General features: G+C 36.2%; 3 protein-coding genes across 4 annotated transcripts; all 3 read right to left on the bottom strand.

Moving 5' to 3' along the window:
* Positions 1-3,747: 3,747 nt before the first annotated feature.
* LOC131062974 (disease resistance protein TAO1) lies at positions 3,748-4,590 on the bottom strand. Its single transcript, XM_059221441.1, has one exon. The coding sequence runs from the start codon at positions 4,588-4,590 to the stop codon at positions 3,748-3,750; it is 843 nt and encodes a 280-aa protein (XP_059077424.1).
* Positions 4,591-4,673: 83 nt separating this feature from the next.
* On the bottom strand, positions 4,674-21,355 carry LOC131062585 (disease resistance protein L6). Its single transcript, XM_057996277.2, has 2 exons — positions 20,687-21,355; positions 4,674-6,020 (listed from the first exon to the last, which is right to left on the bottom strand). The coding sequence occupies exons 1-2, from the start codon at positions 21,253-21,255 to the stop codon at positions 4,700-4,702; spliced, it is 1,890 nt and encodes a 629-aa protein (XP_057852260.2). The 5' UTR covers positions 21,256-21,355; the 3' UTR covers positions 4,674-4,699.
* Positions 21,356-37,526: 16,171 nt separating this feature from the next.
* Positions 37,527-101,517, bottom strand: LOC131062593 (phospholipase D gamma 1). 2 transcript variants are annotated; one of them, XM_057996284.2, is made up of 11 exons: positions 101,181-101,517; positions 98,802-100,724; positions 98,543-98,659; positions 88,085-88,279; positions 82,056-82,307; positions 81,854-81,922; positions 81,575-81,722; positions 54,586-54,734; positions 47,404-47,577; positions 38,523-38,720; positions 37,527-38,046 (listed from the first exon to the last, which is right to left on the bottom strand). In XM_057996284.2, exons 2-11 carry the CDS (start codon positions 100,575-100,577, stop codon positions 37,744-37,746), a joined length of 3,381 nt encoding a protein of 1,126 aa, XP_057852267.2. In that variant the 5' UTR covers positions 100,578-100,724; positions 101,181-101,517; the 3' UTR covers positions 37,527-37,743. The 2 variants fall into 2 exon arrangements, with proteins under 2 accessions (XP_057852267.2, XP_057852275.2); XM_057996292.2 differs by having other exon boundaries at positions 98,802-101,517.
* Positions 101,518-144,179: the final 42,662 nt, after the last annotated feature.

Raw genomic sequence — 144,179 nt, 5'->3', positions numbered from 1 at the left:
CCTACCTTCCCCAAGGAGTATGAGCATTTTACACATCAGAACAAATGTGATGAGGTGATGGGTCTAATTGCAAGCATGTTTCTAATTCATTGTTCTTCCACATTGATGAGTGCACTGCACCTAGAGAGGTATGGTACAAATATTAGAGTCTCTTGGTTGAGTTAGTGAAATTAGAGCTATGCAACTAGAAGTTGAATTGGCATCTCTTTCTGTTGATATATTTACTTCCATTGAGGACAATTTGGTGAAATTTCAGTCTTTGCGCTCTCAATTAGGAGGTTGTGGAAAAGAGAAATCTAATAAGGTTCATGCATTTTCTTGATTTTTTCTAAATTGAGTGGTGTCTTTCATATTTTTTCACTTCCTTTTACTCCACTATGGATGGGTTGGGTGCACACTTTGTAATGCCCTCATTTGAGACTTTTTAGGAGAGGTTGACTAGAGAACAATCAAAACTTCGTATAAATGATGTCACTAAGTCTCATGCATTACTTGCTACTTCACCTTAAGGTAAAGGGAAAGGGAAGAACAATACCAAGCCCAAGACAAAATCTAATGAGACTTCCACTCCCTCTTTTCAAGAGGCCAATCCTGAGAAGGAGAGACCCAAATGTTCATTTCACAAGAAAATTGGGCATAATGACCAAAATTTCTATAAGGACAAAACCCTACGTGGATTTTATAAGAAAGATGGACATGATGAACAAGATTTATACAAGAAGGGAATTCATGAGTTGAAATAGTTATTCAAGGCACATGATATTTCCATTCCTTATTCTAGATCACCTACTTATTTTCTTGTCAAACATGAGGATAGTTCAAAAGAAAATGGTCTTGCCTTGATTACCACTTATGCACCTAGGACCATTGGTTGGATCCTTGATTTAGGAGCATCTAAACACATTTCTAGTTCATCTACCTACATGGTTCTTGGTTCTCTTTGGCCCCATCATATGATGTACTCTTGACTACAAGAAATTAGCTTGTGAATGTTGTTTCAGTAGGTGATATTGATTTGGCTGCTGGAATAGTGAATAATTTTTTTATGTTATTGAGATTGTACATAATCTACTTTTCGGTTTATCAAATTACACACGAAGGCAACACAATTTAGTTCACTTTAGACATAGTTTACATTTGTCAAAGAATGGTGATCTCATTGTAGAGGGTAGGGTTGATTATCTACACATGGAGTATACCTTTGACTTCATTGATGATGATGATGATGATGAATCTTATGTTTCTTTATCTCCTCCATCTAGTGTGGGGAGTAATGGAATTCCTCTTAACGGGTTTGTGGATCTACTCATGATTCCTCCACTTCTTACTACACCTAAGTTGACAGTTGATATGGATTCCAGGACTTCGACACAACACAAGCTATTTGGTTTTTCATATTTGTGATTCTAGGATGGTTTCATTGTAGGTCTATATGACTTGGTTCTCATTTTTCTATTTCATATTTGGAGGACATGCTTGATGAGTATCACTTCTCTTTGTAGATTTCATATTGGAGTATGTTCTCTAGTCTCATTCATCCATTGTTTCTTCTTTGATGGGGGATCTTCCTAGTCTTGATCAGACACCTTTGGAGGCACTTGAATCTTCTTTAGAGCTTTCAATGTTTAGAATTCTTCCTTCTCATTTCATCATGGATATGGAGTTTATTCTACATGTGTAGCACTAAATTTCTTTCTTCCTAAGGGGAGATATGTTGTTTGTCATCTTTGGATTCTCTTTTATCCTCAAACACACTTCAACTGTTTTGATGATACTTAATTATAGTGGGAAATGTTTGTTGGAATACTCCGGACCACTGAGAGAGGGAGGGTGAATCAGTGGTCAATAAAAATAATTCATTTAGCAACTAAATGCTTTAACACAATGCAACTGAGGCATATAACAAACCATAGAACATAAAACAATAGCATCAAGGCATATATCCACCAACAAAATGCAAGAGTTACATATGCATATCACATAACATAGGTGTTTGAGTGGAAAACCCTAGAAAGGTAAAAAACCACTATGAAAAATGAACTTTATTAAGCCTCACTGGCCATAAATCTCATTGATTATAGTATATGCCTCACCGACAACACAAGCATGCCTCATTAACAATAAAAGCACCCACTCTAATCATTTACAGGAGTACCCACTCCAATTAGAAAGAGAAAAATCATGATAAAGAGGGTTACTCTGTTTTATATACAATTCTATGATCAATCTTATTTCATTTGCAACAGTAAAACATGACATCAATATTCTGCATTTATTCCCATTAAGTATTTGCAAAAAGAAATCAAAACTTTGTCTATCAATTCCTTATCACAATCAACTTGATTGATCAAAGCATTTCATCTGCAACATCAAGCAAAATATACATTCTACAACATTTCTTTACAACCTTACATATAAAGCATTAATACTCTATTTTAACCAAATATCTACAGAAAGAAAAAGAAAAAGAAAAAGAAAAAACCTTTCATATGATACTCGTCTCAACAACAACCTGTACACAACATTTTTTCTTTGGTTTAAATCTCCAAGTGCATCTTTATAAAAAAATAGTTAGTACAAACAATTACAGTGCTCCTCAAAATCTTGTCACAGGAAATAGTCATTAACATTTAAAAACCTTACCTCATGCTAGACATGTTGCCTTCCACAATGCTAGATATGATGTCTCTCATCTTGTTGAACATAATGCCTTTGAAACTTGCTACGGTGGATGAAGCAACTTGGGGCAATAGAGGATGGAGTAACCTTCACTTTGGAATACATGTCACAACTTCTACAACAACATCTATTTCAAATTTTGTAAAGTCACAACTTCTCTTCTTCTTTTTTCACAACTTCACTTTTCTTTCACTTTTCTTTTGGTTCTATAAGTCCCATTCAATATATCAACCAAGCAGAAAGAATTAGATAATGACTCTTACAATTTGACTAATTACTTTTATCTTGCTTCATACATAATAATTATTGAATACAAAGCCTAATAATTTTATAGAATAATACTATTGTAAGTAATAATATTTATCAATAAATAACTAACATAAAAAAAAATACACTTTAATTTAATCGAAACCATTTTGTACCAATACACCAATGCTTTTAGTATATGATGACTTCAATTTTAATGTATTTGTGGCCTGCATTAAACAAGCGATTGCCATTTCCCATAAGGGAAAGAATACTTTTATAATACCTGCATATTTGATGCAATTCTGTATACAAAGAGACAAATAAATAAAAATATATACAAAAGTGAGATCTGACATTTTTAATTCTTTGTCTAGATGAATCTGTGCTGCAAAAGTGATATCTATAATAAGAATTGAAAAAATGATACAATGTTTATCTGACGATGCAGAATGATGCAGATATTTTGTTGGGTTTTTATTATTGATCTATAGAAGCACTGGCTCTCTCTATATACTCTACCAGTCGTTCCGGAAATTGTTTTGAGAGAAACAAAATTTAAGTTACATACCCTTCCAAGTCAAATTCACACCCCATACAGCTAAAGAACTGAAATTGTGACAGGTTGAAAATGGTAACAGGGAGGTTTTTAAAGCTTCTACATAATGTCAAGTCCAAGAAATACAGTTGTGACAGGTTGCCAATGGTTTCAGGGAGGTTATTTAAGCTAACACAACATCCCAACTTCAAGTATTGCAGCTGTGACAGGTTGCCAATAGTCTCAGGAAGGTTCTTTAAGCTATGACAATTTCCCAATTCCAATTACTGCAGCTGTGACAGATTGCCAATACTATCAGGGAGGCTAGTTAAGCTAACACAACGTCCCAATCTCAAGTACTGCAGCTGTGACAGAGTGCCAATAGTATCAGGGAGGTTATTTAAGTTTACACATGCTTTCAAGTCCAAGTCCTGCAGCTGGAACAGGTTACCAATGGTATCAGGGAGGTTATTTAAGCTTTTACACCCTCCCAAGTCCAAGAACTGCAATTGTGGGAGGTTACCAATTGTATTAGGGAGGCTATTGAAGTTTTCACACCATGACAAGTTCAAGTTTGACAGCTGTGACAGGTTACCAATGGTATCAGGGAGGTTATTTAAGCTTTCACAGTCATACAAGTTTAAGAGCTGCAGCTCTGATAGGTTGCCAATGGTATCAGGGAGGTTATTCAAGCTTTTACACCCTCCCAACCTCAAACTATGCAGCTGAGACAAGTTGCCAATGGTGTCAGGGAGGCTATTTAAGCTTCCACAATTTGTCAATTCTAAGTGCTGCTGTGACAGGTTACCAATTGTATTAGGGAGGTTATTTAAGCTTCCACACCATATCAAGTGTTGCAGCTGTGACAAGTTGCCAATGGTATCAGGTAGGCTATTTAAACTCACAGAGTGTGTGAAATTCAAGTGATGCAGTTGCAATAGATTGCCAATAGTATCAGGGAGGTTATTTAAGTTTACACACTCTGTAATGGTCAAATGCTTCAGTTTTGATAGGTTGCCAATGGTATCAGGGAGTCTATTTAAGCTTCCACACTTTCTCAAGTCTAAGTGCTGCAGCTGTGACAGGTTACCAATGGCATCAGGGAGGTCATTTGAGCTTCCACACATCAATTCCAAGTAATTCCAAGTGCTGCAGTTGAATGTTAGGAAGTGAAAATAGGGACGACATAAAAAGGCTGTCTACACCATCACAGCCTTTTAGTTGCATAGTCTTTAATTACCCAATGGTACCCACAAATCTGGATTGATGTAGCTTCTCCTCTGCTCTATTAATCCCAGTAGCAAGCCAGCAATTTTCCATCCTCAACCATATCAAACTTGGAGGAAGCAGGGCTAGTGTATCTATTGTCATGCCTTCAATGGGCAGTTTCTGCAAATGAAGATAGTGAAGACCATGTCCGTAGAGCATTTCAAGCCTTTGTGGATTGCCCCCATTGACTCGAAGGCGAGATAGATTGATGTTGTTGGGTATGGTGCTCAAATCAGTAGCCTCCCATAGTCGGGTACCCTTTTTCTCATTTTCAGCAATTGTTCGCCCCATATCTCGCAAATGGTGATGCATATGAAATACACCTTTATCATTTATCTTTATCAGTAACTTCATGGAAAGATTAGATACAGCAGTGTGTACCATCTTGTACAAGGATTTCCAGAAAATGATAGGCCATGTTTTGACTTCTCCAATGAAAAAGCAAGCAATATCCAGGAATATTTCTTTTTCTTCATCACTAAGAGCATTATAACTAATGTAAAGTCTTTTGTGAATTTCTGGGTTGCTGATAATGCTGTCAAGAGCTTCTGTCCAACAATCTGTGTCATCCTGCTTATCATACAAGAAGGATCCAATCACTTCCAGTGAAAGAGGGTGCCCTTTACAAGCTTCCACTATTCTTTTGGACAGATCTCTGTGACTTGGACTTGGAGATGCTTTGAGAAAAGCATGCCAACTAAATAATTGGAGACCTGCAGTTATCTCCAATCCACTCATCTCATGGATGCAATGGGATGACACTCCAGCAACATTGAGAATGTGTTTATCTCTAGAAGTTATGATAACTCTGCTGCCAGGGGCCAGCCAATCCCCAACCAAAGCATTCAATTGTTCAACAGTATCTACATCATCCAAAATAAGCAGCACGCTCTTTCCTCCCAAACGATCTCTGAACAGAGATATGCCCTCATCAACACTGTCAACTTTTTCACCATATTTAGTTAAATTTTTGAGGATTTTTTTCTGCATATTTCTAAGGCCTTTGGCCTCTGCTGCAGTGACGCGGACATTGGATACAAAGGAAGTGGCTTCAAAATCAGCATAAACTTGATTGTACAGGGCCTTGGCAACTGTAGTCTTACCAATACCACCAATACCCCATATTCCAATTTTAACCACCACATCCACTGTACTGAGATTTAAACTTTGAATAAGAACATTCTTCAAGCTGTCCATTCCCACTGGGTGCTTGGCAACTTCCAATGGCACCCTGTCCAATGTCTTAATTAGGTCATTCACAACCATCTTTACTAGCCGAGCTTCAAAGCTGCAAAGGTCAGAGAGAGTAAATCAAAATTGCAGAAATTACTATTTAGTATCCTCCCTCTACTTCACTACCAGAGAATATAAGAAAAAAAAAATCAGAAAAATAAAACATTCTTTTTATACATAGGAAAGAGCAATAATTAACACTGAGCAATAAATCGTTTCAAATTTTAAAATTAAACAATTATATTTGAGAGTTTTTTAAATAAAAGTACAAAAATGTATAGAAATTAAATTAGATTATTATTTCATTATTATTTTATGGAAAATGTTATTTATTATATTTGAGTCACATAATTTTTGAAATATTATAAATTTTAAAATTATCATTAGATTAAAACATTGTTTTTAATAATAATAAATTAACTCTAGATATTATGAACACCACTCTTTCAACAATTTTAAAATTAATAATTTGACTACCTCACAATTAAATTTTATATAATTATTATTATAATATATCCAAACTATGAACTAAAAACGACGGATTGAATACGGGGGCGATGGCGAATTTTCGGGGTGAGCAAAGTTTGGAGATTGATGCGACTAGCAGGCAGAGGGCTCAGTGTTGGGGAGATGAGGCGGTGTCTGATCCACTTCCTCCAAAGGATTCGTTTGGCGCCCGAGCTGGACGTGTGCCGCAATGGGTTTTTTAGGAGGGCAATTGGGTGGATGTGTTGGCTTCGCCCACTCGCTCTTCGGAGGAGAAAACATTTCAGTTTGGCCCTTCTTCTAATTACTTCAGAGGGTTTTTCTGGTGACATCAGAAACGGGCTCGAAATCTGGGAACTTGGCAAAAGGGCAAACAAAATTGGAGGGTTTCTAAAAATAAGGCTCCGAGTCATATGGCGAATGCCTCTACGAATTTGGTTAAGGATTTGGGGGGTCATGCACAGAGTTCGGTTTTGCCCTCGCAGCCTGCTCCAATTCCAATTCCGTTGATTGATGCCTCGGATGCCGTTTTTGGGAAGAAAGCCCTGGATCTTCAAGTTCTTGTGGTTGTGATTCAGGTCTGGGGTGATCCTATTTCTTTGTCCAAGCTTCACCATAAAATTCATGCTCAATGGAATGGCACTTTGTTCTTTCATGTTCTTTCTGTAAGCTCGTTTATTGTTGTGTTCGATTTAGCATCTGCTAGGGATAAGGCTCTTAGTACTCCATTTTTTTGGCTTGGAAAAAACCTGATTTTTGTGGAAAGTTGGAAACCCTTTTTGGCAGCTTCTAGAGTTGGTCCAAAATAGGTCCCTATGTGGTTTAAACTTCCACTCCTACCATCTAAATTTATTGAATCTGACATATAAACAAAAATTGGGGATTCGTTGGGTAAATTCTTGGTGTCTTGTTCATTGCTTGAGGACGGGGTACTGGTTGTTAAAATTTGTGTGTTAACTTTCCCTAACACTCCTCTGCCAAAGTTTTGTAATATTAGGTCTCCCTTTGGTTTATGGCGGCAAAATTTGGTTAAGGATTCGAGGGTTTTTGGTCGCTCTGTTGTAGTTATGGATTCTCCACTGTTTTTTCACATGAAATCCATCTGTTTTGGTTCGGGGGAAACTAAATCTCCATTTGTTGAAAATGTGGAAGCTCATACCTAGGAAAAAATACAATTTTCTAGTCCTGCTATCAACCCTCCTTCCCTTGTGAACAAACTCGTCTCTACTATGGATTCTGTAGTGGCTTTCAATAATTATGTTCCTCCCTAGAGGATTGGTCGTTCAAATGTTCTTCCTCTAAAAAAACCTAATGTCTCTAATATGGGTCCATCTTTTGAGCCTGTGGTTGATCTTGGCGTCATAAAGATATAGGTGTTGTAACTGCCTCAATTGGGGGGACTTTATTAGATCATTCTTCGCAAGTACCTGAGAGTTTATTAGAAAATGTTAATTCTGTGGACATTGTTCCAGATGACCTTCTCATTGCTCAGGTTCAGGATTTAGCTAATACTAATAAGGCTCTTCTGGATTCCCCTTTAGCTAACAAGGTACTCTCCTCGATTTCAGTGGATTTAGGTGTTTTGGAGAATGACTTGGTTGCTTTTCCCATCAATAACCCTTTTGATCTCCTTGATAGGGATAAGGCGTTGGTGGCTTCAGGACTTGTGTCACCACTAGTTCCTGTGGTCTCAGACAAGGAGGAGAATGGGGTAGATAAGGCCATCGTGGTGGCTGCTTCAAGGCTTCCTTTGGTTCAAACTCCTCTTCTCCCTTCCTCACCCTTGTCAACTCCAGGGAAAAGGGGGCGTAAGCCTAAGCATGTCAAAACAAAATTAGAAATTGATGTAGGGATCCAATCTACTATTTTGTCTTCCTTAGAAACTTCGAAGAAGAAAAGATTGAAGAAACCCTTTAGTCCTCCCCTTACAAGAGCTCTAGCTACTAAATGTAGTCTTCATAAGGTTTTTTCGGTTGGGGTGGTTTCCCCAGTCTCGTTGAATGCTTCGAGGGGAGTTGAGGCCTCCCCTCAAGATCAATGAGGTTAATATCCTGGAATGTTAGGGGTTTAAACGCCCCTAACAAACGATGCTTGATTAAGTCACAATTAGACTTAATGAAGTGTGATTTGGTGCTGTTACAAGAAACTAAGCTTAATCTGCAATCGACAGATAGGTTATTCTCCTCTTGGAAAGTTTGGAATTTTTGTTCATCTCCCTCTTTAGGGGCGTCGGGTGGGTTGGCAGTTATTTGGAGAGATTCTATTGTTCACTTCTCATTAGTTGCGTCATCATCTAATTGGATGCTTGGAATAGTTTAGAGTAGATCATCAAACTTAAAGTTTTGGCTATTTAATGTTTATGGCCCTTCTGGGATTCTAGAGAAAAGAATGCTTTGGAATTTCTTGGTTTCTCTTGCTACTCCTCTGCAGAATTTTTTTCTGATTTTTGGGGGTGATTTCAACGCAATTACTAGTTTGAATGAAAAGATTGGAGGAATTATCCCTAATAAGCATGCCATTTCAGATTTTTGCAATTTCATTCAGTCCTTGAGTCTAGTTGATTGTATGCCTCTTAATGGTTCATTTACATGGACTAATATGCGAAGGGACTTTTGTCAAATTTCAAAAAGGTTGGATTGTTTCATGGTTTCAGATAATTGGTTTATTTCGGGACAAGATTTTGTATCCTCAATTCTTCCCTTTACCGGCTCTGATCATTTCCCTATTCAGTTCGATATTTTTGAGGATAGGGCTCCTAAAAAGTTACCATTCAAGTTTGAGCCAATGTGGTTTAGGGACCAATCTTTTTTGCCTTCCTTAAAATTTTGGTGGAATTCAACCCCTTTTTTTCCTGGGTCTAGGATGTTTCAGCTAGTTAAAAAGTTGGGCTTCTTGAAGACAAGAATAAAGGATTGGAACGTACAACATTTTAAGAATGTCTTTGGTGAAAAGGCTAGGATTCAGGAGGAAATTGAGCAACTTAATAAAAAAAAATTTGCTTCAGGAATGTCTACTGCAATGTACGACGAGCTTAAAACATTGAACATTCAGTTGAGTGAGATTCTAGCTAGGGAAGAATCTTATTGGAGGCAGGAGTCAAGGGATCTCTGGCTTTCTCAAGGTGATCGAAATACCAAATTCTTTCATTCCTCCTCTAAGCTCAAGAGACTTCATAGTCGAATCTCTTGTATTATTGATTCTAATGGGAATACTCTGCTAGATGAAGACGAAATAGCCTCCGAAGTTGTTAGGTTTTTTAAGTCTCTTCTCTCAGCAGAGCCAATGGTGGTTGATGAGGAGTTTGTAAATTCAATCCCTCCCTTAGTCTCTCAAGAAGATAATAAGATGTTGATGGCCCCATTTTCGTTGGCTAAATTGAAAGAGATAGTCTTTTCCATGCACCCGAAAAAGGTGCCGGGACCGGATGGATTTATGACATTATTCTTCCAAAAATGTTGGGACTTTATAGGGAAAGATGTGTTGTTAGCCTTGGAGGAGTCTAGAAGGAATAGGGTGATTCTAAGGGAAATAAATACAACTCTTATTGCTATCATCCCGAAGGTGGATAACCCTACATCTTTTTCGGACTTTCATCCAATTCCCTTGTGTACCACCCTATACAAAATCTTTACTAAGGCAATTTCGGTTAGATTATCTAAGCTCCTTCCTCGGATAATTTTGTTAGAGCAAGGTGGGTTTGTGCCTGGCCGGGAAAACCTTGAAGGTGCCATTGTAGCTCACGAAATCCTCCACTATATTTCTCAGCAAAAGGTGTTAGCAATGATCCTCAAATTAGACATGCTTAAAGCATATGATCGTGTCAATTGGCAGTCCTTGCTCGCTGTCTTGAGCCGGTTTGGGTTCTCAAGGTGTTGGGTTAAGTGGATCTATTTATGTATATCCTCCACCCGCTTCTCAGTACTGATTAATGGGTCTCCCTCGGGTTTTTTTGCCTCCTCTCAGGGTATTAGGCAAGGAGATCCCTTATACCCTTTTTTATTTATCATTCTGGTGGAAGCGTTAAGTAGGGCTATATCTAATGCTATGGCCTCGGGTCTTTGGTCAGGTATTAGAGTGGATGGCATCCCTTCCTCACAATCTCATTGTTTATTTGTTGATGATATGCTTTTGTTTGGGAAGGCCACTATGAGAGAAGCACAAGCTATTGAGAAAATTATCTCTGACTATACAGCCTTTTCTGGCCAAAAGGTTAACAAGCAAAAGTCCAAAATCTTTTTTGTCAATGTCCCCACTATAGTTAGGGACAATCTTATCCGCTTTTGGAATTTTCAAGTTGGGTCTTTCCCCTGTATGCATTTAGGCATTCCTTTCTTTTTGGGGGCCGATAAGAACTCTTTTTGGGATAAAATTGTCCATTCTATCTCCTCCAGAATTTCCTCCTGGAATCACAAGTGGTTAACAATGGCAGGCAAGATTCTTCTAATCAAATCAATCTTGAGTGCTATACCTACATATCTCATGTCTATCTTACAGGCTCCCTCTCAAGTTGTTAAGAGGTTAAAGGTATCCCTCAGGTCCTTCCTTTGGAATGATAATTTAGGAGGAAAGAATAAGATTCCTCTTCTATCTTGGGATAAAGTTTGTCGTCCCAAGGAGTTGGGGGGGAGAGTATTCGTGATTTGACTATTCAAAATAAGGCATTGGGGGCTAAATTGATTTGGAAATTATACACTACCCCTTGTTGTAAATGGGCCTCCGTTGTGCTTGCTAAATATTTAAGGGGAACACCCAGAGAAAGGATTTTTACTACAACTTCCCTTCCGAAGGGCTCTGCATTCTGGAATTTTCTGATTTCTTGTAGAGAGGTGATTTTGCCTCATTTATCCTAGGTTGTTCACAATGGGAGAAAGGCCCATTTTTGGGATGAATTTTTGAATGGGCATCCTTCTCTCTCAACTATCTGTGATTGGTCCCCTTTGCCGGATATCCTTTCGACTCTTTGGGGGCCTTTTGTTGCAGACTATTTCACCATTGACACCTTAGGGTCAAATGGAAGGATATCCCTCCCCTGGCTATTAACATTAATATCATTTTAGCTTTTATTGAAGAACTTCGTAAGAGACCTGTAGTTTTTCAATATAAAGAGGATTCTTTGGTTTGGATTAAAAATGTGTCAGGCTCCTATTCAGTAAAAGAGGGGTACAATTCTCTGATCCAGAACCCTATATCTGTCTGCTGGCCTACTAAGCTATTCTGGCACTCTGCTTGTCTTCCAAAAGCAGGGGCTTTTGCCTGGTTGGCAGTCCAAGATAGAATCCTCACTGGAATGCGTCTGGATAGGCTTGGGATTACGACAGTGTTTCCTTGTGTTTTTTGTGGTTATTGCATGGAATCGGTGGATCACCTCTTCCTGCTTTTTCCCTTTTCCTCTGAGTGTTGGTATTGGTTGTTTGGTATGTTAGGGTGGTCTTTTGCTCTCTGCTCAACTCTACTTTCACAATTTCAATCCTGGCCCTTGTTGTTTCCTGCTTCATTCTACTCATCTCTGTGGATAGTTGTTCCATCTCTGGTGATTTGGAATCTTTGGCTTGAAAGGAATTCAAGAATTTTTAATCATAAGTCTAAGTCTTTGACAGACATCATAGGTAAAATCCAAGCCTCCATTAGTGAAGTAGTGCTTTCTTTCATTCACAAAAATTTAGGGCATCTCACAACCTTTTCCCATTGGGATAACTGGGTTACTTGGAGGTGGCCCTCTCTGCATTTATTGCCTTCTCATGGGGCTATATTGAATGCTTTTTCTTTGCATCTGAAGCGAAAGATGGCTAAGTGGAGTTCTCCCCCTTTTCCTTCTTTCAAACTTCAGTTTGATGGGGCCTCTAAGGGTAATCCGGGGAAGTCTAGGATTGGGGTAATTATCTTTGACCACTCTTCAAAAATTGTCAAGGCAGTTGGTAAATATATTGGTTATGGCACTAACAACATGGTTGAATTTCAAGCTCTATCCTTTGGTCTTGATCTGGCTCATTCTCTAAATATCAAGGATATTGTTATCGAAGGTGATTCAATGCTTGTCTGATAGGCGGTTGCTGCCAAAAAATGTGTCTCTTGGCATTTGCAGTACCTTCTAGAGCACATTCTTCTCCAACTTAATGGCTTCTCCACTTTCTCGATTTCACAGTGGTTTAGAGAAATTAATGTGTTTGCAGATTTTCTTTCAAATAAGGTTTTTAGTGATGGTGCAGACCACATAGAACTTGCACCCTCGAACTTTCCTATCTCATGCATGAAAAGTCTATCTTAATATTCCTTCTTGATGTGGTTGTTCTTTCGTAAGTGCCTATAATGAGGGTGTTTGCCTTTGGGATAATACCGTTGTTATTGACATTTATTGGGAGAATCTCCCCATTATGAAGGGAGGTTTTTGGTGTTAGCTTTGGAAATTTTCCTTGCCTTATGGGGAGTTTACTTCTTTGAATGTCTATAAGGGGGGTGTTGCCTTGCCTTATGACAACACCTTAGTTATAGTCATTCCTGGTAGTTGAGCCGTTTTTAAGGGTGGAGGGTGGTAATTTATGGGGCCAACCGACATTGGTATGATAGTTTTTAGGTGCTGGGCTCTTTCTCATGAGTCGTTTATATTTCCAGGGATAGGGGTGGTTTCTCTGGTTAAGGGATATGTCACTCTTCTTCTGGTTTTGGTGATTGCCCTTTGGTTTTATCTCTTCTTTCAGTCTGTGTTATATAGATTGGCATTTTGGGTGGTTGGGATTGCTTGGGTTTGGTTTCTTTTTGTTCCCGATTGGAGAATGAGGCAATGCTCCATGTACGATTGGCAGATTTGGCAATTATTAGCTCCATCATGACAGTTGGTTGCCTTGTTTCTTTTCGGTTTTTTTGGGACTGGTTTGTATTGCTTTCTATGCTATTCATTAGTTGTTGTGGTTGTGCTTGAGTACTTAAGCTTGTTACGGTGCTCTGCCTTTTATGCCAATCATGTTTTCTTGCGGGCAGTGGTGGGTGATTGTGTCATGGGTTTTGGGTTTCACGTTCTGCGCATTGGCCCATTGAATGAATCATTATGCTTTGTGGGTATAATGTTGGTGAGTCATTTGCTTCACTGATTGGGTCTGCTATAAGTGAAGCATAATTTCCATTATTCGGAGGTGTTCTCTGGCTGGGTGTTTTTTCTTATGATGGCCTGATAATCATATAGTGATAATCCCCTCTCTGTTATATATCTTGGATGGGTGTTCAGATATGGCACATATTCGTCTATTTGTTTTTTTGGATTATGTAATGCTTAGCAGGATGTGGAATTTCTTGGGCAAAATTGGTGGGTGGTGGATTCTTCTAAGAAATTGGAAAATGTAGTGTTTTGGGTGGGGTAAATGGCTCCTTGTCATGTTGTTACTGGTTTGGCTATTCCTATGGATCATTATATGGATTGGTTTCACCCTGTTTCCTGAAGGTTGTCTCCATCTTCCTCTACTTCTTATATGGATAGGTCTATGTATGCTAACCATTTTCATGTTGTCAGGTTTACTTCTCCTTGGTTCCCTCTTCGTTGTGTTTTTTGTTCTCTGCAGGTCCCTGGACTCATGTGGTGCATAAGTGGATTGATGTTTGGGGCTATCACTGAGCTTGGCTACATTTTTGGGATGATATCCTCTCCACGGGATTATTAGTACAAGCTTTCTGTAAAGCTTCCTTTATATCTAATGTAATTGAGAATGTAATCAAGGTATATTGGGCTACATATGAGTTATTGTAATGGGTAGGTAGGCTTATGTTTCTGAGCAATACTGAGGGGTTTTCTTACTGGTTCTTTCCCCTCAATGCTCATTGAACCAGACACCATGTAAAAAATATATATAATTAATATAATTTTAGTGGTCTCATCCACTTATATATATATATTATCCAAACTATAATTGATATAAATTAATTCATACTTAAACTATTAATTTTTTAAAATAAACTCTATTATTTTTATAATAATTTCTTCTATACCATCTTAGATTAAAAAATGTATCTATAAAAAACCCTTTTACAAATGAAGAAGTTTAGATATACAAACAAATAAAAGGATTGATAATTTAAGACGTTTTTAAAAGAAAAATGGAAGGAATAAAGATTGGGAAGTATGGGGCTCAATAACATACTTTTCATAAATATTCATCTTTGAACAAAAAAAATGTGTAAAGTTAAATAAACATTGTAAGTTAGAGTTCACTTTAGACATCTAGATGGTGCTGAGTTCAAATCTTCTTCAATACAAATAAAATTGTTTTGAAGGCATTTTTTGATTTGATGTACATTTATGTCCAAATGCATATATATATATATATATATATATATATATATATATATATATATATATATATATATATATATATATATATATATATATATATATATATATATATATATATATCGACATAAATAAATTTAAGTCAAAGATAATTTTTTGAAAACAAGAGTTCCATTATGTCACAATCTTTTAAATGAGTTGTAAATTTAAATTGCATTTAAAGCTGAGATATGATATATGAAATGAAATATCAGTAAACATATAAATTTATATTGTCGGGTAAAATATTATTTCACTTAAAGAAAAAGAACGTATAAGGTAACATAAAACATTTAAGAACTAATAAGTAGATGACTTATAAATTTAGTATAGTAATGTAAATGAAAATAACCATTTCCTTAAGATTTATGTAGGCTAATCAACTAAAATACATTCGAATCAACATAAATCATCTTAGATTAAGTTAATATAATCCAATGTGTCATGAATCATGGTGTCTTTGTATTTAAGAAAATAGACAATTTGGATGTGTTCATTATTTGAGTTTCTATGTAGACCTATATAGCTCATTATGGGTTGATTATGTTCATGTAGACCAATTCTATGTCATGCTAACTTGTTTTTGTAGCCTAGATATTTGATTTTACTAATTTCACACTTCTCTCTAATTTGTTGGACTCTTTGTTATGTATAAATTGTTCAAAGACAAAGATATTAAAAAATGCCTTGGTAGTGCTACTAGATTGCTAGGGGTATATTATCTTAAAAATAATCCCGTAAAAATTCTAAGTGTATGATCGTGCTAAAGATTGGCAAACAAAAATCAAGAACACAAAGGTCCTAGATAATGATTCTAAAGTAAATGTTGTTCTTTGAGTTCTTAAATGAATATCTTTTAATACCAATACAAAAAATTGTCATACAAACATGAACAAGTTATCTCTCAATGACTAGTAGAAAAGGATGATAGTTGACAAATATTAAATCTTTAAAATTAAAATCTGGATCAAACTGTCACCATGTAGGATCACTATCATGCATTGTAGAAATGGCCTAAGTCACAAAATGGGTGAATTTGAAGTAGGGGATGAATCCTAGAAATAGTAGGTAATAATGAAACATGTGTGTGGAAGTAGGTGTAAATAGGGTAAGAATAAGTAAAAAGTTTGAAAATGTGTGAAGAGAGTAGATAAGAATCAAGGAGCCAAAATTATGAAAAAAGTGTACCACCCAACAATATGTAATTCTTTTAAAGAATTCCCTCAAAACGAACCCAAAATTAAATGGTTCAATTGGCATGCATATGTATATTGTATATTTCACCATTACAAGTAGAAATGTTACATCCTATTAGCAACATACAAAATAAATGCCTCTTTGTTGATGATAAATTATAAATGCAAATATGTTTCATATAGATTTTTTTTAAATAATAAAGTAAAATGTTTTAATCTATTCATTTTGATCATGTTTCCTTAATACTGGTCATGATTTGAATACAAGGTAGGTTGAATGGGATTTTTGGTAGTCGCACAAAGGCTACAAGGGGATTTATTGCATGTCATTGTAGTGAACAACTCCACTAATCCTCTTTTTTAAATCTAGGGAGGTTTTGTTTAGGCTCAAATGATGGTCATTCTTTAGATTTAGAGACTTTTTAACATACTTGTAGCTTCTTCTTTGATTGCACGAATTCATCTAATTTAAAAGTGCTTCTATTCTATCCCCTACATCATTTCATGATGTTCTCTATAATAATTTTCATAATCTTATTTTGTACAATGGTAATTGTAATCTTGACATGTCTCAAACCTTTAGCTTTGGAATGACGATGGAAAGAATATAAATCTTAGATATAGAAGGGACATTTTATTCCTAAATAAAAAAATAGAATACATTTTTAGTTGTTTTTTATTAAGATAAAAAAGTGTATTTTGGGGTAAAACATGAAGATTATTTTTTCCCCACCTTAGTAGTTTAGATAATTAGATATCAAATTTAATAAATTCTTTGTAATTAAAAAATTGATATATTTTAATGTGTTCAGGGGATTTTAATGTAGACTTTATAACTACTCTCAATCTTGAGTCTTCATAGCCTTCTTTTTTAAGGGTTCATTTTGTTATGTCATTGGTTGTATATGGTTTTCTTATTTGTCATTACAATATTACTAAATAAATAATCTACATATTTTAGGATCATTTATATAAGAAGTATAAAAGTGTGTGTATCTATATAATTTTTCTTATATCCTCAAAGCATCTATATTCAAATGGTAGATAATAAAATGTAATTTTGTGTGTTTGTAAAGAGAATATTATTGTATTAAACCTTCACAATTTACTAAATCAAAAAATAAGGCATGAGGATTTTATTATTGATTCTAATGTTCTTGAGAAAAAATATTTGATAGTAGATGACAACAACAAATGATGTAAGAATTAATTGTTGTCAGGATAGCACGGACAAAGGTAAAGGCAAGGAAGACGAGGACTTTAAAGGCCTGTTCAAGTTCCTCACTAAGGAATGGGCTAAGAAGCTGCTACCTAAGAAGAGCCGAGGGAAAAAGAATTAATTCTCTACATGTGGAGAAGTTTTTTGTCTATGCGGTGTAGTAGGCTGGATAGGTCTACTTTCGGCTTATGTTTATATTTTAATGCTTATAGCCCTGCGTGGCACCGGAAGTATACTCTGATTAATAGTATTTTATTGCTGATAAACTCTCGTAAGATGGTTTTTGTTTTTGATAGAAGTAAAAGGCTGCTTATGTGCTGATTGTTTGCGGACAATGGTCCTTCCATTGTTCTCTTAATTGTACCCATGGGTCAGCCCCCTCGTTTTTGGCTGCTTTTATTATCAAAAACAAATGATGTAATATCACAATATTGTGCTTTCATACTATTATATGATTTATATGGTTGACTAATGAAGAATCACTGTGATCTAGAATAGTGGAAATGGATGAACATCGTAAGAAAAAAGAGCAATGACCTCATAATCACCTTCAATGAATAATTTTATAGATGATCCTAAGAAAAAAGAGCAATGTCTTTCATTATGAGCATAATGATGATCCTATAGATTATGATAAATTTATAGAGTTTAGTTTAGAATAATAAACATTGTTGTCTACAATTATTACATGCACTCATGTCTTTCATCTATGAACATAATGATGGAAAAAATAATAAACATTGTTGTATACGATTATTACATATGCTCATGTCTTTCATGAATAATTTTTAGAATTTAAAACCCTTGTAATCATTATTACTCTGAACTCTAAGTAGCTTGAGTCCTCTTCCAATTTTTTTGGCACCTCTAATATCAAGAATTTTTTTTTTTAAATAGTCGTTTTCCAATGTATTCAATGTGGGTTCTTTCAAATTCATTCAAAACTTGTCTAATATGATTGAAAAAATCCACTCAAACCAAAATAGAATATAAACCAAGTTCAAACTAGACTTATATCCAAGGCTTGTAACACACAAACCAACTATTTAGACATATTGGTGTTCCTATAGTAGCAAGAAAATACCTATATATTTCCAAATAAACCACAAATAACTCTCATACCACTTAGACTCAAATTTTGTGGAAATATATTACAATATGGTAGATATTCTATGCAAAAATTAAATTATTTGAGTATCCAATGAGTTCAACGCTTCTATTATGAGTATGGGCATTTGGCTTCTAACTATCTAAAGAGAAGCATTAATCATCCTCAAGATTTCAAGAAGTCATCTTCTCACACTACATGGTGGAAAGGGGATTGCCTCATCATCTTACTAGTTTTCCGAGGTAAGAGATTGATTATTTTGAGATTGATTTATTTTATTGAGAAATGAAAATAATTAATTGTAAACTATTAAAAAGCTATAAAACATATTAGTTATATCTTTCGTTCATGATAAAATGATAAGTGAATGGGGAATGGTCTCAATTGTTTGATGATCGCTTATTTGTAAGGTCCATAAGATATATCTAGGCCCTTCAAAAGAAACCAAACATATCAATTTCACTCCCAAAAAAGCTAACAAACTATCCTAATTTTAGGAATAGTATAAACAAAGAGAATCTAGATCAATCTGAAGTGGGGTGAAATTTTGTTCCAGATTTGTGTCATCTTTCAGCCTCATTATAGAGCTAAGTTTCTTATTCATCACATGTACTTTCCTAGAATATCATTTAATATTTCTAAAATGTCCATGCCCATAGCTAGATATTGAATTAATCAAGGTTGTTTTATGTTGTTTTGTATGCATTTCAATTGAATGCCCTAGATTAATCATAAGAAAGGTTCTTTTGGTTTACAATTTGGTGAACATGTCCATCTTTACAACCATTAGGTTTTGTATTTTGGTGAACTTGTGTATTTTACACCCTTAGGGTTTGACCTTAAGACTATATCTTCACTAATTTAATTATATTTTGGATTTTATATCATTCTAATCTTATTGGTCATCTTCAAAATTTCCTAGTGTTTTGATTCCTTTATTATTATTATACCTTGATTAAGGTTTGGATGTATATATTAATATACATCCTTTATACTACCCTCTCACTCTCAGCTATTCAATCTTATGTCTCCTTTTAGGTCTTGCTCCTTGGTTGATATTCATACATATATTTTAGATTTCAACAGGTTCTCATCTTTTATTAGGCATCATTACTACATTATTTATATTATCATGACTTTAGTTTAGAATAATAAGCATATTATATCTTCTATAAAGATTTTGTTCTAACATGTATTATATTGTTGTATGAAATTGACTAATTGTCATCTACGATTAATATGTACGTTGATGTCATTCATCTATGAGCGTAATGATGATCCTATATATTAAGATAAATATAATTAATAAATTATTATCATATGATACACAAATAATAGTTTCAACACAAAAACTATATACAGAAAGTACTAAAAATAAATAAATTTCAAATTATTTCTCAACTTAAATTTTTTATTATATTACACACCAATGATACCTTATTTTATAGAAATAAATTCATATCATTTTGTTACCTCTATTTTCCTAATGTCACATATTACTCAATGACAACCATGAAATACTTTTATATTATAACCCTAATTGGACATTATAAAGAAGCTTCTACAAATTAAAACCCTATCTTCATATTTTCATTGACTCTTCTATTTAAGACAATGTCAAGAGAACTTGGGTACATCAACTTGAATTTCTCCACTTTGTTGATATTGTGTAGGTGAATCTAGTTGATACATTGTGAAACATCCACAATTTTAATTTGTTGTTCTAACTCTTGTTATAATAAGATTGACTAAGGTGTAGGTCTAGTTATGAGGACAACTGAACCAAAATATTATGGTAAGAGTTTTGAATCTTGAAAGTTAAAGTACAAACAATCTAACTAAAAGCAATTTTAAAAGTGAGAAAAAACTAAAATTAAAAAAGAGAGAAAAAAAAAATTAGATTCATAACCTTAACTTTTTTATATTGTAACATATATTTTTTTAAGATTGGTATGTTGCGGCAATTAAAGTTGAAGATGGTTGGATTATTGTTAAGGGAAAGCATTCAAAGACGTCCAAGCTCTTTTTGATATGACTCTTTGATCCCACAAGGTCAAATGAGGGCCTTTGTAGTTGGTTATTTAGGCTGGTTTTCCTGGCCTTATTGTCTTTTGGGGTAGTCCATGTCTTTGTTTTCGATTGTTCTATCTAGCTGGGCTTTCAAAGTTTTATCTTTCTTTTAATCTGATGTAAAGGGTTTTGGCCCCTTCAAAACCTGTTTTCACCTGATCAAAAACATATATTTAAAAAAAAAAAAAATATTAATTGATTGATGATTAAATTTTTTTGATCAATACTCCAAAATTCTAATAAGAATACTATATTTGAGCAGAAGCAGCCATGAAATAATTCACAAAAAATAAAGAAAAGTAATCAGAAAGTGAGATTCGTTACTTACCCTTGAGTCCTATCAATGGCCCAGCCAGAGCGAGAAGAGATCTGCAGAAGGGCACGCTTCCACTCATCAATCTCTCCTCTTGGGTATCGATCTGAATGGCTATAATGCTTGCTAAATGACTGCTTGTAGGGACTGGAATCCTTCTCAGGATATCTAACATGAGTTGGATCCACATGATAGAAGAGAGGAATGATCAAATCACAAGTCCTCAACATTGCAGAGGCCTCCTTCAGACACCATGCTGAGTCTGCATATCCCTTGGAAAATATGGGAATGCATATCGCACTTCTCTCAATTGCTCTTTCCAAGCTGGGCCAGATCTCTTCCCCCTTTTCCAAATTTTCATCATCTTTATAGACGTTCAGTCCTGCTGCGGAGAGAGCTTCAAAAAGATGATCGACCAGAGTCTTCCTCACATCTGGTCCCCTAAAACTCAGAAATACGTGATACCTCTTATCACTTTGGAAGGCAAGTTTCGTAGCGGGAGGTTCGTATCTGAGAAACGATTCATCACTATTAGATACTGTAGATGGGTTCGTGCTAGTGCTAACTCTACAAGCGGATGCCATGGTAATGGATTGAACTGATAGAGCAATGAATTCTTACTAGTCAGCGATAGTGAGAAAAAAGGAGATTCAACCCTAAATCTCAGCTCTTGAATTCAAGCATAGAAATTTTTCAACCCAGATCAATTACACATTGACGTGCTGGATCTACTTATATATTGCAAATGACAGACGTGCCCACTTTTCGTAAAGTAACTTTTATTCAGTCACGCTAACTTAACTTGGAAGGCAAAGGTGCCTGCTTTTATTGTTTTCTTTGTGCCCCACTGTTATTCTTTTCTTCATTCTTTTCTTGTGTCCACTGTAATACTTTTGTTCACACCCATTGTTATTATTTTCTTGTGTACACTGTAATTCTTTCCTTCCTGCCTATTCTCATGTCATTTTTCTCTTTTTTTTAATGTTGTTATGGTATAGATATGGTTTAAATCACACACAATAAGCTTTGACTTTTGGAGTTTAAAAGTGTTAAATATTCAGAATTGACTGACATTCTCTAAGCTTAATATGTTGCTTAGTGTGTGGTTTAAGACTGGTCGGCATGACAAAGTTATATAGTCATGATCATCTATTAATACAATCAGACACTGATTTTCTCCTCCTTTTGGTATAGATCTCTTTTGAATTTAATTAGAGTTATTTACTCAATCTATGAAATTTTATTTATATTATTTTTCTAAAATTCTATTGTTTTCTTCATGTCGTGCCCCACTGTTATTCTTTTCTTCGTTCTTTTCTTCATGCCCACTGTAATTCTTTTCTTTATTCCCATTCTTATGCCACTTTAACTTTTTCTTCTTGACATGGCAAAGTTATGTAGTCGTGATCATAAATGTATACAATCAAACACTAATTTTCTCCTCCTTTTCGTGTAGATCTATTTTGAATTTGTTGTATTCATAAGATTTCAGTTGGTAAAGTGCAAAATGCTTGTCTTTTTCTCATCTTCCCGTGTCCATTTTCCCATTAACTTTTTCTATGCCTCTATTTTCGTGGGTGAGATTAAAATATATCTATGATATATTAGGGTACAAATGTTATATTTATGGTGCAAAATAAGATTCACTAGTCTAGCTATCCAAATTAGGAATCCAATACTAATACTAATAATAATACTAGAGAGTGTAGATGTTTTAAGGTATAAGATATTTGTGCAGGTTGTGAGAGTAGTAGATTTGGGGTTTGATATTTGTAGGTTATGGTTATTTTATAGCTATGGAATTTAAGAAATATTTGATGGAAGGGGATTTTTTTGGGTATCATTTTGAGGGTTTTATGAAGAAAGTTTTACAAGTTGCCCTTGAAACATAATAGACCCTAACCATTAGATGCAAGAGACCTATGAGATGAAGATTAATGTAAAATTTGACCGATTATGGCCATCAAACCTTCAAGTAGAAAAAATACCCCGTATTTGTGGCTGTACAACCATCTAAAGAAGGTATTCATAAAAAAATTATTAAAACTTGCAAAAATATCATTAAATTTTTTATTTAAGTTGAGGGTTTGTGGATCCACGTACCCCATGGTAGCCACAAGAAAGCCATTATTAGCTAGCATTGACAAAGGCTATTATCCCCTACAAGACCATTGTCCTCAATCAAGTACGGCCAATGCCCATCCTCGTGAGAAACATTTAAAAATTAAACACTAATCTTAACTTTACAAGCATGCCAAGTCCACGCCCAATAAATTTGAAAACCAAAAAATTAAAATGAATTTAAAAATGTACATCATGTCCATCACCAAAACCTCACAAGCACACCACCCTCATATTAGTGATGTCACCCATAGGCAACCCAAAAAACACCATAACTCAATTTTGAGGCCTAGTAGATCAATTTTTAAGGAAATTACTTTTACAAATGGTATCATTTTTTAACTTCTTATAGCTATCAAAAATATATCTTTCAAAACTATGTATGTTAAAGGTTTAGTCATAATATTTTACTGATTGTGTCAAATTTTGGTGCTTGAAGTTGTTATTGTTCTAGAACAATTAGCAAGTCATACCTTTTGCATATAAATTTACATGTTTTATTTTTAATAGGTGATGAAGAAAATTTATAGTGTACTACATAGTGGATTATGTGTTTTTCCACTTAGATTAGCAAATAGAGGATTGCATTTGTTGAAGCACTTATAGGGTCTTGAGATTCAAGGTGTGATAGTGTGAACATATAAAAAATATTGTTGGTGAAAGGTTGTGGGAATGCCTTTTTTTTATGAGACAAATATGATGGTATAAGTGGTTATAAGATTTGGTGCTTCTTGATATAGATTTATAAATGTTTTTAAGTTTGGGCATAGAGGAGATAACTAAATAGGTTGTTTTTTGGTTTTAGGACATGGTTGATACACATGTGAGAATCCTTAGTCTAGTGAGGGGTCAGTGCAAGAAGATGAGTCCACTTTTTGGCCAAAAAGTGGAAGTGTTTTCCCTGATTTTCAGATTTTGTCTCATTTGAGCTTAAATTTTGAAACACTTAGAGATTGAATCTTGGAAAAAGTCAGTAATATAAAAGATAGCCCTCTGAGTTTAGTTTCCAAATATATAATTTATTTTAATACCCACATAATAAAAAATAACTTTTTAAATGGAGTTCTGAAAACTATGTTTTAAAAATGCCTGTTTCAGGACCACACCATGCATGTGTACGACCCACACTTTTTGACACAATTAAAATTATTTTCTCAAACCGTTTTGGGAAATGGTTTGTAACACACTGAAGATTGATGAGCATATTTTTTTGTATTTTTTTTTTTAATATTTTTTTTTTAATTAATTTTTTAATGGCCGTAATTATCTTTTTAAAAATTTGACGTGTACGACCCACATAATTTGATGTAAACTTAACATTTTTTGATTTTTTTTTTTTTTAAATACAAAAGAATTTTGTGTAGATTGATGACATATAATTTTTTTTCCAAAATTCTTTAAAATAAAAAAGTAATTAAATTAACAAAATTAGTTAATATTTCAAATTTATGGACCCGATTTAGTATAAATTAAATGAAAAATAGTTAAAATAATCAATTTTTAAATAAATTTACATATTTAGAATCTAGACAGTATAATCTGAAATGGGTTTTAATTTCGTATAAAAATTCTCTAATTAGAGGCGCGTAAACTATTTCTGAAGTTCATATTTGTGCTTTCATTCATGGAGATTTGAATTTGAAGGTCCATGTCTCAGGTGTGGCCATCCCAGGCCTATACCGGGCCTAATCCCAAGCCAAGTGGCCGGTTGTGGAATCAACTTCCACAAAACGGGCCCCCGTTTTCAAACAAGGGCGGATTGTGGAAAAAAAGGAAAAATGCCATTTAGAAATGGGGGCCCGCTTTTAAACAAAACGGGGGCCCGTTTTTTAGAAACGGGGGCCCGTTTTTAAAACGGGCCCCCGTTTCTAAAAACGGGCCCCCGTTTCTAAAAAACGGGCCCCCGTTTTGTTTAAAAGCGGGCCCCCGTTTTATAACAAAACGGGGGCCCGTTTTTAAACAAAACGGGCCCCCGTTACCTTTTGGCTCGGGAGCCCGAAGCACAAACGGGCCCCCGTTTATAAGAGCGCATTTTTCAATGCGCGGACTTCCGCGAATTTGTGACTCATTACCTTGCACTTGCCCTGAGAGTTTATTATAGATATAGAGATGGTTATCATTATGGTGTCACAGGTATTCATGTATGATTTAGCACGGGCATGACATGATTATGTATGTAACTAACAAGTCATGGTATTGATTGATTCATGGTTGTAGGTAGTGGTCTGGTTTAGTGATTGTGGGTTATTATTTTCTCCTAGATGTTTGGTTGGTCCTTGACTATGGTTTCTTAATTGTGAATTTATTTGTAAAATGAGATATCGAATTTGATCTAATGTTTAACTACTAATATCTTCTTTGTTATATCAATTTGCAATTTACTAATGTAATGGTGAGTTTACATGTTGCATTCGTTTGTATTTTTTGAGTTATTTTTTTTTTAAAGGGTTGCACACCTATTGACTGCAATAGGATGCCTTAGATGTGGACTATCTATATCCATAAGTCTTTTTAGTATTGATGTAGATTCAATTAGTTCACCTTGTTTGTGGTCATTTGTGCATTGGTGGTTTGCATTGGGGTGAGAGGATGCATGATTAGAGAGCTTGGATAATTAGATTTCTGGACTAATAGAATCTTGTTTATCATGTCATAGATAACTTAATCCTTTCAACTGGGAGGACAAATTTGTTTTGATGGTTAAACCTTGGTTCTCGGGTTTTAACCCATCTACTAATTCATTTAATGAGATTCCTATTTGGGTTAGGCTCCCTAACCTTCCCCTTCATCTATGGACGGGCTCTCTGCTAGAGGAAATGGGGGATGCTTTAGGCGAATTCCTAATGATTGATAAGGATTCTTTCCAAATTTATCATTCTACTTATGCTCGGATTTTGGTTAACATTGATGTTTCTAAAGGGCTTCCAGCCGAGTTAGAGATTGAATCTTCCTTGGGATCTTGGATCCAACCGCTCAACTTTGAGGGTATCCCCTTTAGATGTCGAAAGTGCTTCCAGACTGGACATGTTGCTGCACGGTGTGAAACAGATAAAAAGAAAAATAGATCTACTTCTTAGTGGAAGGGAGCCTCCTTTGAACACTATTTTGTTAAAAAGAAAAGCTTCTCCTAGGTGGTGGCACAGGTTCCTCAGGCCGATGGTATTGCGCCTCTGGTTGCCGCCTCTATTTCTGGTGTTGCCTTGCCTCAGGAGTGTGTGGATGCTTGTAATGGCATCTCGACTGATCGTTTGAAAAATGTTGGATCTTCTTCCTTGATGGATGACCCTCCCGCCTCCCAGATTGTTGCTGGATCTTTGTCTGATTCTCCTATTTATGTTGTCCCTGCCTCTCTCGATGTTGGCTTTGTTCCTCCTGATGATGGGAGGTCCTCTATTCTGGACCCATCCTCTTGGCAAAAGGTTGCTGCTAGGGTTGAGGAGGGATGGATTACTGTTAAAAGTAAAAAATCTAAATTGTCCCAGTCCTCTTTTGATATGACCCTTCGATCCCACAAGGGTAGGACAAATTCTTGATCCTTCCTGGTTGGGTTGGGGCTACTGGTTTTTTGCAGCCCGCTGGTTTTTGGTGGGGGTCTTTCTAATGTTGTTCCCCTTCTTTTGATTGGTTGTGCCGAGTCTCTTTTGTGTTATGTTTCTTTGAGTGGGCTTTCAAGTTTATCTTTCGGTTTGGGTTGCAGGTCCTTCTAAAACCTGTCTTGTATAGGGTTTCTGGTCCCTTAAAAACTTGTTTTTCCTTAATCAAAAACTTAATTACAAAATTTAGTGGGAAATTTTGATAGTGATATTTTGGTGGTGGTTTAGCTTCTTGGATTGGAGATCTTAGTTCTACTTTATTCGCTAGAATTTCTATTATTGTGATTGAATGCTTGTAGATCATGAGAGATCTTCGTTTAGAAGATAGTTATATTCATGCAATTGGAGATTTTGACATCTTGGTTACCCATGGAGGACTCTTGGAATCTTTGGTGAGGTGTTAGTTTATGACATCAATTTTCACAAGTGATCCTTGGTTGAGAGGATGGTTCAATGTTGTTCCGTGATAGAATCTTGTTTACAAAACAGAGTAGTGAAATGATAGTGGTGCTCTTGGGAGTAGGAAATGTTGAGCATATGACCACCTAAAAAATCATAGGAGGAGATGTTGGTCATTATGTGTTCTTAATTCTATAGTTGGAGCTTTGATAGTTATCTAGATAGTTTCTTAGTATTGAGTACAATGGTCAGTTTCTTCGGGTCTTGATGAGAGTGCGGTGTTGCATTTGGATATTAGCATGTTTTGATCAGTTGTAGGTGCTCATGCATACTTGGAGGCTTGGGTGGGGCTAGATATCTCCTGAGTTTAGAGACATTTTTTGAGACAATTACTCTTAATGAGGTTTCAATAGGAATTCCAATGATCCTTCACTTAGATTTAGACATGAGTTCATGATAGACCCATATAGGAGATTATTCTTAGCAAGATTCAATGTGACTTGGTGTATTCTAGAGGACCAATCTAATTTCCCTCTCTTGGTTTACTTTGTGGAAAATCATCTGACGGGTTTTCCCATCTCGTTTTTAGATGCAATATGTTTTATAGTTTTCCTTCTCATGGATATAGATCTTGATTTATACTTGTTACTTTTGGAGGATTCATTTAGAGGTTGTTTGGCATAATTATCTCCTCATGCAATTGAGTTTGTTTTATGATGGCATTATGAGGAATTTTAAGAGATGTTATTGGGTTGATTTCCTAGTTTGGGAATGGATTTGAGTTTGATATTCCTTGGTTAGAACTTGTCTTGCATCCATGTTTTTATTTAGAGGGGAAAAACATGTTTTGAAGGGCCTTCAAAACTCTTTACAATAAGCTATCCATTAAGATAAACATGAGAAATGACAACAAAAATATTTTACAATAATTTATCCAAAAAGATAAACATTATAAGTGATAGAAAACCAAAAGCCCACTATGGTCAACAAACAAATTTTGAAGGATGCCCAAAATCCTTTACAAAATGCTACAATATAGGATAAACAAAGTTGAACAACAATAGTCCAAAAGTCAATAACAAGCCACCAAAGAGGCTACAACAACCAATAACAAGACCAAAAAGGAATAGAGGTCCCAATAATACCAACCAGTTGAACACCATCTAAACAACAACACAAACAATCACACCAGTCAAGGGGGTTTAAAGTTGAGCCTGGCCAAGGAGATCTCAAATGTCAAACAATCAATCTTATCCATATTTGTATCCTTGGAGGGTTCTCCCCTCAAGACCTCAACAAAATATTCAAGAAGCCAACCCTTACCATGGGTCATATAGGAAACATGAATCATAGGGGACACAACATCTTGCTTGTCCCCGAGAGGGACCCCTTTGTAATTTTAGCAAGGCTTACACTAGAGAGGCCCACATAAATCCCCTTAAAACAAGTCTTCCCCAAAGCAAGGAGGGTTTTTTTGGAAACCTAGCAAGAGTGGGAAAATGGCCAATTGTATGGTAATGGAGACTATACCAAAGAAGAATACTCAAAGAGAATAATATGCTACCAAACAACCAACTTGCAAATAATCTTAAGAGTGTTTGGAAGATGCTTGTCAATCTCCACACAGACACAAAATCTAGTAGAAACCAAATATTTCATGCCCTTTGTGACTCTATCTATGGATATAAAAGAACTAATACCATTGACAATACCTCTAAAGATCTCTTCATGCAAATATTCCAAAGGAAGAGTATAAAGCCTTACCCAAATAAGCACACAATTGATTTTTACCTTGGATGCATCAAATACAATAGGTCATCTCTTCAAAACAAGAGAAATTTTCCAAAAAAAAAAAAAGTCCACCACGCATAACACCCTTTCTCCTCTCAAGGGATTGGAAGGAGAAAAGGAAGAACGCATTGCAATAACAACAACTAGAAAGTTGACTAGTAACAATCCATCTCTCTGAACCCCATCTATGAATAGAGTCAATGTTTGGATAAGGTTGAGAATCTCCCAATAAGAGAATTCTCCATAGAGGCAATAGCTTTTTTAGTCATGGTATCTAGAATATGAATTGAGAGGCAAGAGCCAACAAGGGCATCCTAGTATGAATAAGAAATAGCCACTCCAAGAACAATCTCCATATTAGGAATCTTAGGATCAACCACAAAATCCTTAAAACACTCAACAAACTAAGAGGCAACAACATCCTATTGCAATGACAAGGCAAAAGTAGAACTAGGGTAAATCACCCTCTAGAGCAACAACCCCCACTCAAAGGCAACCCAACACCAAGAGGTGAGGAGAAGTCAGAGCTCTCCAAAAACTCTTCTAGAGGAGGGGGAGAAGACAACATCCCACTATCAAGACAACCACCATCTAAGAGCCCTTATCCATTGCAAGCCAAGGCAAACAAGGGGGAAATAGTGGCCACTTCCTAGGGGAGGAACACCTTATGAATCCCAAAATTGGAGCAGCAAGCATGCTCCTTATCCTTTAGGGAGAGCTTAGAACCCATAGAGTAGGAGAGAACCAACAAACAATCCTCAAGTAATAGATCAAGAAGTAGCTCATCTTGATCAACGTGAACCCAAGAGAGAACCTCAACATCAATGTCTAAGACAACTATCAACAACAACAACTTTGAAAGCACTTCTCTTGCTCCATACTCTAAGAGCTTTAATATGAGACTTGCAAAACATTGAGGAGAAATTCATCCTCCCAACCATTCTTCCAAACAACCATAATGACCTCATCTGAGAAGCCTCCATCGTCATCCTCCTCATTTGAGCTACCATCGTTGACACCATCACGATAAGAAGCACCCTTACAAACACCGATATAAGGAGTTGTTATTGCTAGGGTTTTCACCTTAGATGTGTAAATTGCCTCCACCTTCACTATCACCTTCATCACAAATCAACATGCTTAAATCCATGTCAATTATATGAGATACATATGCTTTGTTTGATCTATGAGATTTAATGGTTGGTTGTCATTATGGTTTTTTAGTTGGGGTCGTGAAGTAGACCTAACTTGCAATAACTTAACACTTTGAGGTGTTGGTAGAAGGAAATGTTAAGTGATGATTATATATTTTTTATCTTTTATTCTATGATTTCTTCTTGGAGGTTCATGTTTTCATGGTTTGGTGTGGTGGACTTGGGAGAATTATTATGACTTATTATAAGGAAGCATGAAATTGTTTTTTGAAATGTGTTGATCATTATGATTTTTCTTTGTTATTGCATGATTTGATTATGAGCCTCACTTTGGTATAATTTTTTATTGGTAAACTCGCTAGCCTCATCTATTTATTTTGACTTATCCATGCAATGGGAGTTCTTAGATTTCTATGTTCTTCATTGAAAAGTTTTATACAAGAAGCTTATGATTGCATTTTATGGGTTGGATATGTTGTTAGCATGAATTCTATTGATGGTTTTGGATACCTTGGTAGCTATAAATGATTGGATGTATTCATCATTTATTGTGGTTTCTATTTTTTTTCATGTGGGTTTTTTTATTTGTTAGCATCTTGGAGCCTTTGTTATCATTTAGATTTGATGCTTGTGTTCTTTGGATTGGTGCATATTCACCTTGGCTTGTTCTTTTTATTTCATTAGTGGTACATGTTGGAGGATGAGGAGTTTTTTCCTAAGATGGTGGTTACATTGGATGTTATTATATGTATCTTAATAGAGCATGAGAGAATGTTGGAGATTTATGTGGTGTCATGAATGGCTTTGATGATGTATTTTATCATTTGACCCTTATGCAATGTATACAACAAGTGGGAGAATGTTAGGAAAAAGGTGGTGTACACCTTACACAAACCAAATAAGGGAACTTTGGCCTTGCATTTCTTTTATGAAATGTGAAATGGACCTCTACCAATACTAAATGTTTCCATCAAATCTCAAAAGGGGATCTTAGAGGGATGGAAGTGGAGATTCATCAAATTAAAAGACAAATAATCCAAATTAAGTTGAAGGAAGAGCCAACTTGGAGAAAACACAAGGGAGTTGGAAGGCGAATTAATTTTTTCAAAGAATATAATACATCTTATAAGTTCATTTAGTGCCAATTACAATGCAATGTGAATCTAAATGAACTAGTTTGGCATGCAAATGGAAAGTCATTGTTCAAGAATTCATTAATAAAGGATACCTTCATATTTATTATTTGATACAAAAATGTATGCTAAGAGGACAATATGAACTAGATTATTGCTATTAAGTTTCCCTTTCCAAATCTAGATTAAAGTTGGTTAGTTGAATGTCTCCTTCTACATTTGATTCAAGTTAGAAATCTAAAATGTCTTAAAACACAATTATAAGATAATTGTAATAATATTATTTTTAATAAAAAAATCTATGAGGTAGTATTGTGTGAACAAGTGATTGAAATTTTTCTACTATTTTAGTTGCTTCTTGTTTATGAGTTTTTTCAATCATAACTTCTAATTTATTGTTTCAATATATTTTTTCATAAATTTAATTGCCTTCAAATAAATTTAGTTATGCTATATAATAAGGAATGAAATCACAAGGTAAGATTATTTTCTTGAAAGTGTGAACTAAATTTACAATTATTTGTTATTAAAATAAATATATAAAATATTAAGCACAACATGTGTTTGTTTAATATCAGCTTATTAATGTTGTAGCATGGTGGACATGGTAGGCTCTCCTTTACAAGAATTATATTGACTATTTTCCTTCTTATAGGCTATTCAATAGAATCAATGATAACAAAAAAAATAACAAAAAAGTTTGATTTAAATGACTTATTATTTATTAGTTACAAAAAAGCTGAACAAAATACAAGTTCAATGGAACAAGCATGTATTAAATAGAGGGTATGCTATATTATTTTCATACATACCATTTTCATGAATATGTCAATGAAATTTTAAAGAAATCCTTAAAATCTTTCACTCACAATTGAATTTGGTTAACAATTAAAGACAAACAGTTACAACTATTGCTTTAATTTATGGATTTTATGTATTTAAATTTTATTTTTATTTGATATATCAATTATTATATCTTTTGTGAAAAATTTGAAGATCTTGAGGATACAATATTTAAAGGTTCTTTTGCATATGACTTCTTGTTATTACTTCAAATATTTATATATACAATCAAAATAAAGAAAAGAAAAAAAAAAAAAAAAACTAATTACTGTAAAATAACTTTCTTCAAATATAATTTCATCTTCAGCTTTTTTCTTTGCATTTCTAATATATTGATTATTGTTAGAAATATTTAATAAAAATACCAAAATACTAATTTTCATCTGAAAGTTGTCTTGAAAATGGTTAAATGACATAATATTATGGTGGTGTACTTTTATAACACAAAATAACAAAATATTGAAACTTTTGCTTTTGGAAGAAGATACTAAGCAAGCTTTATTACATATATAAAAAAATTATTATAAAATTATTACATGCACTAATGTGATAAAATTACAAAGAATTGTTTGTATCATTAGATGTATGCGATCATATCTAGAAACTTCTTGTGATCATTCATATATATTTTGGAGGTTCTCAATAAAATTGTCAAATAAAATTATAAGAAAGTCAACATAATTATTAACAAATTAAATTGTAATATGTATTTGTCTACATATAAATACATTTTTATTTATTTGTTAATTTTAAGAACGAGGGCATTGCATTGGAAAAGAGCCTATTTACTTTTCTAAGAACAAAGACATTACATTGGGAAAGAGATTATTTTTTTAAGCATCTATAAAATTATTTTAAGCATTCATGAAGAACTCATCCGCATAGACATTGGGTTGATGGTATGATTGTTCAATTATAATGAGATCTTCTAAATAGAATTGTCTTAGTCCTCCAATTATTAGATGTCCATGTTTTGGAAGGTAAAACATTTTTATTTGCAATAGCAATTGGTGTCCTTGAAATTCTTTCAATAAAATTGAGTGAAGATTAAAGAAGTGTTAAATTTTGTGAGCGTTTAGGCAAACAAAGGTTCAACGTTGGTGTTTTTAACTTTGATGGAATTTTTTTAAATTACTTTTAAAATTATAATAGATTTATGGTTTCCAATAGAACTCTCTTTAAAAAAAATATTTTGAAGTGTTTATAAAAAATTAATTAGAATTTTTTTTTAAAATAATAGAATTAGTTCAATGTGTCTGTTAATGGGTTCTCTTGGGTTGATCCAAGTGGTTGGGACAAATTCAAAGTGTGTTAATGGGTTCTCTTGGGTTGATCCAAGTGGTTGGGACAAATTCAAAGTGTGTTAATGGGTTCTCTTGGGTTGATCTAAGTGGTTGGGACAAATTCAAAGTGGAGCACCAAAAAATGGATCAGGGATAGACAAAGATGGTGTATCAAAAAGGAATCCAGGCCCATTAGGAGCTAGATATGTAGCTCGCAATTAGAAGGGCGATATACTTGCCCTTGGCATGAGATGGCTTCTAAAAGGGACTAATAATGAAGCTGAGATCCAAACAACATTGTGGAGTGTTCGGACTCTTAAAAGACTGAATGTTTCGAAGTTGCACCTTGAAGGGGACTCGTTGATTATTGTTAACACCCTCATCAAAAGAAAAGCGTCATCATGGAAATTGAATAAATTTATAAAAATATTAATAAAAGAATTATGAATTTGAGAACTTTCAAATATCTCACATTTTGCAAGAGTGCAATAAAGTGGCAGACATGCTGTCTGAAGTAGGCACATCATTAAATGTAATGCAAGGGAGGGAGATTTGGGAGGATTTCCAAGGAACTGAGTTCTTGCATGGGGAGGATAGTACGCCAACGTTTGTGTGGGAATTATGGTTGTGAGTGGCCAGGATGGGTGGTGTGTGATAAAGGGACGCTTTGGGTTATTTTCCCTTTCCAAAGCGAGCTGGGAAAGTGTGAAAATGAGGGTATTTAAAAGTTGGCAAACTATTGTAGGAGGGTGATCATGGAAGCTAATTTCACACTCTCATCGTCTAAATAATAGCGAGCCTTTTTGGGCAAGATATCTGAGAAGCATCTAAGTGAATTTTTTATGCATGAGGAGCCCATTTTCATCCAAATTTTGGATTTACTACTAGGAAAAGACTATGAAATCAGAATTTAGGTTTTGAACCAAAGTTGATGTTGTGTCTATGATGGCAGCCTGGGGTTTGCAATTGGGCACCAAGGTGGAGGTTGAATGGGGTGTTTCGGGCTTGTATTCCAAAGACTTATCTCTTCGGATTGAAATATTTGTTGGAAAAGGTTGTTCCAAGGAAGGGTCTGCAAAGGAATGCAAGTGAGGGCATCCCTACTAGAGAAGAGTGATGATTTCAAGCCCTTCATTCTTTGGAAGGATGGGATGAACAAAGAGTAACGGTGAGAGGAGACCTTAATCGGTTGGGAAGGTTTGAAAGAATTTGTTCGAAAGGAGATTAAGCGACAATGACATAGGGAGGAGAAAAGGAGACAAGGTGGTGAAGGCTCAAGCTTCAAATCGGAAGACTACTAGGACAATGGACCAGGGAAGTCGAAGCAGTAGGGAGCCAGGTGTACACTATTTCGTAGTGGAGTTTTTGGTGTGTGAATTTGCCCACAATTTTGTATCGTAGGTAAATTTTGATATTTCCATGTCTATATATGAATAGGGGCTTGGTAGTGTTAGCATATATAATGTTATAGTTTCGGGTGACCATTTTGGTTTATGATCTCTATTAATGGCGAATGTAATTTATAAAATTTTGTACTCTGAAAAATATAGGGTATAATGGGCTTGGGAAGGTGGTGGGTGTTTTGGGTTGTCACTATTTTAGAGTAGACAGATATTGGACAGCTAAATTTCATAGTTTTAAATGTAATCCTTATTTTCCAATTAACAAAAATCATATATTACTCATCAAAAAAAAAATGATTCAATGTGTTATAAATAATCATATCTTTTAAATGTTGAGTTATTTTTAATAATAATGTTTTTTGACCTAGCAATAAATTCAAATTATTTGAAATAATAACATTTGGCCTTGGACTCAACCATTGGACTTTGAGGGCCTCCCCTTTCCTTGTCGCAAATGCCTCTCTACAGGTCACCTTGCTTCAGACTGCTCTATTCCATGCCACAAAGGAGTTGCTACTTGGTGGAAGGATGCTATTGTTGATCACTTGACCATCCATGTTGCTGATTTTGATTCAGATGGCTCATCTCAAGATGATGAGGTGTCTCTTACCACTGTCGATGTTGCTATTGATTCCACGGTTATGGCTCCACCTACTCTGGTGGTTTCAACCTTTGTCGCTTCTAACCTGCAACTACCTACTGTATCTACCCCTGTGGTTTCTCCTTCGCAACAACTTGTTGTCCTGCTTCAGCTCCCTGTAATTCTGCAACAGTCGGTTGTTGTCTTGTAGCAACATACTGTTGGAACTACTGATGATGTCCGTGTGAAATCCTTATCGCCTAATCATTCCCTTGATGATCCTAGTGCCAATATCGCTTGGATGGTTGTTTGTCGCAAGTGGAAGGCGAAGTCTTCCTTGCCCCCCAAAACCCCTCTTTGCCAAGGCTTGGATGCTTCCCCTCCTTGAGTTGGGTCTTAGTTGTTTATGGTTAGACAAAAAAATTCGTCTGACCTTGTGTGGTTCGAGACTTACTCCCTTGTTTTTTGTACTTGGGGATTACCCTTGTTGGTTGTGGTTAATTGCTTTTTGGATAGTCTTTGGCTATGTAAAAGGTCAGCACCCTAGTTAACGCTGCTTTTTTAATCAAAAACATTAGTTCCTTTTATTTTAAATAGATCTAATTTATTTGAGACAAATAAAATTAATTTCACATAAAATTTATATATGCACCAATAATCTAAATCTTGTCTATTTAAAAAAAAAAAATATTGATCTAATCTATTTTGAACAAGTTCAATAATATTTCTATGAATTAATGTAATTACACATTATTTGTTTATCTATGCAACTATTTTAAATATAGTTTATTTGAGAAAAAATCGATGGTTCATTTTTTTTCAAATAAAAAGAAAACAGTTTGTTAATTTGTGCAAGTAATTTAAATATAATTTATTTGAGAAAATATGAATGGTTCATTTTTTTTAATTAATTTACATTTTTGTGAAATGAATTAATTTAACTTCATATATTTTATGCTACACATGTAATTTAAGCCCAACATAATTTGTATATGATTAAATTAATTTTACATAATTTTTATATCTCCACAAATTATGTCTAAATAATTTGAAATAAAAAATTGATCTAATTTAAGAATTTCGTTTCACATATTTTTTATATTTGCACAAGTAATTTAAATCCAATTTATTTTGACTAATAAGATTGACCCACTTTCTTCGTTTAGCTCATTTGAAATGAAAGTCAATTTATTTTCTATAAGTTTTAACCCCAATTGTCAAAATAAAAGAAGCTTGCTTCTATTATCCTTTTCTAATGCTAAAGCTAAATACTATAGTGCAAAGGAAGTAACTTGTCAACACATGGCTCAAAACACTTCTTTGACAACTTAGATTTTCCTCAAACGTTGGTTACCATTATTTATAGAGACAATCTTGATTTGCATTTCAATTCATAATCAATGAATGAAACACATTGAAATTCATATACACTATATCAAAAAAATTGTTTGAAGATGGTCAAATGGATCTTGAATGTGTTTTCTCCACTAGACAACTAGCAGATATCTTCACAAAGAATCTTCCTGAGGCTGTATTCCTTAAGCTTTATACCCACGTTAGACTTGAAGGGCTTCCATCATGGTAAGATGGTTCAAAGTAAGGTAACAACAATAGATTGATGGTCAACCTTAGAGAGTATCGGTGTACATAATGTTGACTTGGTCCTAAGAGATTCTTATTTGGATTCAAATGGCCCCACATAAATCGTACATTCTGGAATCTATTTAGAGTCTTTTCAGTCTCATATACACATGCTTAGATCGTTGTTTGATCTCATTCCATTTACTAGTAATTCCTTTTATAATGGCGCCAATACAACATCATGTCGCTTATTCTTGCGTGCCCTCGCTTGGAGTAATTTTTTTATTGTCAATTGATGTTGTATTCTCTCTCCTACAATAGTCTAACTCTACATAATTTCCACAGTAATTTTGAAACCCCTGATTTATAAATGCAGTCATGTTAATTGATCTAAGAATTCTGGCTATTTCTTGTTTGCTTTACACTAATTTTGCATAATACATGATTCAATGTGATATTAGTTGCATTATCAGTAGTGTTGATTTGATCTAGCATTATATTTAGTCTTTGTATACTGTTTTTCTATGGTTTTTTAATGTTGAATCTGGAAAGGTGCCTCAGTTGCTAAATGCAGTTAAGCATCTAGGACAATGAACGTTTCAATAAAAGACAGGACTATCAAGTAAGTGGTATCCATGTCTCACAATAACCTCAGAAGTAGGGTTCCAAATTATAAACTACCTATCAAATACAACATCTAAGAATGATTCATAAATATGATGTACAGACACAGGTAGATCAAGTTGGGCAGTACTTCACCTTGAGATATACCCAACAATAAAATGGTTCTTATTGTTCCAATGCAAATGGATTCCAAAACCTATCAATGAAAAGAGATGGGTAGGAGCTATAAATTTCAATAAACGTAGATTGATTTCAAAACCTTGCGTTGGTTAATCATAAGTAGGAAGTTGACACTGAATGGTTGTACACAGAAACGAGAAAGATGAGAGTTGGAAAAAAAGCTTAGCGTCTAATCTCAAAAGTGCCTTCTTTTTATACTCGATTCTTGAAATGCTGGCCAATTATTTATTCAGATATCCAGGTGCTGAAGTGTTATGTTCAGATAACCAGGATCTAAGGTACAATGGCAATGTAATGGACTAATTATCATTTTTGTAAGAAGGGGTCTGGTGTAAGAATTTTAATAACTCAAGTAAAACATCAAACTTGGGTTAAAAAGGAACAAAATTAAATAGTTAGGTTTTCTTGGACAAAGGCTGGTGTCCCCAGTGTCCCAAGGATGTTTCCTCCAATGTCAGGGAAGGTCTCACTTCCAGGCAATGGCTTCACTTTACCACTTGGTTCTACCATCACCGGGTATTTCATGAGATGACCCTTCATTTCAGTCACCTGCTCAGAACTGAATTGCTTCCAGTAGCTTTCAGAGATACCCCTGACTCTCCTCACGCATTCTAAGCTTTCTGGATAATTAAAGCAATCCTCCATCATTCCAAGGTGTTCTGCCCAAAGAGACATTCTATAGCCATATACCTACAATAGTAAAACGTGAATAGTGATGATGACATTTTTATTACACAATAACTGGAAAAAACTTCTGCTATAAAATGAGACCACATCTGTGTCAATCATGAGGAAGGTTGTTTAATGTGATTCACTGTGGCAGAGAGACAATGTTATAAATAGCATAGTACCAAAGGAAGGGCTCCCGAAAAGAAACCCAAAATGGTGTACCATCATGAAAACACATGGAGGGAAAAAACAGGAAGCAAAACTGCCTCCATGAAAGATAAGTAAAACTGATTTGAATTTTCTACGATTTAAAAGACCAAATGCCTAGGGAAAGGGATTTGTTCTCTACTTCCCAAAAACATCAAACTGTGTTGCAGTTTGAGTTTATGACATGGAACACTAAAGGCACTTTAGAGTATGTCGATATATATGTGATAATAAATGGGAATGTGGCAAATCAAATGGCGAAAATAATAAACTCTATTTAAATCGATTACCTGACCATGTGGATGATCTCGCTTTTTAGCCCATGTATATTGAGGTTGATATGCGCCCATAGCAATCTCTGTATCTCTTGACCCATCCAAGGAGCGTTGATTAATGTTTGCTGACCCCAGAATGATGTACTCATCATCTACAATCATGCCCTTTGAATGGACATAAATCATGAAACGGCGATTCTTTTGAGCTCGAGCCTGTCATATAATCCATGCCATTTGATTCATAAATGAAATTGCAATGTCTAAAAGGATGGCAAGAGATTAGTGTGAGTACTATTTAGAAAAGCAACTTTAAATTTGTGACAACTCAAAAAAAATACTTGAACTGAATTTGAATATAATTTATACAAAAAGAAAAAGAAATGTGTCATTCTGCTACCAGCAGAATCACTATATCACCAGTTAAGACTTTAGTTAAAAGGTACAGAAGAGTTACTTTAATGTTCCCTACTAGGAGGCTGCCTGTTTCCCAATGAATTAACACACATTACTATACATTATTATGCTTCAATTCATATTTCTTAAACTATTACACGAATTAGTATTGATAACACATTCAACATTCATTATATTAAGTCCTATCTTAGCTTCTTTCCTAATCCTAATGAGGGATGGGGATTTACTATCATAGGGCGCTGACACCAACCACAAAGAGGCTCCCTCAAGGCCCAGGACTACGTCCCTACCCATCTTGGGCTCACCATCACTTGTGATGGGTTTACTCGCCTTTTCCCTACAGACACCAACCTATCCCCTCATAGGACTTAGTAGATGAATTAAGACTAGGCCAATAATATAATAATCTTTCTTGTATTATGAATGCATATGAAACCCTTCCCTACAGACACCAACCTTTCCCTCATAGGACTTAGTAGATGAATTAAGACTAGGCCAATAATATAATAATCTTTCTTGTATTATGAATGCATATGAAATTAAGTATGACTGTCATACATATTGCAGTCTATATTAATATTACTATTGAATTCTACATAAGAACATTATCAGACTTATTATATTAAGCCTACATATTAAGCACATCCCCTTGCATACCACCAAGAACAAGGATGTTACTGCTTGTAACTTAATAACAGTTCTGATCTGATCTGATCGATGGTGATTCCTTGGATGCTTTCGATTCCTTTCCTTAATATCTCTCCATGTGAGGGAAAGGTCACACCTCTTCATCATGTATGCCCTTTGGCAAGAGACACCTTTTGTAATGATCTAACCCTCTTGGAGATCTAAAAGTCTAAAGTTTGATTGCTTAAAGTAGGGGGTTCTTAATTTTCTTTTAACCTAGCAAATATTAAATGGTCCGATGGGCAATAACAGATAGCCACAGGAAATTTAGAATCAAGTCTGAATTTATTTTCTTAAAAATACTTTGCAAGCAATTCAATTACTCTTGAATAGATATCGAAATCTGGTCTCTTTTATTTCAAATTTTGAGTGAATTATACATTCTTCACATACCTGATTAAAAAACAATCCCAATCAGGCATCTCGATTTCTGATCATGCCTTGAAAATCTGATCATGCCACGTATTCTGGAAAAGTTGACCAGAGAGATACCTCACAGCATGGAAGAATTTAATTTGTCTGATTTATAGTGATTCTTCCTTAACTTCTGCGCCTTCACTACCCAGCAGCATCGCCTCAAGACTATGAGAGGTCGCTGTAGATGAAACCTGGAGTGACGATTGAAGCCGAGATAGCTGAGGAAGGCTAAGTTCACCCTTATCGTCCTCAAACTGAAGATTTGCATGCAGCGCCAGATTAATTCCACTGTCAAGTTCGCCTCAGGTTTTCGTCCAAGGCTAGGAAGAACAGGGTTTTCGTACTGAGCTAGAGAACACAATCTGCAGAGAGAAAATTATAAAAAGTTTGTCATGAATGCCCTTCTTATTGCATCGATCCACCTTATTATAGGCTTCATCATCACAAAAAAACCATCGAACTCTTCTTAGACACTTCTTCAGCTTCGACTTAGGCCTGATTTTCATTGATAGCATTAATTATTATATGGCCCCCATGATGTCATTGCCTAGACATTAAATGTTAAGTCTTAAATGGCCCCCTTTTAATGACTTAATGAACAATTAAAATAATTATTCATTACTATAGCTTTTGGCCAATAATAAATTATTCCCTTCTTAATTTAATTAACTCTAACCCAGGGAATTAAGAGGCTAGAGTTTGACTGCCGTTTGCCTGTCAAAAGGATGGGGTACAGTCCTCCCTCCCCGGCTGGTCCTCCAGCAATTTCAAGCTAGGATGCTGCAATATCTCTTCTCCTTCCCAAGTTGCATCCTCAAGTGGCAAATTCTTCCATTTGATCAAATATTCTCACACCATTTTGTTTCTCAACTTCCTCTCTCCAATCTGCAATGCCTTCTGGAACCAAGACCAACTTCCCCTCTTCATCTAGAGGTAGCAATTCAGGAGAAGCAACTGTATGCTGACCCAAAACCTTTTTAAGACAGGAGACATGGAACACATTGTGTATTTTGCTGCCCTCAGGTAACTCCAACTCGTATGCAATTTCTCCTATTCTCTTCAGAATCTTGTAGGGCCCATGAAAACGTGGTTTCAGCTTTTCTGCCCCACTCATTTTCAATGTGGACTGTCTAAATGGCTGTAAACGAAGGAACACTAAGTCTCCCACTTCAAAAGACCACTCAACTCGATGCCTGTCAGCATATATCTTCTGTTGGTTTTGAGCATGTTGTATGTTTTCTCTAAGTGCTTTGAGAATGTCCTGGTAACTCTGCACAGTCTCCTTAGCCCGTGGAACCTTGTTGTCATCGAATGCTAAATCCATAAATGATAAAGCTTCATATCCATACAAAGCTCTGAAGGGTGACATGCCAATGGACGTGTGATAGGTGGTATTGTAGCAATACTCACCAAGATTGAGCCACCTCATCCAAGCACGTTGCTGCCCCGAAACATAGTTTCACAAATAGCCTTCAATCCACTTGTTAACTATTTTTGTCTGCCCATCCATTTGAGGATGGTAGCTGGTGATGGGAGTCAATTCAGTCCCTACCAATCTGAACAATTCTTGCCAAAACAAACTCATAAATCTTCTATCTCTATCACTCACAATTGTTTTGGGCAATCCGTGCAATCTGAAGATCTCCCTGAAAAATAATTCCACAATCTGCAATGCTGAGGAGTTGGTAGGTACAGCAAGGAAGTGTGCATATTTAGTAAGCCAGTCAACTACCACAAAGATACAATCTTTCCCCTGCACACGAGGTAGCCCTGTGATAAAATACATTGATATCCCTTCCCATTTCTGCTCAGGAATCGGCAAGGGCTGTAGAAAACCTGCAGGAAATGTGTGTTCTGACTTGTTTTGCTAGCAAGTCAGACATTCTCTAACATGTTGGAGCACATCAATTCAATCCTTTCCAAGTAAACCTCTCACAAATTTGGCAATAGGTTTTGAAGAAACCTGGATGACCTGCCGCAGGTGAATCATGTAGTGCCTCCAATATTTTCTTCTTCAATTTGGAACCAGGTACAAGATAGATTATGTTTTTAAAATAGATAATGTCACCCATCACTGCATATCTATCATCCTGCACCTTACCATCAATAAGATCACAAGCAAAAGAATCCTTTGAATACTTAACCAATAACTGCGTCTTCCAGTCAACTGCGATCTCTGTGAGGGAACAAAGGGTAGGTTTCCTAGAGAAAGCATCTGCAACAACATTTTTCTTTCCTTTTACATACTCCACATCAAAATCGTTAGCTTGAATCTTGCTTACCCATTTTTCTTGCCGCTCATTCAAATCTTTTTGCTCCAAGAAATACTTGAGATTGTTATGATCAGTACGCACTATGAAACGAATCCCAACCAGGAATTGCTTGAACTTAGCTAGCGCATGCATTATCGCTAGCATTTCCTTATCATATGTTGAATAAAGTCTCTCATTGTCCCTCAATTTTCTGCTCTCATAAGCGATCGCATGCTGGTTTTGCATTAGCACTGCACCAATTCCTTGTCCCAATGCATCACACTCCAAAACAAATGGTTGCGTGAAGTCCGGTAATGCCAACATTGGGCACGAACTTCATAGCATCCTTAAGCTTGTCAAAAGCTATCTGTGCACTTTCTAACCATGAGAACGCACCCTTCTTAGTCAAGTCTTTCAGTGGAGAGGCTAATTGTGAGAAACCACGCACAAACCTTTTGTAATATGAACACAACCCCAAGAAACCTCTCAACTCAGATATGTTTGTAGGTGGTGGCCAATCTAAGATTGCCTGAATCTTCTCTTGATGCACTTTCACACCATCAGCGCCAATGATATGTCCCAGATATAAGATCTTTGTCATTCTGAATTCACACTTAGAGGCTTTTGCATAAAGTGACTGTACCTCCATAATACCCAATACCACGTCCAAATGATGCAAATGGTCACTCCAAGTTTTGTTGTAAATCATAATGTCATCGAAGAAGACCAAAACAAATTTTCTCAATTGCTCCCGAAACACATGATTCATACAAGATTGAAATGTTGCCGATGCATTTGTGAGTCCAAAGGGCATAACCAGGAACTCAAAATGCCTGTAATGACAACAGAAGGCAGTTTTGGGAATATCCTCTTCTCTAACTCATATCTGACGATAACTAGAGCGCAGATCTATTTTAGAGAAGTACACGGCTCCGTGTAGTTCATCGATCAACTTATCGATCCTGGTTATGGGTATCTGTTTTTAATAGTTATCTTATTCAATGCCCTGTTATTTATGCACATACACATCGTCTCATCTTTCTTCTTGACCAATATTACCAAAGAGGCAAATGGGCTCGAACTGGGCCTGATGTGTCCCATACTGAGAAGCTCTTTGATTGTCTTCTCAATCTTCTCCTTAAAGTGTCGCGGGTGTCAATAAGGTGTGGTGATCACGGGATTTGATCCTTCTTCCAACTCAATCACATGTTCAAATCCTCTGTCAAGTGGTCGTCCAAAAGGTATATCTAACACTGCCTATATGTCCACATGGTACTCTGGTTTTCCGTTGGAGGCCAGTTTAGAAGAAACAAAGCACTATGCTGCCCAATCTACATCACCATGTATGATAAGGGCCTCCATCCTTCTAGCTGACACCACCCTAGGACCACCATCTGCCATTGCCTTAAGTATTGTCTTTTTCCCATTTACCATGAACTATAGCTACATCTGTTTGAAGTCTTGAACATAACATTCAAGTGACTCCAACCACTCCAAACCTAGCACGGCATCTATATTACTGAGATTAATAACATAGAAATCTCTTGTCAAAGTATAGTCACCAAGCTATATACTAAGCTGGGGAATTACCTTAGTGCATGTCAATGGAAAACCATCAGCCACTATGACGTCGAATCCCGGAAACTCCTCAACCTAAAGCCCTCACCTCATTACTAATCCTTCGTCAATGAAGTTATGTGTGGCTCCGCTGTCAACCAAACACGCCATCCTCTGTCCCTTAAGAACACCCTTCAGCCTGAAAGGTCTTCTACGAGGAACTCCAGATAGAGTAACAATGCGTGGAGTTTCCTTAGCTGCTGAGTCCTCCAATTCTATATGTGGTTGTTCTCCTTGATTAGAACCCTCATCCGTGCTATGATCTTGTCCTTCTAGTTCTTCATCCTCAAAAATCACCTCAATCAGATGCACCTTGCCTTTGCCAAGGCAACGATGGCCAGGCTCCCATGGTTCTTTGTAGTTAAAACATAACTTCTTCCTACGAAGTTCATTCTTTTGCTTTGACTGAGAACCACTAAAGAACTTTTGTGGTTGGAAGGGAGGTGTAGTCTCCAAGTCCAATGCTAGACCTATGGCATCGTGTAATGTGCTAGGCTTGTGAGCCTTCACCAAACCACGCAATCTGTCGCTCAGGCCCTCAACAAATAGCATTGTAACACGCCTTTCTGTCATATCAAAAACCATAACTACAATTTTCCGAAATTCATTGATGTATGCCTCAACATGACCAGTCTGCTTAAGTTGTACCAGTTCCGTATAATAGACTTCCACATCTTTTCTGTCAAACAAGGCAATCAATTTGTTAACGAATTCTTCATAAGAATGTATCAGTGCATGATCCTGAGAGACTAGCCCATGATGCCACCAGTCATACGCTACACCTTCCAAATGCATTGTGGCAAATTGAATGGCCTTATCTTCTTCCATCGGTTTGAGTGACAGGAAGGTGTCAAGTTTGTGTACCCAAGATCTAGCACTCATTTGCCCACTGCCATCAAAGGTAGGTAAAGGGATTTTATTCAGTGCATCCTTATATTCAGCTGGTTGAGCACCAAGTCTACCCTGTCCTCTATCCTGAGAGACTAGCCCATGATGCCACCAGTCATACGCTACACCTTCCAAATGCATTGTGGCAAATTGAATGGCCTTATCTTCTTCCATTGGTTTGAGTGACAGGAAGGTGTCAAGTTTGTGTACCCAAGATCTAGCACTCATTTGCCCACTGCCATCAAAGGTAGGTAAAGGGATTTTATTCAGTGCATCCTTATATTCAGCTGGTTGAGCACCAAGTCTACCCTGTCCTCTAGTCCTTCCATCTTGCCTGTTCATGCGATATCTAGCCTTTTCCTTTTGCTAATCCATGAATTGATTCAAGTTCATTAACACTCTAACCTGCTCCAGAAGTGTCATGTAATCAGCATATGCAGCCATCACATCATCTGTTATATGGGTTCTGGCCTCTGGTTGCTCTGGAATTGTCTCTTCTTCGTTTTGTCTAGGCAAGAAGGTAGTACGTAGGGGTCTATCTGATCGTGTAGTTGCTGTTCTAACAGCATTAGACCCTGCTCTGTCCTGGTTTTCATGTCTACTATTGGCCCGGATGTGTACACTACTCAATCTTCTGGACCTAGAACGATCCATCCTCAACTGACCCACAGCAGTGATCATTCGATCTTGGAATTGTTGCATCATCTGCTGCTGCTGCTGAGCAAAGGCTGTTAGAAACTGATCCATTTGATTGTTTAAATTTATAGATGGTGATCCATCTCTTCTCTCACCCATTTCACCTTCAACAGGTCTGATTTATGATTCCTCCTGATGCCCAGACCTGCTTCTGGTGTTATATCTGTGCATAGAATGTCTCAATTCTGACATGCAACCACCAAATTCACCAGGAAACTAACATGCAAAGATTTTCCCACACAGTCTGGCAGGAAAGGTGGCTTTGATACCACTGTAATTATCTAACCCTCTTGGAAATCTAAGAGTCTAAAGTTTGATTGTTTAAAGTAGGGGATTCTTAATTTTCTTTTAACCTAGCAAATATTAAATGGTCTGACAGGCAATAACAGATAGCCAAAGGAAATTTAGAATCAAGTCTGAATTTATTTTCTTAAAAATACTTTGCAAGCAATTCAATTACTCTTGAATAGATATCAAAATCTGGTCTCTTTTATTTCAAATTTTGAGTGAGTTATACACTCTTCACACACCCGATAAAAAACAATCCCAATCAGGTAGCTCGATTTTTTATCATGCCTTGAAAATCTGATCATGCCACATATTCTGGAAAAGTTGATCAGACAGATACCTCACAGCATGGAAGAATTTAATTTGTCTGATTTATTGCGATTCTTCCTTAACTTCTGCGCCTTCACTACCTAGCAGCATCGCCTCAAGACTATGGGAGGTCGCTGTAGATGAAACCTGGAGTGATGATTGAAGCCGAGCTAGCTGAGGAAGGCTAAGTTCACCCTTATCGCCCTCAAACTGAAGATTTGCATGCAGCGCCAGATTAATTCCACTGTCAAGTTCGCCTCAGGTTTTTGTCCAAGGCTAGGAAGCACAGGGTTTTTGTCCTTAGCTAGAGAACACAATCTGCAGAGAGAAAATTATAAAAAGTTTATGTCATGAATGCCCTCCTTATTGCATCGATCCACCTTATTATAGGCTTCATCATCACAAAAAGCCATCGAACTCTTCTTAGACACTTCTTCAGCTTCGACTTAGGCCTGATTTTCATTGATAGCATTAATTATTATATGGCCCCCATGATGTCATTGCCTGGACATTAAATGTTAAGTCTTAAATGGCTCCCTTTTAATGACTTAATGAACAATTATAATTATTATTCATTACTATAGCTTTTGGCCAATAATAAATTATTCCCTTCTTAATTTAATTAACTCTAACCCAGGGAATTAAGAGGCTAGAGTTTGACTGCCGTTTGCCTGTCAAAAGGATGGGGACATTACACCTTTTCACCATTAGCACCCTTTGAAAGAGTGCAACTCTTCATTATTTCTGCCCTTTGAAAGAGCAGAAATTATTCCCTTCTTAATTTAATTAACTCTAACCCAGGGAATTAAGAGGGTAGAGTTTGACTGCCGTTTGCCTGTCAAAAGGATGGGGACATTACACCTTTTCACCATTATCACCCTTTGAAAGAGTGCAACTCTTCATTATTTCTGCCCTTTGAAAGGGACACAATCTTTCACAATCAGATCTGCACATCTTATTTAAATCAGATCTGCACTTTGATTGCCCAAATTATCCCCCTTCAAATGAGTTCTCTTTTCCCTTTTATATCTCATATTTGGGGGTGTCACAACTTATCATTTCATGCCTTTTGACCATTCCTTAACTTTAATCAAATTTTAATTATATTCAATTATACTTCTATATTTTAATTTAATTTTTTTTTTATTCTTTTGTATTTTAACTTTATTATTATTATTTATTATGAAATTATATTTGGAAGTGGGGACATTACAGTTACTCACCACTTATGTATGGGCTTTAAATTAACAGTTGCACAACACAAGGTGACACACATCATTTAAGTATACAATGTATGGAAGGATTAACAAGAACATAAAGAAACTTACATGAGGTGTATTTTCTTGAGGTGTACTTTTAAATGATGCTTCATTCCGGTCCTTTCCTTCACGATTCCCAAGGCAAAAGAAGTTCAAATAATCTTGTGGATGATGTGTAGATTCAAGACCAGCTTCTTTCAAAGCCTTGGAAATAGTCTCATACATCATCTGCATTGTCTGTCCCTGAAATACCAAAAAAATGTAGTGAAGAGATAAATCCTTACAACCTTTATGGAAAAATAATAGGATCCCACTAAGGATAAGGAATCATTCTAAGAATCTTTTATAGCCTCAAATTATACTTTTTTTGATTTACATACTTTGGTCATTCAAACCATTCAATAATATGAGACAGATGCATGTACCAGAATAGTCTATACTAAGTTGTTAAGCAGGCAATCTTAGTGTTTGAAATCCATACCAAAAACAAAAAGAAACAATAGATTACTGAAAATAATGTACGTCTCAGACTGATTGACACATATCCAGAAATCCATATAAGGATTCATGTATATTTACTTTATGAAAAGAAATTAAATACAAGCTTTCACCTTGATTGTCACAAAACTAGCTGTTGCTTAAAAAGTACACAAACGTCTATTACTACAAGGTAAACCAATGAATCCTTGAATTTCTTAAACAAGTACAGGTAGGCTTTTATTTAAAAAGGTAGATAACATTCAAAAATTGTTAGCTCTAGAACAGATCCACTTCATGGGACCTAATCTGCCTAAATTGTTTACACCATTAAAGGACTACTTGCCATACTCGCCGAGCCTTTTGCACGGTGAGTAAATATGACAAAAACTTGCCATTTAGACTCGCCAGAAACTTGGCGAGTTTTCTGCCAAAACTCGGCAAGTCTGCCAATAACTCGTCCACTTAGAAAGTAAAGCCTGCGATTGGCAAAAAGGGCACTCTATTTTCATTTTTGGTCCTTTTTGCTGTCAGAGGCAAGTAAACCCTCCCAACCATCAAGCACACCATTTGCAACGATTTTTCATCAAGGAGAGAGGATTAGAAGATATTATTTGGTAAATTTTGAAGGCAAATGAGAATCACAGGTAGGTTTTCTATTTTTTAATTTCTTTGTTTTTTAAAACATTTTCATTTTTGCTGCATCTAGGTTTTAAAAAACTAAAATCATAAATGCTAATATTCAGTAGTATAATATTTAAATTCCACAAAACAAGATTTGTCACCCTTTTTTGTCAATTTTTTTCACTATTTTCATTGTATTTTCATACCCAGCTTTTTATTTTATTTCAATCCTTTTTTTTTTATTATAAAAATGTGTAGAATCTTTAGATTTGATTAATTTTTTACTGATTTGAACTAATTTAGGTTGCTTTTAATTTTTTTTATTAAAAAAATAACAAGTTGTGCTTTCACTTTGTATGTGTAGGTTAATTTATAATGGTAAATAGAGAAGCTTTTGAATTTGGTTCAGCCTCAAGCTCCACCCCATTGATGCGGCCACCATCATTTGTAGGCACTCATCCTGCAAGAGCTAGAGACCCTTCTTCGAAATATGGCTATCAAGGATCGGAACCTAGGTCAGTTTTTTGCATTAGATGCAAAAAAAGTATATCATGGAGGCATAAACCGCCTCAAATACCATCTTGCAAGCATTACTCATTGTGATGTCAAAGGTTGTCTTGGTACCACTGAAGAAATAAAAAGATAAATGAATGCTCTACTTGCAGTCATAGAAGAGAAAAAATTGCAAAGGGAGAGAAAAGGCAGCCAAGGAAGCATCCATAGTTGCTTCTCAAGGTGCTCTAATCAATCTTGAATCAGATGAAGATGCACTTTAGGGCATAGTGAGCTCTCTTTGTGGTCCATGTATTCGAAATAAATCTACCACCATTACCACTTCATCTACTTCTAGTAGAGTGCCAACATTTGCACCTACACACACAGCACATAATTTTTTTGTGCCTAGAAACACACTTGGAGCACAACCATCATTAGAAGCAACTGGGTAGAGCAAGGAGGTGCATGAGCATGTAAACATTGCATATGTTGATTTTTGGTACTTTAACAACATCCATTTCAATGGGCAAGTAATCCTTATTGGGAGAATTTGGTTATTGAAATTGAAATGTAGGAAAAGGTTGCAAGGCGCCTTCTTGCAAAGACTTGAGTGGGAGGTTAGTTAATTTAAATTTTTTGATAATTTATACTTATAATAAGTTATGTTGAATTGTAAACGAAATTTATGTTCTTTAATTTATAGTAATTTATATTGAATTTTGGCTATTTTTTGTTAAATAAAATTGTGTACTTAATTTCATTTTGTAATTGTAGATTGCTCGTGAATGCAACTAATAGGGCAAAGATAGTGGTAGAAGATCAAAAAAAGGCCGCACTATTCTTTCTGATGGGTGGATGGATGGGGAAAACCACACCATCATTAATTTTTTGGTAGCTTGCAAAAATGATGTGGTTTTTTTGAAATCGGTGGATGCCTCCAACAACATCAAAAATGCAAAAATTGTCTCTAATGTTGGATTTAGTTGTCATGGAGGTGGGAATAGGAAATGTGGTGCAAATAATAACTGATAATGCAGCAACATATGTGGTGGCTGGGAGAATAATCCAAGAGAAACACAATATGCTTTTTTGATGACCTTGTGCAACACATATTCTTGACCTTCTTTTGGAGGACATGGGCAAACTTGATTGGGTGACACCGATTGTAGATGATATAAGGAGCATCACAAAATTTATCTATAATCACCATTGGGTTCTTCATTTGATGAGAGATCACAGCTAAGGGAAAGAGTTGGTAAGATCGGGTGTCACAAGGTTTGCAATGATTTTTTTAACATTGGAAAGCATTCTTGGTTCTTTAACAACTTTGAAACAAATGTTTGTGAGTCAACCATGGCTAGACCCACCTTATTCGAAGAAGCCTGAAGGAGACAGGGTTGCATGCATAGTCTTCAACAACCTTTTTGCACAAAGAGCTACAAAGACTGTGAAGGTAATTTCAAAACTTCAAATTTGAATTCAAATTAAATATTTACTTTTTTTTTAATTTAAGTCTTTCATTATAAATTTATAATTTTAATCTTTCGTATTTTTAAATTGTAGGTGTCAAAGCCATTAGTTAGAGTTCTATAATGTCCCCTCTTTACGCCTAGTTAGCATGGGAGTACCATTAGCCTATTCCGAGTTCCTATAGGCTAAATGGTTTTGGTCAAGGGACTTTGTGTCTTGGTTGAGATCGTGCAGGAGTTTCTTGAGCTTCTCAACAGAGTTTTCTATTTTTGGCAGGGAGTTATTTTTAGTACTTACTATTTATAGTAAGTCGGTGGGCCACTAGTTTCTTTGGTCAGTGAGGGGTTCCTATCTTTAACTTTGGTGAATTCAAAGGTTTCAAAGAAATATTTGTTTTATTGGCCATTTCAATCTTTTTAATGTTGCCTTTAAGCCTTTCGAGAAAGTATCCCTACTTGAATAACGCTGTTTTAAAAAGGGGGACTGCTATATTTCCTTAACTCAAGGCTAAAATAATGCCTTAGAAAGTGGACACCTAAGGGAGAAAAGGAAATATTTAAAATGCAAAATATTTTAAGAAGGCAAAAGAGGGGAATGCCTAGACATGGAGAAGATAAAGTTAAATTCAAAATGACAAAAGAGTGGGAAAACCCTAAAGCTGCCCTCATTCACACTCTCATTCTTTAAAAGGGGGATTGAGCCTTCATTTGTGCATCTTTATTTTGGAGACATAACAAAGTGTTGCTGGAGCGTTTACAAAAACGACAAATCTACTGGTTTGAGGATGAAAAACCTAAGCTGGGACACTGATTTCGGTGGTGAAAGACCCACCCTAGCTGGTTGTAGTTCGAAGTTCGAAGTTTGGTGATCTTTTGGCTTGTGGAGGTGTTCAATTTTGGTGTGAAGATGAAGATTTTCAGTGTGTTTTGAAGAGGGTTTGCAGGTTTTGGTGTGGTGTGAGTTTTATGGGCGAATAGTTTTGATTTGTGGACTGCTGGTGTAGATTTTAGCAAAAATCTGGTAATGTTTTTGGTGTGGCTGTAGCTGTTCTGTTATCTTTTGATGCTTTCCTGATTGTTGGGCACGTTCTGGACAGAATATCAAGTGTAGCAGGTCATTCCAAGTCTGAAATAATAATTATATTTCTGAGTTTAATATTGCTGTCAGCAAAAAGTGAGAGCTGGAGCAAATTAGGAGCAGCTAGAGACCTATTTATCAATTCAAGAAGTTGCCTTAGTCCATGCATGATTTGCTATGGTGCTGGACACGTCTCAGAGCTGTCTTATTTAGTGAATCATGTTGGTAACAAGTCTGCAATTTGAATGTTTAATCTGATTTTCAGAATACAGTTAAATTGAAGTTTGATTCATAATCTTTGGCAATGTCCTATGAAGCTTGATTGAGGTTTAGTTACAATCTACTCTTTCTATTTTATGTCTTTATGCACATATATTTGTTATATGTTGATTATTATCATGAAAACAAACTGAAGCAAACAAACAGCAAGTACTCTTCATTGGTTTGATATTGCATCATATAATCTTCAAAAACATCAAGGGTGACCATTACAAGTTCTCTGCTTGGTAGATGAGGATTAAACCCCAATGGGGTATCTTTATGAGGCTATGGATAGAGCCAAGGAGTCTATAAGAAATTATTATAAGGGGACCCCCTCAAATTTGATCCTATGAGAGATTATTGATATGAGGTGGAACAATCAGCTCCACCTACCCATCCATGTAGCAAGGTACCTCTTCAACCCCAGTTTTTTCTACTCATATCCCAATGGAGAGGTTATGGAGGGCATCACTACATGCATTTTGAGGATGATACCCCAGGTTGAGTTGAGAGACCTCATTGTCGATTAATTGCAAAGTTATAGGGAAGTAAGGGGTATGCTCTTTTCTTTAGAGGTGGCTAAGAGAGGAAGAACCACTAAAACACCAAGTATAAAATTTGGAGTCTTTCACATGCATCTTACAAGTTACAAATTTCAAATTTACAAGTTTACGACTATTGATAATTTGATACAATATGTTTTGACTTTGCTTTCTAACTCTTCCATATTTTATTTTGTAGAGTCTTGGTGGACAAATTGAGGTGGAAATACCCCAAATCTCCAAAGATTTTCCCTCCACATCTAATGCCAACCTTGTAGTGCATCCAGTTGTGAGTGCAATTGGAGCTTGTTTGAGGCCATCCACACAAAGAAGAGGAACAAGTTAGATCAAAAACGCCTCAATGACCTTGTCTTTGTGCAATACAATCTTTGGTTGTGTACAATAAAAGTAGAACAAATATCAAGTTATCCAACTGATTTCGATGAGATAGATCCTTACAATGATTAGAAAGGGCAGGATGAACAACCTCCTTTGTTTACCGAGGATGAGATCTATGATTTGGAGAGGCAAGCATCGGAGGAGGAGGGTGCAACAAGAGATTTGGGATTGGATGACATTAATGAGGCTAAGGAGTCATTGCCACCAGCATCTACATCCAGGATGGAAGTCAAGCCACAACCTATCATGCCAAGTGAGGCGGAGGACCCACAACAGATTCCTAGGACTGGACCCTCTAGTTCTACCTCTTCCCTAGTTTTCACTAGAGCGGAGAAGAGGAAGATGTAAAATGTTTTAATGTAGTATTTACTTTTAGTTTTACAAAAACAGTTTGCTATTCTCATTTTGTTTCAGACTATCAACCATCAGCATTCCACATGAGGATGCCATTTTGTACCCAATTTGCACTCAAATCAATCAAATATAACTAGTCTCAGCTTGTTTCTTTTAGGTACTCATTTATAGACTCATTGGATGCATCTTCTCATTGAATTTTACAAAATGTGTTTCTAATGAAATTTAAGAAATTTTTTAAGTTGCCGAATTTTTTGCCAAGTCAAATATTTTGGGCTTAGCAAGTTTTTGCCAAGTTCGAGCAGTCCATGTTGAGTTTCGATCAGATTTGAATAGAAGGTAATTTTAAATTTTATTTGAACTTAATCTCAGTCTGATATTAATTTGAACTATGAAAGTTACAAATTTAATCTGCAGAAAATATGTTGAATTCACTGTGAATGAATATCATTAATTGCTGAGTGCCACAGGTTGTAGGTAATCCAACATATATGTAATCCGATCTGCAGTTTATGTGTGTAATTCGATCTTACTGATCACCAATTGCTGTAGGTTATTGACTTCCTTCCAGTTGAAGATAATTACAAACTGTTAACGATTTCTATATGCCACAAACTATGTGATCACTGACTGCTGTATATTGATTTCTTATTTTTATCACTATTATCATCCCTCCAAGGAAAACGCAGACTACTAATATACAACCATTGAGAGTTCTACATAAAGTCGTGACTCTATACTATCACACCCGATGGTTTTCCACCATCGGTTACAAACCGATTCACACATATGATTGATTTTATAAACAAACCGATTTACAAAAACAATCAGTTATGTAGAACCGATAATAAAACAAATCGATTATATGGTATAACCTGATAATAAACCAAACCGATTCAGATACCGTTGGTTATGTGCAACCAATAACAAACACAGCATAACCGATATTAACCAACTCGATAACAATAGAATCGGTTATGTAAAATCGATAGTAATCATTAACTAATTGCATATTTGTTAAACGTCACTTATGAACATTTAATAGCATTTTCATTAATAGCCGGCATACATAATTGTCTAAGGCCGATAGGCCAATTAGACAATTACGTTGTCTCTGTCGACCCTAATGGAGTCCGACCGTAGCTATTCTATCATCAACAGTCCAACTTTGGTTTACACAATCTTTCCAAGGTACTAAATCAATCATTCTCATGCAATGCATCAAAGACATAATCGAGTATACTTTCATTCACATTTTCATACATGCTCCTCCTTAGTTGATACTTATATATTAAACGAAGCCCAAAGAATTTACATCATAGCTCCCTCATTTAGAACCCACCATTTTCAAACTTACAAGACAGTAAACAGAAGCTACAAGAAGAAACTAACATGATTTTGTTTTTTCAACTTATTAACCGAACACTTGAGCCCTTTGAATTCTTTTCATAATTTGCCTTGATGCTATGCATCTCAACTTTGGACATTATTAAAAAAATTCCAAGGATGTTCTTAAAACATAGGTGATTAAGTTAGATTTCTTTAAATTTACCTGCCAATAAAGAATCCGCTGCATTGCAAGACTTGTTGGATTACCTTCTGGCCACATTGGCACCAGAATATATACTGCAAATCTCTCATCCGCTCTAATTTTTTCTGCTATCTTCAGAGAAAGTTCCATTGGAATCATATTGTTGGCACCTTGCATATAAACATATCTGTCAATATTTTTATATTACATAATCAACAAATATAGCATAAACAACAAAGAAATACGGTCTGCTCTAAAGGAAATGTTTTGTTCATATTAGTAGCATTACACTCAAGTCCAGGATAAATCCCAAATAATCACAACCTGTCACATTTTGTTACCATCTTCAAAGTTTTTCATAATATGTTTTTGATTTCATTATTCTTCATCTTTTTTCCCTCATTTTTATACTTAAGAGACTAGACTACAGCGGAAAGGCAGATTTAACATTTTTGGCATGGGATCAGGGTATTTTAAATTTTCTTTAACTTGTAATTTCAATTTTCGCTAGATCTCTTTTAGAAGTTGAATTTGAAACTAAAAAAAGGTTTTCTTTTAACTTATATCTATATACACTATATTTGACATAAACTAGTCTTTTTCTCTACTTTTACAGTTAAAGCATTGTACTTAAATCCCATTTTTTTGCCAAGTTTTTCCCAATTTGAACCCAAGTAATTGGATTCTATTTAGATTTTTATAAAGCCATGTCAATGATGCGTAAATGAAATGTGACTATGATTTCGATCATGATGCATTATTGCTGAGGGAGGAGTGTACAACCTAATAAGAATAGAAAAGAAAATTTAGGGAAATTTCAAATACAAAAAAGTTAACAGTGACAACCAGTCAAGAATTAACTTTGTTCATCAAAATTACATCTGACATTTTGATCTCCTTTTGTTATCAGAAGCAGAACGCTTCTTGGTCTCATAATTCAAGTGCTAAAATTTCATTCAATGTCATCAGCTGCCTTCCTAATATGTCAAGGAAGTAATTGTTGAATCTCATTTGAGAATATCTTCTTTTGCCATTCCAGTTACAAGAAGCAAGTAGCATAAAAAAATAAAGGATATAGAAACAAATCCATGGATTATCATCTTGCAGCAAGCTTATGATGAACATGAAATATTTTCAATTTTTAGTGCCAGTTCTTTCATGAATCCTTGATTGAAAGAGAAGCAAATAATGAACAAATCTTAACACTTATATGTACATGATATTCTTACCACTGTAATTTTCCACCTAATATATATTCCATATGAAAATATATGTATTCAAACTAAAGCAATACATGCATTTATATAAAAGGACAATCCCCTCAATAAAAATGATTTTTTTACAGAGACAAATAGGGGAAGGGTACCAGTAGTGGACATAGCTAACTTCGCGCACATAGAACTCTCAAACCGTATGTCTCCGCATACGACTTAACTGCTTATAACTAAGGATCCGGCTTCTGGGTCGTGACGATGCACGTTGTGGAAATCGTTATGTGCCAAAAGGTCAAAAAATGGTCATTTCAAAGTGTCTACCCATACATGAACTCATTTGTGCCAATAGTAGATAACTCATAATTTCTAGTAGTAGTGGACAAATGCCCCAGTAGTTTTGCACAAATGTCCAGTAGTGGTGCACAAATGTCCAGTAGTGGTGCACAAATAGGCCAGTAGTGGTGCACAATGAGCTAATAAAGGGCAAAAAAGTTGAAAAATTATCCACTATTAGTACATGGGATATTCACTACTGGTGCACTATTGGTATATTTTTTGGGCTCCTTTACAATCTCCTACCGGGGGGGTGGGTTGACAAAAAGGTGTCCACTATTGGAATTATGTCCACTACTGGTACCTTTCCCCTAGGCCCAAGGGAAGGTGAGTCCATTGTGAACAAAAACACCTACAGGTAATGTCAAGTTATAACTTAACAGAGCTGCTTACAAAACCACAAACATACATGAGGTGAGAGATAATATCCATAGAAGATTAGCATCGTATCTTATCAATCTATAGAGCTGCTGGAAAAACGTTCTAGCAGATGGGACCAAGATAGCTTGAACCAAGCTTGACATGACATAAACATTCAAATTTAAGGTGAAGGACTCATCCTTGCAGATCAATACCAGACAAAACAAAGGATGCCCAGACTGGAAAATGTTGGGGATAGTACAAGCTCACAAGGAAATATAAGTGTCCTTGAAGATTGCATGGGTAAATATAAATTTCAATTTATTGTCAAGCAAAAGAGTTGGGAAATTGATGTTTTCAAATGAACCATACAAAGTAGTGATGGACTAGGAGATGGGAGTTGTGATGTCCCCAATTTTTAAATGATACCTAATAAAATTGATTTTTATTAAGTTGTCAACAAAATAAATAAAATATTCAAATGCTGACTTAATCTTAATTAATTTAATTAAATAATAATAAAATAATACAATATTATTACAATATCACTTTATGAAATAAATTTCTCCAGCAGGTTGGCCTATCTTCTAGATTCTTCCTGGAGGTCTTTATAAGGGGTTCCTAATGATGTATTGGGCATGCTTTTGATTTGAATAAACGGTTTATGATTTCTGGAGACAAAAACCTTCAAGAGTTGATAGAAGGGTTGGACGAAAACTTGACTCTTCATGGGAGTGGATTCATGACAGAGTTCACAGCTGGGCCAAATTTGTGAAGTCTCCATTGGACACAAATTTGTAAGGATTTCTTGCAGTAATAAAGATATTTTCAGAATTGAGGTGCCGCACAAATCAAGGAATCCGATATGATAAAGAGTTGAATGTTTTATCTTTGCCGATTTGCAAATATTATTGGAGTTGTGGTTAATATTTGCCATTTTCATTATAATCAGGCTTGTTTAATATTTGACGATGCTATTGTATCCTGTCGTGGGTCCTGATTCTTATGAACTATATTTGTCATGGCTATTGAAAGGAAGTTGATTCAAATAAAGGAAAAATATTAAGGTTTCAGGAGTAATAAGATTTGTGGCTTTGGTGCATCGGCAGCTCCTTCCTATTAAATCACCGAAGCTTTAAGAGTTCTAATGTTTGGCAATTCCCTCAACAGCATCAATATGATTATTTAGAAATTAGAAGCTTTGCTGAAAAAGAGAAGTAATTTAAGCAGAGTTAAGAAATTAGGAATTATAATAGATAACTATCGATAGGTGTTTTATGACCACACCAACAATGAATAAAGTGCCAAAGGACACTCTATCCTCTCTTGAGCAAAGACCCCTCATATCCTAAGATTGCAAAGATCATAGAGGCGACTCCAAGGTTCCTATTGCGAATGTGTGACTTTATGTTGGATATAAGCTCGTTTGGCTTGATGTATGCTGGTAATCTGAGGGGGACTCACGTGAGGTGAATTGATCCTTTCTCAAGAAGACTAAGACAATTTTAAACTCCAAGGAAATATGTGAATGATTTGGCAATGAGAAGTGTTTTGAAATGTTCCAACAAAATATGCTGAAAGTAAAAGAGAGTAAGGGTTGAGAGATTCTATTCTACTCCTAAGGATAGTCATATCAATGGATAGTACTCCGATGGACGAATTCCAAATAACCAAGTTCTACTTCACCAAGATCAACTACAACTCCACAAGGACGGGTGCAATCTTCCAAGGGTTATGCAAAGGGTTTTCATATCATAATGAACATCATCATAGCGTACAATGAACATTCAACAATTGAAGTTAAGCATCCATAAAAAGGGGCTCAGACTAACTTTACACTGCAACATATAATCAATAAGATGCAAAATGTATGAGCCATGGAAATTCATCAAACACCATCACATTCTACATTAAAACCAAAGTACTTCATCTAACAATTTGAAAGCAAATCTAATCTACTCAATGAACAAGAAACCATGCAAACTCCCAAAACGATACAAGTAATCACCAAAACTTCAATGAGCTACTATTTATTCTGGTAGTTTCTAGCAACAATTTCACAAAAAAATCTCCCTTATTACAAATGGAGGGGGTGAACCCCTTTTATAGGCCTCAACATGACAGCGAACAGTCAAGATTGAATCGGAATCAAGGGCTGAGATTACACCATGCAAACCCTCATTAGGGTTTGACTAATGATAACCCTTGTGGAACAAGGTAGTGGGTCTAGTAATTAATGAGAAAACAACATGCCCACTAGGCATTCAATAACTCATTGCTTAAAATAGTGTGTCCACTATCTCTCTCTGGTGACAAATCCAGTGAATCGGGTCATGACTATTTTGAGCTCGCCCATAGAGACACTTGGCACAATCTTGAGTTTGTACTCCATAATGGCCACGTCCTTTTCACACTTGCTGAAAATATTTTCTCATCTTGACATTGCCTCTTGAGTTTTGCACATGATATTTGAGAATATGGAAACGTTCTCCGAATCATCCTTTGAGAAAGAACCCATGTAAAAGAATTTGTCCAGCATATTTCTCAAATTATCTACAGCCATCTCTTCATCGGTCAATCTCTTTGTTGACAATGCTTTGACAGTATTGAAGATTCCTTCCCGAATGTTCTTGATTACTTTCCTCAATCGAGTTGACTCTTCATTTGACTTTTCAAAGAATTCCTTCCTAGTGGTCGCTACACAATACCACCGAGGGAAGTCATGTGCTTCATTTTCCCTTGTGACTTCACCATCTATCAGTGCTTGCCTGGGGATTTCAATCAATGCTTCCAAGTGTGGAATAGTCTTATCCTGGTAAATGTGTGTATCTTCCCATGCCTGGTCTACATTCTATATTCTGTCAAGAATAGCTAGGACTCCCTCGTACATCTGAGCCAAATCCTCAATGAACTTACATGCGGCATTATACATGTTCTTCAGCCATTTCTTGGTGCCTTGGGTTCCTCATTTCTTCAAGGCCATCAATTGATTCCTTCGGAAGAGTCGTAGGAGGAACAAATGTTTGATCTTCCTGCCTAACTAGATGCATTAGGTGTTGCACAAACCCACACAAAGCCTTGTTCTCACTTTTCAACCTCTTGTATTTCTCTTCCGTCTTCTTCATCCACTCTTTCAATGCCTAAGCGGAATCATCAAAATCTTCTATTACATGTGCCTTGGTTGCATGTCCCAGATCAACTATCGTTACATCATATTCTTTTGGAGTAATTTCATCCTTGGCTTTGTCAATCCTTGGCACTGCTACATGTAGAATTATGGATCCTAACTCATCCTTGGTGATTTTGGAGAATTTCTTTGTCTTCCTTTTCTCTACTAGCTTGTCTATTTGGCTCAAAAACTCCTCCAACTCAAGTGTGAGATCATTTTCTTCTACAAGATACCTCTTCATTCTTTCCCTCAGCCATTCTGGAGCAGCTAACTACTGATCATGCGCTTGTAACTGTTCCTGCTCCTGTGTTATTTCCCATGGAATTCTTCACCCGGAATTGTTTAGAGACATTCTTGAAGATCCGTATCTGGAGAAAATTCTTGCTCTTCATTCCTCTGTTGAGTAAATTCTTTGGAAGCATTGACACTTTGTATATCTTGTGCTTTTGAAGTCATTTGGCCTTCTTACCGTGATTCCCTTCTTGTGCTAGATCCAATCTTTCCTCCCGTAAAGAGATCAACTTCTCACACACTTGAGGAACTACTAGGTGATGGTCATGTTACTTCTGGCCTTTGTCTCTTCTATGATGGCCCTTCACTTGGAATATCTTGCCTTTTCCTGGATTGTTTATCTAGGGCAATACTCTTCTCTTTCCCACATTTTACCTTTTCTTGTAAATCCCTTCCTTCTTCCACTTCAACTTCTAATGATTCCTCGGTTATATCATCATGTGACTCCAAATCTCCCATCAGGTCATAAGTCAAGCAAGCATTGTTTTCTTTCAATTTGTTGATATGACGTTCAATCCACCAATTTGTGAACTTTGTGATTGGCTTGGATAATATATCAAGATCCGCTATTTCAGGTTCAGACCAATTGGGTGGTTGAATGGGCTTATCTTTCTCCTTCTCGAAATCAGGACAAACTACGTTTGAATCTTCTACTTGATCTGGTACTAGATGGAATTCACATATCCGGATCATCTTGAGTGGTATTCTAGAATGCAACCTCCTTCTGATTTCATAATCATCTTTAGCATTAGCCCAATAGTTCTCAAGTTGCATCCTACGCCTATGCTTTCTGCCAACCACCATTTTTATTCTATCATAGGGATCAAAATCTAACCTTGTGTGAAATGAGAGATGGTAAAATTGTAATTTTTCCACTGACTTTTTTGTTGTCAATAGTGATGGGCACACTTCATCAAAATTTCCCATGATGATTGGGAATTTAATTCCGCCCTTCTTCTGGATTTTATCACAAGTTGTCAACTGCCTTGTTACCTCGAGTAGCACCATCTTGTCAATTGGGTACCTTGGAAGTCTGTATGGATTAGAAGAGAATCCTTGAAGTTGAATATAAGTGAACCATGGGAACTAGATGAACCATGAGCCACACTTTTCTATCAATTTCATTCCTTCTTGAGATAGCCTCATGTGAATGCCACCTTGAAGAGATCAAACAATATGCATGGTGAAGGCATCATTGGTTCTCCTGAAATTAGCAGTATTGTACAGGTGTAGTTGAGGTTAACATTTGTACACCTTGAATTGTCCTGGACCATACCCTATGGGTTCCTTATACATCAAACCTTTGAATCTGGACATCCTTGCTAACATGTAGACAATGTAAGAGCTCATATAAAAGGACCGGGAATGTCTCAAATTCTTCAATTGTGTATCCAAGTTGTCATTGATTAACCTTGACCAATCCACGACCTTCACCTCATCCATCACTTCTTCAATAAAATAGGACATCCATGGCTCGAAGACGAATGATTGTGGGCATCCCATGATTCGGCTCAATTACATCACGATCTCACTATACTCTTGCTTGAAATCCATCCCAACAAGTTGCCTAGGCATCTTGGAATTATAAGGCTTAGACTTTTGCATCCACTTACGGTTGATGATTTATGCACATCCATCTACTCCAAAATCATAGAGCCTCAATGCCCTCTCCTTTATATTATGTACCATGGAATGATACGTGGGAATCCCAAAAGCTTTGGCAATTGCTTTAGCTATAAGAATCGCCAGCAGCTTGCCATCAGGAGCTATAATTGCTCTTTGCTCAAGATTGTAATACTTTGCACATTCCACGATCAATTTCGGGCACTGTATCGTAGGAGGGAAACCAACACCTGCCACAATTCCACTTTGAGTCATCTTCTTAGTTAAGGCTGAAGGAGGATGTCCTTCATGACCAAACATTCTTCTTCTGAATTCACCCAAATTCAAAGTTCCTAGGGTTCCACTTTGACACAATCCGCAATTCTGGGAGAAATCCTTTGAGCTCGCTCTTGATTTGAACCTGCCTTGACATACTTGCCAGCTTTAATTTGGCCATCTAACTTCCTGCAAAATAAAATAACCAGCATTAGAATTATGTCAAGGAAAATTTAATTCATGAGAAGAATTCCACATTCTGTATTCCAAACTTCGAATAATTTTGAACCTCTGAGGAAAAAGAGTTCCTTGATGAATAACCACGCCTCAGCTTCAACAACACACTTGCTCTTGCTTGTATCCTTCAACCTGCGATGTGAGAAATGAAACTTCATGCCCCCTTAAATAGAGAATTCGCCCTCTCTGCTGCCAAGTTGGCATTGGGGTATTTTTAGCAACTCGTTCAATTCCTTCCAAAACATCTTTCGTATTTCTATTCTTGAGAAAAAGCTGACTTGTCTTTTCAGTGGACCCCACACATTGTATCTTATCCTAAATATTACTTATGTGTTGAAATATATGTGTCACACACCCTTTTATTAAAAATATTAGTTTGGGCGTTCAATTTTTTATCTTTAATGTCACCCTTCTTGGGCACATTCTAGACATGGAGACGGATTTTTTTTTTTAAGTTTATCCTTGAGCATGGTAGATTTGCACTCTCATTTGAGCGCATGAGGAAGATTTCTAACTTGTGACAAAAATCCTTGCATGTGATGGGATTGCGCTCATGAGCGCACCTAAGCCTAGGAGAAGAGGAATTTCTAAATACTTAACCAAATTTTGATCATCCCATGCCATTTGAGAGGTGGGCACATTTTGGGGGTGGAGGATTTCTGAATTGAGGAAGAATCCTTCTGTCTTAGGAAATTGTGCCCATGGAGGATTCTTTGGCCCATTTTGAGGGTCGAGGAGGATTGTTGAATTGAGGAAGAATCCTTCCCTCCTTGAGATTTGCACTCCAGGATGCTTCTTTGGGCGCACTTTGAGGGTGGAAGAAGATTTTTCCATGCCTTAACCAAAATTTTCATTGTCTGTTTTAGTCATTCATTCCACCGGACTTGGATCTGGATACCTTGGTTTGTCTTGCAACCAGTGCTCACCTATTGCCCAAAATAGACTTACTAAAAATAGTAAGTTTGTCCAAACACAAAATTAGGGCAAATGGGGACACAATGAAACTTACTAAAAATAGTAAGTTTGTTCAAACTCAAAATTAGGCCAATCAAGGATAGTGAAACTTACTAAAAATAGTAAGTTCATGAAAAGAACTCAAAAAACTTCATTGGTAGGCCCTTTGAAAGATTTTTCTTTTCCATACAGTCAAATTTCACTATCCTATTGATCGTGAACTTCCTCTCTCTGAGTCTACAAGACAGGAAACCCTAGAAGTAGATGACGCTCGATTCCAAACTTAGCACAAATCACCAATATCCACCCAAACACTAGAAAATTTGGGAAATCATTGCCAAACTACTAGGAACTCAAAAGCAAACAACCAAGTGGACAAAAATGTAGGGGGTCCCCATTTGGAATGGGATGATGTGTAAAAAGGTCACAACAGTATCATTGCTCCTTCGTGAGCTATAGAGATGGTCACAACCTTGCTACCGTGAGTCCTCTTAAATGATTATTGTGGCCTATACTTGCACACAGGTTTCCATTCTCAGGCATAGAGAGAGACCTTCCTTGGTCAAAGACAAATTCAAGTGTGGAATCAACAGGGCTGGATAATTGAATTGAAGGACAAAAGTCACAGAGCATAACAAGACAATTGAAGCAACAAGTGTGTAAGTTGTATTTGCCTTACAATTGTTGAATTGGAGTCTATAGTTGTTCGTGGCATTAAATCTTTCTTGTGAGTGGTCTCTATTACTACTGCATATTGTATATATTAATGTTAGTGCAATCCTAAACATTGAACATTAATAATATCTTACAACAATCATTTTGTTGGTGTACGTTTTATCATTCACCGAACATTAGAATAAAATGTCAAGGACGCTCTACCCTCTCTTGAACAAAATCACTACGTGTGCTAAGATTGCAAAGAAAGACCACACGGCAACTCCAAGGTTTATATGTGCAAACAGGCGACTTTATGTTGGATAGCTTCCTTGGATATGTATGCCGAAATACAAGGGGGACTTATGCTTGGCTCATTCAATTCACAGTGGTCTAGACAATGAAGCTCTATGGTTTGGGTCTTGGATCATGGACTTAAAGAAAATTGAAAAGGAGATAAGGGTTTAGGAGTTCTAATCTATTCCTAAGAATTCAAGAGACAGTATTGATTTGGCGAAAACAATAACCGCGCTTTGCTTCGCCACGCTAGGACAACTACACAAAGTGGGTGCAATCTTCAAGGGGGTGTGCTTTATGATTTTCACGTCATGAATAACTAACATCAAATCGAACAATATTCATCCCGACAGAAGTTAAGAATCCACAAAGTAGGCTTAGACTAACTTTACACAATGAACAAAAATCATCTGTTCGTCAAAAGTATGAGCTAAGATTCACCATAAATCAATACTTATTAGATCGTGCATTTGTTTAACATACATGAAATAAAATCTAAACTATGATGAGGGATAGGAACCATGTAAACTCCAAAATAACAGAAGTAATCACCATCAATTTGAACAATGCATTACTTATTACTTTGGCAATCATAAACAACAATTTGCTAATCTTAACATGTTTTGCAACATGCTCCCATGTTTTACAAATGAGGGGCAAGCTCAATTTATAGGCTCTTCAATTACAATTCAATGGCCAAGATTGATTTCAAATCAACGGTCGAGATTACAAAATAAAACCCTAATTAGGGTTTGTTACAACTAACTACCTCTCGACCAATGAGAAAATTACATTTGGGGACACCTGTCCTTGCTAAATATAAACCAATAATAAAATAGAAAGTTGTTGCATTGTGGAGTGTGCCCTCTAGAAGCCTTCGTGGATAAGTCAAGTTCATTGAACCTGGACATGTTGACTTGGAACAATCAGATTGGTTGGAAGATGACGAGGCGCCACCTCAGCGTGTTATATGTCCTCCTTGGTCACTTTGTTTTTCTTCCACGTACCTGCCTTAGAATATCATTCCTTGCCGCCGACTCCGTCCTTTGTGCTTGCTTCTTCTTAGCTTTGATCTCAGATTCCTTCCGCGATTTTGATCTCTTCCTCTTACTTGTACTTGAATCTTTAAGTCAGTAAGTCTCCCTTTGGAGCAGATGTCTAGACTTGAAGTTATTAAAATTTTCTTTGCTGATTGCCTTGAAATTCTTTCAAGATGCTTGGAATTTGGAGAAAATTCCTTTGTTCTTTCGCCACAATGGAGGAAATTGGAATTTTCTCTGTGAAGCATTTCCCATACAGCGCCAAATTTTGGCTTATTCAATTTCATTTTGTAATACCTTCATGTGGACCTTTCAACACTTAGCCAAGATTTTGGCCATCTCTATGCTCGAATGAACTTTGCCTGTGGATTTGCCTTCAATTCTGAATTTGGCTTGTGCTAAGTTTGTCAAACTCCATCCTTGGAAAAGGATTTTATTCATTTTCTCTTTACTTTTTCTCTTTATTCTTCTTCGTTTTTCCTATTTCCTTTCCAAAACTTAGTCAAAATTTGACTCTTTTGTTGTGGAAAACTCGACATAGCCATTTTTTTATATTTTTTCTTCCTTTAACTTGGAGAGAGAGACCTTTTGACTTTCAAACTTGACAAAGAAAATGGTAAGTTGAAATTGATATAAGTTTGAGAAGTTCGATCCTTTTTTGCATATTCACATTTTTGGTAGATTCACCAAACCTAGTCTCTTCTCATCCTCCTTGAAATGGCAACTTAATCCTCTCAAAAGACTTTCAAAGAAAGTTTCTAATTCTTCTTTTGGCACCACTTCACACTTAGCCAACTTGTCTTCATCTTGGTCATGTGTTGGCAAGGAATTTCTTAAAAATTCATGTGTTCAAAAATTTTCTAAGTGTTGAATTTCTCAAAAAGGCGGACTTTGTACTTCCCTTGCCATCTCCCCTCTTCCTTTCCTTGGCGGACTTGACTTCATGTTGGACATTCTTCACAGGCGGAGTTGGCACTTGTTTTGCCAATTCTTGGCAAAGTTTACTCTTCATCTGCCATCCCTTTGAGGCGGACTTCAACATCAGCATGCCAAAAAGGTGGGCAGACTTAATGGTTTTCAAGCCAAGGTTGAACGGACTTTGCACTTGGCTCGCAATCTCCTTCATTGCTAGGGCAGACTTTGCAACTTGCTTAGAGAATTTCCTTGACACTTAAACCAAATTTTGAAATTTTATTCTCCAAGGTATCAACACTAGCCAATTTTCTGAATTTTTTCTCCCCAAGGTATCAACACTTAGCCAATTTTCTGAATTTTTTCCTTAGTGGACTTTGCACTTATCCAAGACATTGCCATCTCCATGATGGGAGGAGTTTACCATGTCTTGGACGTTGGAAACTCCTACCTTGAGTGAACTTCATGATGGCTTGGATGTTGGAAACTCCTACCTTGAGCAAACTTCATGATGGCCTAGACGTTGGAAACTCCTACCTTGAGCAGACTTCATGATGGCTTGGACGTTTTCTTGGACATGGCCAACTCCATTGATGGCACATTTTAAACCGTCCTGAGACATGGTCCTCTCAATTTTTTGCTATGAACACTTGGATGAATTTTTTATGTTTGTCTGGAACATCTGGAACAATACCCTATCTAGAGATTTCACCTTTCTTTTTGTACTTGAAGACATAATTTTTTTATTCTGAAGATAGGAATGCTATTACCATGACTTGAGGGACCCAATCCTAGGTCGACTTTCAAAAAAGCTGAAAAAACGAAAAAACAAAAAGCAAAAAAGCAGGCCAAAAAAACTGCTTCCCGGATTGGTCCCAAAGTGCCAAAAATCAAAAAAGCAAAAAAAGCAGAATCCCTCAAAAATAGGAAGGTGTCAAAATTGACCCTAAGCAATTGCATTTTTCATCCTTCGGGCCTTCTGAGCACTTTGATGATGTCCAAACACTGTTCTGAGCATAATTTCCCTACTTGACCTAGATGAGCATCTAAAAACTCTAACTCCTCATTGCAAAAAGACTAGTGATTAGCAGTTGTGACGCAAAGGCAATACCCTAAAAAGCAAAAACAAGGGGTCCCCATTTGCAATGGGGCGATGTGTGAAAAAGGTCACAACACGTTTCAGCTGTCATGAATATTTTTGGAGGGTTATTATTGCTGCTAACAAGGCTGTCTATCTCTAAACATTTATTTCTGCTGTTCTATCATTGCAATTTCTGAGTTTTAGCATTAAACTAAGCAAGTACATCAGACCTGGAACAGTAGAGGTGAAAATACTCATAAATTCATAAATAAGTATTTCCTGTTCAGAAAAGTGTAGTTCCAGATTCAGGGTCTTTTCAGGAGTTAATTGAGGAGAATCATCCTTCATCACACAAATTGGATAATCTGAAATCATGTTGAGAAGCTGCATATAAATGGGATGGATTAGACCCTATACTTCTTCACTCTAAGAAATGATCAGAGATAATCACAGGAAACTCGGAGATGCATTATCAATTCTGCCATGATCTGGATGAAACACACATTTCCATGGAAAGAGCTAAAGGTAGACAAGGAAGACTCAAGGTGTCCTTTCACAGGCACAATTTGATGAGCTAAAGAAACAAGAACTTGAAATCAAAAAATACAAGTGGGGAGTTTGAAGCACGAGAAATTTGGAAGGGTGAAGCAGCAAAAGGAAAAATAGGGGACTCCAATGACAAAAAAACGAATATTAATATGAAAGGGCATTGCTACAATTCCAAATCAACAAAATTAAGCTACTTTATACCAAGGGGCCTTCCAGCTGACAGCTAGAAATCTAGAAGTTGAAGAATTATTAGTTGGCTGACCAAAACACGCAACTAATAGTTGAAGATTTTATCCCTGAGAACAAATAGATGTTTGCATAAGTAAACAGAGGATCTTAGTAATAGGAAGGTACCACAGAATTTTTTCCTACCAAGAACAGGACGTGGAATGCATCTGCCACAGTGAGCTCTATATTTTCCTCGAAAAAATAATTTCACAGTGAATGGTGTCATCATAACTTGGTATCTAGGATAGTAGCTGACTGGATCACAGTTTGAGTTTGGTTTACAGCCCCCTGGCCAAGATAAACTAATAGCATGTGGAATGAATCTACATTTAAAAAAAAAAAAAGATAGAAACCATGAATCAATAAACTCGTTTCCCTTATTAAAACCAACAATCAAGGGAGATGGAAAGAAAGTGACAGTTAAGTCCTCAATATAATACTACTGGGACATACTCACATATCACCAGCTCAGGTTTTGTTAAATTGAATTGCCAGCTTCATCAATGCTTCCGATATGTCCTGTCTGAACATCTTGGAAAGGAAACACAAGTTTTAAATTAAATGGAAAAGCCATAATGAGTTCCCAATTTTCTCATAAGGATAATTTTCTCATTCCTCAACCAACAACCCAGCAACTTTGCAATTCTTTGTGTTGTCCATTATGACTTGAACAACATTATGGGATCCCACTCTCTCAATGGTTGCAATGAGAATATCAGCAATAAATTGTCCATCTTTTACCATTATGACATTGATCAAGGGGCCATTTTTTTAATCTTTCCACCCTTCTGAAACAATGGATACACCTGTCTCAATCCATGTATCCCTTGTGGGCTTCAATGCATCTTCAACCCCTTTGACCTCTTTCCAATAAGGTGCCACAACCTTCTCATAACCTGAGCCCTTGTACCCTTTTGGAGCTTCATTAACTTTGTTCAACATCTCTTTCCAACATGGGGAGCAAACAACATTGAAAGACAACCCATTTGCATAAATACATCTCGCTACATGTTGAACGACAATGTCTCGACTCTCATTTCAAAATGCAATTTTCAAAGGTACCTTTGATGAGTACAATGGGTTGTTCGCTTTCACCATCGGTTGTGGCAAAAAATGTGTGGTTTTCTACTACAATATCAAGATTAGATGGGGGTTGCATTCCCTTTGATTTTTTTTCAATGGGCTGATTTAATTTATGTGCTTCTCATTCATCTACTTCTTCTTGCTCCATCTCCTCTAGCATAGGTACACCGTCTTTTCTAGGACAAGGTTTGATGCCTCTTTCAGGTGTACCACAAAAATGGGCTTTCACCCAATAATATGAACTAGAATGTCGTATATCACATCCTTTGCAATTCCAAATGTTTCCCCACCTCTTGGAACTAGTCGTATCATATCAATGTATTTCCATAGAGAAATTGAATCTATTTTGAATTTTGGTTGTTGACTTGTGGAGGTAAAACTAGTTGCCATTCTAATTCCTAAGGCAAGAAATTTTGTGAACACATTCAAAACAAAAATAAAAGAATGGAAAAAAAAATAGCTAAACAAAACAAATAATTTGTTTCAAACTTTCATGTTTGTAATACAAAAATGAAGAAAAAAAATGAAAAAAATCTTACCTCTTACAACCTAAGTTACCGGTTCAGGTTCGAAGAACCCGGTACGCCGGTACGGCAAAATTTTGAAAAGGGGTTTGGGTTGGTTAGTACAAAAACATGTAAATTATATATATATATATATATATATATATATATATATATATATATATATATAATATATATATATATATATATAATATATATATATATATATAATATATATATATATATATATGCAGCCTATAAGCATGAATTAAGATTAGCATGTCACATAGCATCATATAAACAACAAAACAAACATAAACTTGTAATCATAGCATCATGATCATACCATAACAGCATCATATACATCAAGTTTAATATCAAAATGATAAATTATTCAAGTATCATTGTTTCAACTTTCAACAATTTAAAGTTTGATCATCAAATGGATTCTCTAATGGGAGTTTGGGGCAACGCCCCCAACAGGGTCAAGGGGCAGCGCCCCTTGCAGGGGTCTGGGGGCAGCGCCCCCAGCGAGGTCAAGGGGCAGAGCCCCTTGCAGGGTCGAGGGGCAACACCCCTTGCGGGGTCCCAGGGCAGTGCCCCTTGCAAGGTCCCAGGGCAGCACCCCCACCGCCAACACCAAATTACAACCTTCAAACCCACGCAGAACCTTTAATTTTTTAAGTGGTGGAATTCAAAAATAAATAAATTTTGCAAAAAAAAAATCCATTTTTGGGTTGTCAGACCCCTGGGTTCAACTTGGGTCCTCTTGGGTTCGCCCTGGTTCGAACCAAGCCTGTGAACCACGAACCCTGAATCGGACCCGAACCCCGAACCAGGACCGTACCGGACCAGTACCATAGGTCTTGGGGGCCGAACCCGGTAACTCAGCTTACAACCAATGAAGGTTGCAAATGTGTAGGAATGAGGGTGCAATCCTTGATGAAGCTTCAATATTCAATCTTCAACTCCCTATGTCGATGCAACAAGCAAAAACATACGCTCAACCTGAAGTAATGAAATTTGTTGTTTGCAAAAGAAATGAGCAAAATCTAAGTTGTTTTGGTGTTCTAAGTCATTTGGAGGTCACTTTTAAAGTTATGGAGGGCACTAAGTCAAATCAAACCCCAAAAAAACTTTAAAAATGCAAAATGCAATTTTTTTTTGTTTTTACTGATGTTGGGAATCCGGGTTTGACTTGGGTTCACCTGGGTTTGCCCAGGGTTCGTCGTGCAGTCATGGCAGGAGGGTCCTCAAAGAGAACAGTCTGGACCGTGCAGCAAGAGTTACACTGCAGAAACAACTCAATGTGATGGAGGCAATGCAGAAACAGACTCTATTATATCATGAAAATCAATTACAAACTATCGGCAACATGCGGGCACACAAGATTTGGCTCACAGGCCTAATTACAAACATGCTCAATTACAATATCCGAGCTCAAGCAAGAATGTGAGCCAACTCCAGATCTACTAACCTTATGATTATTCTCCTATGTTCGGAAAACTAATTTCTACATGCTTAATTACATTGATTTATATGATCAAGAATGATCCACGTCATCCCAAGGTGAAACAAATGCCGATGAAGAGGATGTACCATGCAAAACAACAAGGTCGGCCTCCACCAAAGAGATCCTTCCGGAAAATCCATGGAAAGAAGTGCGGACCCAAGGGAATGTCGGCCACACGCCAAGGAACATTGGAGACAACGAACTGAAGCTCCGCAAACTACGGAAGTGATCCGCAAGATTCGCCAATAGCAAATAGGTCCAAGCGATTCCAGTGTTCCAAGCCAAAAAATTGTCTTAGATTCCAAAAGCGATAACTTGCCGAAAAAAGATCCAAACGTCCCGCGGACTTAGGATAAGGTGGATGAACATGTACTCGAACAAAATCCAGCTCCGCAAGATCCGAGGTGCAAATGCAAAGAAATGCAGAAAGAAATGCCGAAACTGCAAAACAGGAACAAACTGAAAGAAAATGTTTTTAGTTGATGCAAGATTGCCAAGAACCAGGGATACTCTTGCATCAGTTCGCCCGGTTCACCCAAGATGAAATGGCCCCCATTTGGCAAAACCTTGTCCACAAGCACAAGCGAACTAAACCAGGATCCAAATTGGATGCAAATTGGACCCAGATCTGGCAAGCCTAGAGGCGAATTCGACTACTTAGGGAAAAATCATACCATGTGTTTTACTTTTTAAGGCAATGATTAAATAGTTTAAATTTGTTAAATATTAATAGGTAAGAACTTTGTGCCCTGTGGTGCAATTGATAGTAAATGTTAGTTTTCTATTTGTCATTAATACTGAAATGTCCCCTATTTATAATTTTATACACTGTCAATTACCAAGAGCAACATCTATGTTACTACTTTCTATTGCTATTAATTGAGCATAACTAACTAATTCTTTGTAATATGACTCATTATGCCATTAAAAGCCATGCCTAAACCCAAACCAATTTGACCCTATTTCCAGAAAAGGGCTTGGCTGCCTAGGGTGCTTGACACCACCTCCTTAATGTAACCCAGATTACCAGAACCCACACCCTTGGGGCCTGCAGCCCAGATTTCAAGAGGAGTCCTTTCACCCTTGGGGTTTTCTATTGAAGTGGTTTTATTCTGCCCCTCCCTAGCAGCACCCATCTCCCTTGGGGGATAGAAAATACAAAACTGATTATGGTTTTAGGACAGTTTAAAGACATTCTGTTTATGTTTCAGGAATTATCAATTGTTTATTTATCTCGTTATCTATTTATTTATGAACCTCTAATTTGTTTATTTCAATATTTGAATAATATTATTAGTAATAAATATCAATTAAATAATAATATTTAATTAATGTATAAATTTCAAATAATCATTCTTTGGTAATTATTATATTAATTAATAATAATAATTGCTTAATTCAGAATATATATAATGATCAAGGAGGGGACATGACAGTCCGCCCTTCCCGAAATTGCTTGTCCTAGAGCAATTGACAATTTTCTTACACTAAGTCATCTCCCAATAGAAACATAGGGTATATAATGGCACGAAGCATACATGAAGCATACACACAATACATTTAACATGCATGAATACATGCAAGGAGTGAAGCATGAGTCATTAAAAGTATGAAAGACATGGAGGGTATGAAGAAATACACAAGAAGTCATGTAAATACATGCAAAGGCTTCAAGTATACATGGAAGTCTTGAAGCATAGACATAAGTAATGCATGTAGCAATATTCACAAATACACATAAAATATGAAGCGTGCACGTCACATGGAGGTGCAAGGCACGTATATGAAAACATATACAAACTAAACACTATGTGCACAAACCCAATACATCAAGCATACACTTGAGTACATAAGACATGAGTCATACATATGAATACACATAAAGTGTAAATCTAAACCATATAAGGCAAGAAGCATCTACATAAAATATGGAGTATACACATGAATATACAAGGTGTGATGCATATGTGTAATATAAGTGAATACAATTAAGGCATGCAACATAAAAGTGAAATACATGTAATGCATGAATCATATAGTGCATAAACAAGAGTTTACTTAAATTATTAATTCACATAAATTCTCTTAAGCCATGAAGTAAATATGTGACTGCATGTGGTTATGAGAGAGGCACTTATGTAGATCAAGCATACGCTAGATAGGAAGCAATCGCATGTCAAGCATACATGATACATGAGAATGTACATGGGGTAAGCATTCTAAAAACACAACAGTACGGGAACATTCGAGAAAGGCATATATAATGCACATGGAATAACAAATTGAAAACATATCAATCATGATGTGAAGCATATTCACGAATAAAGCATACGTTAGGAAGGTGTGTGTGACACAGTCATGCTGAAAATGTGACAAACATGGAGCAATCACATAATTATACATACAATACAAGTATACACGTACACGTATAAAACATACAATGGAGCAAGCATATTGAAGACACAAAAAATCACATAAATATCCACAAATTATGAAGTGTATATACATTTAAGAGAAACATACATCAAGTACGTGAATACCCTTAAAGCATGAAGCAATTCACTTAAATACATATCAGTCATGTAGCACAAAACCATAAGTATATATACGAAGTATGAAATAGCACACATGTAATCATGGAGTAATAGACATAAGGCATGGAGTATAGATGCAGCATTCATGTAAAATACAAAGTAATATACCAATATACTGAGGCACAAAGTATGCACAGAAGACAAATAAGGCCTGAAGCAATACACAAATATATGTAAGGTACAAAGCACATATAAGAAAGGCACTCATGGAGAGGACATGTTGAAGACACATCAATCATGAAGCAACACATAAAGACACAAGGCATACATGCTGAAAAAAACATATTAGACATGAAGCAATCACATGAATACACGTAGTATATATACAAGAATACATGAAGCATACATTAGGAAGGTGCATGATGTAATTATGCCGAAAACATGACAGCATTAAGCAATCGTAAGCATTCATACAAAACATACATATATAATGGAGCAATCACGTTGAAGATCATCAGGCATATAGTAAACACATAATCAAAAATTATTTACATATGCAACAATTATTGTTTCAAGATCATAAAGTTAATTCATTCTATTATAAGAAGTTGAAACAAGAATACAATCAGGTTTACCCAACCGTCCCATATTGAGCCCAAAAGCGGTCACATGCCCTTTCGGGCCCCTATGGCGTGGGTCTGTAATGTCCCCTTCTCAGTGATGTGCATTCAGTGGTCCATTGGCCTATTCCAGAGACCTGTAGGCTAATTGGAAAGGAGAATTAGGGTTTCCAACTTTTGTGGAGTTCTGCACGAGCTTTCTAGGGTTTGTCAGGAGGGAATTCTTCAGTTCTGCTTATGTTTCCTTCTAGGTTTTCCATGAACTCCAGGGTGGCATAACATGCATTTGTTTCTTTGGTGAAGTCAGAACTTACTATTTTTAGTAAGTTAGGGTTTGGCTGTTTGGTTGATGCAGTTCTACTAAGCTTTCCAAGCTCTTTCTCTGGGTGCGAAGATTATGTTTTTCGGAGCAATATTTCTTGACTTACTATTTTTAATAAGTGGTTGTGTTGAGCATTTCTATTTTTAGCAATCTCGGACAGGGTTCTGACTCAGCACAATTCAGTGATCTTCATCGCACAGCTTCATCCTTGATTTTGGTATTAATAAGTATTGGAGTTATAAGTTATTTAATTAAATATTAATTCCTTATCCTAAGGTTTGATATTTAATTATTTTATTACTGATTAATCATGTTTTGGGTGACTTAGGGAAAAGGATAAATATATGCTACTAATATCATTATTTCCCTTAGTCAGGCGGCGCTGAGAATGATTAAACATGTCATGTTCATATTGTTTTAATATTGCAAGTTGTTCACCTAGCAAAAGTTCGAACTTTGCCTAGGGAGCTGGAAATAAGTGGACGCCATTTTGAAGGGACATGTTTAGTTAAATTCAAATGTGTTGGGTGCATTGGAGGACATGTAATTTGGGCAAATTTGTGTGCATTTGCATTTGAATTTGGTGGAGCAAGAAGTTATAAATAAGAGCCTTGGGCTCTCTTTTTGGGCATCTTTGAAAATTGCATCGTTATGCTGCCGGTTTGGCTACTGAAAATCTGAGCTTCGAAGTTGGCTTCCTAGCTGAGTCTCAATTTCGTACTTGCAAAATAGTACCTAGCTGTGTCTTTGTGTTCCCATTGCTGATTGGTGAATGAGTTGCAGATTATGGAGTGTTCTATGTTGGATTTGAGTGTTTCTGGTTGCTGGTCGTGGGACTGCTGAAAGTGAATTTTGCTCACCCCTCTTAACTACGCGACTCCATCATTCTGGGTACCGGCTCATCCTTCCTTCCTAGCCATGGCGATACAATGTGTGAGTTTTTAACCATTTTAAATGAGCAATGAATTTATTAGATCAAATCGAACTTCCCAGGTATAGCGTGGGTTTTTGCATTTGCCTTGGGATGTGTGCCAAATGATTAGTGGTCTGTTTGGGTTGTAATTTGGTTGGGATGTTGTTGTTAGAGTTATAATGGGGGATTGGGATTGATTTGAGCTGATTCGGGTGAAAAATGAGTGAGTTATGAGTATTTTGATGTTTCCATAGGCTGCTGAAATTGTACTTTCAGCCTGCAGATTAGTTGTAACAGAAAATTACAGTCTTGTTGTAAAATCTGCAATTACTCCTCTCATCTTATCTCTATTTTGTAAGGTTGTTTCAGTAGTACTAATCACCCCTTCTTTCTAAAATTATTTGTAATCCCCACTGCAGAAGTGGAAGAGGTTGGCTTGCCGCCTTCTAAGTTTTGTAATTCAGTTTTTGTACTCAATCCTCCCGTTGAATAAGTGGTCGAGTGATAAGTTCAATACAATGGTCCTCCCGCTGAAATATGCGGTAGAGTGATAGCTTAATGTAATGTCCTCCCGCTGAAATACACGGTAGAGTGATTGAATTTCAGTTTCTTGTCATTTTCCCTTGGTCAGTTTACCGCCAAGAGTTTGGTTTCTATCCTGTTGGATAAGCAAAAGGGGCTGGCTTGCCGCCCAAGCATTGTAATTTCACTTTGATTATGGTTGCTAACGATCCCCGGAACACCGTATGCTCTCACCCTCCCAAACTGGACTCTCGGTGAACAAAAGGTGGAAGGGTTCCCTTTCAGTAGTTTGGTTTATTTCTCTAACCTTAACGGGTTGTGGTGATTGCTTGTGTCGCTTATTGTTAAAAAATCAAAAAAAAAATTACTGGGATATTACAGGGTCTTATCCCCTAGCTCATACCTTGTTCCTCAGTTAATCATTATCTTGACCAGAGAGCCAATGGACGATAGAGGTGATTTTATCATTTAAATTAGGGAGTCAAAGTATGACCGGGTTTGCCCAACCATCCCATATTGAACCAAAAGCAGTCACATGCCCTTTTGCCCCTCTATGGCATGGGTCTTGTCCCCTAGCTCATACTGTGCTCCATAATTATAGTTTCCTTATGCCAGAGGGTCAATGGATGGTAGTGGTGGCTGAATTCTGCCAAACCCAAGCCCAAGAGCAGTCATGTGCCCTCCTGGTCTACTGCTTCATTAGCATTCAGTAAGTGACTCACTTGGGTGGGCAGTGTCTCCCCACTACAGATCCCTTTTACTTCCCTGGATAATATTAAGTGCAAACTAATAAGTTTATATAAATGTTATTGGTTATGATGGCCAATAACAACTATGTATTTTGAAGTGTGGTTTCCATCTAAGTGCAGGTTAGAACATATACCAGAAAATAATACGGGTGGTCATTTTTCTTCCCTTGGGACTCGTGCATATCCCTTTTCTTCCTTTCTTATGCATTAACTGACTCCTACAGGATGGGAGGAAAGTTGCTCTTATACCACTTGTAGTGTCCCCATTTGGAATTTACCATTATTTTATCCTGAGACAACAATCCCAACTTCAAATTAGAGTTGTAATATATTAATAAATTTGTTTTTTTATTATAATTAAATATATTTCATTATAAAATTCAAGAGTAGTTTGGAGGGCAGAACTTATCTTTCTCTCATTTGATAATGGGAATGAATGTACCCCTTGCATTCCACCAAGGACAAGATGCTACTCCTGTAACTTAATAATAATTCTGATCTGATCTGATCTGATCAATGGTTATCTTCCTGGATGCTTTGAATCCTCTTTATTTCACTGATTGGAATTATATATTCTGATCATTCCTTAAAGTATGCAAATAATGGTGTTGAACCTGATTGTTATCTATAATCTGTGCAACCTTGAACGTACTACTGAAGCAGACCCAAATATGGATATATGTAAAACCCACAATATTCCATAATATATATATTGTAATCTGAATGGTTGCATCTCTTGACTATAGGAGACACATATTTCCCTAATCCAGACTCTTCACACAGATCGCATCTCTTCAATATATTGACTTTGACCTTTTGTATTAACTTTAATCACAATTGCTAATGCCTTTACAAATTATAACATACAAAAGAAGTCTTACGTAAACTATCATCGGCATGACTTGAGTCTTTGATTTATTCTTGAAATGATCCTTTTGGAAGATGATTGGGCATGACTTGGACAGTCATCGTGCAAGATCCTTATTAATTCTGAATTGTGAACTTTAAGATAATTGCTGTAAAGACTGATCTAAATACACTCACTTGTCTTTGTGACTGTTTAATGATAATATATACTTAATCAAACTTTTTTCTTTGGCCCAAAATTATGCTCTTTTCTTAGTCTGAACAAGAATATGGTCTGCTGAGAAAAATCGTTAATGTTGGTACTTTAATATCTCCCCTTCATTTGATTGTATTTTTTCTTAACAATCATTGTCTTCCTTTCACATTTATTGCTTTCACATTTATTGTTTATGATTTAACCGCATATGGGCATTGTCTTTCTTCCCAAACAACAGTAATATATTCTCTTGGACTCTGCTTTGTCAACTATTAATAACAATTACTGAATATCACTGTCTTTTGTGAGGGGACCATCTCTGACACCAGCAGTTTACTTATATTTAATTTAATAATTAACTTTATTTATTGATTAGGATGATTGCTATCCTATTTTATATTGTTTTTATTGAATAGTTGTTTTTCTGAATTTTATTTATTATTATATTTGTTTTCTAATTACTTTGTTATTTTGTCAATAATATAATATTGTAAAATTTATATTATTATTTGATAAATATGAAATTAATATTAATATTAAATATAAATTATATATTAAATCTTGTTTATTATTATTATTAAGATTTTATATTCACTTATTTGGTTCTACATTTATAGTTTTATATTTTAATTGTATTATTATTTATTATTAAATTCTATTTTAGAGCGGGCATTATCATGTTTTGTTTGTTTAGATGGGGACATCACATCAACTTTGTCATTATTGGTTTTGTTATAATCGTGGTCTTTATGACTAGTGATGCTCATTTGTTGAATTTCGGATCAGAATTATATGGTCAGAAGTACATGATTAATTTTCTTGCTTTGAATTAATCAGAAACAATATATATCAATATCTTGAAGATATCGATTAATTCCTTAGACGCTAGTTTCCTTCAATAAATAAATTGATAAATATGTTTACTTGGTGAATAAGAAGAGAATATAATTCACACACATCACATGTATGTACACAGCGACTACTCTCTATGAACCATACAGTATATATATCTCAGGCTTCACACAAATACACACAGCAGATCGTTCACAGAGATAACAGCAAATAACTCCTGAAGATGATGCGGAATATGCACAGCTATATTTTCACGGACATCACATACATATACACAGCAACTCTCTATCGGGTATTACACGGTTATATGCAGAATATCCTTCAACGACTATAGACCAAAACTCCCGATCAAGGAAACTATATATTCGACTAAGCAACATGACGAATGGACATGACTCTTATCGGAAGGGTCAAAGGTAAAGGGTGCAAACTGCAAAGTTAACCCAATAGTCAGCCGTTAATTTTCCAATAACAAATGAATGCAAACAACCAACAAAAATTATACGTAGAGATATGAACAAGCAATTTAGTAAATAAAAAGAATCGAATATGTAAGACAGCGATATCTCCTGCTGCTACAATAACATCAACAATTATTAATCTGGCTCGTGCCTTCCTCAAGACAGAACAAATAGTCAACTCACCTTTCTTTGTCTACCGATATTACCAATCGATGTTTAACACTAGTTTAATTGTTATGAACTTTACTAAGTCATCAACATCTTTATTGTGTTAACATAATCGTTTTAAGCTATTTACCACCCCTTTGACTAATCGTTGTTCTGAGTCTCTTCTCATCATCACTATCTTCTTAAACCATGTTGCCACCTTTCCATGGCATTATTAGTCGGTAGTCTCGGCTCTACTCCTCTGTATTTACTTCCTTGCTAATCAATTGAATTTTACATATCGCTACAGCCCCATTGAGAGTAGATCGATCGAGGTAATGAATCTGAAGTAGACAGAATACTTACAATCTGCTATGTCGATGCTCATGATTATGAGATCATTAATTGCTGATTGTGATCTATTGGGCTGATATGTCTCTCATTATCTCTTTCGTCTTTCTCTTGTATGATAAATATTATAGATTGATGTAAGAGCTCTTTATTATGGTTATCTTTTCATTTAGTAGATTATATACCCTTATATCTTCATTCCTTGATTATGAGAAGGACATATTGAATCTCTTGTCTTCGTTGTATTGGCTATGAATATTTTATAAAGATAATACAAGGAGCTTTCTCATAGGTATTTCATATTGGTTTACTTGCTTCGATCTAGTGACATGGTGGGGACATGGCAAATACCTCTTCTTCACAACTATTATAACTACAACTATTCCGATTTCTTATTTTACTTTTGCACTTAAATGCTCAAGAATGATCATTTGCGACTCTAATTTGGTTTGTTTTTTTCCCTTTGTCTTCACTGGTGAACCCCGATTTAATAATAAATTTCCTCTTGGCTATTTACTTGTGCTACATACTATCTGTGGAAACAATAAGCAAATCTCATTAACTCCTTCAGCATCATTTGCCTCTTGAACTTATATTTTTTCAAACAGTCAATTCTCTTAAGAAGATGCTAAAGATTGTAAAATGCATTCCATGATAGAACAGTTCGTAAATGTGCAATCAATCATTTCTCTTCTAAATCACCTGGATATATGTCATATATTTGCTAACCATTTCACTGCTTTGTCTTAGGATCAAGTTCACCATACTTGGCAAATCCCTGTCCTTCCTAAGTTCAGAGATCTTTTCAAATGATAGGATTCATGGTGAATCTATTGACATTGAAGAAAGAATTTTGTGTATTTTAAGATGGCATACTTCCCGAATGACTAATCAATCATTTATCTTCTAAATCAGCTGGATAAAAGTAATAACTCACTAGCCATTTCACTGTTTAATCTTGGGATTGAGCTCACCATACTCGTAAATCTATGTCCTTCCTCTTTTTAATGATCTTCTCAAGTAATAGGAGATGTTGCAAATCTCCTGACATAGTGCAGAAAGTATTTGTTGTGTGTATTCCAAGATAGATTGGTTCATCAACAATTAGTCAATCATTTCCCTTCTATATCACCAGGATAAAGGTGATAAACTTGCTAGTTTCACTACTTAACCTTGGGATTGAGTTCACCATACTTGGAAAATCTCTGTCCTTCCTAAGTTCATTGATCTTTACAAATGATAGGAATTGTGGTGACTCCATTCACACATTGCAGAAATTATTTTTTGTATGCATAAAAGTTTGTATAGTCACATTTCCCACTTCTTAAAAACTGTATGATGCATTAAATATTAGTTGGCAGCACAATATTCCCATTTTCCTGTATTTGGCTATTAATCAGATAACTGAGATCAACCTACCATATATCAAATTTCTAGCATTTTCATTTTTAATACGTCTTCTGTCTACAAGATGATATGTTCATTTTCTTATATTATTCCTTTCAGAATGGGTACTGCTTTCACTGTGTTGGTGATTTTGTCTATTCTTCCATAAGTGCTTTCCTACATTTGCAGTTTCTTTTCAAACACAATTTCGCTCTGAGAGAAAATTTTGCTTTAAGAGTGTGAGAAAAAACTCTAAGACTTTTCTGGTTAGATATTTCAAGTTTCAGCAATCCAAATTTGTAGAGGGCAAGAAATTTCTGATTAAAATTCATAAGATCTAATAATAACTGTCAAATTCTTTTATGCTCTGTCCAAGGAATTTTTCATATCTTATCTAAGTTTTTGAAACTCAGAGAACTTTTCAAATATTTTAAGCGTTCTACTTTCCAACAAGATTTTTCTGTTAGAGATTTCCATGTTTGAAAGTCATTCTTGCCTTTTAACCCTATTTTTTCATTATTTTATAGCATACACAAACTTATTAGAAACAATCAAAGTTAAAAACAAATATTTTTTTCATATTTTATAGTAAGCCTTTTGTTCCTTTTAGCTAGCTTCTGCAGTCTTTTGTTCCTTATAACTGAAAAGAAAAACAAGCAAGATAACTTGATACAAATTATTTGGCTTTGTTGCAGTTCAAATTTTAGTTTCAAATGGGATTATTTCTGTTTGACAATCATCAATAGGCTACTCTAATTTTATTGCCATTATTAGGAATAAACACACATGGATACCTAAGGCATTGTGTGAAGCCCAATTGTATGAAGATCCAAGGAAGTACTGATTCTCAATATAGATGAAGTGCTGTGCAGATCGGATTGCTTCAACATAAGCTGTATGTATGCTCATGTCTATGACCACATTTTTTCCGCAGGTAAGATTCTGTCAAAAAAGAAAATGTGTATGAGCAAATATCTCATAGAAAGTAATAGCATCGATGATTCTGCTATAAGAATCTCATCTCACAGTAAAACCAAAACAAAAAATGATGAAATCCATAATCAAGTTGCTACCACAGCCTCAGCTTCCATTGTGTCCTTTGGAAAGCCTTTGACAGAACTTGAGTCAATTGATCGGAAAATCTGAACACATAAATGAGACACAAAAAACATGAATTTAGTGAAAAGGAAATAATCTTATACAAAATTGTTAGCTATACAGTAAATTTAATTGTAATTTGAAATTGCCGTAAGGATAGTAGACTGACTCCTCTACCTGCACATGCCATGTCTCGGGATCATTTTCATTAAACATGTTTAACTCTGAGATGCCTATGATATCTGGAAGTCGATCTAATTTCAGAAGTGAATCTTCACTCGATCGTTTTAGTTTCCCAAGGCCATGACGCTTTGCTGCCTTAGTCCAGCGTTGCTCAAAATTTGTCAGAACATCATATACTGCAGGCCCGTCTATTTTGCAGTGCAAATCATGCCATGGCTCTCTTGGTCCACCAAAATCTATACCTCCCTGCTGACCATTACCAGCAAGTAAATAATTTTCCAAATTGACCTTGAAAGCCTAAAATTTGTTAGCAAGCATGGAAACACTATGTAAACAACATTGCAGCAAAACACAAATACAAACACTGTCCCTATTATGTTATATTGATCCTTTCAAGGGTTTTTGTCCCAGCTTCCAGGCCCTATATTCTTTTTACAAATACCTGAAATTCCACCTGTAATATATCTTACCTGAAAATCCACCTGTAGAGTATCTTATCAATATCTTCCTATGCTGACTAGGAATTGGGAAACTATAAACAAGGCTTTCATAAGTGGAAATGATTGAAATTTGAGAGTACTGGATAAACCAAATAGAATATGTGAATTTAGACAGTTCTACAAAAAGAAATGTTGTGATTCAATAAAGCTCTGTTGCCGAGTTCAGTCCAGTCCGGATTCACCCAGTGTTCTACTTGAGTATGTGAGGCATACCCAGAGAGAAGCTGCGCAACAAAAATTAGAAGTGTTTAATGGAAAAAGGCGAAAAGAAAAAGAAAGACCCTTACCCCAAAAAGTGACTTCTAAATCACTAACAACACACAAAACAAAAGCTGTTAGTGGGAGTGGCACCAGCACTTATGAACCAGCTGATGATGTTGATGTTCCCAATAAAGAGAAATCAGATGATTTGAACTGATTTTCAATGTGTATTTACACTAAAATAGTAAAATCTAATATGCAGGAATGAGGGCAATTAAATGTGCTCTCTAAGAAGTAGAAATTGAAGGAATGATAGGGTTGATAAAAGTTGTAAAACTCTTTGTACTTGTCAATTTGTCAATTCTGAGTAATGCACACAGATAGAAACAAATTGTCTCTAACAACTGGCTTTTTCACCCCTTAGGATATTTCCAGGACCAATTGTCTCTAACAAATGAAGTTGTAGAGTCAAACTCAACCACACCAAACCAGAGAAAAAAAAAAGAATCAGGGAACCACCAAGTCAAACCCTAGCAATAAACCAAACCTTGCAAGAAATAAAATTTCTAATCCTGATCATATGTATGGATGCACTTCATCTGCAATTTTATTGGCAAAGTGAAGTCACCAGTAGGACCATTGTTCATATTTCAGGGATGCAGAACTATAGATATACATTACTGAAACATGGGAGTAAAAACGTTCACATGTACACAATTTCAAATTTCAAATAGATCTATCCACAATTGTGTTATATGTACACCTTTGACAAACCTATGATATAACCTTCATTCCAATAGCTTCATTAAAAAAATTAAGCTCAATCACAGATTAAAATATAGTGAACATGTCCAAAAATAAGAAAAATAAATCCCCAGTCCAGCTATTGAGTCTCAATAAGTTACAAAGGAATACATGACAATAGAAAAGAGACCTTAAATTCCCAGTCATGGCTAGATCTGGATACCATTCCTCATAAGAGATTCTAGAGTTCAAACTGAAAGAAAAGAGAAATGTGCACTCATATGGCATCATCACAGCGACAGAAAAAATGTCTGCAGACTAGATTTATCAATACTAGTCATCACACCCATTTTTCAATATGGATTAGAAACAGTGGGAAGAACCATTGAAAAATCTGAAATTCCAAAGATGAAATCTTCAATGTAATGATAAAACGAAGTGGTTTTATACAGGATAGATATACAAATGTTAAAAGAAAAGCAAGATTAGCTGACATACCAAAACCAATATTTTGAGAAAAAAGAATGTTGTACACCTCTCAAAGAATGCAATAAACACCATCCTCCTTTTCAAAGGCACATATGATTAAAAAAATGATCTAATACGAAAAAAAGAAAAAAATAACTAATGTTGTTAGAACTTAGAAGCATGGCTGATCGTTAAACATAGCGAGATATTATAGTTTTGTACAAATTTATAAGTAAATCAAAGGCATTGCCTGAATGAGAAGATTTCTTAATAATTTTTTGTGCAATTTAAAGTTTGTCCAGGATTCTCTTTTACGAGCCTGTATCATTCATTCTTGGGTGTGCCATATCAGCATAATCCCAACATTTAAAATTATGAAATTGTAGGCCTCACAGACCAACCAGTTGGCTCAAATGCTGTCAACCGATTCATTCACCATCTGATATTTTATATACCCTGATGGCAAGTAATAAGAAAATGTTTGTCTCCATAAATAAAGTTCACTCCCTACATCAAGACAATGGGAAAAGTATATGAAAGATAATCTCCCAAGCACAATCACAACATCTAAGATTAATAATTATGAAATTATAGGCCTCACAGACCAACCAATTGGCCAAGTGAATGTTGACTGTGTTGGTATCCTCATGAAACTTGGCTTTTGTAACTTTTTGTCAACCTGTTATCAGTTGATCCTCAACTTTGTATCAATAGAAGTCAAGTTTTGTCCTCATAGTCAATCTGGAAGGTTATCTAGTCTTTGGTCTTTTCTACTAGCGTCCTTCGCAAGGTAGAATGATCTCCTCAAGCTGACGAGGAGTAAAAAATGAAGTTGTTCAAAAGCAAAAGAGCACCAAAAGATGATAGTGATGAGGCAGAAGGCCATCAACATAGCATAGTTGCATAATGGTGCACAATTTGAATGACTTTCAATTGTTTCTCATGCTTTTGGCTAAGATATAGGAGAATCCCGCCTAAGGCACAAATGAGTTGGCTCATAAAAGCATGGCACACTTTATAATGGCTGAACCATGAAGAAACCCACCAAACATCAGCAAAAGATGGCAATCAAGTAAAGCGCACCTAGTTGACCAACAGCTGAAAGTTGCAATTAAAATCTCTACCCAGATGCTGGCTGTAAGTTAGTGATTCTCTACCTAGCCTGAAAAAATTAAGTTGCTAATGGGGCACAGTTTTAGTATGGAAGAACTCTTATAAAAGTGCACTCAAGACATATGGACGAATGGCTGATGTTCAAGTAAAACAAAGACATGACTATTTATGGGTTTAAACGCCACAAAAATCCGCCCAGCCCTAAAGGCTAAAAGACCTAAGTGTAGTGCATTTTTTGGTGGCAAAGACCTGCAAGACTCCACCTAAAGTCAGCAAAAATTGGCAAATGCCAAGCAGAACTCCACCTAACAGTCGAGGCCTAGCACTTGGAAGTGACACTAGTTCAGAACTTTGGAACACTTGTAGATGGCTGTAACCCAGTGAGTCCGTGCCTAAGGAAGGAGTACAAAATTAAGGAAGGAGGTACACTTTAGGAGCAGCTTTTCCACCCATTAGTTTCACTCATTCAATAAAAAACATGACAAAATCCTCACAAAAACATGCCTAACATGAGAAAAAACAAATAGACCTAAATAAGGTGCACCATTTTGTGGTTAGAAACTTAGAACCAAGTAATTCTCCACCAACTCATTAGGTAAAAGATGGCAATCACTATGGTAATGTGCACTCAGCTCCAAAAGCATTATGAACTATCTTAGGCATAATTTTAAGTGGCTTCGCCACTCATAATCTCCACCCAGGTTTCTAAGGGAAATCTAAGTGATATTGGCACACTTTCAGGCTGGCTTAGCCATCAAATTTTTCCTTCAAGTACCTTAAAACAGGGCAAAAAACATGTAAAGCTCTACCCAGCTGTGGTAAGCGGATAATGACTGAGTGTGTCACACTTCTGTTATGGCATACACACATATTTAGTGGTTATGCCACTACTGATCTGCAATCAGTCTTTTAAAACATTAAAAACACTAGAGAGATGGCACCATTCATTATCCTCAATCACCTAAAATCCAAAAATAAAACTTTCATGCACTCTAAAATTTCAGTTTTAAGGTAAACAGTTGGGCTTGTCAAGTTGGCAGAAGATTGGCATAGGCTAATGATCAAAATTTACATGTTCTGTGAGAGATCTCCAAATTTCAGAACATATGTCTAGTTTTAGAAAATACAACTTTTAACAAGTTTTCTTTTTCAAAACATCGCAAAGATGGATTCAAACACGATGACTTCTTCAGGTGCCACCACATAAATGTGTTCTAGAATCCCAAAGATCATTCATGTGCAATATGTGATTTTTAATATTGACTGCATTGAGTGGTTATCAAATCCAGCAGTAGCTATTTCCCAGCAATTGTAACACCTATTTTAGGCCTTTTTATATTTTACTGGTTTTTTAAGAATAATTTTATTTAAAATGTTTTCTTTCTGTTTTTCCTGCAGTCAAGGATAGAGGTGTTTTCAATTAAGATATTTAAATAATAATTTTTAAACTCTTAAAAAACATTTATTGTAAACTTGTACATAAGATTTTTTAGCACATAAACTCTTTATGATAGTTGAAGTTGGACTTATACTGCAAATATTGTCATCCAAACATTCAAGTTGCAGTATTGTGCTCCTGTGTAAGTTTGATTAGTGAATTATGGTGAAAGCGTTGAGCTTTATATTAGCACTTGTCTTTCATCCTGTCAGGTAACTTTGTGTACTTCTGAGTTCTTTACTTTACTTAAATCTTACACTATGGTTTCATTGTTAGTATTAGTTTAGTTTAATCTTAACGTGTTGATGTGGATCTGTTGGACTCTACTTAATCTATAGTAAGCATTTGACTTTTAATTCACATTTTTATGTTGCAAATCTTATATCAAAAAATTTCATTGTGAGATAACTACCTTTGGGTTTTGTGCTCAACCTCTAAGATCAAAAAGATTGACCAGGTTTACTTTTTAGTCATCTCATTTCATGCAAACCTAAATGATAATCTTGTACAGTGTACATAATTGTAAACTTGTCCATAGCTTTAGGTTTTAGAGTGAGCTTCCCCCACTAATTTGAAGAGAGGAATTTCCTCAAACTGTTCTGTCGTTTGTCTTACAAGAGAGAAATTAAAACCCTAATAAAACTGATTCATTCACTAAAATGATCTTAAGTATACCCCAACGGTAAGTAAAAAGCAAATGTTTGTCTTTGTAAATGGAGTTCTGTCCCTATTTCAAGACTACCAAACTCAAAAATAAATCTATAAATTGCTTTTACTATTTTACATTTTGTTTAACAGCATATCTAAAAGGAATAAAAGTATTGTGTTAGGTATATACAATACTTTTGCAGCGTGCTGCTCTGTATTCTCCCAAAGCAATTCTTTCTAGACTGATCTCGTCTCTACTGTTTTATTCCAAACATGCTCTATTCCAAGCCTCAGGCATGACACTGTGCTTGATTTGTGTATTAAGTTCATCCCTTTAATATATATACAGAGTTTTTCAAAAGAAGGCATTAACTTTATGGGAAAATATATAAAAGATGATCACAAGAAAGTTTAAATTCCATCCATCCTTTTCATAAAATTATTCTATTTATCTTCACCTTTCATGTTCCTAATTAATGTGCTTTAAAACTTGTTACTTTCAGGAAACTATGTTTCTCACCATCTTTGCTTATATAATTGTTTATTGTTGATTGTGCAACATAAACATAATAACAGCAACTTGAGTTATTAGATCATAGATCTAATAGAACAGTTTGTCTGAATGAATGTCGACTAGTTTAGTCATTCACATTATTTGCTATTTTTTATAGCATGATGGCCGGTGCAGGGTAGATATTCTTTTTACATTTTTGGAGTTCACTCCATACTTGTTAAGTACAAAAATTCTAAAATAGCAAAATAAGTTTATATGGTGTTTATCTTTTGAGTTGGTATCCTGTCTATAAAGAAAACCAGAGAAGGTGCAAAGGCACTGTAGCTTATTCAAAATTAAATATTACAACCATCTACTACAAGAAGTAAAAACGCACAATAAAAATTTACAACTTTACCGTAAAAGTTGGATTGTGATAATCATCCTGATGAACAGTTTGCAGAGTTCGAAATAAAGAGTGTTCTGGAGTATCATAACGTCCATCACAAAGATCAAGTCCTCCAAGGAAAGCTGTAATCTTTCTTCTGTTGCCTACAGCCACTGAATCCAGAAGTACTGACTTTTGATGATGTGTGAAGATGGTGCCCACTTCCTGAAAATAAAATAAAAAATATGATTCCATATTTCCATTCACTTCCTAACAGTAAATATCATTAAATTCTGGAGCATATAAGCAAATAAGGATGGGCAATAGCAGTAGTGTCTTCCCAAAATAAATAATGTACATACTTTTTTTTATATATATTCTGGAATATTTAGAAGGTTGAGATACTTTTTGTTGATCACTTAGAAATTAAATTGACATTTCCATATGATAGTTTTGGTATACTACTTTGTGTACACTTTTTATGTTATGCTAATGTGATTTGTAGTTGAATAAAGCAATGCATTTTTCCTCTTTTCTTGTAAACATCAATTTTAACAAAGGAAGATCTGGTAATCATAGGACTGTAGGCCTACTTTGTTCAATAAATAAGAGTTAACTTGGAAACACGATGTCTTCTTGGAAGAATTTATATATGTGCACGATACATGTACAATAGAAATCACATATACTTCTTATATTACCTTTTCATTATTTCTGAGAAAATGGTTTCACAACTTGACAATGCCCTAAAAATTGGACAAGTTGTTTGTGCAATTAAATGGCCAAAAAAAGTGGCCTTTAAACCCCTTCTTCCCTTCTTAGCCTTCTTGGCAAATGGATGTGCTTGCAGTGAGAAGGTCAACTCCAATGTAGCATGGACATAGATACAGGTACAAATATGGATACGGTATTAGATATGGATACAGCCATTTTTTAATGTTGGTGTTGGAAATAAGCCACACCCAGACCGACGATGGACTGGTCCAAGAAGGGCCAGTAGCTCAGTGGTAGAGCACTCCAGCAGCATATGGAAGGTCCTAGGTTCGAGTCCTAGCTGGTCCATGTCTCAACATGGTATCAGAGTCAGGTCCAGGCTAGGAGCCCCAAGCACACGAGAGGTGTGGCTTAAGGGGGGGTGTTAGTGTTGGAAATAAGTCACACCCAGACCGACGATGGACTGGTCCAAGAGGGGCCAGTAGCTCAGTGGTAGAGCACTCCAGCAGCGTATCGAAGGTCCTAGGTTCGAGTCCTAGCTGGTCCATGTCTCAACATTTAAGACCCCCAATATGGATACAGCTGGATACGACATTCATAAAAAATACATAACACAATTTTCTAAGTTATTAGAGTAGATTTTCATTTACTTCAAAAGCAATATAGACACATAATTGCTACATAAATAATAATAAGTTAATTTGACAATTTACAATATGCAAAAATAGTAGAGTTGAATTGGAAGATAACCCAAAAAAATGGATCGCTGAAATAGAAAAACATTTCATTTGTCTTTCTCATTTGGTGTAGGTTTTGTTTATACCAATTTTATTTTATTTTTAATTGATTGAATGAAGTTCTTTTAAATTAAATTTAGGAAGTTTTATGCCAAAAAAGTCAAATCACATAGTATTTGGCACGGTTGGAAAATCAAGGTTTTTTGGGCACACGTGGGTACAGTATCTGATGTGTATCCAAGACGTTTCAAATATGGAGATATGCACACCCAAGGAGGGATAGAGGAGTATTAGGCTACTCTGGTCAACTCTTAAGCCCTTCACATATGGTAACATTGATGGTAAAATGGGACAGAGATTTTCTTGAAGAGGATGAATTTAGGGGAAAAAAATCAAATTAATTTGGTATTCCATGGAGAAGATATTAAACGAAAATTTTCCACCTATCGACAGGGAGACTTCTCCAGCAGATTTTACAGTCCATAACCAATGATAAAATTCAAATTCACAAGTTTATTAAAATATTCTTGTCACTGGACTCTACAGGTGCCTTTGATCCAGGCTAAACCAATTTGTAGAGAAATTCTCAATTTTTTACTAGGAAAAAACACATTGCTTCCAGACGTGAGGTTGCATCTTCATTGTTGGTTCTTAAACTCTGTTGGCCTAATTTTAGGTAGTGTTTATATTGGACAACATTGATATTTGCAAAGCAGGTCAGGACATCATTGGCTCTCCTCATCAACAGTAAAAAGTAGATGTCAAATGACACAGCAGGAGTAATGACTGAAACATGCGAAAATTTTAACATTGCATTGGCTTTTGGTTCTTGATAGTAATAGCCGTGAAGAAAGCTTTTATGATATCAAATTAATTATCATGTGAACAATTCTTTTGTATTATGAGGATTGTGATTAATTACAGCCAAATCAGAAATGAAATGAAGCTTCTTACCATTAATAAACTGTTCAAAATGCAATAATGATATTGGGACTCAATTTAACTACAACCTGTTGATGGGTGTTTTATGACCACACCAACACAGAATAAAAATGCCAAAGACACTTTATCCTCTCTTAAGCAAAATCGCCTTTTATGCTAAGATTGCAAAAGTTCATAAAAGTGATTCCAAGGTTCCTACACGAACTTGCGCCTTTATTTTGGATATAGCTCATTTTGGCTGATGTATGCTGGTAATCCAAGGGAGACTTACGCATTTGTTGTTCTTCACTTCACTTGATGCTATGGCTGGAACTTCATCATCGGATATTGCAGGATTGTGATGCTTCTTCCTTAAACGGGCTTAACTGGAACTGGAAAAAAATGACAAAAGGGAAAAGGTTAAGAAGTTCTAATCTACTCCTAGGGACAATGAGGATAATGGATCATGCTCCAATGGACGAATTCCAAGTAACCAAATCCTGCTTTGCCATGCTTAGCAACAACTCCACGAGAACTGGTGCAATCTTCTAGGGATTTTGCAAAGAGATTTCATATCACAATGAGCACCATCATAATGAACAATGTGCATTCCATGATAGAAGTTAAGCATCCATATAAAAAAAAGGTTTAGGCTAACTTTACACTGCAAATAGAAATCATCTAAGTGCAAAAAGTATGAACCATTGAAATTCCTCAAACATTGTCACATTCTCCATTAAAAGAACACCATGCAACAAGCTGAAATAAACATGAATCCACCATATCTTTCAATGAAACCAAATTTTATTTCTCCAAGACTTACAAAAATGTCTTCTCCTTCTCCTACTCTACTTCTACTCTAAGGAGTAAGAACTCTCTATTTCTAATGAGATATCTAATTCTAATCCTCTACAAACGAGAAGGCATGGACCTTTTATAGAGATCCTTCCACAAATGAATGGCCAAGATTGATTTGCAATCGAGGGCTGAGATTACAAGATGGAACCCTAATTAGGGTTTCAAAGTAAATGACCACCTTTTATGTAAAAAGAACTAGAGTAAAGAGCCAATAACTGAGTGTCAACTGAGCATCAAACAACTCATTATCTAGAAGTAAGTGTCCCTTATCTCTTTCTTTGTTGGCAAATTTAATGAGCCTAGACATCACTATCTCAAGTTCATCTTCAGAAACACTTGGAGTATTCTCGTGCTTGTATTCCATGACTGTGGTATCCTTTTCATATTGACTGAGAGTCTTCTCCCATGCTGGCTTGAGTTCCTGAATCTTGTTCTTGAAACTGATGAATATGGAAATGTCATCCAGGCGACTCCTCGAGAAAGAACTCATATCCTTGAGAACGTATTACTTGACCTTGCTCTTCAAATTATCTATGGTCATTTCCTTATCTCCCATTTCTTGTGCAAACAATTCCTCCATTGAGGAGAGGATTTCCATCCAAATTTCTTTGAGTATCCTCCTTAGTCGGGCTAATTCTTCATTTGACTTCTCGAAGGCTTTCTTTCCCTGTACTTGGATTCGGGAATTCACCTTCTTGGAATGGATTGGACTTTCCTGTTGAAGATTATGTCATTCTTGAAATCTTTTACAGATGAACTTTTTGACCTTTGATTTTGGGTTTCCGGAGGAAATTCTTGCTTCTACATTTGCACTTGAACTTTGATCTTTGAAGTGAACCTTGGGGTTTGGAACTAGATTGCCTTGAAGCCTGAATGTTTGGAGTTTGAATGTCCTCCTCAATGTTTAGAACTGGAATTCTTCCTCCATGACTTCCTGAGATTGGATTTCTTCTTGAACTTGTATGTCATAAATTGGATCTGCTCATCTTGGACCTCCATGCCTCTTGATGTCTTGATATTGCCTTTGGATTGGATAGATAAATTCTTGATGTTTTATCATTTTCTGACATTTTGGAGATGACCGCATTTGAAGCTTGGACAAGGAATTTCTCCATAGTCAAATTTTTTTAGTTTCCATTTATGAGGAATCCTTGAGCGCATATCAATCCTAGAGGAGGATTTGTCAACACTTAGCAAAATTTATCATTTCTTCCGTTCCTGGAGATAGGCACATTTGGAGCTTGGGGAAGGAATTTTCCTTGGTGCAATTTCATCCTTCCTTGCCATCATGAAGTTGGGGCGCATTTGGGAGGTCCTAAAGGATTTTTCATACCTTAGTATAAATTTCAAATTTCCATGACCTAAGGAATACTTGGGCGTTGTGACGTTTTCACACATTGCCCCATTGCAAATGGGGACCCCCTACTCTTTAGGCCCTCTTGGTCTTTTGGTTTTTGTTGTTGATTCTTTTCATAGCAGTCTCGTCAATATCTAAGTTTGCAAATGTTTAGGGGTCAATTTGATCAAGTCTGCAGCTTGTTTGAGCAAATTTGGCCAAGTCTAGAGCCTGTTTTTCCATTTTAGGGTTTCATCCTTCAGACTTGGATATGAGGCTTTTCCTTTAGGGTTTTGGAAAAACTGAACATTGCATTGGAATCAGGACCCTTTAAGGAACCTACTTATGAAATTTGAGCAAATTCTAAGTAACTTTAGAAAGTTACTATTTTTTAGGGATTTCACTGCCTTTCGGATTGGTCTAGTTTTGCCAAAAATCAAACTTACTATTTTTAGCAATTTCTATTTTTAGTAAGTGCTTTCCTGACTTGTTTTGCCCTGATCCTAACATTTTGAAACACTTACTATTTTGGGAAAGTCTAATTTTGGCAGGTTCTTCACAAGCAGACACTAAAGACTGAGCATTCCTAAACATTTATAAATCCGGAAAGTCGAAAAAGTAGGCTAATTGATCAAAAATGGCTAAGTGTAGACTCCCATTCCAGAAGTAGAAAGCATTGAAAAATCCTCCAAGTCTGGGAGGGCAAAAATCACTTCAACTCCAAACATGGCGCATCCTAATCCGAAAGTAAGCACAAAATTGACTAAGTCTGGAATATAGCCAAGCAAAATCCTTCACCCCAATGAAATGCATAAAAAGGAAGTGGATGCCTAAATGAGGCCATGGAGGAAAATTCCTCCATGGAAACTTTTCCTTCATATTCTGCCCAAGCTGGCAATTGGACGTCAAAATGGGGGTGTGCAGGAATTTTCCTCCACACCCAAAATTCCTCCACAGCATGGAAAATCCGTCGAATCAAGGGCTTGGGCGCCAAAACCAAGGTGTCATGGAAAAGTCAACATAGTCAACATTCCTCCACAGCATGGAATTTTCGCCCAAGTTTGAGGTTGGGCACCAAATAGAGGGGATGATGGAATTTTGTCTAAGGCATAGAAATCCACAACATAGAAATTTTGCCCAAGTGTGCATCAGGGCACCAAAGTAAGGAAGGGAAGGAATTTTCCTTCCAAGGAAAATTCCTCCATAGGGTAATTCCAGCGCCCAAGTTTGAAGATCGAATTCCGAGGCATGGAAAATTGAAGACAAAAATGAAATCGAAGAAGAAAATCCCATCGAGAAAAAATTCAAAAAATCCTCTTTCAAGCATGAAAATTCACCCAAATTTCGAGGTGATGACAAAATTGGCCAAGGGAGAGAAATTTCTCTCTCCTGGACCTCGGAACTCAAATTTGAAAAAATTCCTAAAAAATAGGAAATGTTGAAAATTGATGAAGAATCTCCCCTCAAGACATGACAAACTCAAAAACTTCAAGAATTCAAAGAATTCCTTCCTCAAGGAAGAAATGCGCCCAAGATGAAGAAATTCTTGAAAAAAAGTAAAAAATTGACCAAGTGTTGGAAATTCCTTCATTCAGGACAAAATTCCAAAAAAGTGAAAAAAATGACTAAGTGTTGGAAATTCCTTCCTTCAAGACAGAATTCCAGAAAAGTAAAAATTTGACTTAGTGCTGGAAATTCCTTCCTTCAAGACAAAATTCCAGAAAAGTGAAAAAATTAACTAAGTGCTGGAAATTCCTTCCTTCAAGACAAAATTCCAAAACAATGAAAAAATTGATTGTTTGTAGGAAATTCCTTTCTTCAAGACAGAATTCCAGGATAGTGAAAAATTGACTAAGTGTTGGAAATTCCTTCCTTCAGGATAGAATTCCTGGAAAATGTGAAATTTGGCTAAGGATTGAAGGAATTCCTTCCTCAAGGGTAAAGTACAATCAAGGTCAAATGAAGGGTATGGAGGATTTTTCCTCAAACAAAATTCCTTCACCATGTGTTTTTAGCACCCAAGTTGGAAATGAAGTGCTAGACAAGGGTAAGGAAGAAATTTCTTTCCGGATGAAGAATTCCTCCACAACATGAAATTGACATTGGAAGAGAAGCGTGGAAATCCCAATCAAGGAAGAAACTTCAAAATTCTTCCTCAGAGAAGAAAATACGCCCAGAATGAAGAAATTATGAGGCAAGGTAAAATTTGGTCAAGGGAGAGAATTTTCTTTCTCTTGTATTAAGGAGCTCAAGAATGAAAATTTCCTAAAAAATAGGAATTATGACAAATTGATCAAAGACCTCCTTCAAGACAAGATGAACACAAACACGAGAAAAATCTTTCAAGAAAAAAATTTCTCTCTCCAAAATCCAGGCGTACAGGAATCCTTCAAAAGTGGAAAAGATTGTTAAAATTCTTCCAAGGAAGGAAAATCTTCCAAAATGTCTTTTGTGAGCCCGAAATGGAAAGATTCTTGTCAAGGATGGGTTGGTGACATGCAAAGAATTTTTTGTATTAATGAAGCACAACTCGAAAAATTATAGAAGTTCCTATGACGGTGGGGTCCACTTGCATGGCGAGAATCAATTGAAAGCATGGTAGCATAGTGGCACATTCATTGCTGGAATATTTGACCAAATGGTGGCTAAGTCAATGCATGGCAAGATAATGGAGCATTTATTTGCATGTAGTCGTCACATTTAGGAGATGATGGGACATTTATGGCATCATGGGCGATTTTGCATGGAGGCATATTCATTGCATTTATGATTTATTGGGTGAGCTTGATGGATGATGGTGCATTTAATGCACAAGTGTACGCCATTTCTAGCATGCAAGAATTAATTGTATATGGGCATAATGGGCATTTATTGTTGATTCCCATCTTGTTGCATCATGGGTGGGGAATCTTTTAGGGAGAAACCCTAATTAGAGTTTTGCATGTAGCCAAGGCTTGAAGCTTATATAAAGGGGTGACCCCCCTCATTTGTAAAGAGAGTGAGATTTGTATGAAATTGTTGCAATAAGTTTTTTGAGATGATAACAGTGAAACATTGTTCTCTAATGGTGTCCACTTAAGTTATTTTTCAAAACTTACATGGTTTCACCTTCCTCACTTAGAGTAGAAGTAGTATAGTGCTTTGATTTCAATGGAGAATGTAATGGTGTTTGATGAATTTCCATGGTTCATACTTTTTGCATCTTGTTGATTATAAGTTGCAGTGTAAAGTTAGCTTGAGCCACCAAATTTGTGCTAAGTTCAATTGTGAATAGTTGTTTGGATTGCACCATGTTGGGTATTCAAATGCACTTTCTCAATGTGAAAATCCTTCAACATCCTCAAAAGATTGCACTGGTTCTTGCGGAGTTGTAGTTAATCTTGGCGAAGCAAAGCTTGGTTTATTTGGAATTTGTCCACTAAAGCATTATCTATTGATATCACTACCCTTAGGAGTAGATTTAGATCCTTCTAACCCTTTCCCCTCTATTTTCAGTTCATTTTGTTGGTGTTGGAAATAAGCCACACCTGGACCGACGATGGATTGGTCTAAGAGGGGCCAGTAGCTCAATGGTAGAGCACTCCAGCAGTGTATGGAAGGTCCTAGGTTCGAGTCCTAGCTAGTCCACGTCTCAACATGGTATCAGAGCCAGGTCCAAGCTAGGAGCCCCAAGCACACGAGAGGTGTGGCTTGAGGGGGGGTGTTGGTGTTGGAAATAAGCCACACCCGGACCGACGATGGACTTAGTCCAAGAGGGGCCAGTAGCTCAGTGGTAGAGCACTCCAACAGTGTATGGAAGCACCTAGGTTCGAGTCCTAGTTGGTCCATGTCTCAACACATTTCAGTTTAGTTCATCCGAAGTAGAAGCATAACAAGATTGCTATATCCAACGATGAAGTTCCAGCCACAGCAAAGAAGTGAAAGAATGATCCAAACATAAGTCCCCTTGGATTCTCAGCATATCACATCAGGCCAACTGAGTCACATCCATTGCATAATCGGAACCTTAGAGTCGATTGTTTGAACTTATTGCAATCTTAGCATAAAATCGTACTTTGATCAAGATAGAGTGAAGTGACCGTTAGGCAACTTTATTCTGTGTTAGACGTTGTCATAAAAAACACGTCAACATGTGCGTTCTGAATTTGAAGGAGGAATTCTCTGATACTCAACCATTTTTTCACTTTCCAAGAATTCTATCTTGAAGGAGGGAATTTCCAACACTTAGCCAATTTTTCATTGTTTCCAAGAATTTTGTCCTGAAGGAAGGAATTTCCAACACTTAGACAATTTTTCATTGTTTCCAAAACTTGGGTGCCTTTGGAGTGGCAAAGAAGGATTTTTGTCCTCGTTGAAAATTCCTCCTCAAAGTGGATTTTCCACTCTTGGGTGGAGTTGTGGCCTGGAGGAGGATTTTCAATTTTCGCCAAATTCCTCCTACACTAACTTTTTATGCTCTGCATTTCATCTTCGCTCTTCTGGACTTGAATTTGGATATCTATTCCCACTTGCAGCTAACATTCAGTTGTTTCTAAAAATAGACTTGCTAAAAATAGAAAGTTTGCCCAAACGCGAAATTAGGCCAATCGGGGCCACAATGAAACTTTCTAAAAATAGACTTTCTAAAAATAGATTTTCTAAAAGTAAAAAGTTCTCAAAAAATGCTCAAATTTTACTGGTGGCTTCCTTGAAGGATTCTCTTTCTATACTTAGCCATAGATTTCACTATACTAAAGGTTACAGACTTCCTTTTTAAATCTTAAGAATAAAACCTTAAAATAGTACTTTCAAAGATCAAAATCCAGACCAACAAGACCTTATAACTCATTCCTTAGGGTCGGGAGACAACATAGACTGCAAAAGACTTGGTTTATTCAGCGAAGAGAGGGGGGGTTCCCATTTGCAATGGGGCAGTGTGTGAAAACGTCACAACACAACCCTAAGAGGTAATACGATCACCAAATATATCATAGACAATGGAGCAGAGAATTCAGTAACCGAGAACAGTAGAATTTGCTTTAATACAATTAATGAAGATGCCAATACATTGGAGGTAATGGAAATGCCCAAAATACATGAAATTTCATCTAAAACTATTTGAATATTGTTATTATACACCAATGTCTACCAACTCTATTTCTACAAAGTAGAAAAATCTTCACAGGTGTACTTGTTGACATTTTCATTGAGTAATACTCTTTAATCTAATCTCCAAATCCTTAAATTTATAATAATTATATTTGTCCATTCACTGGTCCTGAGTGCAGTGACCGCTAAAAAAATATCATTTTCAAGAAAACCCAAAAAGTTGAAAGATTAAGTATTGTTAAAAACTTTGGAGTGAAGGGTAAGGTTGCAAAAACTCATGGGGCTAAAGATATGCAAGGTACAGTCATGGAATTAATCAAGGGAATTAATTAGTCAATCAGATTAGCTGACTAATCAAGCAAGGGAGTTAATTAGCTAACAAATCAATCAGATTAGCTGACTAATCAAGCAAGGGAGTTAATTAGCTAACTAATCAATCAAATTAGTTAACTTCAAATCAATTTCTGGTTCCAAATTTGATCAAATCAATCTCAGCCATTCATTCTTTCACCCAAAAAAATCTATAAATTCACCCTTATTCCTCAAATCCAAGGACCGTGAAATTACAATGAAATTATCTTGATCACAAATTCATCTATGCTGGAAACTGTCAACATGCTGCAGAAAAGCTTGCACATTCGTTGAGATTCCACACTCTATCAAGAGTACAAAAAAATCACACCCAATCTGAGGTTTGCATTGTTTTTAGGATAAAGTTGAATATTTGTTTTGATTTCATTTATTATTCTGAATTTCATTGCTCACAATTTACAAAGACAAAACTCACAAGAAAATTTTAAGTAAGATAAATAATGCAGCAGAAGAACATTTCACCTGCTGTTTAAACCAACTATGTTTTTTTCCAGCACTTCGAGGACAAAGTAAGACTTGAACAGATGAGTGTTTGAAGAATCTTCGGGTTTCTTCATCATGTGTTCCCATGAGACCTTCCTGTAGGCATTGCACAAAAGGTATTAAAACAACGTGTGATAACACAAATTCTATATAAATGTTGGAGGATCTCTTCATGAAAAGTACAACTAAATATATGTTATTTTCAAGATGACAAGATTTGCATTTGTATCGATCTTACAGTCTTTATCCCAAGAATTTCCTTTGATGTAGGATCATCCCACACAAGTAAGAGTATCCGCAAGCCTTCTTGTGATTTGAACTTGAGAAGATCCCCTAATGTGGAGTCCGAATGAAGCAAACTTGAATTTCCACTTCCACGCACCAGTTTAATCTTGTGATATACAGACCATCCAGTAATGTATATAAACCGTCGAGCTTGTACAATAGCCTCACAAATATCCTGCCAACATTTTCCACTTTCATACCAAACTTGATGATCAAGTTGAACAGGAGGAAGAAGATTATCATGCATATGAGCATCCTGATACAAAGTGATTTTCCCACCTTTTCTGAGAGGAAAATATGTGTTGGGAACACCAGCATAGTCTGGTCCGGCACCAATTCCAAATCTGTACATCACTTGACTTTCTATTGGGAAAAATTGCATTGAGAGCTTAAGTGCAGCTCCCTCCTTGCAGACCTTCCGATTGTTGCCTAACACAGGAAACCAACCCTCTATTTTCTGACGAGACATGAGTTTCTCTGCAGGTATTGCAACATCACCAATAAGTTCTGCACCAACAAAGTCACTGTCCTTGACATAAAAAAGCACCTCAGCAACATTGTGTGCAACAGAAATAGAGAAATGTTGATTCCATACAGGATTCTGGCTATTGCTAATCACCCGAGACCTCGCAACTATTGCACTGGACAGAGAAATTGTCACATATGGATCACTCGTTATTATTTTTTGGGATATATGATCTTCTATTTTTACAGAAGTTTTACCGGAAGGTGTGTTCGTAAATATCTTCCGAACATTTTCCGAGAAAGAATCCATGTTGGGCAAGTTTTTTGCTTCATAAACCCAAACATCCAGTGTCCCATGTAACAGGACAAACCTCAGAGATGTACCTGAAGGTTCATATGGCACAACCTGAAGTTTATCATAATCTTGCGAGCCAAATTGTCCCGGAGATAAATCAGACGATAAACTGCTGTCATAAGAACCCAGTGAATGTTGTCCATAATGCAATGAATGGGCTGAAACTGATCCATTATTGCTTGCAAAAGATTGACTGGAATAGTCAATGTTCTGTGAAGTGTAATGTGGCATTGAAATGGGATTGTGAAAGGATCCTGCAGGAGGTGAGGATTCAGCAGGTTGAGGGCGGTCTGACAAGTGCATTGACGACATTGAATCCAGCAATGGGTACAGTGGTGCAGATGGATAAGACGTGCTAGGGGCAACTGTCTCCAGATTAGAAGCCGCTGCCTGATAGGATGGGGGGATACTAGCTTGGTGGTCAATATGGGGATGTGGAATGGAGGATGAAGGTCCATATTGGTTATAAGAAGAATTTTGTTGGTGGTATGAGCCATCGGGCTGAAAACTCCCCTGATGGTGGTATGAGCCATCATGAGGAAAGCTTTCCTGTCGGTAGTACGAGCTCTCAGGATGTTGTAAACTTCCCTGATGGTGGTATGAGTTATCAGAATGCTGAAAACTTCCCTGGTGGCTGTAAGGATGAGGGTGGTTTTGAGAGAAAGAAGCTGAGGGTGTTGACCATTGCAACGAGGGTGGCTGAGGGGGACCATAATTTGCAGGAGGAGGCTGATGAGGTGGGGGTTGCCAATAAGGATCAGGCCTATATCCCTGATATTCGTATGGATTTGGTGGTGGTGGTCCTGGTGGATAAGCTGAATGAGGAGGTGGTGCGTACGGAGGATTGGGGTAATAATTGGATCCAGTATGCCCAAAATTCCCATTATCATATTTCCTGTAAGGATCCATTTGAAATTTTATATTTTTGTGATTGTATGATGCCCTTATTCTTCTTGACTCCGTAACAGGACCTCAAGCAATAAAATACGACTATAGGGTCGTATTGATAAGTCAAGAGCATAAACGACCTGAATGAACCTATATATCTGCTGCTATCTGCATACTCACAAGAGAGTACAAACAAGTTCAGTACTTATATACCTAGAATCCTAATATCCAATTATTTGTATAACCAGCATCCTAATTCCCAGTTTTTTTTTGGTATACCCAGCACCCTGATTTCCAGTATCCAAAAACCTAACTCGCACTGTTTAGCATACTTGGAATCGTACTTACCATTTTTTTATATACCCATAATCCTATCTCCCATTATTTGCATATCAATTACCTATATTCCCAATTGTATGTATACCTAATATCCCGATCCCCAATCAGATCAGAGGATATTGTTTCTGACTATACCCAATTCAACTCAGAGGAACTCCTAGTACTAAACCTAGTTTTTTAACCCCTGAATCAATGGAAACCTTAACATTACACTCCTGTAAATTGAAATCGCAACTACGTGATTCTGACTTGATTAAATTCAACGAAAGAAAACTAACAACTTACAGAATTGTCTGTGAAATGATCGTAGAATTGAAACGATCAATATGGTTTTCTGTGTGATATTAGCCGAGTGCAAAGGCGGCCAAGTGGAAGGTTTGGAGATGGTTCCCTTGAGTCAGTATTCATTTCTTCGAAGCAGAGATGTTACTTCCGTCTTGTTGTGGATTAATTATTTATTTTATTAGGTGGGGACAAAAATTTCAACAGTTGAAAGTGTGGGCTAGCTGTGACTTAGTCGGCTAAAGAGAATCAATGCAATTGGAAGAGAAAACTGACGGGTAAGCGAAATGAGATTTACTGTTCGCGTCAGTGGGTTGAATTACCAGGTACATCCCTGTTTTCTTCTAGTTTTTAAACTTTTTTTGGCCCAATTTTGAGTTGATGACGTTCGTGATTGAAATATTTGTATCGGTTTTTAAAATGTTCCGATCTTATTTTAAATTACATGGAGGATTCTGAAGTTATGAATTATGGAACTTTGAATCAGAGAAAGGGAAAATCCAGAATTGTACGCAAAATATATAGATTAATTAATTAACAAAATATGCTATGAAATTAAAATTAAGGGAATTGAGAACATAGATATAAATGAATATGAAAATAGAATGAAATAATAAATATAAATGTGCATATATTAATATTGATGAAAGGGAGATGAGTTTAATTATAACAAGTGATTGCTTCATGCTAGAATTGTCATAAAATTTTGGAAAAATTATGATGTATAAGTTTCATGTATATGTATTAATTTGGATCACTTTTGTATAATGTAAGTGATTTTTGCATATGCATATTTGCTCTCTAACTTATTGAAATGACCTTCAATCATGAATTCAACCTTAGTGTTTGTAAACCCTTTAATACTCGCAAAAACAGATTCGCCTCACATGTCTAAACCTCCACTGAAAACTAGTGTTGACTTAGATTTCCACCTCTTATGCACTAAGACTAATGGATCAAACATTAAAACCCTACGCAATGGCTTATAATTTATGAGGAACAACGACCTTCAAGGATAGTCTCACCTAAAATGCACAGCAAATTTGAAAGGCTAATGTCAATCCATACTATAGAGATGTATACATATAAACTTGGGGCACGACTCAACTAGCTCCAAAACTGCATGTTAAAACTCGTGTTATTGATTTTTTGAAAAATTTTGAAAAGTCAAAGTCGCAGCTAATTTTGCTGATCACAATCAACGATCTGTAATTTTTGCAAAAATCAATAACACGAAGGTTACTGATCCGTATTGTGCGGTTTTGGAACCAATTTAGTTGCGGCCATAAACTTACAAACAAGAGCATATATGGAATTAGTCATAAACTTAGAAATTCATGCAATGCTTGAAGCTTTTCAGTAACATCACAACAATGGTTGCATATGCATGACCTCCCTTTCAAGCAAAAAAGTGGTAGTTGAAATTGTCTCCTTGCCTTTCTTTGCTCATTTAAACCTAATATAAATATGGTTTAATTTTTTACAACCCTTTATATGTCTTCATATGTATGTTTTTTTAAGAAGAAAGCTCTTACTTTTAAAATAATTGATTTATTATAAGTAAACACAAAAAATGCATTGCTTAATGTATAAGCAAGTTGTACATATGATTTATTAAACATAATCTTTTGGAATATGGGACTTTATATTTAACTAGCATTTGTACCATTAGGAGGTGCACTGAGTGCACCAATTAGGAGATATAGAGACCATCTTGTTATAAAAATAATGCAGTTAATTCTATTGAGCAAGGTATCAACTTCTATTTTCCTAAGTGATAATTTGAGATAGTGGTGGATAAAAAATAATAATAGAGAAACATTATAATGAAGTGAGACAAAGTTTTTTGAATAAAGGGGTAAAAACTTTATTGAGAATCAGAAACAAGAATTACAAAGAGACCTAGAGCCCCAAGGCCCCAGGAAAGAACCACCAAACCAGCCCCAGATCAACCAGCTTCATAACCATCCATGTCCTCAGTAAAAATCTTTTGCAAGTCTTGACAGTAATCCCCAGAGAGATGCTCCCAACCTTCAACTTTCCAATCACTACCATGCTCCGAGGCCCACTTGGCCAAACAATCAGCTGCTCTATTCCATTCACGAGGGATGTGGATGAAAGACACCTACTCCATTAAAGAACTAATTTGGAGAATTTGCTTAACAATCCCTGCCAACTGTCACTGAACCCCACTCACCTGCTCAGTCAACAAGTTAACAACAATTTGTGAGTCTGTTTCACAAATCACCTTCCTTCGTCCCAGCTCCCAAGCACGCTCTAGGGCATAGAGAATTGCAAATCCCTCCATAAAATTATTAGACTGCCACCCTTTATGCATTGAAAAGAGGAAAACAACCTCCCCCATGCTATTCCTGCCATCACCACCAACTCCAGTCGGGCCTGGGTTACCCCTAGATGATCCATCAATGTTAATCTTGATAAACTCATCCTGAGGGGGTATCCACCTTCCCACCCTTTGCACCTTCTTCATGGCCCATCTACCTCTCCTGACACAAGCTGAGGTCGGAGACAACTCCTATAGACCAAGCCTACTCACAATATCTGCCTCCTCTCTACCCAAAGGAAAATTCACCTCACATTTCGCTTCCACTGTCTCCCGAATCATTGCAATGATCCTATTCTAAACTTGTTGAACAAACAATCTGACCTCACAAAAGATCCTCATATTCCTTTCGAGCCAGATCTGTCATAGAATGAAGATGGGCCCAATATACCAGATAGTCTGTAGGAAGGAGGACAGGATAGGAGGTCTACCCAAATTGCTCCAGAACTCCACCAGAGAATCCGCGTGGATACAAGGATACTTCCACACCCCCCACCAATAATGCCAAATAAGCATAGAGAAGGGGCATCTGAAGAACAGGTGTGAGGAATATTCCTCCCCATTACCACACAAAACACAGATGGAGGGCCCCAGAAATCCCCGCTTGCGAATATTGTCCCAGGTTAGACATCTATTCAAAGTCAAAGTCCAAGCAACGCAATTACACTTCGGCCAAGACATATTATTCCACACATGTTTCCACCAGTTCACCTCTCTTCCCTCAAGTCTTTGGTTCAATCCCAGTATCCACTAGCCACCATAAACACGCCCTTAGGATTTGGAGACCAAGCAAGCCCATCCCTACCCTTGAGGGAGCTACAGTGTCTACTCACCAAAATGCCCTGCAGCTCAGCACACTCTTCCTCCATCCCAGCAACCGGCCACTCATTAGGAGTCTTCCAACTCTCCAAATCTAGTCGTCCACACCTATAAACAGCCTTGAAGTCACTCACCCTTGACCATCCAGCCTCCAAAAATCTCTGGCACAGATTCCCAAGGTTAGGGAATTGATCAAGAATGGGAGGAAAGCCATCCCAAGAGTCGTTCCAGAAAAGGACCTCTTCCCCCCTCCTGCAAATACAAAAGAGTCCTGCCTTAATGAGAGAAGCCCCCCTCTTGAGAGTATACCAGATCAAAGAGCCCTTTCCCTCAAGCGGATATCTAGGGATTTCCTCCATCGGGACCCTCTGCATATATTTGTTGGCCAAAATCTTGGCCCAACCCCGATCCTGCTCAACACACCACCTCCAGTACAATTTAGCCGCCAGAGCCTCCCCAAAAAGAATAGACTGCCTTAAACCAAGCCCCCTCGACTGCTTCGGGCTACACACCAAGTCCCAATTGACAAGGCTCCATTTTGAAGAGGAAAGATTGCCTACCCATAAGAATTGCCTAGCCAGAGAATTCAAAACCTTCAAGAACCACTTAAGAGCCACATGAAGCATACAACGATAGATTGGAAGAGCCTGAACCACCGACTGAATCAGTTGAACCCTCCTGGCAAAAGATAGCCATCTATGAGTCCAATGTTCAACCTTCGAGCAAAATTTATCCAAGATACCCTGCTAAGACTCCCTTGGAGGGTTACCAGGAGAGATAGGAATACCCAAATAAATCAAGGGTAGGGAGCCAACATGGAATCTCAAGATAAGAGCAATCCTCCTTTGAATAGTTTCAGGAGTGTTGAAAAAGAGGATAGAAGATTTATCCTCGTTGATCAGTTGGCCCAAGGCCGCAAGATAAACATCCAAAACCATATGTGGATTATTAGCTTCTCTGATCCGAGAAAGCCCCATAAGAGTCGTGTCATCCACAACCTGCAAATGAGACTGCAGCTGCAAGTCATTACCCCATCTCCAACCCTGAATAATACCCAGACCCACATTATGCTTAATCACCCTCTCTAGACCCTCTGCCAGAAGAATGAATAAATAAGGGGAGAGGGGGTCCCCCTGACGGAGACCCCTAGACGCACCAAACAACTCAGTATGATCTACATTGATAAGCATAAAGAAAGAAGTAGTCGTAACACAACTCATAACCCACTGGATCCATTCATCAGCAAAACCAAAAGCCTTGAGGATCTTCTGAAGGAAGGACCACCGAACTCTGTCATACACCTTAGCCATATCCATCTTGATAAACATAGCTTTTTCCTTGGAGGTTGCCATAGAATGAATGGTCTCCGTAGAAATGACCACCCCATCCAAAATTTGACACCCTTCCAAAAACCCACTCTGCTCCTCAGAGATAACATTCCCCAGGCACTTCTTCAATGTATCCACTATCAACTTAGAGATGATCTTATAAATCACATTGCAGAGAGAGATGGGGTGGAACTGGCCTAACTGGTCAGCCCCCTCACACTTGGGGATAAGAGCAATGAAAGTCGCATTCAACGCTCGAAGCATCTGCTTATTCCTCTGGGACTCCTGCACAACCTCCAGTAAATCCAGCTTGATGATATCCCATAATTCTTGAAAGAATTCAACTGGGAACTCATCCGGTCTAGGAGCTCTTCCTTTCCTCATGTGAAAGACAATCCTCTCAAGCTCTTCCAACAAAATAGGACACAAAAGATGCTCATTCATCTCCCCCGTGCAAAGAGAAGGAATGCAAGCGAGAACTTGGTTCTCCTCCCCCATTTCCCCCTGAGAGTCCTCCCTGAAGAGGGACCGAAAAAACGGAGACGCCTCCCTAGATATCTCCTGCAAGGATAATCATTGCTCACCTCTATCATTAACCAGAACAGGGATGGAATTTCCATGCCTTCTAGCTTTCATTGAGTTGAAGAAGAAAGTAGTGTTCTTGTTCCCCTGCTTCAACCAATCAATACGAGCTCTCTGCTTCCAGTAAATTTCTTCCCTAAGCTCACATTCCTCTACCACCTTGACAACCATGTCTTCCTCCTTGAGCAATTCCTCAGACAAACCATGCTCTCTGATTTCACTGGTGATCCCATTCAACACAATTTGAGCAGCTTTCTTGGCATGAAAAAGTTCCCAAAGCCCTGTCGGTTCCACTATTTGAGCTGAAACTTAACAGATTGCAGTTGCTTGGCAAAGGAGTACATGGCAGTGCCAAAGGCCAACCTCCCTTTCCTCCACCACTCCACTACAAGAGCCTACAAAGTAGGATCCCGAAGCCACATTAGTTGGAATTTGAATGAAGGTGAGCGAGCAACCCGAGCCGAAGAAGAAACCAGCTTGATGGGCCAATGATCTGACCCTCTCTAGTTAAGAATCTCATAACTAGTGCACCACCCCCCACTAATCCAAAAACTAGAAACGAGGAAACGATCCAACCTCTCTGCAATCCAATACTCTCCCACCCTCCTATTGTTCCAAGTGAACAAACCATTACCAGGCTTAATGTCAACAAGTTACAACAAGGAAATATTATCCTAAAAAAGGAAAGAAGAAGGTTCCAACTACATAACACCCCCCCCCCCCCCCCCCCGCTTCTTTTCACTCAGCTCAAAGATGGCATTGAAGTCTCTTGCCATAATCCAAGGATGAAAAGGGGCCAGCCTTCGCATACAGGAAATATGAGACCATAAGTTTTGCTTACCTTGAAGATTAGTAGGGGCATAGATGTTAGAAAACAAAATGAATTCCCCAGTCTCAAGACTAGAGATAACCCCAGATAACGAAGATCGGGAGGCAACCCACCAGATAGGGCGAAACCTTAAGGGGTTCCAAAGACAGGCCACCCCTCCAGAGGAACCAGCTGGCCCAACACACTGACACTCGCCACGACCCCACAACTTTGGCACCAAGCCCATCATACTCTCCACTATAAGTTTAGTTTCTTGCAAAAATAAGACATCAGGTGAATGATTCCTAATCAAATCCCAAACAACTTTTTGTATAGGGCCACTGTTCGAGCCCCTCACATTCCATGAAAGCACAATCATTTAGGAGGACTAGAAAAGTGAGAATCCAAAGTCTTAACTGACCCTGACTCAATCAAATTCTCCCCCATCAATTTGATCTTGTCCAAATCCTTCTTTCTACCAACCTTTGAGCTCTTCTCTGACGCACTTTTCTTAATATCTTTCTGATGCAAACCCAGGTGAGCGAAGGACTTATTTATTTTGACCCCAGCCGGTTCCAGTTTCAAAGCAATCAAAGAACACTCCCCCTCAACCAAATTCACCTCAATCCCAGGAGTGAGTCGCAACTGAACCCCTACTGGCTGATCCATCTCCATTTGTTGGCTTCCAACCACTAGCAGGGGCTGGATAGGGTCCTCAATTACTCTTTCCGGAGCCCCCCCTGACGCACCTTGATCCAAAGGGGTTAATCCCAGATTAACTTCCTAATGGCAAAGGTCATCCAAGGCCTCAAATCTATTAAAGGTATCCTCCTCATGTCTCTCCTGTAAAGGCCTCTTTTGTCCTTGGTTCTTGTTCTTTGTCTTAACTAGGACAAAATCATCAGTACCCCTAGCCTCGACAGACATGGCAGCTTTCCCTTTTTCAGCCCTATCTTGGCTCAGTTCTGAATGCTGAGGTTGGCACACCACTCGTTTATATCTAGGGCACTTATGTTGTAAATGACCATACTCATGACACAGACGACAGCGAAATAGTAAAGTCTCATAATCTAACTGTTGTACCCAAAAATAAGAGCCTACGCACATATCTATAGCATCTGGAAAAGGTTTACTAAGATCAATTTCAACACAAATACACGCAAAGGTCATTACCTTTCTCCCTAGGGTTTGCGTAAAAGATCCCACTGGCTTCCCAAGCAGAGCGGCAAGCATCTGAAGCACATCTTCTTGGTCGCATTCCACGGGAAAACATGGTAAACGAACCCACACAAGAACCCTATTCGAGAGCTCCTCCAAGGGATTAAACCCCGCATGCCAAGGTTTGATGAACAACCCCATCTGGTTGTAAAAATACAGACCACCTTCAAAGACTCTATTGTGATCCTCCATGCAGTTGGAAGTAACCATGAAGTAGTTGTTTGCCAACAGCATAATCTTCATTTCCCCCTCCGGAGCGCAAGTCCTCTACACCTAGTTTTCCAAAAACTGCAAAGAAACCCTCATTCCCCAAAACTTGCAATATAGCGAGTGTTTTGAAAAGTATTCGACATCTTCCGCTATCATCTCAAGAGGAATAACTAGCTTTGGCCTCTCACTGTATCTCTCCAAGCAACCATTAATCTTCAAAATGCGAGAGCTACCAGCACTACCAGACCCCGAGTCTGAGGAGAAAAGGTTATTGTTAAACGTCTTCATGCTTTGTGATTGGGATTTTGAGCCCACCACAACACAAAAATCCATGACTAGCAAAGCCTTCAAGGCCTCCCCGCCAATACTCAACATAAAACTCGAGACGATCGAAACCCTACACCCCAAAGGGGCCCGAAAGATTTAGAAGCCCCCAAAACTCCACCCCTCCCCAACACACCTGAGATGGAGGTCTAACCAAGGCCCCCAGCCCCACTGGAACCCTCGGCCTGCTTGGAATGGCACCCGAGCCGCGCAACCTGCACCCTCCTGCAGCTCGCTGCGCGTCTCCCCTTCTCCCTCTGTTGCTCCCCGCACTGCTCAGACCCCCCCGTGCACCCTCGACACCCTGCAAACACTCATGATCACAAGCTAGGGAATCGCTGCCCTAGCTCGGCCCTCTGCAGCTCCCGCTCGTGCGACATCGTCATTTTCTTCCTCAAAAGCAAAATCATGAAGTGAGACAAAGTTAATGCAAAGAGTAGCAATATAATTTTGAGGTAGAGAAAATATATATAGGAGTTGGTACGAATGATGATGTAATAATTGTGTCTATAGAAAATGGTGTAAATAGGGGGGACATGCTTGTGAATATGTATTGAGCCATGAACCAAACTTCATAAGAGTTTCTACCTTGTTGACATTTGTTTTATCAGAGCATTCTCATCAAGATGGGCACAAAACTAGATTAGAAATGACATGGGTATACTAATTTCACCATTAAAATAACAATTAAACCCCAAACATTAAAAATTAAAAAATATAAGATATTATAATCTAGATTAAAAAACAAAAATCTAAAAAGATTTAACTATTTAAAAAATAATTTACAAATATTCAACACCAAAAATTCAAGATGAAAGATAAATAATGTAAGAGATAAAATTACCATTTTTAGACCACTTTTCTAAAATTATGATGACTAATTATTGCTCAATTCTTGGTCAATATTTTTTATTGTTCCTTTAGTTCTTGTTGGATGAGCTTCTCTTTACACTTTCTTTCATTCGAGGGTCTCTTTTTCAAAAATATTTTAAGTATTTTGTTTTTCTCTTGGCAAGATTGTCTTTAAGAAAACTCTTTTTTGGCAAAACCTTAAGTTCACTAACCTCCCCTTTGTCTGAAATGCTTCGTTCTCTATGTCATCAGCTAAGTTATATTTTTGTCTTTCCCTTTTTTAGTGAAACTTCATTTTTGCTAACTTTTCAATTTATCAAAAAATATTTGTTTTGAGTTTTGTCAATTGAGATTTTAGTTTCTGAACTTAATTCTGTGTTGAAAGGGAAGCGTCAATATGTTGTTTTAGTGATTTCCTAATTCTATGAACCTTCAAGTTTTTCGATGAAAGAAATCATCAATTGTAAAAGTAGCAAAAGAAGTAACAAAACCTTGGTGGCTCAAATGGTTCGAGAAGCATTCTCTTTACCGAAAAGGCTTTTTTATACAAGTTAACTTGTCAATAAAGAAAAGAAAGAAATAGAAGTCATAGATCCAAGAAATCTGCAAAGCAAAGGGATCCCTAAAAGAGGAGTTTGCCGATGATAAATTCCACTAATTATTTGAAGGTCCCCATATTTATTGAAATAATTTTATTTATGAAGAAGATCAGTGTTCCCTAGCATTTAAAGCCTACATATATACTACATATATTATACGAGCAAAGGTCATAGTGTTGAACTCATATTATTATCTTAATTTCTAAGTCAATAGCAAGAAGTGAAGCTGGGAAGGAATTCATTGCAACCATTTCCATTAGGTTTAACATGCCCCCTTGCCACACAGAAGTTTGAGGTAAATATTAATTGCCACCCTCTCTAGGTTGATATTCTTGTACACCCTTTCCACAATCTAGTTAGAGAATTACATGAATCCTACACATTGCCAATGTTAAGTCACCTAATTCATGCACCCTCGTGCCACATCCCATTATTTTTGTTTGATTAAATAATAAATAAAATTTGTTTAGACATTTAATTACTTATTTTGTAATGCCCGTTAAGAATACCCTAGAGAAACTAACCAATTAACTAGGAAATAAAGATAATATATATTTTTTTTAAGATTACTATAACACAAGAAGCTTAAGGTAAACACATGCATTGACTAAACATGACCTCATAAAACATAAATCCACAAGCAGAATTAACTTATATCATTCAAATTACATTCCCTAGGGTAACTCAACATCATTACTTTAAATACAACATAAAGATATGAACAGTGCTAATGAATGATAATAACATCAAATAACATTAATATGTGATTTCCCCTTACTTAGCCTAATGTTCATTTCATCTCATAAATATAGGAAAGCAAACATTTAACCAAACTATTACTAAATCATGAACTATAACATATTTAACATTTCTAACCCAACATATTCATTTTAATGCCCCAATTCCAAATGTTCCTAAGTTAACAATTCCAACAATTGGATAAACCATATTATTGGCATTATGTGAACCGGTATGAGGACATGATGATATTGTATGTTGTCATTGATGTCAATATGTGATATGAAGTGAACCGGCATATGTGATATGTGAGAAGAGAGAACCGGCATATGTGTGAACCGGTATATATGCCAAAGTGAAGCGGTATATTTGTTCAAGGTGAACCGACATGTAATTATGGGAACCGGCACATGGAAGCATTGTATGACTATCGGTTGGTAGGTAGTTTCCACTTCAGGATTTCCAGTTGGAGTACCTCAAGCCTATGTGACTCAATCGGTGATCTTTGTGTGATGAGTTAACAGTATAACGGAGAACAGATTGTGTTGCCACGTAAGCCATGTGCACGTGAAGGATCTTGCATGAAGAAGACTATCCTTATCTACCTTGGGAATGTGCGAAGTTTGTTAAACGGTGATAACGCATGATGGGTTATCAACCGCCATGAAATCAGTGGATAATGGACGATGGAGAATGTCTTGAGATCAATTCAAGATTGTTGCATTTAATGCAGTATGATTCAACGGTCAGGATTGAATTGTTTGAATTGCTTAACCTAACAGGTTTAGGGTTTAGGGTTTTTGCTACCGACCTATCTGTTTCCTATAAGGTCGATGTTGTGTTTCTTTCCAAAGTTGTTGGCAAAAGTTGCACGTGTGTATCCAAGGGAAGTGATACGTGATTCTTGCCAGACCAAAGGAGAGAAGAGATACCCGCAAAGTGAATGTGCAGAAGGTGAAGAGGAGCCAAAACGGATCTGCATTAGCATTGAGTGTTGTTACTAGATCATTGTAATTCCTGTTGATCTTTAACCACTTCAACAGTTGCGAAATCCCTTAACAGGGTAGCCTTAACCGGCTTGATACAAATCCTTTAACAGGGTAACTTGAAGTTATTGAGTTCTGGGAAGCTATAGAGCTCTAGAGATCCTTTAGCTATTGAGTTCTTGAAATCCTCTAACAAGGTAACCCTAACCGGGTTTAACCCTTAACTGGGTATTGTAGCCATCCCTTAACCGAGTGATCCCTAACAGGATTGGTTCCTAGCAGAACCTATTGTGATGTCTTTAACCGGACAAGGCTCCTAACAAAGCGAACTTCTAAAGAGTTCAAAAAGAAGCTTGTGGGTATTCATCCCCACTGTGGTTTTTCCCAGTTGGGTTTCCACGTGAAAAATATGTGTGTCATGTGTGATGCTTTGTTATTACCTGTTAAGCACATGATGGTTTTGTGTTTTATGCCTGTCTATAAAACATATTGAACTAACTATTGTGAAGATCTGATGATAGTTTACCTGTTCATGCATGAGGGTGTAATGGTACTATGGTATTGAGCTAAGAGGAAAGCTTAGTGAGTAACCGGTTTATGATTGTTTTAGTTGTTATGGGTCTTACCAGTTGCACTCTGTTTCAACTAGTGTCACTGCTTGCCAGTCACTTGGAGTATTTGCTGACAAACCGATTTTGGACTGTATTTTGTCTGTACTGATTCACCCCCCCTCTCAGTATCGGTTTGGTACTATTCGTTCATCATTGAGTTATCACATACAACCTAATAATACAATCATAATCATCTCTAAATAGAAGGAATCACATGACATCGTTTCATAATACACATTACATCTCAAAAAAGATGATCAATACAAATATACATCATCTACTTCAATAGGAAGTCATAACTCTAACTACAAGAATAATTATCCTTGAGTTACATGTAACAATGATATCTTCTATCATATAGAATAGATCATAACTATTCCAAGAATTCCATAGCACAAGAACCGAAGATATATAGAATTCTCAATCATGTGCACGAACATCCAACAAAGAAAAATCCCAATGGAAGAAGGCATCAAACCACCCGACCATATGGAACCAAAAGGTCCACCCCCCATGCTCTGAAGAATGACATAAGGTTCCACGCACACTCTAAACCTAGGCTGACACCTAACATCCAAGGAACATAACACATAGGAAAAAGAAACAACTTAAGACTAGCAGCTTAAGACATAAACGAAATACACAAACAAGGCTTAACCACATAGCATAAACTCACAAGAGGCTTCCATCAAACACAAAGGATAAGGTAGTAGGAAACATATAGGGAAGAGTGTCATCACATGCCATCAACAAGGATTATTCTGGCAATCTCTCTCTAGACCTCGACGCCCAAGTAATAACCATGCGGAACCAACTCAACCTTTCATGAAGACAAGGGGGTATAATCATGCCATCAAGGCCAAGTCCCAATCTCCTCCTGAGCCTATACTAGTACTCTAGGCCATGAGTGGGGCACCACAATCATCTTGTTTAATGTGAGAACTACTCAAACCCCTAAATTAATTTATTAATATTATCACTTGATTACAACAACCTTCAATGAGATCTCTTGGCAGCCACTTGGGGGGCCCAACGCCCACTTGGAAGTCACTCCCCCTATCATGTTCCTAATACCTAGGGTACAACATAAATATAAAGAACTCAAGAGAATCACAAGATACATATTTACAAAGTTTCCATATCAAATCTAAATCATAACAACTTTTGTTCCATAAAACCATATTCCAATAATCTCATGCAATAATCCAAATATGAGTCCAACAACTCAATATGCAAGGAACATCAATCTCTCTCAAATCCACTGTAAAACATATACCAAAATTCTCAAATCCAATATCCAAATCTAGAAAAAGTCATTAAAGGGAGTCACAAAATCTTGAAAACAAGCCTCTGATTGACTTAATTGAAATCAGACTACAAAAATCAACCAGAAATACTGAAACAAAAAAATAGCGCTTTTGCATAATACTTTGACACATTCACTTAATCTTTTGGGGCCTTTACAAAATCCCTTGGCGCTTCTATGATTCAGAACAATGCATATACTATGCAAAATACCACATACATCAAATATTCTGGAACTTATGTTCATCGGTATAGTGCTTATGTTAACCAAATTAGCGCAAATGTCAATCAGTTTAGCGCTTACGACAATTGAAACAACGCTTACGACACTCGTTATAGCACATTTACCACAGAAAGAAAAATGTGACTCATAAAGAATTAAAATTATCAACTAACATGAAAAAAGACTTGGATACAAATTTCGACTTCGAACATCAACTGAAAAGGGTGTTTTAGAACTAATAACAGGATTAAACAATCTAGGAACAAAATCCACAATCCTCAAATCTCCATATAGTCTCAATAGAATGAAACTCAAATTCCACATTTCCAGCAAATAGACTATTTGAAACTTTAAAGCTTAGAAATCTCAACATGGACACAACCTCCAATAGAAATGAGAACAAATTCCTTCCATCCAACGATAGATACAGAGAAGGGTAAAACACAGAATCACAAAACTTAAACATAGCCACAAATGGGTATGACAATAGAATCCTTTCATACAATTACAAAATCAAAGAAGAGTAAAACACACAAAAAATCCTAGAATACACCAAAGACATTTTCCAAACACTCAGGAAACAATCTTTCTTTAAAACCAAAATGCATAGAATATGATCCAGAACCACCAACCTGGAAATATGAAGAATGGATGATGAAACTTGAAAAATATGAAGCACAACAAAATCTGAAGATGACTAACAATCTGCAATCCGACAAACTCCTTCCATGCATACACATCAACAACGTAAATTCGAAAAAAAAACTCCAATCCCCAAGCATAGTCAGAAATCATCTTGCCCAATCCAAGATCCAAAATCCAAAAAACTCTCCTAGAAAAAAACTTCACAACAATATCATTCTTCCAATATTTCACTATAAGCATAACAATCCTAGCTCACAGCCAAAATCATAATAATAATATTAACAACCCCTCACAAAAATTGAGAGAAAAATAAATTAAATAATAACCTCCAAATACAACTCCTAAAAGACCAATCATAAAAAGGAGTAAGTAAATAAACAAATAAACAAATAATTCAATGGTGATTATTCAATGTGTTATGAAAAAGAAATCGAATTGTTGGAATTTGCAGTATATACTTGATCCCATTTTACAAAAATTAGAATTGTTTGAATCTTTCTTGGTATCCCATTGTTACAGAGAAGTTAATAAGATTGCAGATTATCTGACAAATTTAGCCATTGATAGCAATGCTAATCAGCGAGAGGTGGGTTTTGAGGAAATTCCTTCTAGGGCATGGGAAAGTTTGCAGCAATAGTCATATGATTTTCTTGAGTAACATCGATGTAAATTTTTTTGATGATAATTATTCACGCTTTCCCCTTTCATTTCAAGTATTCATGTTCGTTGTCTAGAGAAGAGTTCAAGGTCATGGTATTTGATATAATAGTGTTTTTTCAAAGGTTTTTTGATACTTTCTTTTTTGGCAGGAAGGTTTTTTGCTCATGGGATTTGGCACAGGGCTTTGGAAAATTGTCTTCTTCCATTGATAGCAGTTATGGAGTCTACATTTGAAAATTATCCGATGGGTTTTTTTGGCAAATTGTCATATGGGCTCTATGCAAAACTGATATTATATGTGTTGTGACCGTATTTTGTATGTGGTTTTGGGTGGGGTGTATAAATTGATCCGTTAGATACTATAGGTTTATTTTATGAGCTGTGACCGAAGGTTTTCTTCCCAGGGTTCTTTCCTCTGGTATGCTCTTTGAATCCCGTGTAAAAAATAAAAAAAATATTAATAAAAAAGTTTAGTGGAATAATCCACTTTTATTGAAAAAAAATAAAAATAAACAAATAATTAAATAATCATATGCACAAATAAGCATAAATGCTCAACCAATATACATCCACCAAACAAACATTGATTTATTAAAAACTCATATATATATATAGCAACTATTTTTTTTAAAACAACAACAACATATTAAATAATTATTAAAAGAGATTATGATCATACTCAATATAACCTTCAACTAAAATTAAAGATAATTGTTGAGCTTTTAAATTGCAATTTAGGTTGGAATATTAATTCACAACTTAGGGATTTTTATCCACACTAAGCAACCCTTCATGAACTCGAAGCTACATTTAATTATCAACCCAGGGACGTGAACTTGAAATAAGACAACACTTTATATGAACTACGAAAGCATTCTAAGCTAGTATATCAGTTGTGTATAGCAAATAAACTCAGAATAGTAAATTGAATTGAAAACATGACAATGCTGGAAATAAAACTAACTACACAACAGTGGTTGTAGGAAGACTAGTTATTTGCAATAGCAACACGACTGCAGGCTAACTGTTCTAAAACCAGTGAAATTAAATATGTCGAAAACAAAAACAACCGATAACTAACAGTAAATCATAATGAATAAAAATGTAAACTACTGCAAATCTAAACTATGATCGAATCATAGTTCCTCAAGTGGCCCTTGCTTGAGTTGCTTCAATATGTCATTAGCATTCCATCTTCAATAGACAAGCTTCAATGCTCAAATAATATTCTTATTGCAAATCAAATATTACATGGACATATATCAAACTTGATGATTGAACATGAGCACCACTAACAAGACTCAACACTAACTGGATATTCTCTAAACACACTCAAGTCTAACTATTCTCAACACTACTAACTCACAACTCAACAAAATCTCAGATTTATGCTTGAGGATTGAGAGTTGGAGTAATTACAAAATCATGAAGAGGAAGAAGAGTCCAAGTTGAATTAGAACTTAATCCTTAATTGCTGCCTGAAAATCTGCTAGTTTGTCTCAGTCAACTTCTGGTGAATATTGCTCATTAACTATTACGAATCAACTCAAACAGTTTAAAGGGTTTTTAGATCTCCTTTTAATCTTTCCATATCATTTTTAAAATATGAATTTTGTTTAGAAAAGTTGTAAGTGATACATTCTTGTTTTACTAAAACTGGTTTTCTGACTTTTTCTGCACTTCGAGTCAATTGTTACATATGTCAATTGCGAGCTTGCTCTGCCTTTGTTCTAGCTGTATGAATGACTCAAACCACTCAAAAACAATATTTTAATCCTTCTTAAGTACTTTACACTCAATAATAACCATTTACTATAAAATTTTACCTTTATTTAGCATTAACTAGCTAGACATACATATGCATATCAAACACCATTAATCCTAGTTAATGCTTCACAAAACCAAGGTAATGTTTGGAAATGACTTGGAAGGACATTATAAACATGAGGTAAAGTATCATAAAATGTGAAATAATATGGTCAATTTATAGGTTCATCAATAATAATGATTCTAAGTTAAACAATACTCAATTAATCAAACATGTTACTTCATACTTGGGTTCCTCTTCCCTATACAATACATGGCTCGTCCTTCCACACTTTCCTGCATACAAGCCTACACTGTTAGATGCACAATATCAGATCTATCAAATGTTAGATACATGTTAGACCAGATAAATCATAGTATTAATTAAACTGGATCAATCATATAGCAGTCTATTGTTAAACTCACGAGAGTAAACACATAACATTAAAAAGAAGTGGCAAGACCAGGAAATCTCAGAAGATCTAGACCTAAGGGCCAAACCTATATTCTCGAGGGCTCATTGCATATGGCCTTGCCTACGTGAATGCACAGAGACTTCGTAGGTTGACTTAAAGAACAACAACAAGATTAAATGAATTATAAAAGTAGGTACACAACCCTTTCTAGGGCCTCACTTCTTTATAATATTCTCAAATTGATAAATCTATGCCTTATTGCACATAAAACAACTAATAGTTATGCTAATTATACTAACATTGACAACCTCAAAAATTAAATTGATCAATATATTAAATTTATAAACAAAAGGGTTTGATTCTAATTAATGACATTAAATCACAACTCTTGTAATACACCTTCCCTAATCAGACTCTATTAGACCTAGTTGACCATGGTTGACTTTTTAGTGGCTTATGTGGATGGTTGATACATTATGTTGTGATGTTTTTTATTCAGGTACTATGCTTTGGAGTGTGATTTAGTGGATGTAGTTATGCATTATTGCTTATTGAGGAGTAGATGTTGATTATGCAATATTCCTTTGAATGAGTAGATGTTAATTCTGCTTATGCATTGTATTTTATAGATGATGAAATGTTAATTTTACTCATGCGTTACTGACCATGGACTAACACATTTACTTCATGTGTGAGTTGCACTATGTATCTGTCTTATGTTTGTGTGGAGTTTGTATGGGGTGCGAGGAGATGATTTTTCATCACTCACTTCGATGAGACACGAAAAGTCATGATTCTCTTTCACCGATGTGGTTACCATGTTTGTATATATATGTGTATGTGTGGTCATTGATACAGGAATTGCAGGTACAAGGTATTGACTCCACATGGCTCCATAGGTTTGAGCGTACCTAATTAACCCGATGGAAATGGAGGAGATAGTCTTAAGTCCCTAAATATCATCCCTAGCCTTGCTCGATTGTGAGCATTGTTAGTCATTTGTCAACCCAATCAGATAGCCAATTAGGCCACCTTTCCGACGTTGGTATGTGGGTCATGTCTTTATTTTGTTTAGTTGAGTTTTGCGTGTTATGCGTTTTGAGACTTTGTTAAATTCTCCTAAGTGTTGCTTTACGTGAGATTAATTATTAATACCATAGTGATATTAATAATTAATGTGAATTGTCATGCGTAAATTCTATTAAAGATAAATTAATTCAGGAACCTTGTATGTTAGAATAAATAAATCAATCTTATTAAGGAATCTAATTAAATTATTTGGTTAATGTATCACATAGTGGGTATTATATTGTGTCATGTGTTTTTGTAAAAAAAGTTATTTAGACTTTAAAAAAAAAAAAAAAATAACTTATTGACTTTTTGGTATGCGAGGAAATTTAATTTAAATTAAAATTTTAAATGTATTGATTTGGAAAAAGTAATTTCAATTTTTAATTTTTGGAAAAGTAATATTTTCCAAAGAAAAGAATTTTTTGCCCTAAAAGGATATTTTGGGTAAAAATCCTTTATATTGGAAAGTTTTTCCAGAATATGGGGGCTGGCTTTTTGGAAAATTCCATCTCTGCTGTTGATTTGGGGGTTTTCTAGTATTTTGAAAATTGGTTCTCTGTTGTTGAACAACTTCTTGTTTATTTGGGGGTTTTCTAGTATTTTGAAAATTGGTTCTTTGTTGTTGAACAAGTTCTTGCATTTGGAAGGATTGGGTGATCTTCTTTTGTCTCCTTCTAGGAAAGCATTGAAGGTTGGAGTGTAAACCTTTGTTTTGTTCATTCTTGTTTTCCTGAGCATGTGTGACTATAATGGTTTCTTTTTCTTTCATTTCCCTTTCCTGTTTGAAAAAAAATGGGTTAAGGGGGTTTTAGATTCTCCAATTTTGGGAGTAGAGAAAATGGTTTTGTTTGTTGTCCTTATATAGTTGTGTTATTTTGTTGTTTGAATAAATCTTATTCTCTATTTTGGTATTGGAGAAGAAAATAAATTTCTCCATGTTATTGATTTGGAAAAATGAGGAGAGCTATCCCACAATAATGGTTCCCACTTTTGCCAACGAAGAAAATTGGCAGAGGCAGGGATTTTTTTTGGGGGGGGGGTTTGAATGAACGACACTATATGTCCTCTTAGGACCATAGAGGATCACATAGTGGACCATAAGGGGCCATATGTGGTCCTAAGGGGTCACACATGTGTTCTAACACATGCCTGACCCCTTAGGACCGCATGTGACCCCTTATAAAATCCTAGTGTGTACGACATACCCCTTAGTCCATCACATAGTGTCCTAAGGGGTCATATGTGGTCCTAAGTGGTCATGCATGTGTTAACAAATGTGTGACCCTTTAGGACCACACATGACCCTATATAACATCCTAGTGTGTACGACATAGCCCTTAGGATCGCATAGTGTCCTAAGGGGTCACACATGTGTTCTAACACATGCGTGACCCCTTAGGACCGCATATGACCCCTTATAAAATCCGTGTGAACGACATACCCCTTAGCCCATCACATAGTGTCCTAAGGGGTCATATGTGGTCCTAAGGGGTCACACATGTGTGACCCGTTAGGACCACATATGACCCCTTATAACATCCTATTGTATACAACATGTACCCCTTAGGATCACATAGTGTCCTAGAAGGGGTCATATGTGGTCATAAGGGGTCATGCATGTGTGTTCTAATACTGTACATGTGTGACCCCTTAGGATCACATATGACCCCTTATAACATCCTAGTGTCTACGACATTCGATCCCTTAAGATCACATGTACAGTGTCCTAAGGGGTCACACATGTGTTCTAACACATGTGTGACCCTTTAGGACCACATATGACCCCCTATAACATCCTAGTGTACATACGACATTCCCCTTAGGATCACATAGTGTCCTAAGGGGTCATATGTGGTCCTAAGAGGTCACATATGTGTTCTAACAGATGCATGACCCTTTAGAACCACATATGATCCCTTATAAAATCCTAGTGTACATTAGTGTCCTAAGGGGTCAAGAATATGTGGTCCTGAGGGGTCATGCATGTGTTCTAACACATGCGTGACCCCTTAGAACCGCATATGACCCCTTATAAAATCTCTCTTCCCTTAATTTTCTCAGCTGGCATGCGTTTTAATTTAGTACATGATGTATATATCTTTAATGATCTCTCTCTCTCTCCCTCTCTCTCTTGAATTAACATTTTAATAATTTAAAGTGTATGTATGCGATCTATATAGATAAATTTATATATGTTTTAATTTAGTAACTGTATGTATCTCTCTCTCTCTCTCTCTCTCTCTCTCTCTCTCTCTCTCTCTCTCTCTCTCTCTCTCTCTCTCTCTCTCTCTCTCTCTCTCTCTTTGAAATTAATGTTAGATCTCTCTCTAGATGTCATGATTTAAATGATCTCCCTCTCTCTCTAATTAATGTTTTAATAATTTAAAATGTATATATGCGATCTATATAGATAAATTTATATATGTTTTAATTTAGTACATGATGTATATATATCTTTAATGATCCTCTCTCTCTCTAAAATTGATGTTATCTCTCTCTCTCTCTCTCATGAAAATGATCTCCCTCTCTCTCATTAATGTTTTAATAATTTAAAATGTACATGCATGCGATCTATATATATATAGATAAATTTATATATTTTTAAATAATGATCTCCCTCTCACTTGAGCTTTAAAATTATTTATTTAAAAATTTGAATTATGCGAGATCTTCATATATATATATATGGATTATGCGAGAACTTCACATGTGTACATTTTAATTTTTAATGAGCTCAAGATTAACGATCTCTCTCTCTCTCTCTAGAATTTAACTGATTTTAATTTTTAATGTTTTAAATTGAATGCACTTCATGTGTGTGTGCTTACGTATTTATTTTAACTTTATGACCTACTTAGATAAATGGCATCCCAGGATCCAGATCAGGATCCACTTGCACAGGCTCTTGATCAGGATCCACCTGCATAGGCTCCTGATTAGGAGCTTCATGATGATATAGATCCTCCACACCAGGATCCCCCATTGCCCGATATTGCTACCATTTTCCACTACAGTGACCGTGAGCTACAGAGGTTGAGGGTCATATTAGATGACCCACAAACTGATGGTGTGTACAAGAGTACATGCGAATCCATTTTTTATAGTTTGCGAGCATTGAGTGACCGCTTAGTTAGTCACACCTAATTTTCACGCGAGGTTATAGCTGATATTTATAGACAGTTGAGGAGTGAGGTGAGGGGTCATGATTCTTTTGCTGATGTGGTGAGGGTGGTCTCAAAGGAGACCATCAAGGAGAGATGTTTTCCACAGTATCAGGAGAAGAGTAAGGTGAGAGGATATCAGGTCACGAGATGTATCTATCCACTAGTTGCATCGTTGATTTACCCATGCTTCTTATCTACCCATGGTCATTATCCTAATAACGACCAGATCCGTTATACTTTGCACAACAGGTATTTGATGAAGTTCATTGTCAGATGAAACCAAAATAGCTTGATATTCCAACATATTATGGACAGGGGAGGGGCAGGATTGCTGACATAGATGCATATCGTAGGTGTGATAGAGCTCCACCTAGACATAGGGACCTTGTTGGTGAGATATTTCTGATAGTAGTCCCAACCCTCACCCCCATATTAGATCACATTGTGATTGCTTCTTAGAGAGAAGCAATTGATAGTATTGGATAGATTGTATCAGCAACAACGACCATATCATTTGACAAGATGGGAAGATATATGATGAGCCGACCACGTTCGAGATCATCCACAGATCATGCATCTTCTAGTCATGGGGTGGCTTTAGATTCAGATGATCAGTATATTACTACTGGCATCCCCTCCCCAGATGAGGTAGCGGTTATAGTAGGAAGTGGTAGACATGTACAAATGTCGCAGTATTTAGCCGAGGACCTGCTACATTCTTACCGTTTTATTTCATCTCGACTTGGGATACCATTGTCTATTGTTAGAGAGGAGATTCTCAGAGATGGGAAGACTACCGCTGCATCAACGTATACCCCAAGGCAATCACAACATTCTCATCACTCTATGCATGCTTCGGGCACTGACCCACCTACATATCACTCTGTTGCTGCAGAGGAGGAGATACGAGTTGATCAGGTCCATATCATAGATGAGGGATTGGATTCATTTGAGGAGTAGATGCCAGGTTTGAGCCATACTGGGTTTATGGATATGCTACTATAGTCAGACACTTCATCCATGATGCCTAGTCATCTAGTTAGCCCCTTACACTCCTCAGTCAATGTACATACAACCAGAGAGAGATATGCAGGCATGAGTGATGTGGTTGATAGGATCACAGGACATGATCATACTATACAGCCTACTCCTGATACATAGGTATGTACATGTGCATTTAAATTTTTACAAGATGTATATGTTGTAATGTACGGTAAATCTATATAGATCATTTAATAAATAATAGAAATTAACTTGTATCATTTAAATTGATCCTGGACTAACCCTTAAATACATGTATATGTGTATATGTATAACAGTTAGCTCATGTCACTCCTAGCTTGAGCTCTGAGCGTGTGCATAGGAGAGATTCTTTTGATGCTACACAGGTTGTTAGTGGACATGCAGGTTATGTTTTTTTGTATATATGTACATGTATGTATGTGCGTTACAATTTATATTTTAATTTCAATTTAACTAGTCGGATTTGACTATATCTAGAAATATGCACATATGTATATGTGTAGAGATCTATATTCAATATTTAAATAAATTCTACTTTTGCAGGGGTCTATTGGACATCCAGACTCTCACCAGGACTCTCCCTCAAATGGTCGCTCTATTCGTGGCCGACATGATGCATGTTGATTTGCTGGACTTTATAACTCATTTGTTTATCTTTCTATATATGTACATTTTAGACTTTCATATTATATATTCATGCATGTATGAAGTTTCTAGATTATACTTTATACAGTTTGTGTTTCATCAGATTATATATTTCATGCATGTATGTTAGATTATGTACTTTATACAGTTTGTGTTTGATCTTGGATTATATATATCATGTGCATGTATGGTTAGATTATACTTTATATGTATAGTTTGTATATTTGATCTTGGATTATATATCACATCATTTGTATTCATATTATATATGATCATGCACATGTTAGATTACTTACACACTTTATATATGCGTGTGTGTTTGTGTACAGTTTGTGTTTGATCATATTTGCACATTTGATATATATAATTTAAATATTTATTTAAGTTAAATGATGTGTTTGATTATATGTAACTTATTAGATCACATGTGTATATGTATGTGCATGTTTGATTATTCTTTTAAATTATATTATATAAGATCATCTAGATTGAATTGGTGCAAATGTTCAATTTAAAAAATGTTTTTAAGAGTTCTCTAAAACTTTCAAATTTATATATATCTGTGATTGAATTTGTGTAAATGTAGATAGATTAAAAAAAGATTGATATGTTTATTTAAATTTTAAATTTTAAATTTTACTACATGTAATATGTATATGTAGATATGCATCGAATTTAAATGATTTTGTGAACAATATATCCACTCCACTGTGCAAGCCATGAACAATATAAAAATCACACTTGTTCATATCAAATGAACAAACTCAAGTTAATGAACATATTCAATAATTTAAATTGTTGGATATAGATCAGTTGTGCCAATGGTAACTACCTCTGTCGATTCTATCAGGATAGATGACCTCTCTTGATAGTGCTCAGGTAAAGTGTCAAATATCCCATCTTTCGGCACCTCGAGGGGGTTTTCATCGTTAGATGCGTCCTTTATTTTTACTTTTCTCTGTCTAATGTTGCCAATAAATGGTTTTTAGCAATAGACCTGGTATTGTTTTCTTTATTTTTACTTTTACAACTAGGAGATTTGACACCCATTTGACTCGAAGATATGTTAGCGAAATCCCAGGTGAAAGTTGTTGCGGGTTTGATTGTATCAAGATATAAGGATATGGCATGGTCATTAGAAAAAGTATCAATGACCTGGCATGTCTTTCATTTTCCTAGTCCATACGTTCAGGAGGGATTAAGGATAAAGGATCCTCATGTTGAATTATGTCAAATATATTAGGGGTCATGATAAAGATGTCTGAGCTTTCAATATGTATTTCCATGTCTAGAACGATACTCTCATCAGAATGACCTCGCACAAGGAGCTCCTGATCGTCCTCGATTAAGTCCAAGTCAACCGAATGTGATTCTGATTCAAGTGAACTAGTTCCTAACATTTGCACTGCATATGTGTGAACTATATCGACTCCTACATCTTCTTCTTCCCTTTCAATTTGAAGTTGCTCTTGTTTGTTTTTCCATGATAGCAAATATTCTTCGTTCCCTCGATCTTTTAGCTGCATTTTTTTTCCATGTTTGACAAAATTGATGCAAATGATTGTTCCTTGGATTGTGTGCTTGAAGATGTTGCGTTTCTATTATGTGGAACAATGACCCCTTGAGTTGGTTTTAGATTACTACAACACTGCAATGGATTCGAGTCTGTTGAGATCGTGATTTCCCAGCCCATTGTAGGGAAATTTCAGGCGCTGATGACATGTTGATGGAATAGCCTGTATGTCATGTATCCATGGTCTTCCCAAGAGTATGATGTATGGTAAGTCCAAGTCTAGAACTTGGATATCCCTTGAGGAACTTCATCTTTGGGTGTATTGTTTGGTGACGATGCTATGGAAGGTTCTTGCAAGCTTTTAAGAGGTGTAGGAATAGACACCTTTGGAGAGTCAATTTTCTTATGGGGGGATGAACCATTGCTAGACATAGGTGCATGATTTTGATCTTCTTTAGCAAAATCCTTTAGGGATCTCTTTAAGAGGTGCATAAAAGAGCCACCTTTCTTCAGAGATGCATTTGAATCCATGTGAGGTTTTGGCATAGTTGGATTTTGATTTTGGACTTGTTTGATTTCTCTGATATGTTGGCTTGTTATGTCTTCTTGTATTTTGCTTTGGTAGGCCATGTTTCTATGATTTTCAAGTATTTTTGAATGTTTATGTTTCCATTGTAGGGATTCAATTTTCTAAAAGGTGTTTTGATAAGTGATCAACTGTCAATGTAGATATCATAGAGTGATATGACACGAAAAGATGATTCAAGTGTTTTAAAAGTTTGCAAGTTTTTCGATCTTCGGTTTTGGAGTGCAATGATGATGATTTTGATAAAACCAAGTCCAATAGGAACGATATATCCTATGATGTGGGACAAGGTTATCCTGATCAAGCGTTGTAGTTTCATGATAGAGGATGATAGATCCTGATGAGAAACTATGTTTTGAGTGATCAGTTTATCAAAGAGGTTGATAATACACTTTGATATGTTTAGATCTTGAACTTGTTGAAGGTGAATACTTGAAAATATTGAGGTATCTATTTCTAGAGTCTGATTTGACAAATGATAACTTGACCAAGCGAATCAAGAAGACAATCTAAGCACATAATGATATATAACAGGTGTTTATGCTCACTATAAACTGACCAAGCAAATATGGCAGATCTGAAAAAGACATGCAAGAAGATAGTTCTGGATAGACAGAGACATAAATTTGTATGACACCCTATACAACCCCAAACGACAATTTAGATAGGCTCATACAACAAACCAGAAATCTCGCACGACAGAAGACATAAACTCATACGAGCTTTCTCACAGAACTAGAAGACAAAAGATGACACAAAATTCTCTGCTAAGATGACTCGTACGACAATTCCCACTGGGCCAGACGATAAAAGATGTCATAAAATTCTCTGCTAAATTGACTCATACGACAATTCTCACTGGACCAGATGATAAACTAGATATTTCGTATGACAAACTAAAAAACTCGTACGACAGAGGACAAAACAGAGACAAAAACTTTTTTTGGACAAATTTTTGATCAAAGAAGTTTGATGTTTTGCTTCTGTTTTCTAGTTTTTTAGATGTCTGATTTTCTGTTTTAGGGACGAAGACACAACAAACGCGTGATAGGATAAGTGACCTCAAGCACAATACGCTACCTAAGGAAGTTGGCTGAGAGAGAAAACCTTTGCTTACAAACTTAGGTACACACCCAATAGCTAATTAGAATATGGTCGCTGAGTCTCACGCAATGGACTGTCAACGTCATATTATTTGACTCCAAATGCTAATGGGGGCACGATATGGCAAGTGTCTTGGGAGAGTTACTATCTCTCTTGCACAAAGATTATCCCCCTTTCGGAGGTGAATCGGTTAGCTTCTAATTTTAATCAAAACTGGTAAGGGATCCATTCGGCACATTGGGGTATAAACTCAATTAGGAGGTCTCCCAACCTTGAAAACCAAGGTTTGATATACCTGAAGGTATGAAGGAGAGCTATTCCCAAGCACTATCATTGACTTGATTTTTCATCAAATCATGTTTATTTTATAGTGGGTTGGAGTACCTGGCGTTAGTCGTTCCCACTTGGGTTGTTCCCCTCTCACCGACCTTAATGGCTTTGGCCTTATAGGCTCCTTGGGAAGGTAGGTCCGCTAAAGATATGCACTATTGAAAGCAAAAGATGAGTCTGGCTTTCTGATCACCTAAGAAAGGTGAGAGTATACTCGCCTATCATCAAAACACACAAGACATGTTTGTTCATTTCCTTTAGACAAAATAAGTGTGCCTAGAAAAATTAAAGAAGACATAAAGTTTGGTTGAGTCCTCCTAGGCAACCTGCAAAACAGATACGTTAGTAGTCATGATGTGTTTTGATGAAATGAAGCTTTGACAAGCGTAATCTTTGACAATCGTCCTGCAAAAAATAGTTAGGCTGTTGAAAAACTCACAAACAAACCAGGGTTAGCATTAGTAATAATCAAATTGAAGCATGAAAACCCTAAAATGCAATCTGTTTTGAAAACACAGAAGCAAAATTACATATGACAATTCTCACCTGCTCGTACGAGGACACAAAGGAACTCGTACGAGGCAGAAAGGGAACTCGTGCAAAATTCTGGATCAAACCCGACCAGAAACCTACTAGATTGGAAATTTGATGATGCTAAGAGGCCAAAAATGAGATTTTCGGCCCCACGGTGGCGCCAAAATGCCATGCCTGTGAAGTGTGATAATTGTAGTTGCAACACAAACACTCAATAGATCATTACAAGCATGGTTAGCAAATAAGAAGCAAATGAAAGATGAACCATGACAAAGTGATCTATCGTCTCCTAAGAGATGCGAGTATGGATTTTCTCTCAGATCTAGATAAGCAATCCCAATGACTTGACTACACCTAGACGAAGGATTTGAAATGATAATGTTATGCAAAGATGAGATTGATTATGCTAGATTGATCCAAGAGACTAATTAAGCTAATGATATGCATGATTAAGCTATGATGATGATGCAATTAAACTAGGAAAGAGATTGATTAAACTACATGATTCAACAAGTATGCTAGAAAATGATCAAATTAAGCTAATGCAATTGCCTACAATAACAATGCTCAAGATGATATGCCTATAGTAACAATGCCTAAATTGATAATGAGATGGGATCCTTTGTGCTCCAAAATGGGGGATATTTATAGGATTTCCAAGGCCAGGGGTGAGGTGACAGGAATCAACAGTCAAGATTGAGTCTGAAGATATCAAGGGTGAAATTGGAGGAGGTTGAAGAAGAGGTTGGAGGAAGGGACACTTGTCATCTCTATGGTGACAAGTGTCAAGGAGCCTTGCTCATAAAAGGGCAAGTGTCCAAGAGAGGAGACATGTGGCCAAAGTGCCATGTGTCTCAAGCGAAGAATATCCACACCATAGGAGGTTAGGATGTGCAAGATAGGATAGGGTTAGCTAAACCCAGGGTTAGGTGGAATGGGTTAGGTTAGAGGGATGGTTAGGTCAAGTGGTTAGAATTTAGGAGGCATGTGGGTAATTTGAATTTAAAAATTCAAATAATAGGAAAAGACAAATTAATTTTCAACAACTCATCAATTGATTTGTTTTAATTAATTAGAGGATTGGAAGAATTGATTGAAAATGGGGGGACGATTAATTAATTTGAATTAATTAATCAAAGGGGACCATTGAAATGAACCTATTAAATAAATCCTTAGATTTATTAATAAGTAGATGAAAGGGAGAATTTAATCAAATTGCTAATGAATTCAATTAAATTAGGAAGGGGGATTAATTAAATAATTACTTATTTAATTAATTATCTTCAGACCATTTTTAGGTGTATACACTATCAACACCATCCAAATCCATTTGTGAATGTCGATAACACACATGCACCATAATAGTGATTTGCTTTGAAAAGTAATACTCTGATTGAATCTCTTTTTGATGTGCAAAAGAGTAATTTTCTGTGAAGTCCACTACGGATAGAATAGTTCCAAGTGGGAAAGCATCTCTTAATGTTTTAAATTGTTCTGCTTTCCACTTGGCAAAAAAAACATGGCATATGTATGGTTTTATCAAATTACAAAAAATTTCCATAAATGTTCCAATAAGTATTTCCTCTTCTACATAATCTAACCTTGTAGATTCCTTTCTAAATTTTGTTTCAAATTTTTTGTACTTGTAACTCTTGCAATTTACCATCTTCCTCATGTTAGTATCTTCATCTCTCAAAGGCAATTTAGCCAACTCCCCGCATGTTCCATAAATTCCTTTTATGCAATTTATTTGACCGGTTGCATTATCATCTAATTTATCACATAAGATGGATGTTATGAATTGACTTGTTCATTTAGGAGGAGCTTTTTCATAACCATCACTATCTTCTCTAATCTTTCAAAACACCTGATAGTACAGATCAAATTCGATGTGATAACGACAACAAAAAGTTTCAAAGACTTTGTTTACCTTCACATAATATGACCTTAACTGTTCAAACATGGTTTGTCCAATCTTTATATGAGGGTTTGTTTTAGTAAACAACACATACAATTCATGTTTTGTCGTGTCTAACCAATGTTTTACATGAAGACCATAACGATCAGGGCCAATCCTTTGCTTGATAACATCTCTACTGTTTGATGAAGGACAAGTATTATCATTCCAAAAACTTGTCACGAAGTTCCTAATAACATCTTCAATTCTATCAAAACGAGGAGCTCTACACATAATTTCCCAATTCCCTTCTGAGGTAGTATCATCCAAACTCTTTCTCCTTTTCACATATTTTGATATTTTCCTTCTACTAAAACCAAACTCAAATGATAGTGAAGAGATTTGTCTTTTTTGAGGCAATCTTTCATTTACTAAAGATGTCAACATCACTCTTCTTGAAATGTTCTTATCTAATGTTCGTGATTTTTTACTAATGTTCACCAAACCTTTCTTAACATTATCAACAATAGATTTTTGTAGCTGAGAAGTTTTTCTCTTTTGACTTGTTGTATTTATACCCAACAATTTCAGTGGATCTATTAAGTCTTTACGAGTAAGTACAATTGATAACAATTGAGCTTTCTCTAGTGTAGTATCAAGATTGTTGAAATGAGACATTATTTCTTTTGCACTTTTATTCATTGACCTCCTTTTAGTATGTCTAGGTTCTTCATTGAGACATTTCAACTCATCCACATCCATTTCAAGTAAATGATCTAAATTTTTATAAGAAATATTTCTCTTCACCTGTTTAAGTAGATCCATAATATGCTCATCCATACCGGTGGTAGGAGGTAAGGAGCCTGACCCCTCTCCTTCAACCTCCATTGGTTCAACTTGGGAAAGCTCCTCATCAACTATATTGTGTTCTTCAACAGGTTCATTTGCCTCTACTCCCGCTTGAGAACTCCCTTCTTCTTGAGCCCGTTCTACACATAATTTAAGATGACAGAGAATATTTTTAATGCAATGAAATTCCAAGTTTAATTTTAAACCAAATTTTCAAGTCATTTAGTAAGACATAAATATTATGTCATTACAGGTGGACTATTGTGTCATATTTAAGACCTATTATTGCATAATAGACCTCCCAATATCACATGTAATAGGTCCTAATATCTGCATAATATAGGTCTTAAGGGGACTCTTGAGTATAATGTGAAATGTTTTTACATACGTCAAGTCATATAAATAGAACCTATTATGACATAATAGGTTCTAAATTTATGTCATATTTAATACCTATGATCACATAATAAGTCCTAATATCACATAATAGGCCTTATTATTACTTAATATGACTACGTATGCAAAAACATTTCACATTAATATACTTGACTCCCCTTAAGATAGATATATTATGTGATATTAAAGGACCTATCATGTGCAATTAAGTAGGTCTTAAATATGATATAAGTTAGAACCTATAATGACATAATAGGTCTTATTAATTATGACTTAATACATGACCACGTATGCAGAAACATTTCACATTATACTTGACTCCCCTTAAGACCTATATTATGCAAATATTAGTACCTATTATGTATGTGATATTAGGACCTAAATTATGCGATAATAGGTCATTAATTTATCACATGTACATAATAGGCCCTAATATCTCATAAATATAAGTTTTAAGGCCCAAACTCAAGTATATAATGTGAAATATTTTTGCATACGTGGTCATGTTATTAAGTCACAATAAGACCTATTATGTCATAATAGGTTCTATTATGTCATATTTAAGATAGGTATTATAGCATATAATAGGTCTTAAAATATCACATAATAGGTCCTAGTATCACATAATATAGGTTTAAGGGGACTCAAGTATAATGTGGAATATTTTTGCATACACTTGAAAACAAAGAAGACACAATGTTTGTTTGTTTGAAAGTGTTTGATTGTTTTGATCATGCAAGCACAAATCCTAGGGTTGGACGAGACAGTAGTTGTTGAATCTCACTTGGGGGGTTACCCCGAGCTACGCAATTCAGAGCAGATACTTAGGTGCTTGACCCCATCGGCTCCCCTCCACGACACTCCCTTCTTTGGGGCAACCAAGCACCAGTCCCCACGAAAACTCCTCATGGTGAACTTTGTATCTCTACTAGGAACCATAAGAATGTGACCCGCTTCAAAGGTTCGACCTCCTGCACCAACAACTAGAAGGTTTTTGGCTTCTAACACAAAAGGTGTCTAGTAAGGGCATCCATTTGGGTGGCTATAATCAACAATGTGTTATGCTCCATTAAATGGAAGGCCTCCCAGCCTATAGAGGTTGCACTCTATAGGGTTTATGGGGAGTCATAACATCGTTATATCAACATGTAACACCCGTTGCTTGCAACTTTCGTCACAAACACATTTATTTATAGTGGCTTGGAAGAGCTTGGCTTTAGCTTGTTACCACTTTGGGTCATTCCCTCTCACCGAGCCTTAAGGGCTACTTAAGAGGCAGGCCCCTTTCTAAGGATAAAACAAAAAGAGCCTATTGTTGAAGACACAAAAGACAAGTTTGTTAATTTTAGAGCACCAATTGAAGTGTCTGCTAAACTATAAAGAAACATGGTTTCAAAATCTAAATCTAAATTATATATATGGACTATCTAAATTAAATTATAATTTATAAATAATAAATGGGAAAGAGAGGGGTCCTAAAGATCTAAATTTTAAATTAAAACCATGATCTATTTTAAATGGACTTAAGCGGGGGGAGATAATGTCAATTACACAACAAGCAAGTTAATGGAAATTGAAATTTGCAAATACACATATTATTTCAAATTAAAACATAATTATTTTTATTCAAACGAGATTAATTTTAATCCTACCATTTCCAATTAATTTAATACAAATAACATCATTTAGAATTAATTAAGATATAATTATTATATAAATTAAATCAATTTAATTAATTTAATTTAATTAATATTATTTAAAAAAAATCATAAAAAAATTAGATAAAAATTATTTAACTAATACTAACAAATAAACACAATTTTTGGTACATAATACATATAAAATTAAATAGAAATAGAAATAAAAATACATACTTGCATCATGATATCTTTGCCTTCTTTGTTCTTGATATCTTTGTTCCGTTTTGGGAGAATAATTCCTTGAAGTCTTATTTTGCCTTCTCTTCTTGTTCCCTATGCTTTTAAAATAACCTTCAAATATCTTAAAATTATTGCCATCAAAATAACTTTCAAATGTCTTCTTTCATCCAAAAATGCAAATTGTTTTAATCATTTGTGTGTAAAAAAATGAAAAAAATTATGTATATTTATATGACTATACAAAAATGTAAACAAAAATAAAAATTGGGTCGGCGAGGGTTCGAACGAACGCCGACAGTTACAAAAGGTCAGGTTTGTTCGAACCCGGTCGTTACATGAAAGTACGCATCATTATTTTGCCGAGGGGGTTCAAACGAAGGGGGGTTCGATCGAACCACCCTTCGCTCAAGGTCATTACATGAAAGTACGCGTCATTATTTTGCCCAGAGGGTTTGAGCGAAGGGTGGTTCGATCGAACCCCCTTTTTAGAGATCTCTCCCCAAATTTTTCAGAGTTCTGAGAAGTTTTTGCCTTCAGACCTCTGGTTCAAGGCACAAATGAAAGAATCTTGATAACCCAAAAATATAAGATGGTAATGCTCGGAGCAAGCTTTCCAACGAGTATAATTTTATTACATTGTGAATTTATTATGTTCTTGTTTTTTTAATTTTATGGAATATTGTTTTTTCAGCAAACATGAACTTCTCTGTTCAACGCATTGGGAAAAATAGGAAACTTATTCAAAAAAATTCTGAAAAATATCTATGCCCCAAGTATTGATGTCTTCTTTCTAACAAAAAAAAAAAGAATTTCGACTTATATAGAACAAGTTATGTGTTCAAACTTAAACCTATGACTGAATTATAACTAGTCGGACTTCAAAACTTAATAAAATGAAAAATATTCAACATATCATGATCAAACCAACAAAAATCCCTGGATATTGATGTTACAAACCAAAATTCGAAAGAATTGAGTTTTTATCATTTATAGAAAAAAAGTTATGCGTTTCGGGAGGCACATCACTCTTAAAAAATATAGTTTGCTGTAAAAAACTACTTTTCGAAGGAGATGAATTTTTTTTTAAAAAATCTTCAAATAAATTTTAAAAAATAAAAATTAGAATCTACAGACAAAATGCTACAAATCACTAATTTACATCACCTTCAAATTCTTAATAGTTTAAAAGTTATAGTTGTCGAAAGTTAAAGATTATTTTAAAAATGTTCATCTCATTGTCAAAAGTGTCAAAAAAGTGGGAACCATTATTGTGAGTTCACCTAGGATTTTTGTATCTGCTATTTTTGTAGATAAAATATATGTATTTGACCAGAAGAAATGGTTAGTTTACTGTGTATTTACAGTTGTTTTTTGGTTTGAAGTTCTTTTTTTTTTTTTTTTTTCTTTTTAAAAATTTTTCTTTAGAATGCTCAGAAAGAAAATTAACTTTCTATTTACTACTGTTGGGAAAGGGCATTTTAATTCACTATTTATTTCTGTATTTTTTTTTTTTTAATAATTTTCTGGGCATTTTTATTTTCCTGTGGGTAACCCCATGGGAACCCACGCTGTGGGTGTCATGGGCACCCCACAGTGTGGGTGCCCTATGGGAACCCATGTACTGTGGGTGCCACGACACTGCCACAGTGTGGGCGCCCAAAGGGGAACCCACGGGCTGTGGGTGTCGTGGGCACTCCACATCATGGGGCCCATGTGGGAACCCATGACTGTGGGTGCCATGGCATCCCCACAATGTGGGCCCCACACCTCCCACCACCTCCTCTCCCCATTTCGTGGGGCCCAACAGGGGTTTAATAAAAATAACTATATGTATTTTTTTATATGTGCTTAAAATGCAATTATTGGTTAGTTATGTTTTATATAATCATGATTTGAATTTAAAAATAAATAAATATGATAATATATTTATATGTTTGGATAAAGAAAATAGTTAATTCTGTTTTAGAATTATTTGATATATATATATATATATCTTATACTAAAATCTATCTTTTGTGGTTTTAGGATTTTATTTTAAATTAAGATTAGTGAATATGGATTGTAAGAGCATATTGTTGTTTAAAAAAAAAAACTATTGAAGAACTTATTAAATCGAGATTTAGAAATTATAGAAAACCTTGGTCAACATGAACTTGTTGAAAAACAAATCTACGTTTGAATGCCAATAAGGGATTAGTTCCTTATATGTTTGGTTTCTTAATTAAGTAATCGTACAAGTCAATTGGGAATATGTTGCTTTGCCCTTTTTCATGCGTTTTTCCTGTTGTATATTTTCTTATCTAGGAGGAATTGTTAATTGAAAGAGTTACAATTGGATAATATTAGTTTTTAATTATATCCTTGAACTATCCTTATTATTCCTTAGAATGGATATGTGTTTAGTGCGCAAGTGAATCCTTTTTGGATATTTACTTTGTTGGAGGATTTTGAGTGTTTAATTTGAAAAGAGTAATTCTTGTGTTTATATTGGTATGTTGTTGAATGCGAGACTATTATGCAAGTTAATTGGTTAAGTGTTGATTGTGGATGTACTTGATTTATCCCTGTTGTGGTCTTGTCTTGGGAATAGACCAGTTTGTCCGTTTCACACCTCCAGTTGGTTACACCTTGGTAGAGGGTTTGTTTAACAAAGTATGTTTCTTCAATTTTTCTTGAACTCCCCGTGTTTGGTTGGCTTTTGTGTTTTGCCTTGGAGTTCTTTGGAGGTTGTGTAGTGTCATAAGGAAGAGTGGGGGTTGGGGCCCAAAGTGGCTGCCAGGATAACCCATCAAAATTTGGATAATTAAGTGATAACCTAATAATCTATCTGGGGTTTGGGTGGTTAAAACATTAATCAAGATTAATTGTACCCCGCTCATGATTGAGTGCTCGTACAGACTTAGGATGTAGTGGGAAGGCCTGGAATGGCAAAACCAACCACCTTGTCCTCACGAAAGGTTTGTTGGGTCCGCATGAGTCATGGATGCGGGCCGGGGGTTCAGGAGAGGCTACCAGGATAACCCAAGATGGAGGTCAGGGCCTATGGAGGCCTTCCAGGATAAACCATACCAACTATGCGATGACACTCTTTTCTTATGTTCACTAGTGTGTAGTCTTGTGTTGGTTTTAATTGGAGCATTCTTATGGGAGTCATATATGTATGTTTATGCCTTATGTGAGTACCCAATTTACATGATAGACCATGTGATGCTTTATTGTGGTTTGCTTGAGGGCCTTATTACTATCTCCTAGCATGGAGGGGTGGTCCCTTTTTGGGCCACATGGTGGGGTGGTAGTGCCAATTTTCATCGAGTGTTTTGTTCGTTCCGTCTTGTGAGGGATTAGCTTCACAGATGCTCCAGTTGCTCTCTTGGATTTACTCCATTCCTTGTACCAGTTGGATCTTCTTTGTTCTTCTTGGATCATATTTGTATCTCTTGGACCTTATGTGGTCAGTTGTATCATTTGTTTATATATATGCCTTCATGGAAAGTTGTAATTTGATGTAATCATTATGTATTTTTATGAGACTGCACGATCTGAATGCAATGTTATTACGATGTGACTTAGATGGTAGATCTTGTAGTTATATGAATGGAATTATTGATTAAATGCAATGATATGTACTATGAGATTTATAACTTTAGAAATGAAATGTAACTAAACACAGTTGTTTGAATTCAATCATGCTTGTTGTAATCTCTTAATGCTATGTTCATAATCATTCTATCATGAGTTGGTTAAATCAACCTTATTGTTAATTAGTTTAATTGAGTAATCTCTGTTGGAAACCCTTTAGGAGTTTAAGGTTAAGTCTTCCGCTTGTGCAATTTCTTATGCAATGTTTATCCTAATGCATCTTTTTATTTAGTATCGTTTAAAAATATATATTTTACACTCTTTTCAAGTGTTTGTAGTTGAATCCTTTAGGGTTTCTTGGTGGGGCATTACAACTTTGATACTAAATTACTTAACATTAATGACCTAAATGTATGTGTTTTATTAAATCTTATAACTAGATCACTCAAAACATTAATGTCACTTTCTAACTAATTGTAACTAGTATATCTATATTTTAAAAATATAGGTAAATTATGCCGAAAGATATCTTATAATAGAAAGGAATCTGACAATTGCAACAATATTAGTAGTATACAAGAGTTTCAAAAATATGGATAATAATAGAGTCTCAAATGTAATGGTTTCATATAGTTCGAGATAAGTGGAAAGGGTTCTATTTTATTTGGAGTAATAAAATGACACCTCCACAAAAACCAAAATTATGGCATATTTCATGCGTTTACCCATGATTTGCATGTCAAATTGTTTCAAAATTGATTTTTTGTTTACAAACATTTTGATGTCATTGTAGATGCCTCTCGACATAATTACATAAATAATTAATTTACTAAAATATATAATATCCACATCAACAATATTAACATTAATGGACATAATTAGTCTAACCAAGGTTCAATTAACACATTCAATAAGTCCTTTAATAATATTAATCATTTTCACTTTGTTAAAATTTAAATCCTTTCTTCCATATTAGTTCACTCAACTTACTTAAAATAAACTACAATACAATATAATACACACACACACACACACACACACACACACACACACACACACACACACACACACACACACACACACATATGTATATATATACATACATATATATTATATATATATATATATGTATATATGTATATATATGTATATATATGTGTGTGTGTGTGTGTGTGTGTATGTACATACATACACATATATATATATATGTGTGTGTGTGTGTGTGTTTGTGTACATACATACATACATATATATATATATATATATATATATATATATATATATATATATATATATGTATATGTATATGCATATATGTATATATACATATATACACATACATATACATATGTATATATGTATATGTATATGTATATATGTATATGTACATATATACATATACATATACGTATATACATACATGTATGTATATACGTATATGTATATGTATATATGTACATATACATATATACATATACATATACATATATATATATATATATATACATATATACATACATACATACATATATGTATATGTATATATATATATATATATGTATATATGTATATATACATATACATATATATATATATATATATGTATATATATATATATACATATATATATATATGTAAAGCGGAAAATCGAACCCTAGATGTTCTCCCCCACTCCAAGGAGAAAGGGGGTCACTAGGATTGACGGTTTTCACTTAGGAGGGACTTTACATTCAAAAGAGGGGTTGAAACCCACAAGATCCAATCCCACACAATGCAAGACTGGATTCTAAATGAGTTTCAAGGGTTGAGACATCAAGGATACCCTCTTTTGTAAAGAATGTAGATAGAAAGATTGAACTAGGAATGCTTGTAAAGTAAGAAAGATTCGCTTATAAACAGAGATAGGGATACGGGATGAAGCTGTGGACCTGGAATTAGTAGTAAAATGTCGAGATGATGCTGTTTTGCAAATTTGAGCGAAAGTTGATGGGACGATGGCGCCCGACGTGCACACGGTCCTCCGAAAAATCCGCGAAACGAAGGGGGATCTGTTCGTTTCTGCACAAGGATTCCAAATCTTCAATTACAGCCGCGTAGTTGCAACCTACACACAGAAAAGAGAGGACGATTGGGGGGTTAGGGATTAGGGGTTTTCCTTTAGGTCAAACCCTGGTTTTGGAATTAACCAAGAAATGAGAATGCTGTAAATGTAAATGTTTGTAATGTAAACAAGTACTGATACCTTGTTGTAAGAATGTTTGTATTCTTACATGCGAAGGTGTAATGAATGTTGAATTTTGTATGTTGTACGTGATCTCCTCTTCAATGGTTGAATCCTTGTCTTGAATGCAACACTTAGCCTTGAATGCAACACTTAGAATGCTCAATTGCTTGAAGGAATGCTTGAATGCTTGAATGTTTGAATGTTGCTTCCGCCTCTTGCTTGCATATATTTTTCCTCTTTTTTCTTTCTTGCCTCCTCAAATGGGAGGGGAAATGTAGTTTATATACTTGTCAATTAGGGTTGATAGACTGATTTTTCCGACCTTAGGCCGACCCGGAAACATTATTTCCCGAATTGCAAACTTAAAGACCCGATGCCCAAAAGAGACCGGGCCCAAAATAGGGCCAAGGACTAGGGCGCTGGGTGCCATGGTCCTGAGGGACCAGGGCACTAGGCGCCATGGTCTTGAAGGACCAGGGCGCTGGGCGCCATGGTCCCACCTCCTGGGATAGCAGGGTGCAAGGAAGGATCAGGCCAAGGTGCAGAAATATGCAGTTTTTGATGTCGTAAACAGGTTTTGGGGTCTCCATTCAGGTTCAACGTTGCGCCGCCATCGTGAAGACCCAAATGCAGTCAAAATTGCAAGTGTCGCAATTTTAGGACGCTACATTTAGCCCCCACTTTAGTGGGAGTATAAGCGTACGCCCATACTTCCGGTAAAGTACAAGGAAACAACATTGAAAGACTTTCACCATGTCAAGGAGGCAAGATACACCAAGCCCCCAGTGGACTAAGGATCTTACGACTTCGATTGAAAAAGTAAAAGGGAAGATCACGAGGGAGAACCATGGCTGTCAGTAGTAAGGTTCCCTCACTATGAGTCATGCAAGAAAAATACCAAAATTTTCAAGGCAAAGCTAAATTTGCCAAGAAATTTTCAAGTATCTTGAAGAGATATGAACGGGGTGTATGCCCCCCTACATTAAAGCGATCGCACACGCCTCATCGGGGGTGATTTATTTAAGGTAGTGATACATATAGGAAATGAGAAAGGAAAGGAGCACGTTATCACAAGGATTTAGCCCCCAAGTGTGAGATAAGCCCAAGGATAATAGACACAAAACACAAAGCACAAGGTGACTTCGCTTTCCTCGGGGTCAGTATGCTGTATGATAATTCATGTATATCATATGTATGTATGCATAATTGTTCTTCATTCCCCAATCAAGGAAGGTCACCTAGAAGAAGGGAGCACATGTGTCTTTTGAGTCAACATGAGAGAGACCAAGAGAGATCTCAATGCTTTGCATCGTCCTCAAGTAGACAACACTAAGGACAATAAATAGAAGAATGAGAATAACACATAGAAGAAGTAACAAAAAAGATCAAGAGAGGAGGAGAGAGTCTGCTATGCTAATGAACTAGTCTAGCACGTCATCTACCCCCCGATCTTGCTGATCAATATTTCGGGAAGGTAGGAAACACGCTAGAGGAGGAACATCCAACACAGCAGACAGAGCTATCACAAGATCCAAACAAGGGCTATGTTCATGTTCCAAGCCACGTTGTTCTTGTCTAGGAGCTAGGATAAGTGCTTTAGAAAATTCATTAGATAAATGGTTATCAACATCAACATATTCATATTCACTATCAGAAGAAAGAGGAGTAACATTTTCATCTATATCATCATCAAGATTTATAAAAATAGGATCTTTAACTCGCACAGGATCAAGACCATCATGCATCTTATGTTTAGGAGATTTTGGCTCAATTTTCGGCTGAGGAGAAAATGGAATAATGCTAGCTGAAGGTGTTTTTGGGGATTGCAAAGTTTGAGAAGTAGCTGCATAAGCTCTAAGACGATGCTTTCGTCAGCGTTCATGTGCAGAACGATTTCGTCTAGTCTTAGTAGGAAGCTGAGAAGATTGAGGAGGAGGAATATTCTCATCCTTATCACTTGGGTGTTTGTGTTGTGATCTCTTAGGTTGGATAATAGGAGAAGAGGAAGGTCTCTTCTCTCTATAAGAGGAAGGAGGAGGAACTGCTCCATATAAAGGAGGAATATCTGGTTTAGGAAGGAGACCAAGTCCATCATGACGAGGGGGTATGGGTGTACCTTTAGAAAGTTTATTAGGCATAGACATAGTCACATCCATAGGGATGGGTTGGGAATATTCTGGAGGAAAGACATTAGTTTTATCTTTCAGAGGAAGAACTTCCTTCTCAAGAATGATAGGAATATCAAGTTTGGGTGTTCTCGGTTCACTTAGAGATAGGATCATATCTTTTTTCCACTTTTGATAAGATTTGAAAAGATGATCACTTTGCGGTGGAAGAGATTGGAATTGTTTAGGCCAAAAGTAATCAATAGGAATACTAGAAGTTCTTTCAGCTGGTTTAAAGAGACTATGATTGACAGTAACAACTTCACCATTATGGGGGAATTTCAAACACTTGTGAATAGGAGAAGCAATAGCTTTCATGGAAGATAGCCAAGGATAGCCTAGCTTCACACGAAATTGTTCGGATGATGGAATAATAGCAAAGACCACATCAAGGGATTTATTATGAACCTCAATAGGTAATGTAATAGAACCAATTGCAGGAGAAGAAAATGCATCAAATAATTTCAGAACCACATTTGTTTTGTCATAGATTACTTGATTCAATTGCAAAGTAAAAAGAAATTCTTCAGTAATGATATTAACCATGCAAGAAGGATCAATAAGCACTCCACGGCAAGGTGTATTCTTGACTTTTGCAACTATATATAAAGGACCATCAGGTGCCCTGATAGTTTCACTGGAATCAAAGGTGATGGAAGGTTCTTTAGGGATTTTCTGCTGCTCTACAAAGTTAATCACATTCGGAGTCATAGACACAAGATCATCAGGTGAGACAGAGGAATCATTAGTATCAATCGCATTAGAGGTATGAGAAGGTAATGGATCAGTAAAAATATTAAGATTTTGGTTAGGAGGAGCTACAGATGTGTTGCCTTTATCATTCACACTAGAAACAGAGATAGTATTATTATCAATCAAATCTTGAATTTTACCCTTTAAAGCAAAACATTTTTCAGTATCATGCCTAGGTTGACGATGAAATTGACAAAAAGATTTGTTATCAAAATAGGGTGAATTAATCTTTGCAGGATCTATTTGCTTTATAGGAGGGAGAGTAAGCACATTTTGTTCCAATAACTTATTCATAATACTATGCAATGATTCATTCAAAGGAGTAAACTTTCTTTCTTTCTTGAAAAACTTAGAAATAGGAGGCACACCTGATGCTGCATTCACGTTGTTGTTGATGATGTTTTCATTGAATTTAATGGACTCTCTGTTCGGTTTAAACTTCCCAAATGGTTGTTGACTACTATCACCCTTATCACTCAGAGCCATAGGATTTGCTTGTTCCATTTGACTCACAGTCAGTTGATAATTGTGAAGAGTTGCACACAACTGTTGGAAAGAAGTAAACTCAGAAAACATAAGTTTTTCTCTAATATCTTTTTGTAAATTAGAAATAAAGATTCTTTGAATATCATTGTCAGGTACTGGAAAAGAAATTTGAGCATACAAATGCTTATATCTACCAATGAAATCAGTCACTTTTTCTTTAACACCTTGTTTACAATGTATTAAATCAATCAAAGTAACTTTAGGACTTATATTGTTTTGAAATTGTTGAATAAAAGCATTTGCAAGTTGTTGGAAAGAAGTAATAGAATAGGAAGGCAACGAGCAATACCATTGTAGAGCCTTGTCTCTTAATGTTCTAGTAAATAGTTTTGCAAGCAACCTTTGGTCATGAGCAAAATCGGTACATATTGTTTGAAAGGTCTTAACATGTGTTAGAGGATCACCTTTACCATTATAAAGCTCCAACTGCGGGATTTCAACATGCTTAGGGGGAATAGCTCGAACAATGTCAAGAGAAAGTGGGCTCGCAACATCAAATGTGGGCACACTAAATTTAGAGTGATTCATAGAGGCAATTTGTTGCTGTAAAGAAGAGACAGTTTGTGCAAGATTGTTAATGGTTGCTTCAGTCGAAGAATTCATATTAGACGTGTTAGATTGTGATGGAGGTATTATGTTATTGAAAGAAGGTATTGATTGAGAGTAAGGTGGCGGGACACTATGATAGTTAGTCATAGGAGATGATTGGAAAGGAGGAACACTACAAGGAGGAATGGAATGATTAAATGAATTGCCCCCTTGCGCCAGGTTCATTTGTGGAGATGTAATAGGGATACTCATTGAAGGAATGAATGAAGAAGTCAGATTGAATGAAGGAAGAGGGTTAATTGAAGAAGAAGGATTGCCCCCATGACTGGTGATCATAGGTGGAATGTCTTGTATTGAAGTAGTCATTATGTTTGATGTAAAAGTAGGTATACTAGCAATAGAAGTTGTCAAAGGGATAGAATGATTGACTTGAGTAGGAGGTTGTGTATAACCCAAAGTTTTAGCACAACTCTTCATAGGCATCACATTCGAATCCACAATGTGTGCAATACTACGCAAAATATCAATTCCATTCTTATCATTTTGAACCATACGTTTTAGACCCTCAATTAAGGGAAGAGCTTGACTATCGGGGTATTCTTGAGACATCCATTGTCGAAAATCATCAAATTGGTTATCCAATTTCGAAAGTTGTTCTACAGAAACCTCATGGAGAGCTTCTTCATCATTAAGAGGATTAGAGGAATTACCCGTGTCCTCGTTAAAAAGGCCATTCAAATTAGGTTCCATCTCCTCGATAATTAAACCTTGGAAAGACTTAATTCTAAGGCTTCGTCTAACGGGAATAGTGTAAGTAGGGCTTATTGTTGTAAAACTCATGCACTAAAGAGAGAGAGAAGATTTTGAATTGAGAGGTAGCAAATTTCAATAAAATCAGCCAATCTCCTAGATTTAAGCTGTTAAATGCAATCAGGACAATCTCCCGAAATTTCAGAAAAAATGTCCGAGACCGTGGCGAATGGAGTGCACACGGTCCTCGCAACTTTTTTCGAAATTTTCAGGGATGAAAGTTATGATGATTTTAAAGCTAATCTGAAAAAATTGAGTGATTTTATGATCTGTAGATAGGCCAAATTAAAGTTGCAATCTCAAAATTGAACCCTACCAAGATTGTTGAAAAATGCAAAATTCGAATTTTGAAAAAGAGAGGGAAACTGAAATTTTGAACTTTATGATTTTATAGGGAATACTGAAAGCAATGCAGGTTTTGAAATTTAAAAATTGACTCAATTTCAGGCAAAATTCAATTTTGAAAGTGGAAATCAAGGTTGTTGCAATTAAACATTTAATTTCAAAAGTCACAAATTGCAAAAATTTGAATAAAGCACTGAAATTTCGAATGAATGCCAACACACTTTTCAGATTTAGGATAGTAAGAAACACAATTTTGACATGAATTTCAATTTCAATAATTTTTGAATGATTATAAGCCTTAATCCAAGCAATCACTAGACCAACTTTGACTTTAATTTTGAAAGTGTTAGAATTGATGAAATCAGCCAAAATTCTGGATTTTAGCAGAAAAATACAGTAAGATCTAGCTCCCGAAATTTCAGAAAAAATGTCGGGGACAATGGCGCTGGGGGTGCACACGGTCCTCACAACTTTTTTCCAAATTTTCAGGGATGAGAGATATTATGATTTTGTTGCGGAATCCAAAGTTACAGCTGATTTGGAGGTGTTTTGATCAGTGAAATCA

This window comes from Cryptomeria japonica, chromosome 5 (assembly GCF_030272615.1).
Source record: "Cryptomeria japonica chromosome 5, Sugi_1.0, whole genome shotgun sequence".
Classification (NCBI taxonomy): domain Eukaryota; kingdom Viridiplantae; phylum Streptophyta; class Pinopsida; order Cupressales; family Cupressaceae; genus Cryptomeria; species Cryptomeria japonica.
This window is presented reverse-complemented; position numbering and strand designations above follow the sequence as displayed.

Bases quoted from the DNA above. Each gene is read 5' to 3' on its own strand.
- LOC131062593 (XM_057996292.2), bottom strand. From the start codon at position 100,577: ATGGATCCTTACAGGAAATATGATAATGGGAATTTTGGGCATACTGGA. The intron at 98,660-98,801 runs GTAAGATCGATA...CAATGCCTACAG, and splicing joins AAATTCTTGGGATAAAGACT to GAAGGTCTCATGGGAACACA. The intron at 81,923-82,055 runs GTAGAGGAGTCA...TTATGTGTTCAG, and splicing joins CCGAGACATGGCATGTGCAG to ATTTTCCGATCAATTGACTC.
- LOC131062974 (XM_059221441.1), bottom strand. From the start codon at position 4,590: ATGTGTGGAAGCTCAAATGACCTCCCTGATGCCATTGGTAACCTGTCA.
- LOC131062585 (XM_057996277.2), bottom strand. From the start codon at position 21,255: ATGGCATCCGCTTGTAGAGTTAGCACTAGCACGAACCCATCTACAGTA. The intron at 6,021-20,686 runs GTAAGTAACGAA...TGACCTTTGCAG, and splicing joins GCCATTGATAGGACTCAAGG to CTTTGAAGCTCGGCTAGTAA.